This window comes from Ciconia boyciana, chromosome 8, assembly GCF_034638445.1.
Source record: "Ciconia boyciana chromosome 8, ASM3463844v1, whole genome shotgun sequence".
Taxonomy (NCBI): domain Eukaryota; kingdom Metazoa; phylum Chordata; class Aves; order Ciconiiformes; family Ciconiidae; genus Ciconia; species Ciconia boyciana.
The window spans coordinates 22958289-23088155 of record NC_132941.1 but is presented as its reverse complement, the minus strand read 5'-3'; the positions used below and the strand labels follow the sequence as shown (position 1 = coordinate 23088155).

At 45.1% G+C, this 129867-nt stretch overlaps 1 protein-coding gene across 1 annotated transcript; it reads right to left on the bottom strand.

The window, feature by feature from the left end:
• Positions 1 to 14679: 14679 nt before the first annotated feature.
• Positions 14680 to 119275, bottom strand: HCN4 (hyperpolarization activated cyclic nucleotide gated potassium channel 4). Its single transcript, XM_072871667.1, has 8 exons — positions 118572 to 119275; positions 89340 to 89763; positions 56581 to 56742; positions 47721 to 47939; positions 34023 to 34169; positions 31810 to 32050; positions 29716 to 29880; positions 14680 to 16253 (listed from the first exon to the last, which is right to left on the bottom strand). The coding sequence occupies exons 1-8, from the start codon at positions 119273 to 119275 to the stop codon at positions 14680 to 14682; spliced, it is 3636 nt and encodes a 1211-aa protein (XP_072727768.1).
• Positions 119276 to 129867: the final 10592 nt, after the last annotated feature.

Below are 129867 nucleotides of genomic sequence, written 5' to 3'. Positions count from 1 at the left end.
TGTAACACTTGCAGGCTTTTTCCCATTAAGAATAGCCACCTGTCTTTAGACGAATTGAGATTGGATTTAAACTAACTCACAGAAAATCACTGATCATCTCAAATAAAAGCATTCCTGTAGGGGCTCAACATGATTTAACTAAACTGTCTTTGCCAAAAATGTTAAACCATTACACCTTTTCTGTGGGGCCAGGTCTCCCCTAACCCAACACAGGCTTCAGCCAGGTTACATGTCTCCCCTTACTACACAGGGGTGTGTGAATACATACAGCCTGTGTGACTCTTAAAAGCCAAATGTTGAGCTGCGCTGTCACTCTCTAGAACCTTCCATAAGCAGACACAGCAAAATTCCTGCCTCCAAAGAAGCTTGCCAGCTCTCCAGTGTGATGGACACCCTGGAAGTCAAGGGGACAACCATCCTAGCAAGCAAACATGCAGGGCTGACAGGGGCAGAGGCAGCAGGCAGGACCAGTGGGTTTGGAAAAGGAAAGCCAACCCTTGGCAGGCACAATGTGGAAAAGTGGGAACGAGAACACAAGTGTAAGAGTGGCAAACACCCACAGATCCAGACTTTACACCTGCCTTAGGAAAAGCCCGAATGTGATAGAGTACCAGGGAGACAAACTAAAATCCAATGATGGGGAGCAAAGAAGGATTCATCCTACTCCAAGTGCTGCTGGGCCGCCTTGCTGGGGGGGAAAGTGTTCTCCACCAGCTGAGAGAGGCTCTCTGATCAGGGCAGATCTCCCTACATGCCCAGGTGCCTGACTCATTTCCCCTCCACAGGCAGGGCTGGTAGCAGTTGCACTAGGACAGTAACCTATTCCCCATCCTTTAGTAAACGAGAGTCAACTTTTTCCAGTTACTTCCCAATTTCAGCTCTTGTTTCCCCACCTTCTTCCAGCACACGCTGCCTTTCCTCCAGACCTTCCTCTCTATAGGGACAATGGCCAAGACAGCTGGCTCCCATAGGGCTGCAATTTAGAGCAAACGCTAATTTTCCTTGGTAATTTCTTAGGAGGAAATTCTCTGTTCCCCAACCTGGCTGTCTCAGGACATCCCACCCTCAGTCAGCTGCCAAGTGGCCACTGGCTAAGGGGATGCTGCAGGGTGCTCTGCCCGCAAGGGGTTGGTCTTGGTGGCAGTTCAACCACAGCCCTTTTGTTCGATACACAAATGCACCAGTAGCACCACTGCCAGCCTTGGAAACATGATGTAGCACTGCTCTAGTAATCTGCAAATCCTCACCACCTGAACCAGACACAGGACAGCCCTGGTTACAATATCCTGCAGCAACCCCATCATTGCAAAGGCTGGGAGAATTAAATGAGACATGCTAGAGATGTAGCAATAAAATCATCACACGTTAACTTAATCCAAATCAGTAGTACTCACCCTTAGCGGGCTCCAGGCAAGGGAAGAGCACTCACTAGACTGCCGCAGGCTCCTCTACCTGGAGGTTTTGCTGTGTCCCTTTTTCCCTTCTTTCATTTTAGGCTGGCTGTCAGTGCCTCCACCTCCTATAATTTCATCATTCTGTAAAGAGGGGGTGAGGTCTTCTGTCCTGGGCTGCAAACCTGTGGGGAAAAGAAAGAGCAACTCCATTTGTAACCTCAGTCACCATCCCTGGCTGGCAGGGCTGCTGCAGACAGAGCTGGGACATTCAGACGTATGTGTTGGAAAGCCCTGATCTGACTTCAGGCCCCACCTTAGGACACTTTCACAAGGAGCATGAGACTGCTGCCAGAACTCAGTCTCCCAACTGGGGAGACACCCAGGTCCCATCCTGCAGCAGGGCAGGGGGACCAGGGTGGCAACACCCAGGTCTGGGGCTGCAGCACCATCCGGGGGGGTTGCAGGTTGCAGAGATTTGTCCTTGGGCTCAGTGAAGCCCGGCTGTGATCAGACACATGCTCTGTGCCCTGGCCAAGCAGAACCCAGGGAGGGGTTTCCCCAGGGGAATGGGGAAACCAGGGATGGCCGCATGCCTGACAGCCCTGTCCCACCCAGTGTCCTCCCTGATCCCGGCATCCTTGTACGTGAGGAAAAACACCAGACCCCATTTCTCCTCCGTGGGCACCGTCACCATGGTAACAGCATCCACTTAATCTGGCAAAGCTCTGCGCTGATGGTGAGGCCGGTGCAGCTTCCCTCATGCACAGGGATTTCCTCACAGCTGCTGTGCTGTTTTATGAGGCACAGCCCCGGTCCTGCACTGCTCCTATCAATCTCCTCCCTGTCTGCGGTGAGGATTTGGAGTCTCGTGACAAAAAACCCCTGTCACTGGAGAAGGACGCTGAAGTATTAGCAGTGAGCAGCTACCAGGGAAACCCTCCCTAGGTTTTCTGCACTACTCCCTGGTCCCATCCATACGCCCTTCTGCCAGCACCCCTCAATATCAAGGGCTGCCCCTGTCTTACCCTGTGTGGGGGTGCTACTGCTGTGCCACAGGAAGAGCCACCTCCAGAATGCTCTGGGCCCTACCAAGCCCAGGGAGCAAGATATCTCTCCAGTACCTGGGCCACATCTTGCCCTCCCCAGCCTGGACCCTTTCGTCTTCCTGTCTCTGCCTGGCTGCTCTTGCTCCTCTAGAGCAAACCAAAGGTTACTGTATTTCTCCAGCTTCTTTTGAAGAGGCCCGTAGCCCTCACCCCATCCCCTGGAGACCAGGCTAGTAGCACAGCCACACAAGGAGGAGTTTTGCAGTGGCTCCCTTGGCTGCATTCCCTCCCTGACCCCTACAGCACTTGGTACCCTCCTTTGCCCAGCTCTGGGCACCAGCACAGATAACCAGGGTGGGTTGTTCCCAGCCCAGCCTGTCTGGGTTCTCTCAGCAGTTAATACCTGGCTTGCAGCACTTCGAGTCCCTAGTGCTGTCGTTTCAGTGAGCTCCAGCAGCCAAATGCTGCAGTGGGCTCAGTTACACATGGGGTTACTGAGCTGCAGCCACCTTAGCCTGATGTGGGATTGTGTCGTGGTTTAGCCCCAGCCGGCAACTAAGCACCACGCAGCCGCTCACTCACTCCCCCCTGGTGGGATGGGGGAGAGAATCAGAAGAGTAAAAGTGAGAAAACTCGAGGGTTGAGATAAAGACAGTTTAATAAGTAAAGCAAAAGCCGCGCACACAAGCAAAGCAAACCAAGGAATTCATTCACTACTTCCCATGGGCAGGCAGGTGTTCAGCCATCCCCAGGAAAGCAGGGCTCCATCACGCGTAACGGTTACTTGGGAAGACAAACGCCATCACTCCAAATGTCCCCCCCTTCCTTCTTCTTCCCCAGCTTTATATACTGAGCATGACGTCATGTGGTATGGAATAGCCCTTCGGCCAGTTTGGATCAACTGTCCTGGCTGTGTCCCCTCCCAGCTTCTTCTGCACCTGGCAGAGCATGGGAAGCTGAAAAGTCCTTGACCAGTGCAGCAACAACTAAAACATCAGTGTGTTATCAACACTGTTTTCAGCACAAATCCAAAACATAGCCCCATACCAGCCACTATAAAGAAAATTAACTCTATCTCAGCTGAAACCAGGACAGATTGCTATCAGCCATGGTTGGAAGGGGAAAAAACATGCTGCTGCAGCCAGTGCTGCTGGAGTGGGGCTGGGTGTGCAGGGAAGGTGGTGAAGCCAAAAGGACAAGGCACCCCTGGACACAGGGCTGATGGGGGAATGCTACCCAGTCCTAACCCCAAACTTGCTAGTGCTGAGGGGACCCAAAAGACAGGACACACAGACCAGTTACCAATACACTGCAGCACACGGCACCTTCCAGACCCTTTCAGTCCAACCGCATCCCCAGGGCCACATCTAAGTGGAGGGCAGCCACAGCCAGGGGAGACAGAGTCCCCCTGCATGGGGGACTGGGAGCACAGAGCCAGGGCTCAGCCTTTCCCCCCACGGTTGCTCCCAGCAGCCCCCAAAAAGTGGGCTTCAGATAGGGAACCTCCCCAAAATCCCACCCCCCACACTCCTCTTACTTCTACCAAGCATGGAAGAGCTTGCTGCAAGGAGCCAGGGGCTGTCAGGAGCCAGGCTGGAGCCTGTCCCTGTGCCCCACCCACCCCAGGTGTTTCCCATCTCCATCCCCAGGGCAGGGCCCCTTCCCAGCTGCGGGGCACCAGCCTGAGTGCCCAACACAATGCTGCTCATGGCTGTGGGCTGGTTCCGGCCGTCTGTCTGGGCTTTGTTTTGTAGGCCAGCCGGGCTTGTTTGCAGGCAGCAGGGGGCCAGGCAGCAGTGGAGGACAAGGGAGTTTTAATGGAATGAGGGGTAGAGTGGGGACAGCCCTTTCCAACCCGGGTTGCTTTAGGCACTGTGTGAAACATGCTATGAGCCATTGAGATCTAGTAAAACCCAGCAAGCAAACAACAGCATCATGACAAACTAGAGATGGTTTCTGAGTCGCCAGTGCTTGTGACTCATGGGCTCCCAGAGGATATTCTTGAGTCCTCAAGGCTGGCATCTGTCTGTTTTCATAGTACTTGAACCAAACCCTATGATTTTGGAGACTACTTTGCTGGAGGCAGGGAGGAAAAAATCTGTGTGTTGTGTCCGTGCCCAAGTGCCTCCAGGTCTCCCTGTTCATCCCTGGGGTACCTGCAGCTCCTACAGGTACCCTCACCTTGGCTGTATGGTGTCACACTCGAGCCTTCATGGTAGAGCTGATTAAAAGCTACACATTAAGCATCTTTCTAGAGCTAAGTATGTATGTCCTCAGTTGCCACAGCCTTTCCAGGAGCACAAGGCTTACAGTGACATGAAATATCAAGTTGTCCTGGCACTAAATCTTTGCCACAAACTGTGAGCTGCAAGAGGGGCCTGAGGCACCAGGGAAAAGGTTAATAATCCATCAGTTCCTGCCTGGCAGTGCAGCCATGAGCTACAGATGTGGTTCAGGCCAGCAATGTCCTTCCCCAACACGGTGCCTGCTCCCTCCCCAGGCTGGCCAGGGGTCCTGTGTTCCTGGCAGTACATTCAGGCTGCTCCTGGGGAGGGAAGCAGAAATGCTTACAAAGGAGCAGCACTGAAGCCCTGTCCTCCATCTTTATTCCCACGCTAAGAGCAAGAAGTCACTCCCAAGTCTGCTAGGCCTCTGACTCTGGTGGGTTTGCTCCAGCAGTGCCAGGACATGCTGTACCCCCCCGCCATGCTGGGTGGTAGGGGTGAGCTCCTTCCTCCCAGGTGGCTGTTTCCAGGATGGTGAGGCAGCTGGGCCAACTGGAGCATCAGCAATAGCAAAGAGCAGCTCCCATCTCCAGCTCCCCCGCTCTCTGGCGAGCCACCCCAGGGGCTGTGCTGGCCCACACAGTGCAGCGGAGCAGCATGTCAGTGCTGAGCCTCTGCAGAGAGGAGCTGACAGTGATGGGCATGCACAAGGCCAGAGCTGACAGCATCCTTTGGCCACAGCAGGAGGCCAGAGTGGGTGGATGGGACACCTGAGAGCCAGCACCGTGTCTGGGGAGGGCAGCTGGCCATGCCCTCCCATGAGGCACCCCCACCAGCCCTGCACGTTGTCTCTGACAGAGCTGGAGGGGGAGAGGCACGTGTGCTCCTCCAGAGAGGCTGCTGTGTGTGGGTGAGCCCCAGCCATTCCCATCACAGCTGAAGAAAGCAGCTGTATAAAAAATAAAATAAAAGGGAAGAGGGGAAAAATGACCCTGAAGAGCTGTCTAATTTGCAGCATAGTCAGGGAGAGCAGCTTCCCAGAGAGGGGAAGGCATTTAGACATGTGGCACTGTTAACACCTTCCTGCCTAGCACTGCAGACAGCTTCAGGCAGCTCCCATTCCCTTCCCGGCGGGCAGGACAGGGCACACACAGCGTGGCTGCCTTGGTGGGGGGATTTCTGGAGGAGGCAGCTGGCCTGCACACAGGGCAGGAGAGCTGGGTCCTGCAGTGCCCACGCCCACACCAACAAGAGGTCACTCAGTGGAAGTCCTACAAAGGGCCTGGCATTTGCTGGGCTAAAGCTCCCATTTTAACCTACCAAGCTGTTGTTTCTCCTCCGTTAAAACAAAAGAGTGTCTACCTCTTCTGAGAGACTTCAGTCAATGTCTTTTCTAATCAGGTGCCTGCTAAAAGGTGGACTTGAGCAGAACAGTCACTGCTGGTGATTAGGGTCAGCTGGTAGCTGGAGGCTGAAAGGCAGCTGGTTTGCAATGCCTTCTTAAAAGAAAATCAATCTACCTCCCTGCAACTGTAAGTGGCAGAACCAAGTTAGGCTTTTCTTCCCTTAATTTGCCAATAGTAGGTAGCACCATATTCAGCTCCATTAAAATCGGAGCCTAAAGTCAAAGTGGGTCTTAGGCACAGGTTCAGTGTGCTGGAATTGGTAAGACAAAATGTCTGAGGCCTCTGCAAACAACTTAAGTGACAAAACCAATATGCATATACTCGTGTGTGAAAATTCACACACACACACACACACACACACACACCCTTTTTACCAAGAGGGAGAAAGCAGGCAGCAAGGGGATTTGTTTGAAGACACCTTGCCAATCCAGACAGCAGTCTCCCAGGATTGCTGGGAGCACAGATAGGCAGGGCCAGGGACAGTGCCTGGCAGGGCCAGGGACATTGGAAAGGCCCCAGCACTGCGCTGGCTCTGATCACAGCACAGCCCTGGGCAGGCCAGACCCTCAGCTTCCCCACACTGTGCTAACAGGGTCATCAGGGAGGGTGGCACCGATAGCAGACAGCTCACATCCAGGGTCATGGTGCATGTCCAGTGAGGCCTCCCAGCCCAACACCTTAAACAGGGAAAATACTTGGGACCTCAGATTTCAGCGCTGATGGTCTGTGTTGAAAATAGGCAGTGCTGAGCTGTAACCTGGGGACAGGACCTTGGTGTGTCCCAGCTTCTCCACTTTGTTCCCTCCTGCCAGAAAAGCAGTGTTCAGCTAAGCCTATGCCTCTGTGGGGGAAGGGGAAGGTAGTATTGCTCACAATGTGCCTAAATGGCTTGATTTAATTTCTGCAAATTTCTGAGTGTAGGCTTGAGCTTAGAAACCAAACTGACTGCCAGTCACACCCTGGCTGAGGTGTGTAGCTGAGGTGTGTGCACACCCATGCACACACAAAACCTGGCATCACAAACTGAGTGTTTCCCTGTGTGGAGAAAGGGAGAAATGTGACCAAGGAACTGCACAGCTGATGAAAAGCAGCTGCAAAACCACCTCCGACGCCTGAGGGCAAACCCAAACTGCATCTTTTCCTGCCCTGATTCTCTTCCCATTGAGCCCAGCTTTAGTTCAGCAGTGGGAAAGGGCCACCCACATCCCTACTCACAGGCCACCAGCCGGTCACCTCTGCCAAGGATAGAGGGGAGGGATACTGTCTGCAAGGGCGTAATGGTGGATGGGGAGGGAGTCTATGGCATTAAAGTGCCACCAGCAAAAATGGAATAGTTGTTTATGCTAGTACATCCCAGTTCCTGGGCTTTTACCCCCTGCAGCCATCTCCCTGGTTCGGCTCTTCTGCAGCACTGCCCCACCAGCCTGGCAGAGGGGGTCAGCACTGGAGCAGAGCATTGGTACTGGGTTCCCAGGGTCCTGGCATGGGCTGGCCTCTTTCCTCCCTTCTCCTGGGACTTACATTGTACTGATGCCCCGGCTGAACCTCTCAGGGGCTTGGAGAGGTGGCCGCCATCCACCAGTGCTGGGTGGGGAGAATTACCTTCGAGGGGTGCACCTCATCGGGTGCTGGGCCCACGCTGGTACCAGCAGCTGCTGTCTCCAGTTCACTAGCCGCGAAGCTGTAACACTGCCCTTGCCTATGGGAAGCAGAAACTCCTGGTCAACCTTTCAGTCCAAGCATGATCCCCAGCACCTCGCTGCCAGGGCTGTCAAGAAGCCAACCCTGGCCCCTCTCCCTTCCCACCCTGCGCTCCAGCTCCCTCAGCTACAGGACTTTGCTCCCACCCTGGTGCCTCCCCCAGGGTCTGTTATTGCTGTTCTGTCCCCTTGCCCCAGCGAGGTACATAGCCTGCTGGCAGAGATGGGCTGGGCTGGAAAGATTTCTGTCCACCCCATCACCTGAGGATATGAACATATTGGTTGTGCCTTCATCTTCCTCCCCCCTCACCATGTCTCCAGTCCCACAGGGAGGTTTTGGGTCCCCTTCAGTCACTGATTTCTGCAAGCTTTTGCTTTTTTGCGGGGTGGATGCAGACCCAAGGGGCAGAAGTGATCAAGTTCTCTGCAGTGACGTTTGTGTGATGGGCAGTCTGGCCTGAGGTGGCTGCAGAGCAGCTCACGTGGGTGACCTGCTCCAGCTCTGGCAGCAGGATATCTGCAAGGGGTTGGAAAAGTCCTCTGCCATTCTACAGGGGTGTATGCAGTGAGATGTTGCCTCTTTGCCTGGCCACCGTTTCCTCCTGCTTCTGCCTGAAGGTGGAGGAGCAGCAGTGGGTGACCCTGTACAAGCAGTGCCAGGCCTTGAGCAACTCTATCATATGCCTTTTACATGCTGTGGTTTGCACACAAATGGGAGCATTGCCCTGTGCACATCTTCCCTTCTCAAAGTGATCCTCTTCCACAAAATAAGAGAGACACAGAGTCTGGTGCACATGGTTTGCAACTCATGTCCTGCTGCCACATCAGTCCCTTGGCTGGCAGGTACAAGCTTGGCCCCTCAGGCTGAGTGGAGTGAATGAGCGAAAGCTGTCATCAGTATCTGGTTTTCTTTATTTTTAAATAAAATACACACTATGATGTAGTAATTTCTTTAAGGTGGTGGTTCCTAACTTACTAATGTCTCCCCTAGCAAGGAGGAGAAAGGTGTAAATCGCTTTTCCTTCTGGGAATTCACTGGAGTACCTTGTAGGGTACCTGTTGCCTCCTCTGAGCTCACCTGTCCTGTGCCCAGTGCTATGAGATCCCTGAATATGCAGAGGAGATAAAAAGAGGACTCAGCCAGGACAACCCCATCCCCAGTGCCAAGCTTCCTGGAGACACACCAGCGATGTTGCAGGGTCTCTCTTACCGTGGTTGTGACTGGAGGACAACGCTGAGTGAAGAGGTTTGCTGAGGGTCCTGTCAGGCTGGTGTCCACACAGTGCTCCACCATTTTGGTGGTCAATGAACCTCATCACCTTGCTGGTCTAAACAGCTCAGTGAGTTTTCAAAGAGGAAGAAAAACCTCATTTCCAAGAGCTGAGCCTCAGCCTGCTTCTCACTGCAGCTCTGCCATCACCTCCTTCCTGTCAAAGGCTGGTGCAGGGGATCAGACAATCCCAGTGCCTGCAGGAAAGCATTGCCAGGAATAGGTCTGTTCTGTTGTCTCCAACCCCAAAATCTCCCACAGGGTCCAAGAGGTATGAGTTTGGGAGTCCCTGCCTCCCTCCCATAACCATAGACTGTTCTTCTCTAGGAGGGAGGGTGAGTGGGGTGGGCAGCCAGTCAGGGACAGTTTCCCAAGACAAGGCTGAAATTCCCATGAACAGCCCTGGCCAGACTGCGACTGGGGAAAGGGAGAAATCACAAGAGCTGGTGAGCCTGCCTTTTTCCCACTCTGAGCGCCCACATCAGTGGCCTGGGTCTTCACAAGGCACTGCAGGGGAGGTAGTAGTGATCAGGAGGTGGAGAAACCACCCTGTTGATAGGAGGGTGACTTGGCTCTGGTATCTGAGCAGTTTGTTCTTGACAGCTGGTGTGCAAGTATCATGAAATCACAGTGCGGTCTTAAGTCCTTTCAATAAGATAGAGGCATCAACACATATGCTAAACCAGTGAAGCCCTTCCAGGTGTGCTTTTCTACAACTGATGGGGCTCCTTCCAGCTTCTCTACAGAGTGCAGCCGGGGCTTTTCTTTGGTCAGGGGAAGCTGTCTGTGCCACCCTAATCCGCAATGGCCTAGAGCAGAGACCGGGCTACTAGCTGTGTTAAAATGGTCTGGGTGAGGTAAAGATCAGACTCCATTAGCTAAGCCATGTCTCCTCTGGTATCATGCTTGTCATGAGGACCTCATATAGTTACTGTGTTACTCTGATCTGCCCTCAGGAAGGGCACGAGATCCTCCTATGTAGTCCTGCCCATCCTTCTGCAACTTGTGGCAGTGGGGCTGTGTCTTGAATCCCTGCTAGATGTTGGTGGAGAAGGCATGTTTCACAGGGAAATTCAACACCTCAAAACTTGCATTTTGTTCTATTCCAGCATGAAAATCTTGAAAGTTTACAAATCTTCTGTGAAACATAATTTTAAAAGAAAATTTTGATTGGGCAGGACTGACTCACAATCCCAGTTTCCTCTGTAATAGTAATGGCACGCAAAATAAAAAAGCCTGGCACAGACATTCATTTTGAAAGGCAAACCAAACATTTTACTGCCTGAATGTCCTTCACTGAAACTCCAGGACAACTGACCCACCAGGGCAGAGCCATCTGGTTTCAAGGGAATGGCATTTTCTGATTAAAATGTTTGGTTTACTCTTTCCTCAGCAGTTCTGCTCATTTACAGCCAGACAACCTCAGAGAATTGATGGAGGAAGACCAACAGGGTCTCCCATTTTCCTGTACCATCAGAAGCAGGAGGGAAGAGAAAAGGAGTGTCTTGCTTGGACTGAGCCTATGCTGCGCTGTGTCAGTGGGAGTGTGTGTGCATCTTTCTTTGCAAAATACTGATTTAATGCATGGCCCTTGGGCTCCTTTTTTTCTTTTTTGCCATCTCTGGCATTGGGAGTCCTGGTAAAGAAGGTCCTGGACCTTGTTCTCGTCTCAGCAGGAAAGACAAACTGTTGACATGTTAGCAAATTCAAGTCTTTCAGAGGCTGGCACATGTCAGGGGGCTAAATGCAACCATTGGATGAAAAGGTACGAAGAAAATGAGATTTCAGGGAAGAAAAAATGAACGTGAGACTATGAGCAAGGCAGAGGTGAGGCACTGCACAGAGGTGAGAGGTGAGGCTCTTGATATCAATTGGGTGGAGGAGAGGGCACAGGGACGATGGTGCCTAGCTACATCTTGCTGCCACAGGCTGTAGGACACACTCCAGCAGCTGGGCTGCTTTGTCCTATGTTTTTTTGGCTACGAAGAAAGGGCATGAGGCCATACAGCTCCTCTGTGAGCTACTGACCCAAATCATCAATTTTGTACGTACTTCCTAGTGGGTTTGGACAAAGACTCAAAGAGGGCATCACAGGAGTGAAATGAAAGCTAAGAGTTGAGGCTAGTTTTACCTTCCTAAAATACTTCAGGTCCTGACCTTGGCATCATCATCCACTTTAGTCTGAGACCTCAAAACAGCTACTTCCTTTCTCCCATTTTTTTGTCCACTTTCTGTGATAGTCCCTATTCCAAGTTGTTACGGTCTATATCCTGTGCTAGGGCTCTTTAGGCTCTTCTTTGAGGATCACAAAGTCAGACATAGTTTCCATATCTGCCATTAACATGAAGGATTTTCATGCATGCATTTGCAAAACAAGGATCAGATTTCTCCTTTGTACTGTTAAAAATTCAAGTGTAAGCAAAAGTTTTAAACTTTTCCTGTCAATGGCTTAATACACCCTTCCTACAAGAATGTCTGAGGTGGAGATGTGGCAGCAGGTAAACACACTACTAAAGCTCTAAAGACAGGAAATCAGGAAGCTACAGACAGGAAGTGAGACAAAACCCTTCATCTTCTCTGTTCAACAGGAAAGAGAGGACTGAAATGCCACCCAAGTTGGTTTTTTTTTTCTTCTTTAAACCTCACCTCATGTTGCCTGAAGTTCAACACTTAAAGCAGACAGCAAGTCAGAGGGATGGGTTTTTCACGTTTTTATTTACTAAGGTTTTTATTGTGTGTTTTATATTGCAAACCCCACCCCTAGAACTCTTCCCTCCCTTCCCCCCAAAATAAAACAAAAAATAACAATAATAATTAATATAGTTCCACCTACTGAGACAAGCCTAGTATTGACTGGGGTCCAGTCAGAATAACTCAATATTGGCTACTGCACTGCTAAGAACTGGTAAATCAAACAATATCCCCGTGAAAAACAAAGCAAAGGAACCCAACCGAAGAAGGATGTTCACCAGACTGGTGGTTGCAACGTACATCTACCAGAGACAGCCCTCAGGGTGTTTCTGTGCACCTCCGTTTGTCTGAGTGTCCACAGGGGTTGTTGAGATTCAAGTACCAATGCAGCAGTCACAGGACAGTCATCCTTGAGGGCTTGGCATTGCTGGGCTGAAGACCTTTCCCACCTGCTTATATTAGATACCCCAGACCCAAACAGCTTAGCTCCCAACCTCTTGAGATGCTCATTCTAGGGGCCCTCTAGCATACGGGGAAAAAAGACTGCTAAAACAAATATAAAACTTAAAAGGATATTGTGAGTCTTCCTTCTAGGAACTACCTCATACCTTTGAAAATATGAGAGGGTCTGTGAGTCTGCTTCAATTCCATCAACTGATTCTGTTTCAAGATGAACCTGTACATATTTGGAAAAGCAGGATCTATATATTATAATTATCACCTGCCAATCAGTCCTACAGGAGGGTCAAAATTGACATGTATTTTAAAACTAGGAGATATATATATATAAATATGTGTGTGTGTGTGCGCACGCGTGCTTACACATGTGCATAAATAGACTACATATGTGTATAACTGTATACTATATATATAAAAGCATGTGTGTATATAGATATATATATAAAATCTATACACACACACACACACACACACACACATGCACCCCTCCCACCACACACACTCACACATATATAGTTGTATGTAGCTAGTAGAAAAAACATTTCTAGAATTCCCCTGACCCTTTAAGGAAGACCAAAGCTGATTACATCTGAATTCTGAGCCACCAAAGCACAGTGAAGCAGGAGTGCCCAGGAATGCTTGCAGCAACATTCAAGATACAGGCACATATCAAGAGTTTTGCAAACAATTCGGTATAAAAAACAACTGTCAGCCAGTGTTTTGGGAGAGAGTTTGGGGTGGGAAGAGGAGGTAAGAGAGCGAGTTATATGGACCTGTATTGTTACTGTGATAATAGTAAGTTTTTTGGCACTGCTGCATGAAGTCTTGCTTTCCCTGTGAGGGCTGAAAGGACCCCATGATAGCTGGAAACAGGGAGGCTGGACATGTTTTTCTAACATGTTAGAAAAACTGAGCACCTGACTCTTTACAGTGAGGTGGCTGGAGACACCTCTGGCCTAAGGAAAAACAAAAGAGGAGAAAAATTCAAAGTAAAAAAAAAGGAGACATTTGCTCTAGAGGTAAAGGCTGTAGCTTCTCAGTGCTACGTGCACCCAATGGCCCTGTCCTGTCTTCATCCCACTTTGACTGCCTTATATCAGGGGAGCCCAAAAAATCCAGCTCAAGGTGCCTGCCAGGCCCCAGATGTGTCCAGTGATGCTGCAACTGCAGGGCGAGACCAAAACCAATCAGGTGCAGGCTGTTATTGCTGGTGAAATCAAGCAAACAATTTCAATTCCCCCATCAGAGGAGAAGCATGGACCATGGCTGGCCAAATTTCTGGTCTAATCTGGTTTAATGGTATAAACATAGTTGCAAAGCTGGAGTACTCTTGGCTGGGCACCACTACTACCCTTGGTGCCTCAAAGCTCAAACTCCCCTGGGCTAAGGAGGAAGAGGGCTCAGGTGACTGCACCCCACTTTTCAACCTTATTCTACCCAGTTCTCTTCAAAGCAGTCAGCCCATGGACACTGAGACATTACAATGAGAGAGGGAAGGTTAAAGTGCTGCTTCTTTCTTCATCCCTCCCCTTGTTTTGCATGCCCCATCCTGGAAGGCAGCACACGTGCTTTCCAAACCATGGAGAGGTTGAAGCTTGGGCTCTTCTGCTGGCTGAGGCCAGCTGCCTAGTGTGCTGGCAGAGAGATGGGACTTCTCCCACAACCCACATCCATGATGCCTACAAAAATACAGAGGGGATATTCACTGCCCTTCCTGTGACTTACAAGGGATTGTTTCTTGTTCCCACTAGAGCATCAGTGGAATAAGAAAGAGACAAGCATCTGAAGTCAGGCCCGTCCATCTCCTTTATCTTCTTCAGATGGAGTCCAAACAAAAATTCAGCCCTTCTGAAATTCCTAGAGGGGACTGCATTAATGAAACTCATCCCTCTTCTTGCTTCCTCTGCAACCTGCTGATCACAGGAGAAAACCTGGGAGGAAGTGAAACTTTCTGATGTGCACAGTGAGCCATCCAAGTCCCCCCATAAATAAATGCTGCAGGCCAGGTTCGCAGCTGGTGCACAGCGATGCAAAGCTGAGGCCAACCAGAGCTGTTCTAAAAACACCAGCTACAGGCCTGACCTGATGTTCCCTTTTATGGCCCATGTCAACTTCAGATCTTTGTCTCAACAGGAAAACCTTTTTTGGTGGCTTCTATGGCTGATCATTCATATGTTCCAGCTCAGGCACATGCCTTGTCTGTGCGTTACCTCATTGGATTAAATTTGCTCATATCCTTTTGTTCCATGTATTAAAATATTCTATAAAATCAAGTGACCAAAAATCTATAGCTCTAAGAATACCTGGTTATCTTCTTTTTTTGTTGTTTTTCGTGTGGTTTTTGTTTGTTTCTAATCACAGTTAAACCTAAACAAAAGAAAGGGAGAAAAAAGGGGGGGAGGGGGAAGGAAAAGGAAAAAAGGATTCATGAAAGTCTAATCAGGAACTGAATTGCACGGCTGACATAACCAGCTCTCAGAAGGAGTCCTCACAAATTGGAGGGCAGTTTGGATCTGACAGGTTCCAGATCCCCTGTGAGCACTATGGATTCTTTCCGCCCACCAGCAGTCAGAGAAGTGGCGCCTGCAGCACTGGCCCCAAACACCAGTGGATGTGGTAAAGAACCTGAGGACATCTGACGTGGTAAAGTCACACGCCCAGGAATTGAGCTACAAGGCTTCCCAAGAAGTCCAGTCCCTCCACCAGGAAAAGGAGAGAAGCTGGAAACAGATTCTCTAGAGGAATGAGGAGAACTTTGGCTCAGTGTCTGAGCCAGATCTTGGGGCAAAGATGGCTGGGAAGCAGAAATCAACTTGATGTCCTGGCTCAGACGTCCCAGTGGCACAGGCGGTGTGCTCTTGGACTGCAGGATCTGTGGAGGTGGGCTGGCTGTCTGAGGCTGGAGCAGAGATCCGTGAGAGCCTGAGGCCCCGGAAGGGCCACACTGAAAAGTTCTTGTTGCCACTGGGCTCTGACTAGGAGGACTAAGGCCAGAAGGAGTATAACAGGGAGAGGCGATGCCAGCCTGTTGTAGTGGAGACATGGAGGCAAAAGGTGGCCGTTCTTGGTGAAGCTGGGCTATCGTTCCAGTTAAAGATCCTAATGCACTTGGATGTGTTTGGCACAGGCCTGAGGATGGCCCACCGGAGCCCTGTGCCAGCTGGCTTAGGCTGGAGGATGGAGAGTTGGAAGAAGGAGGGGGTTGGAAGTGATTCATTCCCCCCAAAGTCCCACTGCCCGAGAGCTGCTGTAACTGTCCCCCCTGCAGTGGTCTTGTGGTGGGTTGAAACTGGTTGAGAAGACTGGGAGGTGAGTTTGATGAGAGCTGGGTGAGTGATGTTGACGGGGAGCTAGTTGTGGCTTGCTGGAAGTGCCCAAATCCACTGCTGGGAAGGGCTGGCTGCTGCTGCTGCTGCTGTTGCTGCTGCATGGGCTGAGCTGTACCTAAAGGTGATCCAGAAGGTGCATGTTGGAACTGGCTCAGTCCCACTGAGGATGCGCTGCTCAAACCCAGCTGGCTTGAGCCACCTGGAGGGGATCCCACCTGGAACTGGCCTAAGCTGGCAGCAGCTGAGAATCCTGCGAGCTGCTGGATGTGGAAAGAAGAGGATGAAGGGGTTTCTGCTCCTGGTGTATGCAGCTGGGATGGAGTACTGGAGGGAGAGCCAACAGCAGAAGGCCCAGTTGATGGGATTAGAGACTGAAGCCTTTTCAGCTGCCTTGGAGTCTGGTTGGATTGCTGTCCCAAGGAACCCAAGACAGACACCGGAGGACGGAAGATGGCTGTCGGGAGGCGTGGATGGTGAGTCAGAGCTATAGCAACAGAAGTGGTAGCTGCTGCAGCTTGCAGGGGTGCCTGGATCAGTGGAGTCCAGATGACAGGGGTGGGTGTGGATGCGGCAGCGGCAGCAGCAGCGGCAGCAGCCTGGACATTGTGAGCACAGTGTGCCATCTCTCTGTCATGCTGCACAATCTGCTGGATGATCTCATTCTCTTGGTAGTTGAAAACACCCGAATTGAGGTCATGCTGGACTTTATGCAGCAGAATGGAATTTTTCTTGCCTGTAGAGAAAGTGAAGAGAGAAAGAGTCATTCCGATATGTCAAAGCATGGGAGGCTTCCTCAAAGCTTTCTGCCAGACTTTCCTCAAATTGTTGGCACTGTCTCCCCTCCACTGTCATTATGGGGTCTCTGTGCTCCAGCAACAAAATGACAAACATCACATCTTCTGCTTTTGTGGTATGATCAACAAATCTCAAGATCCCATAAAAATGTGCCCAACAGGACACATATTCTTAGACAGTAAAGCCACTTTTGATAAGTGTGGCAGACTGGTAGCAAAGCTTATGAATCTGGAAGATTCCCATTTTGCACCTCATAATCTGAACTTCCATTAGAGAAAGAGCATAAATCCAAAGGCTGTAATTTTTTTGTTTGCAAAGGAAAAACCTCAAAAATATAAGTCCAGTGAAGTCTCCTGAGTCTTCAGCTACTCTCCTTCAGCTACACCTTTTCCTCATCTGTCTCATGCAACTTGTGCACTCTGGAGTCAAATATGTGGTTTTAGTTGAAAGGAAATTTCTCTATGAATAAGGGACAGAAGGACTTTACATGCTGGAAAAGCTCAGCTGGCCCAAGAAGGAGACTTCAGACATGCTGCAGCTACCATCTTCCTTGGCCATGCCCTTCTAGCCCCAACTTTAAGGAAACTGCAGGCTAGCAAATGTCATGTTCCAGCTGGACCTCCTAGCCTGCAGTAAAATATTAGCTCAGCGTTTTGCCTTTTCAGTGGGCTGGAAAATGTGGCATAATGAGTTTGTCTGGCCTGAGAGTGCACCTGGCACTGAAGGGATGCACTCTCCTGGACTGAAGGACAGAACCATTCAATGCAGCAGGATGAGATCCTGCCAGTATGCCCTTTCACCAGAGCACAAATGCCTTCTCAAAGGAGAGGATTTCTGACGTGGACAGGCACTCCGCATAATGGCTTTCATATCTCTGTTCTCAGAACAGCATGTGAATTGGTAACTGTGCCAGCATTGATTTATAAGGAGCTGGTATATGCTGATTTGAATGATTTTCTTACAAAATTAATGTGGATTAGATCCCTGTTCTTGCCTTTTCAAGGGTCCTCTATCCTGACATGCCAGTTTGAATTGGTGACAGCACCTGCCTATGGGCTTCCTTTTCACTTTTGTTTACTGAAGCTGTTTGGATTTGAAGGATTCAGCCTGGTAAGTTCTGTGTGTGTCTGTGTGCATGCATGTGCATACCTGGCTCCCTGGTTGTGTGTCTGTACACAGCTCATTTTGTAGCTGAAGCTCAGGGGGTGAGTGTAGAAGGGTCACCTCTAGATGAGGCACCAGCTAGTTTGGCTTAGATCAAAAGCTGTATTAACCCTCCTCCTGAATCAAATGTATCTTGACAGACAGCATCTTGCCAATTGCTGCAGATTCACAGAGCATGAGATAGCAGCAGGTATGGAATGGAGGCCTGGATGTGGTAGGGCCTCTTTTTCTGTATTTTAACCCCCAAATCATGTCATGCTTTACGAATTAAAGGCTGGCAGCACAGCTTATGTCAATTAAGTTTCCTGCAAACAAGGGCTTGTCCATTAAACTTGTCTCCACGCTTTCATGAAATCACGACTTTCAAGATAAATCAACCATTGATATTATCGACTAAGACCACAATATGATATTTAATTTGTCCCATACAGCATTCTAGTTTAAACTGGTCAGCTGATAGTTTCCAGGAAGGAATGATTAAGAGCAGACTGCCATGTTGGGTAGTAGTTCCCAGTGAGATTCCAGAGGAATTTTCTTTCAATCCTATGCCAGTCAGATCTCAGATCTTTGTGTACAGATGTGAGTACCTCTCTGTGCATAGACGACATCCAGATTGTCAGGGTTTTTTTACTATATGGTGTATCTTTTATATCTGTAACAGATAAAAGAGTCAGAGTTTAAGGACATGCCTCTTGTTCTAGCCAAATGTAAAATCAAACATCTGGCAGCAAAGAACTTGAATGGCACTCTGGAGAGGGTAGCTGGTATCCTGGTGTCCTAAAAGTAACTCTGAAATGGTAGTCTTGAATATAACTAGTTGAGTTCCAAATCTACCAACAGAAAAAGGTGAAACAATAGTTGCACAAATAAGAAGGAAATTATAAAGTGTAAGAAAGATACTAGTCACTAACACATAAAATGCTAGGAAGGCATACAGTATGATGTTTTAGTTCTAGTGTCTAGCTGCAAAGCATGAAAGGGTACAGAAAATATCAACAAGAATCAGGCTTGAAAAACATCAGTGAATAAGTACAACGTATTCAGCTTCTCTCAGAGAAGAGGTGACTTGCTACTGATTTATAGGGAACTTCACAGATTAAGGAAGTTGCTAAGAACCATTCCCTTTGGTTCCAGAAGGACCCACGAGATACTGTGATTTTAGACAAGCCCAGAAAAAAAAAGGAGCAATCTAACTGTAATTGTAGTTAAGCATTGGAAGAACACACTAAGGGTTTTTCCTTCACTGTATTTTTTAAAATCAAGCATTTATCTCTTTATAAAGGACAAGGTGTGGCTCTAGCAACTGAATACTATGCAATAGTGCTATGCAATTGTTCAGAGTGGGTGAAGCTTGCAATCTACAGTGAGCTGAACTGCATCGTAAAACCAAACCACTAAAATGCTGACAGAGTTTTGATTCTGGATCTGCAACTTGTGTGTTTGGGATGTGTCTGTTGTGGGTAGTGCTATGGGATGCTTAATGCTTTTGTGTTTTACCTACTGCTAATTACTCCCTCCAAAAAAGGCAGTAAGGCTTATGGACTGGCCTTTATTTTCTCACCTTGGAGAAAGACACCAGCCCTGGAAGGACACAGTCCTGAAGGTAAACAGTGTTCTGACCTGCTAATGTCATTACAGGGGCTGCAGAGCTTGTCTGCACTGGAAGTGCGTGTATAGGATATGTATATAATGTCTGTTTCATTGTATACCAGACTGGAATAGACAGCACCGATATCCCCTAAAGAGATAGACCCTGGTTCTACCTGCCATTCATGTATCCAGGCACACTAGAGGGATCATGAATGACACCTTTAAACTTAAGAGCATTTTTGCAGTGACCATACAGTGAAAGGGAGTGAATGGCACAGAGGGTCACGCTGCACACACAGAGTAATTTCCACATGGTATCTATTAGAACCACATATGCGCTCACAAACAAATTAGATCAGAAAGAGCTGCTTAAACAGAAACAGAAACACTACTGCTCCAAGTCTGGAGAGAAGGAACAACCTATCTAAATAAAATTGACAGGTAAGAGAGAATCTGGCCAGCACACTTAAAGAGGGATTCAGACTGCAGGTTTGTAATCATTCTCTTTCTGGAGTTGAAGGTACAAATCCCAGCATGGGGAATCTGCAGCTATCTCACACAACTGCAAGGTCAGGATGTGGATGGGAGATGGCATGCTGAGTTCAAAGTAGATAAGCAAAAAAGCTGCCTTACCACATTTGCTTTCTTGATAACAGACTGTAGCAAAACCTGGCTGAGGAGGAATGGCTACGGGTAGAAGAAGGAGAAACAGCAGATGTTGCTAGTGCAGCTTTCCGAAAAGCTCAATACCAGCAACTGCTCTGTGTTTCCCTCATTACACCTCATCTCACTCTTTTAATTCCATGTCACCTGTCTTTGGCTTCTGATTTGCTTGTCTGTGCTTGAATAGCCTGCAATTTCCAATGCTGCCCTCAATTCAAATGAGAACCCACAGCGATGTTAATCGGAGCTGCATGGATGAATTGAGGAGACTGATGTTTTCATAACCGGAGCTCTTGAAAGAGCTGAACGGCAGACTCTGGTTTCCTTGGCAGAGCACTAAATAGAGAATATGCTAACATTTGCCAAGCATGCAAACTATTTACTGGAAATGGTTTGATCAAAGCTCCTTAAATTTGTGTCAAATTGATAAAATAATTCCAGCAAAAACCTTGGAATGATTATTTTTGTTAGTTTTTAAAACAGAACATTTCAGTTTTCCTTTGAAATTACATTGCACTTTACTGTTTTCCTGAGCCCAGCTTGAATCTATTAACTGTTTTATTAGATCAAATTTTTCTTTTCTGTTTTGCCAAGAAAGTCTCAAATTTCTGCTCCAGAACATTTTAAAAAATTACTAAAAACATTATTTCAGTTATTGAAGGGGAGAGGAATTTTTCAAAATAATTTTTCAAAATTGTAATTGGTTAGCAAACTGAAAAATTAATTGGTTCCACCATTCTAATTAATTGCATCATTTACATGATGTTTCCACACACCAATATAAGTCTTATTAGTTGCTTCTGGAGAAAATCCTCCTTCCAACCAGCACCAGATGAGAACAGGCACACAGCAGAGTCCTGGTGGGACAAAGACATTTTCCTGGCAGGTCTGACTAAGGTCCTGCATGAAACATAAGCCAACAGTGGAACTGAGGCAGTAGGAGAAAGTTTGCTTGGGCCGGTAGTTCTGAGACTATTTCTCCTCATCTTATTTATGAAATTGCTTCAGTTTCAAATTCATTTTTCCTGCTCTGGATTTATTGTCACAGCACCTGCCTCAAAAGGAGAGCAGAAAAGACAGCAGTCAGAGGACTGAAAGGCTGATTAGTTTGGCTCTGTGTAACCCTAATTGAAATGATGTTCTGCAGCTCACACCTACACTCAGTGAACCGCAATAGAGTCCTGTGTTCTTACTAAGCCAGTGAGAAGCTTCATTAGGAGAAAGGAAAAGGGACTCCTATTTCCCCTTCAATCTAATCACAGAAGCACGGAGGCGGTATGTTACAGAGTTTCTCCTTCCATGTTGTTTATCCCACATAAATCAAAGTGCTGAGCAGAGTGTAAGGTAGTAAGTTAAACAGTCCACCCAAGCATTTCTCCTGAACCCAAAAGCACTATACAAATTTACTGAGATGCCATGGAGCTGGCATAGGAGCCATCTGCAGCCACCTCATGCACCAACTCCCCACACCTGCTTACTCTGTGGTAGCTGAAGGCCCCTTACCTTTCTACAGAGGAGAGAGAAGCTGCCTTGGGTTTCTGCAGGGCAAGTGGTGTGTGACAACCTGATGAAGAGAGGACTGGGTGGCATCCAAGCAGCCACTTGTGCTGGATGTGCCCCTGAACAGGACTGAGGGACAGTTCAACTAATAGAGCTACAGGAGCACAGTCAGTTAAAGGACTTAAGACTAAAAGGCCTCCATGGCACAACTGACTTTTTTGTTCTCTTTGTACAGCTCCTAACACAATATGATTTTTTCCCAGTCAGACAAAAATAAATATAATCACTGGAGTGCTCTGGGTTCTAAAAACTCCTTATTTTTCTCACTGCAACAATAGGCTAAACACAGGGAAAAAAAGGAAGATATTTTGAGCCTAGAAGATGTTCATAGCAAAGCTACTGGTGCTTTGAAGTGTAGTGGGGTATGTAAAATTATGGAAACTGAGCAAATAGATGTTGCTCCCTTAATAAAGAATTACAAAGTCAGATTTTCCTCAACTGTAGATAGCCCACAAAAGAACAGGGAGAAAGGCTCATGTGATTTCATAAAAGGAGCCAGCACTCAACAATAATAATTCTATCAAATAATCAAAATTAGCCTTTTGTTGTTAAAATTCTGCACAGACACAGGGGAAATTAGCTGTGACTTTCTGTTCATTTCTCTTGTCAGTTCTGTCTAAGCCCACTGGCTGCAGTTTAAGAATTCAGGTCACTAAATTGCTGTCTGAATTTGCATGTATTTGAAATAATCTCACTTTATTAGGCTGGCTTATGCCCTGGCCTGCTGTCAAAGTGGCTGCCCCTGCCACACTTCTTTCAGGTCTTTGCTTCTTATTATTCATCAGAGTGGGTACTAAACACCCTGCTTGGATCGCTGGTTGCAGCAAAGGGCTCGCAGCACATAGCAGCTTTGAAGGTGGTCTTTGCCCTCCCTTGCCTATGGGTTATTTGTGTCTCCTTGCTGCCATTGCCCCAGAGGGGCAATACAGCCACTGGCAACTGCAGGCAAAGAAGCCCTGGAACATACTCAATAACTGGCAGTTTGACACAGCTGCTTCTATGCCCCAGGGGAGCTCCTGGGCACTGGGACTACATTGCTTGGAAGGTCTCGCTGCACGAGCTCTTGCCACTGTCTTAGAGTCCGTGTATATAGGGAAATTAGCTGGAACAGAGATTTCAAAATATTTTTTAACTCCCAGTGTATGTGCTCTTTTCCTGTTCAAGCCTGTCTTTCTCTCAAATGTAAGTTAACCCACACTGAACTGTATTAACTGTCTTATCAATGTTTCTGCTCAGAATTGAAGTAGCTTTTGGAAGCAAAGCAAAGCCAGCTGGATCAACTCTAAGAGCATCCACGGAGGAGTTCAGTGCACTTAACACATCTTTTCTAGAAAGTCATTCAGATTAACTTTCCTGAGAGCCTGGCTGTGTAAATACATTACAAACTGGATGTGCAGTTCTCGATGAACTGCTCTGCAGTAATTGTCGCATGTGTGCTCTTATGCCATGATACATACAAGGAGCACCCGCCTGCATACTGCAGTTTCATTTCTCTCTTGCTAAAGCTGTATCCTTTGAACTCTGGTGGTACATTTAAAGTACAACAATATCTCCTTCTCCCCTGCTCTGTCCTCTGCAAACCTATGTGGAATTACACTTGTACACAGGGTTTTATTGCAGGAAAGCCAAATACCATATTGAAAGGGAAATAAATTTTATCAGTGTAGAGCCCATTGTACTGGGGAGGTTAGCTGAATATGTTTTCTTATTACCATCTTAACAAACAATAATGAGTTCAAAAATTTAAAATGGACAATTCCCTATCTTTCCAAGTGGAGGTCTTCCCTCCCTGTACAGCTCAGGCCTACCACTGATTGCTTCTCCTCTCCCATAAACCTTCCAAAATATGTGGCATCTCTTTGTTAACAGACAGAACACAACCTTTAACTGGGCCAAACTGCTGTAGGTCAAATGATACACTGTGAATAATGTTATGTGATGAATCTCATGACCAGTAAACAAAACTTAAAATAAATGAAGCTCTTCCCTCCCAGTCTTTACAGTTATGCCCACCATACAGAGCTTTGCAGAAAAAAAAAAAAAAAAAAGAATTTATAGAGCTATCTAGAGCAAACAGTTTGTGAATATCCATGAACAAGTGTCAGAATTGTACAATTCTGGAGTGCCTGTGATGCCCTGTGCTGCCTGAAGCATGGTGTCCTGGCTGTTACTTACCGCTGGAGACTGAAGCCAACCAAAGAGCTGCCTTCTCCTCAAGTGGCAGAAGTGCTTGTGTCTGGAGCCAAAGCTCCTGCACTCAATTCTCAGTGCCCTGCTGGAACTGACAGCTGTGACAGGGACAGATTCTGGAAGACTTTGGACATTCTGGCACTGTTTTTCTGTCAGTTGTGTGCTTTGCAGTGTGGTCTGGTTGCAGGTAGCTAGTGGACTGCCTTCAAGACAGGAAAAATCCCCTGAGTCTAGAGGTGTCGTTGTTAAGCAGGTCCTACTTCATGTAATTAAAGAGGGGGTTGAAAATTATTTTAAAAGGTGTTGCAATGGTAAAATGTTATCGGAACAGGTGTTTTACTTTGATGTAGATAGCAAAGAGCTGTGGACGTGGCTTTCTAAATATAAAAGGAATCTGGTAACTTGGGGGACCCATGGAGATGGGGCACAAATATATTGTATCTATCTCCTACAACTCCCCCAACTCTCTTGCTTCTGCTTAATGTCTCCCAGCTAGCCAACTATCCATCTGTGGTACTACTGACTCCTGCCTAGAAGACCAAACTTCCCAGAGAACTTGCACCCTGCAAGGTAGACATGGGCTGGGATAAACTGATGTGACCAAGGTAATCTACAAAGTCAAAGACAGGTCTCCTGAGATCTTGTCACCACCCCCCTACTTCTCTTCTATTGGGGTTTTTTAGGCTTTATTTTCCTTCTAGAGTTGCATGAGAAATGGCACTTCTTATTCAGGTGAACAGGGTTGCCAGTTCACCTTAATTAAGCTGAAGTAATTTGCATTCCCTCATGGCTGGTGAGTTGCTGATATCTTTCCTTAGGCTAAACAGAAAATACTCTGAGTCTGGGCCTTCACTTCCAAATAAAAAGAAATTCAAATATTCAATTCCTGCTTAAGTCCAAGCTCCTACCCTGCATATCTGTGCTAGATAGCATTTCCAGAGTGTGATTCACCTAAGCCATTTTAGATAGCCACCTTAGGAGAAGACGAATCACACTCTAAATGCCTTTTTCTCTCTGCTGACTCTAAAAGTCTGATTCAGATCTCCACATTGTAGTGTTGGAAATGATAGGAGAGGATTTCAAGTCAGAGGAATACACATAGTGGTATTTGAACTTTGATTCCTCATAAACAGTTGTTTGTGGGTTATTCGGGTGACGAGAGAGGACACAACACAGGAGAACCTGTGTTATCTCTTGTCAGCCACTGATACCCTCACCTGCTCAGTACTTGGGTTTACACTACTCAGTACTCAGTACTAAGGAGATTCCAGCTCCTTAAAGGGCTGGGCAGAGTTCAATGTTATTTTGAAATAAAGCTTTCTCACAAAGCACACATACTCTAGCATTGTATACCTGGGCCACAGGAACTTTTTATCCTTACATCACCTGTGCCTGTATCAGCAGCCTCAAATAACAAGCATATATATATATATAGCCTTATGACCAAATCACAGAATCACAGAATGGTTTGGGTTGGAAGAGGCCTTAAAGATCATCTAGTTCCAACCCCCCTGCCATGGGCAGGGACACCTTCTACTAGACAAGGTTGCTCAAAGCCCCATCCAACCTGGCCTTGAACACTACCAGGGATGGGGCATCCATAACTTCTCTGGGCAACCTGTTCCAGTGCCTCACCACCCTCATAGTGAAGAATTTCTTCCTTTAATCTAAATCTACCCTCTTTCAGTTTAAAGCTCATCTCACATGTGCAGCTCTTTGGGGGTTACTCACCTGTGTACAGTAAACAAATGTGGGACTACAATGTGGATACAGTGTAAAATTTATGCTGAGTACATATTGTTTTATTTATACACACTTCCGCCCGTTTCAGTTATTCATATGATCTTGCACAGCACCTGCTGCAAGTGAGTAGGCAGCTAAGAAGCATTCAGAGACTGAGCTCCACCTTTGTTAGTATTATTTTCCCTGTAGAAGAGATGAGGAACCGAGGCACAGAGCAAAGGCATGACAAGGACAAACAGGGAATCTGTGGCAGAGCTTGGCACAGATCCCAGACCTTCTCATTCACAGTTCACCTAGCCTAACACAGGCCAGCCCTTCCTCTGAGGCAGCAGATCCCAGAGTATTAGTCATGACCTAGACAAGTGGGGTTGCAAACCCAAAAGGATTTCAACAGCAGAAGCGTGATCACGAGCTGACAAATAGGGTGCCCAGTCAAAAACTTTGGGAACAGCTATTTTTGTGGCTTGTTTATATGACAAAGCTTTTAAAACTTCTACCACTATAGTATCTTGAACAGACACTCTTGTACCGCAATAATATTATATAATTATATTTAGAGACTGGTATTGTGTTGTCTTAGCTTTTCTTTGTATTTTTAGCATCTGCAATGCCTGGAGGAAATGCAAGGTATTTTTAATCCTGGGTTAACTGGGATCCTTGTATCAAAACATATGCAACTGGCATTCAAAATGTATGCACTTCAAACTACATGGCAAAAAATTCCTGGTGAAAATGAAAAAATAACTTCCTCTGGCTTTAAGTGTGCCTTCAGCTCTCACCAGTGACCTTGATAGGGATGGTAAGCACCCTTATGACAGATATTTATGGTATTTATTACAGCACAATGAACAACAGAAAATAATTGCCCCCCAATAGTTTTTTAACGCATCAGTGAATTTTGATTCGACAATATTAATGACCCGTATTGTATTTACTTTCAATGAACATTTGAGTGGTTGTGTTTCACAAGTGCAAATACTTGTGAAAATCTAATTTTAAGCTTCAGTGGTCACTGAAAACCAGTTTCAAAGCCAGTCAGGAACAGAATGATGTGACTTACGTAACTAACTGACACATCACAAACTGGGATGATTCACAAATGCTTGTCAGACAAAGAATTACTCACTGAAGAAATGAACAAATCATTTCAACACACAAATACTACAAAGAATTTTACAGCTTGGCCAAGAACAAGAAAAAGAGGAAGATTTAATCAGTGATAAAATGATCATTAATCAGTGATCAGCCTAATTTCCTTGAGTCTCAGTCTTTAGGCCCTGAGCCTGTGGAGAGTTACGCCTGTGATATTCTGCAGGTTGAGGATTTCTTTAGAGTCTGAAGCTACTCAGAGAGCAGAGTTAAGCAGGGACACACATCTTTGAGGAATCCCAGCCTTAGTCAATTCATGGAGACTAATCCCTTCCAGTCTTTAAAGAGCTCTGCAAGTGCAAAACACCTGGGAAACTTCTTCCCCAGCCATGCATGGCCCAGGCAGGATGCCAATATAAATTCCCATTAACAACAAAGGTTAGAAGGATACATCAACATGCTCTTTGCCGAGCGATCAACGTAGCTGACAGCTCCCTGGGGGGCTGTGCCCTTCATGCTGCTGCACTGCCCATCTACCAGCAGGAAGCGATGGGGGCCCACAGGTCAAGGTGCATCTGCCCCTCTCCTTCCCCTCTGCCTAGCCACAGGCTTTCAAACTGCATTTGCTCTGCAAAGTGAATGCCTCATTGCACCTCCAGTCAACCAGTACTGCTCCTGTTGCTTCAAGGGATGAGATCTTATGTTCTCATCCTGTCTCCCTGCTACCTAGACAAGCTTAGACCATGCTTTCCAAATCCTCTGTATAGCAGGTAATCCTTTAAACATGTCTCCAGTCACTGTGACTGGATGGACTGAGATTTTTCTCCCTGCTCTCCTCATTCCTCACTGCACAGGGGGAATAGTGGATGGATCTTATCCTGGTACCAGGATAGCGATAGAGCCCTCTGAACCATTTCATCTACTCAGTGAGGCATGGGCTTCTCAAGGACATGTAATCATCTGGGTAGAAGGGAGTTAGTGAATGCACCACTGACTTGGAAAGAGGCTCCCATTTGCTTCCATCTTGTGTACAGATCCTGAGCTGAATGTAACAGGAACCAAAAATATGGTCCTGCTTCTGTTCATACCTGGCTTTTATGAATTGCTGTTCCTTAACTTCAGTCCTCTAGAATAATCCCTCTACTTTCAGAGAAAGTCTCAGCAGAATGCAGTAAGCTTGACTTCCCTAAAAAGTCACATGCTGTTACACAGCTACTGCGCTGCTCTTTCAGGATGGTGCACGTTTCAGGGGAAGGTGAAGAAATGCCTTATTTATAAAGACAGGGATTTCCACGGGATCTGCCAATTTCACTAGGGTGTGCATAACTCCCTTGGGCTCTTTTGGGAAATTCCAGCCAAAGAGTGTTGGGCACAACAGGGTTCGAAGGTGCTATGAAGATGCTATTTTGCAATAGTAGAGGATGTAAAGTTGAGAGAACAGGCAGCTCTCAAGTCTGATTGCCAGGGAAACAGGGGTAGCACGAGGATTTTCAATGTACAACTCTGAAGGTCTCTGCCTTTTATATGACATAGGGACTGATGTTGTCTCAGGTCAGCAGAATGGCAAAAGGAGGGGAGAACAATGCCAGAGCTCTGCACCAAAGGGCCTGTTATTCCAGTTGCTCCGTGTCACCTTCTGACCTTATGTTGACATTTTGCAGCTGCATGTGGAAGGGAATTTCTCCTAGGAGTAGAAGCATGTGAGGTTCTTTATGCTGGTTCAGAATTTTCCATGAATTTTAGTTACATGTGCAGCGGCACACAGAGCAAAAGACAAGGAGCACAGGACTCCCTGCCCACCCCTATACACAGTCACAGAGAGCATCAGGCTAGGAAGCTGAGCAGCACTGACCCTCTAAAACCAAAAAATTGAGACAATGTCAAGCTGGCCCATGCCTGGTTGTGCGTGGCATTACATTTTCTTAGTGGTTTGTTCAGTCTAATTTAAATAACCCAAGTGATGGGACTATTGCCACTTACACTAGGGCCTCATTAGCATGGGCTTTGCCAAACTCTACATATTTAGCTCATAACCTTTCCCTCAGGGGTCACACTTTCTGATTTGCAGCAGGTAATGAGATGCACAGAATACAATGTTCCGGAAATGAAAAGCCCCAGAGGCACTACACCCCTTGCTGGGATGCCAGCTTATTCCCTATGCCCCTCACCCCATTATCCTCCTCGCCTTCTGCATTGTATTCAGACCTGCACTGGCCTTTATGATTCTGAAAAGCAATGAAAATGCATGCAGGTTTAAGAGATGTATAATAAGAAGCTAAAGAAGTCAGACTGGAACTCTGAAATGCTCAGTCCTCAGCTCTGCAAAGACTTCTTGCATGACCTTGCATAAGTTACTTAATCTCTCTGTGTTAAACGTCTCTGGCTGTGACCAAGGAATGTTATCCTGGTCTTCTCTAGTTAGACAAGGATGTTTGCAGCACAGGTTATGTCTCCCACAGCACAGGAGAGCATCCTGGGATGGGTCACTGTGAGCTATAACAATTCAATAATACTCTTTGGTTAATTGTGTTTAATTTGGGCTGTGGGAGGTTAGATTTTTATCAATTGTTCCATGTCTTTGTTCAATCAGGTGCCTATTTCTACTGAATATATTTATAGTTGGACTCTAATGGACAGCTGGGCAGGTGCTTTGTGGTTGTGTTTTGCTGATGGCTTTGCACAAGAGTCTCTTTAGGATCAGAAAGCATGCAAAGCTTTCCCTTCTCTACAGCACTTCCTGCTTCTCCAGTTGCTTGTCAACTATGACCAGAAAAAAAACTGTCCCAAAAAGGAGCATTATGGTCTGCATTTCATTATGCAGTGATTCTTCCTCATCAATGTGGTTGCTAGTTTTTGTCCTTAAAAAAATTAATACCAATAACCCATACAGTCATACCCTAGCCAGCATCCCTGCAAAATCAGGTCACACTCTAACAAACACTCAAGTCCGCATGCTGAGAGATGATTTCTGCCACAGAACACTTCGCTGAAATATTGGGGTTTGCTTGCAGGACTTTGGGCTCACAGCCTGGTCTGTTTTCTCTTGAACCTGGGAGGCTGTGGGTATTTACACATTTGGAGCTAAAATTCAAAATTTACTGAATTCACCAGCATGGCCCTAATGGCCTCAGATTACAGATCTCAGTTCTTCAAAAAGAACTCTTGGAAAGGGAAACAAATGGAAGCAAGAGCTGGCAGAAATATGTATGTGTGAGGGAGAAAAAGAGAAGGATGTGGATTTAACTGATTGTGTTCCTTGTAGGAGCTGAAGTCAGGCAAGGAGAGACAGGCTGGGATCTCCTTCAGTTCACAACTCCAGCAAAGGAACTAAGGACCGAGCCTGGAGATGGGGTGCCAGGGCAGCAGGTACTGGGAAGGAGACACTCACACCTTCTACTTACCAATTCTGTCCAGCCTGTCAAGAGCCACAGTTTCAAAAGCTCGCCGCATCATGGGATACTCTTCCAGCACCTCGTTGAAGTTGTCCACTGAGAGGGAGTAGAGCCGGCAGTAGGTATCAGCTCGCACACTGGCTGTGCGCCGGCCACGGGTCAGCAGGCAAATTTCTGGAATGAAAGACTCAGCCTGAGAACATGGGGACAGACACCATCACCCCTGCGATACAAGACCTGGCACTGTTGCTCATGGGCAGTTCTGCTTGCCACCCATTCTCCTTGCTAGCTGGACTCTACCTGCACTCCCACAGAAAACATGAACAGTGGTAATACTCTGCATATGCAGTAACATTTAAAAATACCAGGGGGCTCAGTTGGGGCAGCTGCTACACACAATTGCACCTCAGGGATTCTGCTGATCTAATTAGCCAGTCAAGTTTTGTTATGGTGGATTATCAAAGATATCATTTGTGCATTCAGAGTGGAGAAGCTGTCTTTCTCTAGCTCCTCATGGGCACTGGGAGCAGAAGGTCAAGCTGTGCTCTCACTGCAGCTAATTCTCTCTTTAGATTTGTAGTAAAAGCTCTGTGCTGACCTGCGGCCTTGGTACCTGGTAGTAATTTTGATCCCCACACCCAGAACATTTGTCTTTCAAAGTTTTCAAAGTTTTTTGTAGATGTGCCACAAGCTTACAGATTGTCAGGGAAAGCCAAGTTAGTGGCACCTACTAACTCTTGGTGTATTTACACTGCAGTCAGCTACTTCTAGGAGGATGCTCAGCTTGTTACAGAACAGAAAGCCCTTGACTCTACCATAAATGCCTGACTTAGGCACAGACGCTCCTTGAACACTCAGCGGAGAGCTCCTGAGTCCTGCTTTTCCACCGATTACACACAGAGTATGGGCAGCTAAGACAGGCACTGAAAGACAGACAGTGTGACCTAAAGACTGACAGCACACTTCTCTCTGCTGTATGTTGGGTGTCAATCCAACCAGGACCACTCTCAGGATTCATTCTGGGTCTACCCCAAAGCACTGGTATAGCAGCACTACAAGGTTGTAAGTGTGTTATTAGGTTGCTTTCCTAAGGAAATTATGCTTATGAGACTGTGTTGGCTTTGAATGTGTGTGAGTAGTTGTGTGTATGGTATCTAAACCACATTGAATGTCATGGGCAATTTTAATCAAATCTGTCAGAGTCAGGGTATCCTGACTCCAATGCTTTAAGTCCAAATCCCAGCAAACTGACCCAGCTTGCTAGGGATGTGCAAAATCCTTGTATTCCAGGTAGGTGCAGACAGGTTGTTTCACAGGAACTAGGTCTAAGAAGAGCATAGGAAATGCATGATAGGGATTTCTTAATAGAGAAAAGGCCTTATAGAAGCGAAGGAAAGGCAGGTTTCATTCTGCCCTCTCTCAGTAGGCCATTAATTGTGGTGCATTCAGTGCTCATACTGAAACATGCATCTACCAGAGAACTGTCTGTCTTGGGCTGTCAGTGAGGTTTCTATGGGGCTCTGGTACAAGGGGTGTCTGTGTTACTCATAAGAGCAATATCCTAAATCTTCTCTTACAGTCTTTTCTGACCTCATGCTAGTTTCACTGTTCCAGAGCTCTGCTGCTGATACATTATGCCTGCCTGCTGACCTTCATGACATTTCGCTGAGCCACAGGCTGGGGAGATGATGGACTATGTTTTTTCCTCCATGTTTATACAGGTACCTCGTATGATAGATGCCAGACAGTAGGACTAGGCAACACTATGAATGTGCTTGGAGAATTGAGAATGCTCAATTTTTTTCCTTTAGGTTCTCAGCTTCAGCGATCTGTCAGTTTGCTTGGGGCAAAAAGAAATGAGCCTACAAGAACTAAGTTTCCCTTCTCCATTTTGTTATTATTTATTATCTAGACTCCTGCACTGCCCATGAGTCCCAGTCACCTCCCATTGCACAATTTACTATATGGGAAGCTGCAAGACAGGTGAGATGAACAGAGATAGAGGGTGGAGGAGGAGATGCCTGGGGTATCAGTTCCACATGCTGCCATCCCTGTGGTTACCCAGTGGGTATCGCTATGTAAGGGTGACTCACTAACACGCACCTCCAAAGTAGGAGCCATCTGCCAGCTTGGTCTCCTTGTTGCCTTTGGTGAGGACGCTCACCACCCCGTGCTGGATGAAGTACATCTTCTTGCCAATGGTGCCCTCCCGGATGATGTAATCCCCTGGCTGAAACACCTCAAACCGCAACTTGGTCAACATAGATGTCACAAAGTTGGGATCTGCATTGGCAAAGAGGGGCATGGAGGCAACCAGCTTCCGGCAGTTGAAGTTTATGATTTCCTGACCACAATGTGATGCAAAGGAGAGAGGGAGAGAAAGAGAGAGAGGGAGGGGGCAGAAAAGATGGGACAGGGAGCAGAAAAGACACACACATATATTTAGTCAACATCTAATAACATATGAAGATCCCCCACTTGACCTGTACATTACAAAGTGGAAAAAAAAAATGCTGTTCCCTTAGTCTGGCTCCCCCAGTGCAGGTTGGAATGGTTTCTGGATGCTCAGAGCATGTAGCAGTGCGAGCTGAAGCTGACAGCTTGACACCATGCTTCACTGTTTTTCATTCATATGCTTTCTCTTTGAGCAGGGACGATACCCCCCAACCTCCCAAATACACACAATATATCTCTTTCTGTAGGAAACTTTGTACTGTGAGAGAGGTGCACAGCACTGGTGAAATGCTGTATGAAAAAGCCCAGGGCTCCTCTCTGGGAAAACGCTATAACTCACCTTGGCAGCCCTACGTTCTCTGTTGCCCTTCCTTGTCAATGAGGTATTAAACAGCACAAATGTGTCAAGGCACTCAGAGAAAGAATTATCCTGGGCAGTTAGGGACAGTGTCAAGAGAGAGGAGGGGGAGGTGCCCACCAGTCACTGAGGCATGGGCTGGATCATCAACCTCAGATGAAGAAAACCCAATTCAGCTGTTCAGCTGTCATATAGCAGACAGGGACTGTGCCTCCTCCTGTGGCTTGGTGTCACTTGGAGGGTATGACAGCACTTTCCACTGCACAGGTGCTGCTCTGTGCCATGTCAGCTCAGACTCAGAAAGTGGCAGAAAGTGATATTGAGTAAATCACCTCAGCACAATGCTCCCCAGCCAAGCAGGGAAGGAGGATCTGGATGACTGGAGCAGGAAGAAAGAGGGCTGGGGAAGCATCTGTCTCCTCCTCACTGGGGTTCTTTTCAGGGTTGCCCTTTTAGACTTTGACAGAACTAGTTTTAATATATGGCTGGTAGATCCTCAGATCTTCTCTCTGCTATGGAGGTATGTGACTGGGGGGAAAAGACAGGAGGAAGACCACTTCTGGTGCTTGTGGGTAACATATTAGAGGCATATACTAGGGAGAACCTGCATTGCTAGGCTTCAGCTAGGGGAGGGGATTTTCTGTAGAGACTCCTTTCAAGTGTGGGCCCTGCTAGGAGGCTCCTCCTTTCCTTTGACTCTATATGCTGATACAGCTGATGGATGGGGTACAGATGAGGCCAGCACACTGCATAGAGGTTTAAATAAATACATGAGATACAGCTTAATATTAGGGAGCACGAGGTGGGAGCTTACTGAGATGCTGTATCAGGCAGTGGCGCGTGTGAGCATGGGGAGGGAAAGGGTCTTGCAGAAGTGTGAGGTAACAGCAAGGCACTTTCCAGAGTGCTCTCCTGCAGGGGTTCTTTGGGAATGGGGAGGACATTGCCAGACATTGCCATGGCCTCAGAAGGTGCCAAGATTACCTATTCACATGATAAGTGGGTGGCAGGCCCTGCATATTGCAGCTCCCATTGCCTTTATGTCAGACATCACTTGTGCTGCAGCAGTTAACAGACTCAGGCAGGAGTCCTGCAAATGCCAAAGGCCTGGGTTTCTCTCTCCACAGCAGTGACTTCTGCTGTGACCAGGGCACAGCCACTCCCTCTGAATGAAACTGTCTCCGACAGAGACATAGCCGAGCTGTGGACTGTGTTCTTCTTGGCTTTGCTCTCCCAGAAAGTTAGGCACAACACAGGAACAGGTACAGCCCCAAGCAAAATGGTGCCTTTATGGCTGCTCAGACACATGGATGTGCTGTCTCTGCTGGGCATAACATTAGAGCACACACAGAACCAGTGCTAATGGGAAAGCTGGCCTCCCACCACTCCCATCAACTGATGGTGTCCTCTGCAAAGCACTGAGACAGGAGACTGCACACTGGGAACTCCACAACTGCCAAAGATGACAGGAATATGCATTTCCCATTTACCGCCCCCTCCTTACCTCTCGGAGGGGCTCACTCAGCTCTCCCAGGATGCTCTCCTCATCAAACATCTTCCCCTGGTAGCGGTGCTCGTAGTAATCATGGATGCGCTGCCGCATGTCTGCAGGGAGCTTGTGGAAGGACATATACTGCTCCACTTGTTTGTACTGTGGAGGGGAGACAGGAAGAGAAGGAGTTACCAGGACATGCAACAAAAAGCATATCCTAGACCATACCCATACCTGCTTCCTCCATGCCAAGCCAGGCCCAGGCAGATAAATCTGATACAGGAGAGCGCAACTGTCTGAACACATGGGGAATTTGCAGACACCTTTGTTATATTCCCCAAATGGCTGCCCCATGTTTTAACCTTTAAACTTATCCTCAGCGTGTTCCACTATGGAGACAACTCCTCAATCCCTGGGTGCTGAGCAGCCCAGGTGCCTGTTCTCCCCTACACACACAGCAAAAGCTGGGAGCAGAGACAAGTAAGAAGTGCTCAGCTGGGAATCTCCTCTCAGCAAATAATGCTGAGCAGACTGTCCAAACTCTGTGCAGAATGAGAGCAAGAAGTACAATGTGCCCTCAACAGAAGTTTTTTCCATGGCACACAGGGTGTATGACCTGGCAGCTTGGCTCCAGGCCAGTAAGTGATGTGCAGCACCTCAAGGCCTCAGCCAAGCACAGGAACCCACTGTACCAGGGGCTGTACAAAACAGCAGAACACAGTCCTGCCTTGGATGTTCACAGTCACAGACAAATTGAAAGACACACAGAGACAGAAATCTGACAGTTATTTGGTTGAAGCTGCAGTACCTGTGGCCTGCTTTTCTTCTCCTCTGTGTACTCATCTGCCCAGCTATGATGGCACCTTTGCTTTCCCACCTAGGGCTGCACAGGACGATTTTCTTCACCTTTTGCTGGGTCCCTATTGCCCCGTGCATTCATGCTATCTAACCCATCCATATTTTTACCTAATGATTTGCATTTCCATTGTGTCATTTAGAGGGGAATAAAAGGGCACACTGACTGATGCCAGAGCAGTATTTGGGGATGAATGGTGCTTTCTATGAGCAAATGACACTTCCTCAAGGGCACAGGACTGTAAATGGGTCCACTTGCCTTGAAGGTGCTGCAGGGACCAGGTGTGTGCATTGCAATGGTCATGCTCCCTCCCACTGGTATGCAGTACAGAATATGACCCTGAGCATGTACCATACTAAATAATGCTGACAAAAGGACTATGCTCCCCCTTTGCCATCCCTCTTTCCCCTCTTCTCCCTGATAAATCTGTCCCTGAATGTCCCTTTTACTGCAGCTTGTGCTGAAGTGCCTAATTACTGAACTTCTGCTCATTAGAGACCTCCCCTGCACACACCAGTGTCACTCTGCTCTCAGTACAGTCTGTGCTGGCACTGCCTTGCATGCTAACAACTTGATCTGCACCAGAGAGGAGAAGGAATTACTCTAAGAAGCCAAGGTGGCAGAAGGGACACTCGGGGTTTCCTGGCATTTCCAGAGCTTTTTGTCTGTAGCTAGCATCAGAGGAACTGACTGTAAATATTCATGATCACTACAGCATGATCAAAGTCAAGCGAGTCACCACCTCCCCACAGGGAGCCAGGCAGAGAGTTTGCAATGAACGCTGCACTTTATTATTTGGATTGCTGAAGTTCTGTAGGGACTGGCAGGGCACTGTGTCAGGCAGCGCTATGCTGGGTGCTGCACAGAGTCTGCAGCTTGTGAATGAGGAAGATAAAGGGAGCAGAAACCAACATCTCACATGTGGACAACTCACTGGTCTGAGCCCATCAATGATATTGCAGGTTATGCTCTTAAATGCAGAAAGTTTAAGGGCTTGGCTCAGATGCCTAAACATAGATGTGTACTACCACTGGAGATGCACTGCAGCACTTAAGACATCCATGGGACCTGGCAAATCGGACATAGGATGTGCAGGACATTCATTGTGGAAAGGGAAATCATTAGGCACTAGCTTTTGCGGATTCAGGTTTATTAAATTTATCCTAAATCCACAAACAGTTCTGCTTGTTTTAATGCTGTATTTTTGTTTAATAAATTATTTGCCAAAAATATCACCTTATACTCTCAGTTTTAGCCCCATGTCTTGAGTTGGAACATTGACCAGTGTCACAAGATGCCTCTCATCCCCTGCTGCCAGCCACCTGCCTGCTACCCCTCTTCTCTCCACCATAAGCACTTGTGATCAATCTTCAACTGACCTTTGCTTCCTGGGAAAAATACCCCCAGCTTCTCAGATTCACAAGCACAGGTTGGATGGGGCGACTCAGACTCTGCTATTCACTACTGTACATGGATTTATTGCTTTGTAACAAAAAGCAATAAATTACTGCTCTGCAAAGTCCCTAGGGCTTGTCAGATTCTCCTACAATCACTGTCCCTAGATAAGGCTAGAGTAAAAACAGGACAAACTTACTTCACCAGAAAAAAAGGTTCTGCTTCTGATTACAAAGTAAAAACATGGTTATAAAAGAAAATTGTAACAGAATAAACCATAATTCTCTGTCATAGTTAACAAGAGGTACACATCTTGGCTCTCCCGTCTTTGCTAGTGCTACCTCCTCTCACCCATGCCAGCTGGAAAGTTTTGTGGGCTCTTAACTCTCCCTTGCACAGAGGCGGAGTCCTGCAGAGGTGCTCAGAAATGAAAACATCAGCCCCTTCTCTCTATGTTTGATAAATTGAAGATTCATGTGGGGTTTTCCCCCTTTCCCTGGAGCTGCTCAGCCAGGCTGAAGGCCACCACTCTTGCAGTGTCAAGCACCAATAGCCAGTAAACAAAACATCACTAAAAAACTGCATGAGTTTCAAAGTGTAGTAGGATGTACATGTATCTTCTCAGCTCTAAGCGAGATCATTCCTGAGGTCACCAGCAACACTCAGTGATGGGACAAAGCAAAGGGGTAAGGGTAATAGTGTGGTGAACATCAACAGCAGAGTGCATGGGGACTAAAGACTTTGCCTGATAATCCTGAATTTACAGGTCTTCCTTTTTTAACTGAGGCCCTGATACTGTGCAGATCTGGCACTCTCTAAAGCCACTTCATGCCCCCTTGAGCTGGCACCCCTTTGAGTTCTTTTCAGATGTGGCCAGGCCTAGCCTGACAGCCCCAGCCTGACAGCCCCCTTTTGCCTCCTTTCTCCCTTGCACTTGTCTGTTCAGTCTTCCTACTTGTCTCCATGTCCTCAGTCTGACCTGTGCTCAGAGGAATATGCAGAGATTAGTGGCCTCTGTGAGTTCAACTAAAAAGACTCATTTAGGAATTATTTAAATCTCTCTGAAGACAATCGAGTCCATTTAAATCCTAACTCATTTTCTTAAGTCCGTTTTTCCTCAAATAAGCCCTTGAAGGCGGTATTAATATATCAAAAGGAAACCATTTAGCTGAGTATTTTTCCTGCTATAACTGGCCAATTTCCCTAGTTGTCTCACCACTCCTCTCCCCTTCTACCAAAGCTCAGATCACTCACAGTCCAAAGGGAACTAAGTATTTTTAACTCCTTCCATGCCCTCAATCTCTATCATGAATCCTCTCTCTGGCAGTAATAAATCACTGGCTGAAAAGGCTGGACTATTTCCTCGCCCTACTTCTGAATATAAAAAAGATCCTGCATCTGAGAAGAGCTGCTCCCATCCCACTCCTGACATTGACACCTCTTTGAGTCCTCTTTTGGTCCACACACATCACTTTTCAGAGCTTCAGAGAAACGTTGATTTCCATTTCTGCATCTCAGTTAATTCAAACACACTTACACGCTTTCACAGTATGCCTACCGACATGAGCACGCACACATAACCTACTGTAATGAAGGCACTCGGGATGCTTGTCTCCCTCTATCCAAAGATAAATACACACTTCCTGTACAGAGCTGTACTGCTTGCATCCTTCCAGAAATAGGCTGAAATCACTGTGAGACAGAGCCTAATCTCAGTCACAGTCTCCACATCTGGACTCCATGGAAGTCAACAGAGATGCACTTGTGTAAGAAAAAGGAGAATCAAGCAGAGTAATGCATTTTCAATTAAGTGAAAAATTATGATGCTCTGACAGTATTTTGAATGCTGGCAGTATACATACTGTGAGATTGGATTAAGATACACATAAGCAGCCACGATGTACAACGTTGTGGTTCTCTCAAGTGGATTAGTGCTTCATAGGAGTAAAGATCAAGTCATGAAATTCACCAGATGCAGTGTCTTCATGGGACACAGTTGCATCTTTGTTTTATTTCCTCTGACCTATGATTAGGAGTAAAACAGTGCAGCTCTCCAGCAGTTAGTAATAATCAAACCCAAATAAATGCCGAGTTCCTTTTTTTTTGTCTTTTAAGCTATTCATATTCCCATCCTCAGGATTTGTTCTACGACCAGATCTACATCTTACTCAAAATGATCAAGACACACATTCTCATGGAGCCAAATGACTCCAGGAGTGAGTGGTTTAAGGAAAGACAAGTGAACTTTTGTAACACCACAAAATCATGCTGACACTGCTGGTGCGATCTTTGTTGGTTTCCCTTTACAGAGCTCCATGCTTGTAGCATATTTACTGTCAGTCCTTGCTTATATAATTTTGCTCTTCCCTCTTCCTGGAATTTTGCTGAGAACTGTAACTGGTGCAGGCTATCACAATTTATCCTGCGTCTGCTAACACTTATGAACGCAGTTGGCTCTACATACATACTCATGCTCATGAGCACTGTCCTGCTGTTTTCCAACCAGAATATAGACATTCATAAAATTAAATGTGCACAGGGCTGTCTTCTCCATAGCAATAAGAAAGTGATTGAGAGGAGCTGTATTCAGGCATATGCTGTCCTTTCCATACCCTCCAGCTCCCAGGCAGCAAGATGATGGGCTAACAGATGAGGCTGAAGCAGGAGCTGGATTCCTTCACAGAGAGAACTAAAGGAAACTCTAAGTGAACTAGTAAGTGGAAAGACAGCTGGGGTGCCTGTATGAGAGGAATGGTGGCAGGGCAGGATCAGAGTGTGGTACAGGCAAATTGTAGCAGGTTGTACAGGAACCGGTGGTTATTTCAATACTAATTCAACCAGAACAACTCAGACCACATCTAGCACAGCACCAAACATTATCAGTGCTACTTTTGCTTTCTGATTAATGAACTAAATATAAACCCATGTCCATCTACTCTTCAGCTTTGGAAGCTATTTGAGAGCTACCTCCATTCTGCAAAAAGCTTTACGTAATGTCCTGGTTCTGAGTTCTTCCAAAGACTGGGTTAATTTTTGTACCATGGCACTAGCTCAATTTGCTACAGGAAGAAGACTTTTAAGTGTTGCATGTTACATGCTGAAAAACATGGAACACTTTCACCCTTACTGCAGTGATACCTTCAGAAATTATCTTACCTAGAATCAGGCTCTTTATCTCTTGCTGTGTTACAAAGATCACAGACACTAGCAGAACATTTTTGGAGCTTTTTTCCACTTTCTATACAACATTCATTACATTGAGGATGGCTGTAATGATCAGCTGCCGTAGCTGCCTCCCCTTGCTGTTAATCAGTACCTATTCAGGCAAGGATTATGCTTCAGACAATCCCATTTCTGGGCTGTGAGATGTCAACAGACTGAGTAGGGTCAATTATGAGCCTGATGAAGCAGTTGTTTACTTCCTCCCATCAGCTGCATTGCTGCAGTGGCCACAGCGCAAGCCAGGGAACCCCACCATGGGGGATGGTGCTGTTAGCACATAGTGCTGAGTTTGCAGTCACATACCCAGAGACTCAGCCTGGCTTTGCTGCAAGCAATGGAAATGTCTGCTAACTTCAGGGGTCCTAGGAGAGCAGATCCAAGAACTTTGGGACAAATCTCTTTGCATTAAATGTTGTGGGCAATGCCCTGTTTGTCTGCTCTTACAGGTGCTCAGCCTGAAGGTCTAATCCTGTGCATCACGGGAAGGTGGTGCAATGACGAATGTATTATGTACAAACCTGTAAATCATGGCTACAGAAACAGCTTGTTTTCCATGACTAGCTACTGCCTGGGAAAGGCACCTGAATGGAATGCCTTGCTGGGTTTGAGAGGTGACATCCTAGTATAAATCAGTAGTCCAGCACAGGGAACGTTTTGACCTGGTTGATGAATCTTCTATAATTCATTAAGCACTGTGAAACTCATATCACAGGATATTTTGGAGATGTCAGGTCATGTCACTGGATCCACATATCTGGAGGTGTGATGGGGAAAAAGAGATCAACATTACTTTCATCAGAAGAGCTGAACAAGGTAAAATCTGATGAGGTAAAATCTGCCACCAGACGAAAGCCGGAGATGGGGAAAAGGAAACAGTGAGTCTGTGCAATTTGAAATTAGCATTGCTGGGAGCAGCCTTTTGCCAGGAGAGGCAGCTCAGCAGGGAAGCTTAGCGCTTCGCTTTATGATGTATTTATTTATTTATTTACAGTTCAAGTGCCAAAATGAATTTCAAAACTGATAATGAAGTTTGAAATCCCACACTGGGATACGAAGAAGCGCTGAGGCAAGAGCACTTTCCTTTCCATGACAACACGCGCAGTGCTTGTGCATGCACAAATATACTGCTCAGACCAGGCTGTCATCAGCATTGCTCAAAGAACAGAACTATTAGTCTGGCTTCCACTCTCAGAAATAAGATGTCAAAATCCTAGCTATATTCACAGTATCTCTGATACAGCAAACCAAGACGAATCCCTAACGTAAACATGCTGACAGAAGGCAATCTACATGGCAGCTTCGTTTCTCCTTCTGTGAAGATGTGCTACAAAGACACTGCAATGTTGCTGACTCCTTCCCTCCCTTGTTCGTGTGAGCATGGGTAGGGTACTGCATGTACCCCTCCACTTCATCGCAGTCATACGCTCCATATAGGCACTGCCAGTGTAAGATGGACACACTCACACATCTGGGCACTGAACTGTCTGCTTTGAGTGCTGACTGATCACCACCTCATAGGTATCTAGAAGACATGTTTTACAGCTTCAAAATGGGGCTTCTCTTAGTAACACATGGGTAAACAGTTTCAAGGAATAGTAAGTTCACCAATGAAATATTCTTCTGCAAGAACAAAAACTACTCAACCCAAGTTTAGTTACGGCCATAAAGGGAAGGCAATTTGCACTGCAAGATGTTTTTAAAAGAAACCATTAGGTTTTCATTCAGAAAACATTTCCATTTTATAACCAACCCAGGATTCTTTCATGAAGATTAAATAACCTTAAAACAATTGACACAAATTTCTGATTTTTTGGTTCAGCTGAACTGAACAAATCATTATTTATACCACCCCATTACCTATTTCTTACAAACATTCTTCTAAAATCGAGATGGATGTGTTATCTGTAAAAGGAGAGCTGCCTTGCAGTGCTGGATGCACAATCCTGAGCCAGCCATTCTCATCGAATCTTGACTGCTCACTGCCTGAAAGCAGTTAGAGACTTTGAATCACAAAGTCAAAGAATTATATAAGTTGGAAGGGACCTCTGGGGGTCATCTGGTCCAAATCCCCACTCAAAGGAGGGCCAGCTTACATCAGGTTGCAATTTTCTGGCAGTCTCCGTGGACTTACTATCACATGTGGGTGGGTATGCAGAGAAGGTGAGGATGTGGGACCCTTTGCTATTCCAGCCATTCTTTAATATGTCGGGGGAAGTTGGACCTCTCCTGTTAACTTGAGCTGCATCTAACCTTGCTGCTTTCACTTGCTGACTCTGGACTGCAAACCAGCCAGAAAACCCAGTCCTGATACAGAAAAAATACCTAGAGGCACTGCTGAGACACCGAGGCCAGTACACATGAGAAGCCCTTGCATCTAGATACAGTCAATAAAGCACATCATTTATAAGCCTTGTTATCAATCCCAAATGCTTTGATTGACAGTAACATGGGACGTAATAGTTCTCAGGCCATCTCTTAATAGACTGAGGTAATACACAACTAGTCCAGTCGTAACAGAATAAAGCAAGGCTCTCCAAACTTTTTCCAATTAGGAAATTTGATTAAATTTTCCAGACACCTTTAATTTCTGGAGTGCTGCACACTCCCTACCCTCTCCTTCACACACATTACCAGAAGAGTAAGAGAACTTTGCAGCTTTCCTGACATCCAGAACTGAGATGTCAGCTCAGGAGGGGACTTCTACATAACCCCTTTGGCCTCTAAGAATCTGGGAATGCCACCTGAGAACCTACAGCCATTGGTGACCAATCCTCTTGGGAATGGCACTTCGAAGCCTGTCCAAAGTGGTAATGAACATGAAATCTCCCATCTGACAAGTTTGTGGCAGAGTAGGAGTGGGAATAATGGCAGCCTTTGTCCAACTCCATGCTAACAGAGCAGCTGACACTAGTCATCTTAACGTATCTGCGCTGTGTCATCCCCAAGGTAGCATTGGCTAAGAATTAATAGCCAATTGGACAAGAATTAATATAGCTTTGGTACAGTGTTGTGCTTGGGTTAATTAGCTGTGCTTAAAGGAGGGGGGCTAATCAGCAAGGGCATATTGCCAGACTAATGTAATTATACTGTATCCAGGACCCCAGTTAGGATCTCTGCACCAAATTCCCTGCACATGTTCATTTGGAGGCAGTTCAGAACACTAAACTGCATAGTAAAATGGCCTAAAAACACAGGAGTAGCCATGAAGGGTCAGGCTGAGGGCTCCTCTCACCTGGTGGTGTGTCTCTGACAGTTTCAGGTGCTTTGAGGAAGAAGAGAAAGAATAAAAGAGGCACACAGCAACCCAGATCCTGGCCATACCCTCCTAGCTTTTCTGACAAAAGCAGATTAGGGATACCCACTGCCAGGGCTTGTATCTGCATCTTAGCATTCAGTAACACTTGCAAGATTTTCCTTATGTGAATTTATCTAAATATTCTGAGGCTAATCAAACTTTAGGCCTCCACAGCATCCTGTAGCAGTGAGTTCCACAGTTTAATTACATATCATTAAAAAAAAAAATCACTCCTTAAACCTGTTGTCTAGTAAGACCCTATACTGCTGGTGTCCAAGAAAGGGCAAGGACTAACTAAGCCCAGAAGACAGATTCTCAGCTCCCATTGTAGTAGGCAGGCACAATGGCAGTGTCTCACTTCCCCTCTACAAATATTGGTCTAACATCTGCTTTGTCTCCAACAAAGATGGCACGTTCCAGTTGTTATGCTTCAGCCTTCACGATTACTAAATTTTCCCCAATTTTTTTGTTGAATTCAGGCTGATGACAGAAGGCTGAAATGTTGATAGTTGGCTTTGAATAGTTGATAGTGCAGTGCTTTTTTGCTTGGATAGCCAGACCATGGGATAAAACTGGGGCAAGAAGGACTGTGCTGATGGTTAAGCAGGGCTGTTTCAGGAACTGAGAGGCGATGTCATTAGTGCGTCTGTAGGATTTATGAAGTGATTCTCTTTAGTGTTACCCGCTTGCCCCTTTGCAACTGTGCTGCAGCAGGTGCTTCTTCAGAATAATGACAAGTGAATATGCAAGTATCTACCCAGTTTCAATATGTATTTTAAGAACAAGAGGCATTGGATAGTTCAGGGTTCATTGGATAGTTCAGATAGTGATGGTTCAAGGGGGAGGAGGAGCAGGGGACTGAATGTGGAGAGCAGAGAGCTTGAGGGAATGCCAGTGTAGCAGACAGATCTTGAGGAGAGATGAGGTGCTGGAATGAGAGATTACAGCTTTGCTGGGCTCTGCAATGCTGACAGCAGCAATTCCTACCTCTCATCAGTCATTCTTCCATATGTACCTGAGAAGATAACATGGGAGAGCCAATCCTCTCTGCATGATACCCATCACTGCTTGCATCCTGCTGGGATGGGAAAGTGAAGCCCAGAGTCTCTCTCTGCTTTGTTCCAAGGAGCGTGGCTGCAGTAAGCAGCATAATCACTGCTCCCAAAAGCCTCAAGGTTACAGAGTCTGCTGGGGAGGATGAGTGTGTGTGTGTGTGTGAGTGGTGACTTGACATAAATATTAATCCAGCTGAGCTTTAGGATTAGAGAAAGAAATTAATAGGGGAATCTGCAAAAAGCATGAAAATAACTTGCATATCAGTCTAGTTTATTCATCTCCTGGGCAGGAAACACTCTTCCTCTTGTGAGCCACTGTTACTGCAGGTTTTGGGGTAATTTCACAGTCAATGACAAATTTAAATGTTAAGGCTTGAGCTGATCCATGAATAGCTGAAAAGGGCCTTGTGCCTCTGCTCTTGCTTATAGACCTCCTCCACCAACACCCTGCACCAGGTCTGGGATTCACTGGACTCTACAGTAAGCTAATTCAACCCACTAATCTGGCAGAAAACTAACTTGGAAGAAAGAAATCAGTAAAGGTCTGAGAAGTAGGAAAGGTGGTGCACAAGAGCGAAATGGTGCAGTTGAGAATAATGTTAGGGAGCACTGGGTGAGAACGAGTATGTGAGACTTCCCCTCTTTGGTCAAAGCTGTCAGATCAATTCAGTTATAATATGTAACTGCACAGCATGACTTCGGGAAATTTTTCTATCAGAATCCTTCAGGATGGACTTGTAGTAATATTCTCTCACATGTAGGAAATAGACACCAATCTTGGGTGCAAAGATATTTTGGAGTTAGACACCAGACTGAGGTTAAGGGATAAGAGTCAGCTCCTGATCCTGCCACTGACTCTCCCTGTGACCATGGGCAAGTAATTTAGGGCATAACACACTCTGCAATGCAAGAAGGGCCAGACAAGTCTCTTCTAACTTTGCCTCTGGGGCTGGAAATAAAACAGTCACTTCAGAGTGCCAGATCTAAAGAGCTATTCTGATTCAGAGCTTTTAAAGAGAGGCACAGAGCCAGACTTACATGATGGCTGTGCCACTTCCAGTGCCTGAGCTGGTGTGAGTGCTCAGTGCCACATGGGACTCTCCACTTTTACTCAGAAACCTTGGCACTACACTGTCTTGGAGGGTGCAACTTCCCTCTCCAAATTCCCCATGCTTCCTACCACCCCATTGATCCTATACAGCTTCCCCGCTTTGCAGAAACCAGCATAGCATGAAGTCAGACGTTACAGGAGGAGATTTAGACAGGACAGGGATTGAATGTCCAAATGTTCAATGAATCCAACCCAGAGTAAGACCAGTCTGCTACTGAAGCCAACAGACAGCACATCTTGGCTTTTATTCCTCTTCTCAAAAGCACAAGAACAAAGAACAAGCTGGTTTGGCAGAGATCTAGACAACCCAAAACTTCACCTCAAACTCACTCCTGAACCTTGTCCTGAAGGTTATGCAAAGCAAAGCCTGTCAGTACAGTTACTAGCTATAACCTTCTGTCCTGTTACTATGTTATTTCTGCTATTCCTCTCCCTCCCCACTGTCTCCCCTTTCTTTGGCTACTCCCAGAACAGCTGCTAAAGTCTCTGTAGCCTGAGCCTCTGCTGAGGCGAGAGGCAGAGCCCTGTTTGCAGCCCAAAGGTGTACTCAGCAGAGGTCTCTCAACTGCTGTCTGCTTCTACCAATCGACCTCCAAACTTGTTGAGATTCTTTGCTTATAATATGCTTCAACAGACACATTGTCCCATGAGGACTGAACTAAATTGAGTTGCAGGGCTGCAAATCATGAAGCAGCCTCATTTTAATCATGGCTATTCAAGTGCTAAGGAATGCGGAAAGTAAATACATATTTGTTTTTAGGCCATCATTTGTCCCATTTGCAAGAGGAAAATGAACGTACTCAATCCCTGAGGCTTTAATCCTAGGAGAATACCCTGGGAAATGAACCTGCTATGACCACTACACATGAAATACACCCTTTGTTAAATCCTCTACCCACTGCCTTTCTCACAAAGCTTTTCTCCTGGATCTATTAACCGTCTCATTCACATTGCCACATTCTAATAAGGCTTTAATGTTTCACACTTCTTCTGCCACCTCCGTCGCAGTCCCTGCTGGCTTACTGGTGACTGATTTCCCTGAGCACTGACTGGAACCCCACTTCCAGGGTCAAGTTCTGCCCTTGTCTTCAGACCCAGCTTGAGAAAAAAAATCGTAGTGCCCAGTCCTGCAGGCGTAAACTTGGCTGCGGCCAGGTTGACCAGGTGGTTGGATTTGCAAATCAGTCCCTGACTTCTATGCTACTTCAAACACATTTGAATAAATAATCTGCACACACAGATTTGATCAGTTTGTGTTCCTAGTGCTGCAGTGTCCTTCTCTTTGGCATGCCTTACTCTCAATTAGAATAGTCTAGCCAATCTGTAACACAGCAGTAAAACTCTATACAAAGCCCGGTGCCCTAGTTGCACCCCAGTCCTCCACACTTCTTCTCCTAGGCTTTTTCCTTCTCTAGGCTTTTTCCACCAGCTCTAGCTGTGGTTTGAGATCTTCCCTATCCTCAAAGCATGATTCAGCCTCTGGTCTTCTTTGCTTTCACTCTCTGCCCTACTCTCTTTCTGTGGCCCAACATTGTAATCCCTGTGTCTCAAACCTGTTCTAGGCCATCTAACAAATCCTTTCTCCCACCTCCTCCCTGAACTTAAAATTCACCTAGCCTGTGCATGCTAGCCATAGTTCATCCACTTGAATAACAGCTACCGTTTCACTTAATCTAACTCCACCTGGCAGGGTCAGAATACGGCTAGCAACTAATTATTCCTCTTCTTAATTTTCAGATCAAATGTATCCCTAAGACCCTGACCATAACACCTCCTTGCCTATGGCATCCTCAGCCCTACTAATTGAGGGCAGTTGATGCCAGAAAGTAACCTACTGTCTTTGTGGTGAAGTCCCTTTCTCACCCCTGAGCCACCCAGGCCCTTGCTCATAGTTGTACACAGTCACTCTTCAGTTAGCTCTCCTGTTCTATGGAGGTGCAGGCCTACTGGTTCAACCAGAAGTTGAAGACAGAAGTTTTGCCTCTCTATGTCCTAGAGAGAAAAGTATCATTGCACCAGCAGCCCTTTTGCTTTAGATAGCAAAATGTCATTGTACAGATAGCAATATACTGAAGGCATGGAAAGAGGGAAGGAATTGATGCAGTTCCATGCGTTACCCCTCATCAGCTGAATCACTGGTGACTGACCCTGTTTGCTCCTTACCATCTTATAAATTCACAGCATCACCTTAAACCCACCACCACCAGTTACTGCTGCTGCAGAGGTAACCTGATCAGCTGTGACATTTCTGTCTGTGCCCTACATTACGCAATTCAACAACTGTGCAATTAATTCGATAGCTACCTGGGGAACCTGTTCGGTGCTCCTGAGCCTTGATCTGTGCTTTGGGGTTTGTTACGTAGTTTCACTCATGAGCACTGAAGTGAATAATCTGGGTACTTTTAAAGAAAGTACTTGCTAAACAACAGCTGCACATTCTGGAACATTCACTTGGGATTTGAAACAAGATCTAGGAAAGGAAAAAGTGACTTGCAACTTCAGATACCAGTGACATTGATAACGTTGATCTAAAAAGGTAGTCAGAGACAACAAGGATCACCCACTTGCCCTACTATTATTCACCTGATCTTGCATCTATTTCCTCCTGAGGGTCTGTTTGAATGAATGGATGGGTATGAATTACCAATAAACTGCCATGGTGACAAGGACACCAGACCTTTGGCCTCTCACATGGGTCACTGACAGCCCTGGATTCCTCCAGACAGTGCATAAACCACCCCTGTGTCACAGAAGGGTTGCAAAGCCCAGTTCTTACCTTCTCCTGGTACTGACGCCGTGAGGAGTCCAGAGACTGGATTAGGGCTGTGGCATGGCCGATGAACATGGCATAGCAGGTGGCACCGACAATCATGCTCAGCATAGTGAGCCACACATCTGACATGCCCATGGGCGCCTGCTGCCCATACCCAATGCAGAGCATGTGACTCATTGCCTTGAACAGCGCATAGGAATACTGCTTCCCCCAGGAGTCATTCTAAAGAGACAGATAGACAGACAAAGCTTTAGCAGTGGGACAAGACATTCTCTGAGATGAACACATTTCAGAAAAGGACACCTAACATTAGACCCAAAAGTCCATGTTTAAAGCACCTCTCTATGTTAAACAAGCCATTTAATTCTTTGATGGCTTGGAAGTGCTAGGCACACTCGATTTTAAAAAAAAGCCCAAATTTTGTCATCTAACATTAACAGACTTTGGCCAGGGTTTTTACAGATTCCATGTACTCTTTCCAGCAAAACTTTCCAGAAAGGAAGCCAGACAGTCTGACACACTGGTAACCTGGGATAAACTGAGATGATGCATTGTGATATTTTCAAAATGACCCACATGTGGGAGAAGGAACTGAAGCAAATGATTACTCCACTGGGAAATGGACTTTAACAGAGAACTGGTAAAAGAGAGCCTGAGCAAGGTTGCCAGCAGCAAGATCTTAGAGTGGGGAAAATCACTCCTCAGCAATTTAGGAAATAGTCAGGATCTCTGGTCATTACCTGAAGAGATGAGAAGGGCAGAAAATTAAGATGATAATGTCCAGACAGCAAGTTCTTCTCAGTGTAAAACAGGGCTTTTTTCAGGGAGCTGAGAAAACTACAAATGGTCTCATTTGAGAGATGCAATAAACCACCGTGAGAAGCCAGCTGAAGTCAACGGCTTTTTTCAGACACCCTGTGCTTTCCCACTGCAACTGACACAAGACGCACCTCAGCAATTACATCATGGGATAGGGAGAAAAAACAGCATAAATTTCATTATTATTCTGATTAGCCTGAGTTCACAGAACAGCCCAAGGTATATTTACTATCCTGTGGGTATTACATGCTAGCAAGTCCTTGCCACAAAACCTTGTAAAGTAAATGCACTGTCATCACACACTGCTATTACAAGGTATATGAAAAAATACCTCTGCTACAGTGACATTCACTGCAGAACATAATCTGTACATTCATTAGTCTTCTTTCTGTTCCTAGGAAGGTGTTAACATTATGGATATAGCTTTGCAGACACATATACCATGGCAACTTAGAAGGTCATTGTACAGAAGGCCTGGTTTGTGGCTTGTCAAATAAACAAGCAATACTTTGTGAACTCCATTCAGAGAGATGCAGCTGCCTCAGCACCAGAGACCAGTAATGCTGGGAGCTCTGGAGTTTACTGGATACCTCCTTGGAGGGATGTAATCACAATCAGGTGGATGGCTGATGACCTCTCTGCAAACAGCTCTCTGAGTGTCACTACTGTTGATGGAAATTTTTCAGTAAGCTTACAAGTAGTAAACAGAAGCAAAGCATACTGTTGCTGTTTGTGAGCTGTGGCAAAGAGCTGGAACCTCTGGAGAGTGTTAATGCTTGGTTAAGAGATAAGCACATAGACAAAGACAGGGGATAGTGTTACCCTGGCCATATTCAGTTACATTATGCAAGACAGGCTTATTCACACTGCAACAAGAAGGGCAAAGCAACACAAGTGACAGTGAAGCAGACACAGAAGAAGCAGCACATTCACAGTCCCAGAAGAGACTGCTCCCTGCTGGTGCCAGCCTGTCTGGGCTCACCTCCCTAACAAAGCAGGAACCTGTTCGCCTCCTGCACTGGAAAAAACTACCCTTGGGTCAACAGAGAGCGACAAGAGACAATGTGGCCATCGGTGTCTCTATTGCTGGCTATGAAGTTTGCTTGCTGGTGTGTGAGGAGCCGCAGCCCAAAGGGTAGCCAGCTACAGATGAAGGCAGAGAGCATTTGCACTCTGCTGCCTGAACAGGGCAGCAGGAAGGATCCAACCATGGGGGCTGCCTGAGGTGTAAGCACCAAAGGAGTGAATCTGCTTGCTCCTTTGCCTCACTCATGTCTATGCTGTGGCTCCTAGAGTCCTGGCCAAAGAAGTGTGGGGAACCCATTTTTCCACCACCCAGGTTTTATGTCATTTTGCAGACCCACTTCTGATCTGTGAAGGCATCAAGCATCTCACACACCTTACACAGGCATTCCTGCATCGTCACTGTTAACATTTCCAGGAGTTACAGTCCCTTTCCCTCAGACCTGTAGTACTAGCAGTCATAAAGCCATGGCCCCTGCACTTACAGAATTGCAAATCCTGTAAACTCTACGGCTTTAGCCTGTCTATTGCCCATGCTTCAGCAGGGAAGTCATCATCCTGAGACAACAGGCAAGGAGCAGTCACACTTGACCAACCTTTGCTTAAAATGGTTCCTCACCTGTAAAGGTGGGCAGCACATTCACAGCTTTACTGGGGCAGAGGCAGTAGTGCAGGTGTCCTGTCCCATCCCTTACTTGTTAAATTAATTCCTTTCCCATGCAGGCATTTCTCACTGGACATTGCAGAAATGCTGCTGCCTTCTGAGTTCAGTGTGGCAGTAGTTTAACAGGGCAGCACATCTCCACAACAGAATTGAGAGCAGGGAGAAAAGAAATGCCGAGCTGAAATTCTAAAGGGAATTTGGGGAGACAGAATAAGAATAGCTCAGCTGGAATTTGATATATCAGGAAACTAGCTGCCAGGGTCTTTAATGGCCAGGAATGATCAGAGCCTAAGAGGAACATCTGGGTATCAGGCAGGTTCAAGTTTTAAAAGCCATTCTTCCAGCACCTTGCTGCTCAGGAGTGCTGTTTACAAGGAAGCTTGCCAGTGTTTTGTAGGAATTAGTCATCCAAAACTACAACATCCAACATCACTGAGCCCCCATAGCCTGCAGAAGCACTTCTGGCTCCCTGGGAACTCTATACTTACAAGTCACAACCCCAATTCCCATCAGCAGCACGGCTCCCTGTGAGGACAGCCTGCTTCGTGCCAGACTGAGGAGATCGCTGAGTAATGACAGACTGAGGGGCGAGAGCTGGAGGAAAACAAGGAGTGTTTAAAAAAAAATCCTGAGCAATATGGTCTGCTGGGAGAAGAGATCAAGGACTGCTGAAAGAGAGGTGCTTCCATGAAGGGGAAACCTTTCAGAGCAATTACCTTTAGGACACAACCTCTGAGCTCTTTCAGCATCTGTAAAGAGCACTGGATCCTCATGACACAGTCTATGTGATGACTCTTTGCTTATAGGTCTCAGTATATCTTTAGTTTTTAGGCCTGCTCTACACTCTTTTGTTTTCCACAGAATAAGCAGGCAGGTCAAGAATGCAGTACTTTAAGCCAGACTAGTAGTAGTGGTTCCAAATGTACTGTGGACACAAGTTTACTAGCATCACGGTGCCTTATACTGATGCAGCTTGTTTCCATAACAGCCATACCCCTATACTCAATATACCACTATGCCAGTCCCCACGGTGGGAGGGTTGTACTACTTCAAATATACTGGAGTGGCTAAAATGGCCCACTGGGGTAGGTAAATGAGGCCTTAAACTGCAGAAAGAAAATGACTCCTCGTTAACCAAATCTCAAAGCAAGCTAAAATGGAGCTACAGATCTGTGCTTGAACATAGTCAAGAGGGATGTTATCTCAGACACATGCCAGACACTAAAAGCATTAGCAAAAGGGAGTTAAAATTACTTTGAAGCTGTTTCTCAGACTAGCCTGTTTCTAACATCCACACTGGCACTACTATAAGGGTTTCTCTGGGATTAGTGTCTGGACTGCAATGCTTCTGCTCAGATCCACCCTTGAATACTTGGAGACACATTCCTGGAACTCTTCAAAGGCAGTGTTGGGTTCTGCAGTACCTTACAGAAGCACCTAAAGAAACAGTATGGTGTCTTATAGGATGTTCTGGGTCTGATGTACATGTGGGTGTATCTGGTTGAACCCTCACTGGAGAAGACTAGAGAGAAGTAAATACACGGAGAAGTACTGGCAAATTCTTGGGGTAGGGGCATAATCCATGGGCACAATGTTATGCCTGACTTACACCACTAACATTTCACAGTATTTAGGAGCTGTCTGTAGTGAAAGGTCTTATTTCAATTTTGTGAACTCCCACATTTGTCTCAGCAGTGATCTTATCTGGCCACAGAGTTGTTATTTGGGGTTTGCTACTGCACACCAATTACGTCAAGCTGCGAAATAAGGCCTCTGAACACCACTGCCCTCGCCTGGACAACACTGTAACTGCTGGGCCGGGAAAACACCTTCACATCCAGTTTAAAGGAAGCAAATAGTGGGACGAGAAATGGAGATGATAGGTCAAACTTCACATCAGACAGAACCTGCCTGTTCTGGGCTTACTTCCAAAGAGAGGTTTGCATGGCCTTCACCTAACAGAAGAGATTTTCTCAGGACTCTGAGTGAACCAGTCTTAATTGCCCCAGTCAGCCTTGCCTGGGACCCCCACCCACGCACCCATTGACCCTGAAGCTCCATTTCAGCGCAGGCCTGGGCACCCACACCTTGCCTGAGCTAGCTGTACCTGTGCCCAGCCCTGGGCCCTGAACATATGCTTTAGCCTTGTTTCCAACCTTGCCTCTGACCCCATCTCTTGCCGCTCCTAACTGGACTCCCTGGGTAGACCCTGGACATGACTGTCACCCTGCCTTCACTGGAATGGTCAATGGACCCTGTTATCACCAATTCTGCTCTGCCCACCCCACTTCAGACTGGTAGGACTGTGCCCTAGCTGGCAAGGGCACTGCCTGTGCAGGGGTCACCCTTGGCTCCTGGCTCATATCCCATCGTGGAGCAGCTCTACTCTTGCTGCTCCCTGACAGATTTTATAAAACATGATAATCTACTACACAGCTTCATATGCCTGCTGAGTGAGGGCAGGAGGGATCTGCTGGACCAGAGGCTTGAGGGGAGTTAGGAATCACAGAGTAGATCTATGCAGGATTGCTCTGTCTTCCGCAACACATGCTGCATCCATTACTCTTCCTCCTTTCTATCAGCAACACTACAAAAATGTGTTGGGGGGCAGGGAGGGGAGTTTAAGCTCAGAAGGAAAGCTACTCTCCTTCTTTTGGTAGAAGGGAAGATGATTAGTATTTCCTATGCAAGATCGCTGCATTTGACATGGGGATATTTGCCTTCCCTGCAGGGTTTATCAGTTCAGCACAATACCCAAGGGAGCGAGCTATGTGTTTCCAGCAGCTTTCAGGTCTCAGCAGAGCTCAGATTTCTCTGATGAGGAGCTGCCAGGCAAGGGTCTTGGGGAGATGCTCCTGCCCGCACACATGCTGCTCTGCAGCTGACTCACTAGCATTTCTCTTTTTAATAAAGTGCCCTGTAGGGAAGCTAATGCTGAAGCCCCTGAGATTGGGGCTGAGCAATAAATACTGAAAACATCCTTCCCTGCCATTTCAGAGCCAGCTCAGAAAGAAGTGATACAGAGACTCACTCCTTCTACAATTGCTAAAGGTGAAACCTGGTGCATGTAGAAAACACCAAGATGAATTGGACCCAGGCATTTATCAAGCCCCTGATATGATTTTGGCAACACCAGACCCTTCACAGATCCCCTGGAAGAGGTTCAAACCTTTAGGAAGCAGATGGGAGGTGATGAATCTTCTTTCCCTGCTGCATTGGAATCAGAGCTGGTTTTATGGACTGCCAAGTGGCTCGGTGGGAAACTCCAGAGCGGTGGAAGAGCAGCACCAGCATACTCAAGGAGAAAGCCTCCAAAGCATTTGGCACCTCACTTTCAGCTCCCCTTGGCTGTAGCAGCTTCAGAAGATTCCTTTTTTTCCTACAGTGGTTCCATCCCAGCTTTTTGTCTCCCGTGTGTAATCAGGGCAGTTGTGCACCAAGTATATTTATCTCCTCAAAGCTGTGACCAGGTCAGTACAGAATGTCCCAAAATCCAACCTACCAACTTTCTGTCACAGGCAGATGCCAATCCTGGCCTTCCACCTCCCAACGCTGTCCATCACAGCTCTCAAACAGCCATTCTGGAAACTACCATCAAGATCTTGGCACCAAAGTCTGAGACCACCGGTTTCCTGTTGTTTCCTGACTCAGTGGCCTCTCCTATTACTTCACTATAGACTATACGTAAATTGTTGCACTAATCATGCCATCCACATCCATCACTGGTCCCAATGACACATCTGGAAATCTCGGGAGATTAGACGACAGAACCTTATTGTGAGAAGAAACTATCTGATTCCAGAAGAACTAATTATTCTCTTTGTTAAATGTTCTAAAACCAAGCTATTTTGGCACTGGCATATTCCAATAAGCTTCTGGAGTGGGAGCCACCTGAACTATAGGTGGGGCATATAACCATCTCTCCAGTTCTTCATCCCAGTTTCCTGAGGCTCCATTTCTGAGACAGCCACTGAGATAATAATTTTCTTTCACTTCTATTAAGTGGAAAAAGTGAAGGTGATTTAGCTGCAGAGAAGTGGAAAAAATCACACAAGGCAAGTTTAATTCCCAGCTTCACAGGCTCTCAAGGCTGGGAAGACAAGTACTGCAGCATGAGTCCTTGCCTGGTAAAGCTCTGCTCTGGAGAGAAACTTTCTACCCTGCCCCTCCTGGAGACTCTGCTGAGCCCTCCTGCCTGTGGGATGCATCCTTCCCCCCTCTCCTCAGTCTTGCTGCTAAGAAAGGTGCCGAGGCTAGATCTTTTCTTCCTCTGTCCTGTCTGCTGCCACCTTTCAAGACCCTATCCCTTCACTACACAGTTACCTTGACGGTCATTCATAGGCTTTGATCATAGTCTGGCCCAGGTAACTCTTTTTCTAGATTATATAAATTTAGTTTTGTTTCTCACCTCATCAGGTTCTGATCCCCATATGTTTACAGCTCTTCATTCCACTGGGTTACACAATGTTGTAACCCACAAAAGCCAGTGGCTTTCTGGCTTTACAGCCTCTGAGGGAAAAGTGTCCAAGAGCCAATTTGCATTAGCTTGTACCATGCATTTGTGCAACCTACTCAGTACAACCCCAGGTCTCTCAGACTGTTTTAGATACCCACCATTATAGTATTTAATTATCCTCAGAAGCAACTGGGGGGGACAAGTCTCTGAGCGTCCCACCTGACTTGCCTGGGATCACACAGAACAGAGTTGGGAAGTGAACCCAGGTGTCCCACTTTCAGTCAGTGCTCCAGCCACTGGATTATTCTTCCTCTCACCATGTGCATCTGCCATTGCTATTTATTGCCTTCTGTGAAGGTTATCCATGCATCAGTTACCAGCAGAGCTGGTTGTTTTGACTTTTCAGGTCACGTTGCAGCTCTCATCCACTGGCCTACTCACACTTGTAACTCTGCAACACTATCTTTTACCTCTTCCCCCAGGGCTGGATGGGAAAAGCAAACAGAAGTTGTTGCCATCAGACAGCAGCCTCCACCCAAATGTTATGATAAAGGAAACATGGTTCAAATCTGCTGCTCTGAAGCTGTCCTGCAAGGGCACCATGGCCAAGTCACTTCATCGGATGGAGATGATTTCTGTCTGCACCTCTGAGCTCTCCAGGATGAGGAGCTGTATGTCCTCTTGAACCTGAATAGCACAAGCACAATGGGGCCCTGATCTTTCATTGCTCCTGCCATATAAATAATAAAAAGGCAGCATGGGGGAAGACAAGGCAGCTGCTGCATGGGTTGTTCTTCTGCTGTAGATAAATAAAGGGTTCTAGTCTCCAGAACTGTCAGTCTGGCACCTTTCAACAGCAGGAAGAGAATGATTATTGCAGAGGGAAGAAATGAATAAATAAACACCAAACAGACGACTTTTTCATGGATGCTCACTCTTCTCAGGCATGGGCAGCATGTGCCCACAGCTCCACATGTGGGAGGCATGGGAAGTTGGCAGTTCTTTTATACATTTTACATTTGTTCTGTTCTGCCCAAGTGCCTGATTTTTTTTTTTTTTTAAGAAGAAATAGGCTGGGGGAATCTGGAGGTTAAGAGCTGCAATAAGAGGCAATTTTTTAAGCTTTGTCAGTTTTTGCTGCTTAATCAACTGGACATTGTCCTTTTGAATAAAAGATCCTGAATTCTCAGCGAGAGAGTTGAAAGGTACCATGAACTCCCCGTGCATTTACCATATGGTATAAATCTCCCTCACAGCAAACAGCAGAGTGAGCAGCACAGCTTGGGACGTTATCGGGAAGTCTGGCTACTGATCCCATGATGGGAGGCCAAACTGTGGCCTGGCAGAGTCTGTTTCAGCCCACTCTAATAGAATATTCTGCAGCTCCCCAGGGAGAAGGGTGGGTGATCACACCGACCCTTCAAGTGGATATGGAGAAGAAGGCTTAAGAGTTTCCTTGGGACCAGTAATGGGAATTATGGGTCAGACCCATCTATGGCTCTATAGGACCCCCTCTGCCTCCTGCCTCTGGCTCAGTAGGCCCCGATCCCAGCAGAAAACCGCTTCCATTCTTGCTCTTTGCCGTTTCCTGCCAGGAGGGGGAGCCTGGCTCCTGCCTTCTGCTGCAGGCAGCCCGCAGCAGGCTCTGCTGGGACTGGTGTCTGCTTTGCAGCCCTGAGACTCTCATTGCAGAGACTGCCTCCAAGGAGCCTCCACGCCCACAATGCCGTGGCTTTACAAGTGCCTGCTGGATAGTGGAGGAAGGCCCTAAAAGGAGGTGGGGGCAAATGGGAAGCCGGGGGATGCCATGTTAGTGCTGGGAGGTCGATGCTGAAATGGTGATGCTGTGACCGAGGGCCTGGGTTTAGGGCCGTGAGGGAGCAAGCAGGGTAGGCACTTACCACCATGCGGTTGAGAGACACCCAACAATCGTCGGGGAAGTCCTGCAGCATAGGCACAAGGAACTGGAGGCAGCCATCCCAGTGACACAGCAGCAGCATCATCCCAATCAGGTTCACAATCCGCACCACTGCACTGGCCAGATCATAGGTCATATGGAAGATCTGCAGGGGCCAACAGGGAGCAGATTAGATGGCATCTCCCCAGACAACCAACCCAACATAATTAGATGCGGTATCAGGGTCAAGAACCTTGCTAAAGTAACAGAAAAGGCTGCATCAGCTCAGCTCAGGTCAGTCACAGTATGCAAGCAGAACCAGCTGAAAAACAGATTAAAAACCAAAATACACAATCATAATCATTCACCCCTCTTGCCCTTTGATTTTGCCTTCTAATTTACATTAAAAGCTCCATAACCCATTTTATAAAATAAGTTGGTTGCAAATATTTCTGGAACATCAGCCACTCCTCAGAAATAAACTCTATCATTATATCTTTTTAACTGCAATGCCCTTCTTTGATTTCTGCTCTTACTGAATATATGCTACACGCTGACCCATGGTGGAAGCTGTCTTTGTACTAGATGTCAGATGCAGTCTCTGCAAGTATCAAATGCAAGAAAGAACGGCCTCAAACTCAGCAGAGACTTCTAGAAGAGGATCTGATTCAACTGTTTCTTTTATTTCTTGCATTCTGCTGCTATATCACTTCCAGTCTTAGATGAAGGTGGGCAAGGAAAAGAGAAATATGGCAGAGCCGTATAGCAGTTCTTAGCAAGGAAGCCCAGAAACCTGTAAACAGGCAACAGCAACCACACTTCTGCAGTCAGTTCTCTAATGCAAAGGGAGTCTATGGCCGTGTTGTCCATAGTACTAGTCAAAAGCAGGACACACTGAGAAATCCAGGTGCCCTGTTACCAAAGCAGCATATGCAGTCAAGAATTACTTGATGGTCACTATTTTTTTCCTACGGATGGTGTGTTGTGGAGACTTTGGGGGTGCTTGGCTCTTTTATGCCCAGCTTTGTGATGACAGTTAGACACACAGGGCATGCCAGCGACTGCTATCCTGAGCTACATATCCGCCCAGGTTTGGTTTTCCCTACCTTACAACATGCCACAGTGAGGAGAGATGGGCTCTGGAGAGCATGGCTGGCCCTGTGTGGCTCAGCACAGAGCCCACCTTCTGGCCTCTTTTGCCATTAACACAGTTCATGAAGAGAGGAGACCTTCAAACTGTCACTGGGAAATGGTCTGGATCTAGTAAGGACCATATACTTAGTCCTTACAGTGTGCTGGCTTCCAGCTAAAGAAGCCTACTGCATCACTCTGAAAACAGAGACCCCGAACACATCTGGCATCCTCTCCCACACGCTGCTGTGTCACCACGGCAATTTGTGACAGAGCTGGGATGGATGGAGGCCTGAGAGCCATGCCCCAGCCATGCCAACATGTCCTGCCCTAGAGCCTTGTCTGGAGATATGTTAATCACTGCTCCCCACACACAGTCTTGCTGTTTCTGGTAGAGGAGGAGTGAAATATTTGGACAGCTGTGTGTGAATGAAGTGGAGAGACCCACTGCTGTCAGCTGCCGTAGCTGGGCCTTCTCAGGAGGCCTCCCCATGGTTTGAAGGCACAAACAGCCTGGCTGTTTTGCAGCCCAGCCCGCAATGTAGTGACACAATGTCCTAGTTGGATTTAATGGAAAGGAACAAAAAGCAGAGGAATGTGAGGAGCAAAGAAGACTACTATGAATCAGATGAGGCTGCATGTCCCAGCTCTATTCCTGCATTTCCACCCTGACCTGTAGGATGGTACTCCTTTCCAGGGTATATTTCAACCAGCTCTGTCCTAATCTGGCTACATCAGCTTGAAGCTTCCCACAGAGCTTGTTTATCCCACCCTGCAGCCCCTCCTGCTCTCTCAGGGTCTGTTGAGACTCCCCAACCATAGCCCCTCCATACCCAACCATAGCTGCCATAGCCCCTTCACTCTGGCCCACAGCCTCTCTATGTCACCGGCAGAGTCCCCCTCCACAGCTCAGCTCTGCCCTGCTGTTCCAACCCTGCGTGGTCACACTTTCTGTTTTCTGACCTGCCACCACACCTCTCGCTACAGTGGAACTCCCAGTGCTGTTGTAAAACTGACCTCCAGGTGAGCCATGCAGAGCACGCAGTGAGGCCTATCCAAGCTCACCGTTTCCTTAGGGATGTAGCAGGATTAACTGTCAGTTCTTCAGATGTAAAATAAACCTGTAAACACAATTTCTTATGGGGCACCAGGCAGTGGGCCAAAAGGCACAGAGACCCTGATACAGGCTTATATAAGATAGCAAAGTAATTTTCAGTTTCCCGTGTTATTAATAAAAATTGATAGTGCAGTGACTGAAACTGCAGGGAGAAGCACACCTAGCACTTCCTGAGTGCTGAATACCTCCAGAGCACTGCCTGGGCTCCACTGAGCCTCAGTGTAGGAAGACAGGCATGCAGCAGGTGACTCAGCCACCTGGGAATCCCCTCCGGAGGGGCAGGCGATTACCGAGGGACATGACTGTCAGGGAAGTATTTGAAGCAGGGGATAGGCCATAGGCATGCTATGTGACAGTATGGCTAGGTCCATATAACTCCTTGCTGCTCTGACAGAGATAGTCCTACTCCTCCCAACCACCCATGGCAGTATGTACCTGCATGTATGTATGGCAGTATGTACCTGAAGGGCAATGAAGCTGGTGAAGGGTCTAGAGCAGAAGTCTTATGAGGAGCGGCTGAGGGAACTGGGGTTGTTTAGCCTGGAGAAAAGGAGGCTGAGGGGAGACCTTATCGCTCTCTACAACTACCTGAAAGGAGGTTGCAGAGAGGTGGGGGTCGGTCTCTTCTCCCAGGTAACAAGTGATAGGACAAGAGGAAATGGCCTCAAGTTGCACCAGGGGAGGTTTAGACTGGATATTAGGAAATTTTACTTCACTGAAAGGGTGGTCAAGCATTGGAACAGGCTGCCTGGGGAAGTGGTTGAGTCGCCATCCCTGGAGGTATTTAAATAGATGTTTGGATGAGGTGCTTAGGGACATGGTGTAGTGGTGGTCTTGGTAGTGTTAGGTTTACGGTTGGACTCGATGATCTTAAAGGTCTTTTCCAACCTATACGATTCTGTGATTCTGTGATTCTGCCATCTTTGCCTACACCAGGGATCGGCCTCCTCTGATCCCATAGTGAGTCAGTTCAAGCAGCTTAAAAAGCAGAAAACTTTTATTCTAAAAGAAAAGAATCATGGTTTGTCAGTTTAGCTGCCTAAATTGGCTCATCACTCTGTTGTCAGAGCTAGCTGTTCAATTTGAATGCCTGTTTCCAGACCAGATATTAACACTTTCCCACCTAATCAGGATGCCATGAGGTCATATGCATTGAGAGATGCCGACATGCTCAATTCAGATTGGGAGGAGGCCACAGAAGAATGCTGGAAACCAGAAGGATGAATGATTTGGATAACTGCTTCTAAACTCCATTATTTCCACTGCATCCAAGATGCAGCTGGAGTCACTTAGTGTGAGAAAGGCCATTCTAGCAATATTTCTGGGCTGAAAAGAAGAAAATACCCCAAATCCAGCATGAAAGGCTGTTCTAGGAAATCCAACTCTCAGTGCTGACTCAATAGGTCAGTATGAAAGCTGAGCACATAATTCATAAAGAATAATTCCTACTGGTTTCATCTTTTTTTTTTCCATTGCAGAAATGATCGTTCTCATTTAGATAACCCAAAGCAAATCCAGCCTATTTGAGTGACAGCCACAGGCTATGCTTTTAATGAAGCCAGAGCAGCAGTTTGCAGAAGTATCTCTGAATGCAGCTTTTGTATCATGAGGGTTTTACTGTGCTAATGACTTTTCCTCTCCCACCTATGTGTGTTTTTCAAAGAGCTCCAGCCCTCCTGTAACCCAGGAACTCCAGCCAGGAACAGGGAGAAATCCTGTCAGATTTAGGAAGTGCCTTTCTTCCTTCAATACATTAAAAGCAGAGAATGAAGAGCCTGGTTTAGAGGAAAGGTGAATGGATATGGAGCTGCTTACATGACGATTGGGATCTACTCTAGTCAGGCTAGGGCAAAAAGCCTTTATTCTTTGGTGCACCTCCGAAAAACAGGAATAAATGAGTGTGTCTACTTCTGCCGTTAGGCTCCGCTGCCTCCTCTCATGCACTAATAACTCACACATTTGCTGGCAACTGAGAAATGGCAGTTCTGTGCAGAGTGTGTGTACGTCTCGGCCCACAGATCTTCCTTCACCGCTGGGTCACCACCCATCATGTAACACACCTGTAAGCATAGGACCCAGTGTTGAAGCACAAAGAGGAGGAGAGTCCTGCCTCTGTATGCTGGGGTGCAGCTGCCCTTGTAGTGCATGGATGTTCCCAACACAGAGCTCAGAGAGGCCAGGAGCTCAGTGGCCATTCGGGATTGCCCTCTAATGCCTAGCACTGACTAGAGGGAAGGATCACAACTGAGCTGACGCAAACTTCCGGCACAGGTAGAGACAACATCTGCTTTATGCAAGGGTGGATTCAGCTCACTTACTTACTTTGGACCTTGAGATCTAGACTATATCATTAGAGTCATTGGATGGAAACACACACCCAGAGGGTGACACATCTGGTTTGTGGCACTTGTTTAACAGAAGGAGATGCACTGCGTCTCAGGAATTCCTGTTTCTCTCTGCTGCCCATAAAGTAAGCATAGATAATGAACTCCAACTGTAAATGTCTGAACTGCAGGTGAGACAAATCCAATTTCAAATGTCAGTCTCAGGAGTTACCAGCTCATGCTCACTCCTTGGAATACATTTGCATTCACATGTAAGAGAAAAATAAGAAACACTCACTGTGCGGCACACAGGAGTAACTGTGAAGGGGTGTGAACAAACACCTTTCTCTGAGAAGAAGCTCCTTCTGTAAATAGGTGCCTGTGCTGCAGGGAATACTAACTCCAGTAGTGTGCCGGAGACTGTCTAAGCCAGTGCTGCAGTGCCCTTAAGCAGTCTATAGCTTGCCAGGGAGAGGTGGGGAAGAAACATTCTAGAATAGCTGGCCCACGAGAAGAGGAACGTGAGTGGTAATTGGAACTTCTCTGGTTTTCATCATTAACACTCAGGGCTTGCTTGTCCTGTTGTAACACAACCCAGGCTGGGTCCCAGAGCATCACACCTCCTTCTGCCCCTGGAACTGCTCATGCTTTCAGGCCTTCTGCTGCCTGTGATTTGAAAAAAGGGTGGGAGGAAGAGGAGAAGGACAAAGCATGGATTCACGCTTAAAAGCACCTCTTTCCAAGGGTATTCTCTGATAGAGCTAATATCCCTGTTTCTTGATTGTCCAAAACAAGCTGTGGCTTCAGAATCCCTGTTAGAAAGTTGGCTCTGTCCTTCTAGCCAAAGGACACCTTGTAACGCTTTCTGAAAGGACAGCTTGGGAAAGTGGGAGGACCAAAACTTTCCTCAACAAGTCATCTCTAGTCATATAAGAGCTCCATCTTGGAAATCCCACTTATACAGACCAAGCTATCAGGATCCTATCAGTATGAATCTGAAATCTTGTCAGCCCCAAATAACTCTGTACAGTACTCCTCAGTTGGCTCTGTACTGCAGCAGGATTCCTCTAACCTGATCACTTGAGCTGGAAGAAATGAAGGATACCTTGGAGAAGTGGGGGCCTGGCTCTGGCAGTGAAACAAGGGCTTTGACTGAAGTCAAAGTCGTATGTTTAATTAGGTGTGTTGTTTTACATTGGCACACAGCTCAGTGTGGCTATCCAGACCAACAGGTCACCAGAATTTCTCAGATCCTTGAAAGTGATGTTGATTAGTGCGTCTGTCTGTCTAGGGCCATGGAGGCTGGACCGCTCCAAGACTGAGAGCCCACCAAGAGGACATTGCGGGGAGTGCCGTGCAGGGAGGCAGCTCGGTTCAGGCACACTCTGCACCGGCGCTGCCCGGCCCAGGCCAGCTCCAGCAAAGCCTCTGTCTCTGCGATCAGCTCCCCAGCACATCAAGCTCTGCAGGCTGGGGTGCGATTGTAAATCCCTGCTGGCTCTGCATGTACCGGAGGTGCTATGCTTGGAACAAATGGGTTTTCCTGAGGGTCTGGGGACCACGATGCAGAGGCATACTAATGATTCTGTTTGGAGCCAGCACAGCTGAGCCAGAGCTAAACACCCTGCCAGAGAGAGCTAACAGCATCCACACTTGCTCAGCTGAACCCTGTCTCTATACAGAACTGACTTCCATCCACAGGGTTTATGAACAGATTCTGCACCACAGGAAGGCAGTGAAACTGCTTGTTGCCCTTCACTACCTCTGCTAGCAACATAGCAGTATTTCTGTAGCACTGCATCCAAAGTAAGAAAGCCTGCTGGTCCTGAGCCAGTGCTGGTGTCTGTATCCACACTATGGTTAATACAAAACTGTGATAAATCCCCTGTGGATAATCAAGTAGCTGTGACACTGCTCCAGCTTAATAGAAAGCAAAGAGTTTACTCTTAATTTATGGCTTAAAAAAACCAAAGACCTTAAAAGGAAATTCAAATCTCAAAAGAGAATCAAAACAAAATCATATGTCATTCTGAGTGCTCTAGGGTCAGAGTTAAGGTTGTTCTGCTGTGAGGAAATATGTGTTTACTTACATTTAAGAAGAGTATTTGTGGACTATGGGAAAGAAAGTTGACATGTCTTTCACTCTCCCTTTCCTTACTTGGCTTTTGTAGATAACAACAGAGGTAAAGATACATTTTCCTCATAGAGGCATTAGCTGCCTTTTCAAACCTAAGTGTTAATCTCTTGATATACTGGGGATAGGTGGTTGCTGTGTAGAGCTTTTCCGAGCCTAAAATACTGTTAGACAGATTACTGTAGGGTGGTTGTACTACATCCTTGCATCATCAGCTACAGTGCCTCTATGTATCGCCTATCTAATCACTGACTGGGCCTCATCCTGTTTAGTTACGAAAACTGACTGGACTCATTCTGGCCAACATGCAAACTAAAGGCAGCTCATTGAAAAAACAGCAGTTCCACTCATTTAAGGATCACTGCCACAAATCAGTGCCAATTCTTGTGGCAACGAGCAAAATGTCACCTTCTCCACACTCAGCAAGAGTCTTGACTGACACAACCCATGCAAGAAGGGATGGACTTGGGGAGCCTTGATGTGCAGATCCATCCTGGGAGGCTGAAGTGAGGGGAGAGACAAACAACACGAAGACCTCACAGGATGGGCTTCCCCCAGGGGGAAAAATCCTCTCTAGGCACACACCACATTATGCACATTAGACAACAAAGCATGGAAGCCATGAGCGTACAAGGCACGCACACAGCCAAAACCCCTGAGCAACTCAGACATTGTAAGGACACACAAGAAATCAGAGTCAAGAGAGAAAGGGCAGTTCCCCAAGAAATCCAGCCTGTTGAGTAAACCCACACCACTGGGAAACACAATGTTTCAGAAAAGCAACACAAAAGATCTCAGCTGCTGTTTTCCCTCTCCTGATGCTGCTATGGGAAATGCATCATCAGCCCCTTTACTTACTCTTTCCTCACCCTCCCCAGCTTTCTATTTATTCTCTCAGTGATGTCACATTTAAGCTGCGCCAAAACATAAACTAATTTTACTCCAAAAGGTTTGCTGTCTCAAGTAACTCACCAGGCCACACATTTGGTTGTTTTGGAAGAATGGACAAAATGCTGTCCTGTACAAAGATATAAACTCTGAATTTCTGAGGCAACTTGCTCAGGCTGGCCTGCTGTTGGGCCAGTTGGGCTTATTTACAACTTCACAGTGTACTGGGAAGCAGGAGTCCCTTATGAAGGATCAGCTTTGGGTCAGACAGCTTTAGGCTGTGCTAATCACAATGTGTTTGGCAGAACGGCGCAATGGTATGGGAGGGAGGGAGCTTTGGGATCCAGATTGTATTGGGACAATGCTGAAAGCATCAGCCAGCACACAGCAGATGGACTGGAGATGGGAAATCATCTGTGGTGCACAGATACATCTGCAAGCAGTGTGCAGATTCAGGGATGCGCTCGACAGTTTGAGATAGTGTAGGATTTGGTTTTGCCTGCTTTTTGCTGTGCCAGCAAGGAAAACTATAGCCAGAAGATCAAGTTTTAGATGAAGGCAAGAGTTTGGGGTTGATTCTCTTTTTATGCTTGCTTTGCACCAAATGACATAATCAATGTCAGCGGAGTTGCTGATGCTGCCTTGAGTCAGTGCGAGAGGAGAATCAGGTCCATGATTCATTAGGTTTAACACTCACGGGGAAGATATTGTGGAGTGTGCTTGTCGCAGGGCTGCCTGGAACAGCAAGTCTGAGGGAAGTGCCAGGTGTTAAGAGAGATATCCAAGTAGATTTTATACTTAAAATGTAATAATCCTTTGTGCTGCTGTGGCAGTTTTCATCTGAAGGTCTCAAGGGGCTCGGCTTACATTAATCTGGTATGCTTCAATATCTCCAGTGAATGTGTGATCTCCATTATCCTAGATGTGCAAAATGAGGCACATAAAAGGGGAAAGCCACTTGCCATAGGTTGCACGGGAAGCTGAGAGCAAAGTTTTGAGCCAAATCTACGGATGCCAGCTTTAATCTCCTGCTCTAACCACTGCCCTTGTATTGTGGCTACTAACTAGAGCCCAAGGAGGTACCCTTCACATTCAGAAACACCCACTTCAGAGCCAAGAAAAGCCAGAGTGTGTATGTGCATGTAGGGCAGGGAGAACTGATCCTGCAGCAGCCTGGTGCTGTTAAAGCTCTGTAAGAACATGATGCAAGCCTGCAAGCCTCTACCTCCTCCCGAGATGATTTAAGTCTTCCCAGGCAGCTTGCTGCTGGCTAATGGAAGTTCTTCTTCAGGTAGGAGCTGAGAGGCCATAGACAGAGAACAGCAGAAAGCTTATGCAAAAATGAAAGAAAAAAAAAAGCATTTTCTTGCTTTCTCTGTCAGAGACTTGTGTCTACTGGAAAATATTTACAGCAGAGAAAGGTGAAATAGCAGGACTAATTAGCACTGAGAAAGCTGGCATAAATGGCAGATGTTTATAGATATATATAAACCCCAAAGACCCTGCCACCACCATGTGTTTTGCCTCTTGCACTCTCAGAGTTGAGGTTGTCATGACAACAGCCCCCCTTCCCCTCCCCATGCCATCACTCCCAGCCTAGACTTTAATCTTCATCATTTTAAGAACTTTTGTCACCACGGCAACGTGACATAGACTTTTAAAAATATTTTCTAGCACAACTCACCGTCTTTCCTGCACAGTTTTCTTTAAACCTCTAGGAAAAAGCATTTAGGGTTAGATTCTGCCACTGAACCTAGCTGTAAGCCTCCCATGGGTGCTAGCTAGCAGGGACAGGAACTGGCTGGTGCCTCCAGTGCGGAGGGACGATGGCATTTTCACCTCCCAGGGCACGTGTCCCAGAGCAGCAATGCAAGGACTGGGGCCAGGGCTTTTTCAAGAACCTCTATGACTTTGGAGGAAGCGCCCCTTTGCTTTTCAATGGGGCTTATGTTCTCATATGCCTACAGCTCAGGTTTTCAACAGTATCTCTCAATATAGTTAAATGCTTCTGGAAAAAGAAAAAAAAAATCAAGCCCCCAGAGCTGGAAGTAGGTTAGGTGTCTCACTCTCAGAGGGAATTAGATATCTTACCTGCCTAGGCATTTTTTTTAAATCTCTCATGGCTCTTATCTGCATCTTTGGGAACTGTAGTTCTTCTGAGAGGCTAGCAATGAATCATTTCTGGAAATAGGTCATAGGCTTCTTTGGAAGTTTAAGAATGACCACAGTCATCAGGCAAAAGGTCTGTCTAGCTCAGTAGCTATACATAGATACGCCTAGGGAAAGAAACATCTGGGCAGCTGAGGGGAAAGGAAGCATAAATACCTGAGAAGGAGACAAGAAACACAACTGGTTTGAAAGTGGGGCCTCAAGGCATGGAAATGGCATCATGAAGGAGCACTGAGTGGTCTGAGAGGCTGGTCCACATGGCTCTGCGCTGGACTGCCATTCAGTGAAGGTATTCATCGCTGGAAAAGGCAGTTGAGCAGCAAGATGAGGTAATTGATGGATGACTCAGATGATGTAGGTGAGTCCAGGCTGCAGACTATGTCAGAAGGACCTCATTTGTGGTCTGATCAAAAATTCACTGAGCTAAGTGGGAAAGCACCCCCTGAGTGCACTGCACTACTAGGCACAAAGTCAATTAAAACGGTTATCATGGACAAATAATGAGACAAAATACTAATGGCAATATTGATCAGGTTATGCTATTACCTAGGTCAGTGACACCCTTTCCCTTGGAGCACGGATCTATTTTCAGCGAGGAAGTTAAAAAAATGTATAAATAAGTGCCCTGAGGAAGGGGATCCCAATCTTCTTTCCTCCCAGCAGCAACATCAGGTCCCAAAGCTGGGCCATGTCACATACTGTTTTGAAGCTGTTTGCCTTCCACTAAGTGATAGCTTTACCATATTCAAGGGTCCCAGAATAACAATAGGAGTTAAAAAACAGTAATTATAGAACACCATCTGGGACAGTTTGGTCCAGGGAGGAAATGGTGACAGGCAGGTAAGACAGAAGTAACCCAGAAAGACATCAGTATCATGGGATAGGCTTAGTGCTCTTAACTATCCTCTCTTACCCAAAGACAAGAGGACTTTTCATCAAAGTGAAGGATCAGCGGACAAGAGGAAATGCTCTTTTTTCCAAACTATGTGCAGTTTAGCCTGTGGAATACATTGCCGCAGGAATTCTTCAGGCCAGGAACTTGGCAGGATATTAAATATATGCCTAAGTAAATAAATGGCTGACTAATAATAACTTTTAAAAATTGGTTTATATTCTTCCTTATCAGTCCTTAAAAAACCCCTGAGGAATAAACCTACCTGTGAGCAGATTATTTTAGAGCTGTTGTTTTGGAATTCATCGCATGCTCCCTCTGAAGCATTTGATCACTATTAAGAGCAGGAGAGTGGACTAAACGAATGCCTGGTCTGTCACAGTGCCTCCCTGTCTCCATTTACATACATGAAAGAGCCTGACCCAGAGAACTAGGGACTGCCAGATGTATTTGTATCCATAAACACACACCAGAACACGGGAGAAAGGAAAACAGATCAAGAAAACAGACCTTTCAAATGAGAAAGAAAATAATCTTCTCAAAATTCAAATTGTCTGTAAAATAGCCCTAGTTCACATTCTAGAGAAAGCTGTCACAAAAGAAATTAGCAGTGACCTGTGTTTTCATATTTCTTTCAGTCTCACTTGAATTTTTGACTTTAAAATTCAGAACAGATTTTTAAAGATCCAAGATCGTCACTTAACATCCTTACAGATTCATATGATTACCACCTGGGGTTGGTAGGTGTTGCCCAGTAAGTGCAAACTTGCTGAAGAACTACAGAACTCATGCAGTTTACTCTTGATCAATTAGTATTTCTTTAATGCATCCTGCATTTCAATCAAGATAGAAAAGCACATGCATAGTAGCCCTCTATTGATCCCTATTAAAATATTTGTAAGATAGTGCACCAAAAGAAGCTGGGCCAAAAAATGCACACCCCAAAATGGAATGAGCATGCACCTGTTTGTCTTCAAACCACTTCTCTCTGCATAAGCAAGGCAACATTTGCACATGCAGCCAAGGCCCCCACCTCATCCTAGAACAGGCTCGAGTAGTTGGAAGCAGAAGAGTTTATGTATAGGCTCTTTCCCTACAGAAATCTGGCCTATGGCTCCACACCTAAACCTCCATATGGAGGACCCTATAGAAGCAGCACACAGAGATCAGGACAGCAGCCAAACTGAGTCCTATGGGCTCTTTAAAAGAACTGCAGCTACACATATTTTCACACTGATCTCTTCTCGGCTCTGCAGCTAGCATTTATTTAAAGGATCAGGCTTTCTGTCGACTGAAGTGGTGGCAAGTTTTCTCCTCCTGTTTTTAAACAGAGCTGATAATGTAAATTTCTACACTGAGGCTGGTAGTGTGTTATGTTTGATTATATTTATGTACAAAAGCATAACCTATTGCTGCTTATAGCTCAGCTCAGCCTGCCAGGATGGTTCACATTCTGCAGGGAGATGGAGTACTTTCCACCTAACTCAATCCTCTAGTTTAATTTGATTACAACCACGGCAACCAGGCACAACTTCCACCCTTGACTTTTTTTATGCTGTTAGTGACTGTAACATCCATGAAAGGAACCGGCCTGGCAGGCCTGGAGACTTGAATGGTTTCATGCGCCACGAGGGAGAGAGTGTGAGCAAAGATAATAATAGCTCCTCTGGCTGCAAACTCGGGGACACTCTGTTTTAATGGAGACCGAAGTCCACAGACTGAGGATGGTCAACACAACGGCCTGATTTTCAGATGGTCTGGGCATTTGCCTGCAAAGTCTCCATTGATCCACTTTAGGCACTCTTTTTCTTGCTAGCAAGATTTCAGAAACAGCAGATGAAACAATCAGTGCACTTCATATCACAGTGATAAAAATTTTTGACTGCAGCACTGGCCAAATTCAGAAGAGAGTGGGCCAGGCTGCTAGGTAGGCTGCTGCTTGGTCCCTAGTAGCACAAACTTAAATTGCTTTGTTACTGTTGGGTTTTCTTCCTAAACTGCTTTGACGGAGACTGGTCTGAATCTTTCCAACAAGGACCTGAATCACCTTTTGAGGGACCTCAACAGTTTGCTGGAAGAGTGCCAAAAGATTTTATTGCACAGACTGATGCAAATTCATTTGCATACAGTGTGTCACACATGTCGCATCCGGCCCAAAACAAGTAACAGGGAGACAAACACGCTCCTACTCTTTTAGAGTAATAATAGCAATATAACCTTTTCAGGATTGCAACGTGCACCTTAGAGAAGACATCTCTTAAAAGAACAGTGCAGTGAAAATAACTCCCTGAATAATATACCTCAGAAAACCCGTACCCTCCCGTAACCTTCACAGAGGAGACACCGAAAAATTAGAGGAAGAGGACCTGCTGGTGGAAGTACAGCCATTACTCTCACATGCACGCAGGCCGCACTGATCCCAGGAGGAGAGCGAAGGCGGGGAAGTGACTGGGTGCATTTTTTATTTGCTTTAAGAATCTGGAGCAGGGAAAACTGGTTTTTAACCAACAAGCAGTGTAGATTATATTTATGAAAGTATGACAGGTCAATTCCTGCTGTGGTTGTACATAGATACTTTGTCTGATTATAGAAAAATGAACTAAGTCAGAACAAAGATGTTTAAAAGCAGTATTTAAACTATACCTAAAATATTCTTAAACCTCCATTAATATATGCTGGGCAGGAACATAGGCCCTAAAGGCTGACATTTTAATTAGAAATCCAACAGGAAATGCTACCTGATGACAGGTATCAAAGCAAAAATCCCCAGAGCTGCAGCCTGGAAGAAGGAGGAGATCTGCACAGCTCTTTTAGGGGTATAACATAATAATATTATAATAATCACAGTGATAGTAATAATAATAGTTTGACAGGGATGTTGTATATTCAAGCAAAATACAAGGGTGTTATAAAAAAGTGCTGCTGTCCCCTCTGTCTCCAGCTGTGCCTCAGAGGTTGAGGCCTGGAGGCATGTCATCAAGCTGATAATGTAAAGGGGAGTTCCCCTTCTTATTCACAGTATAGGGCTTTTCTGTCCTTGAAACGAATCTTCAAACTTTGACACCCTTTCTTTGCAGCAAACCCATACCAACCAACCATCCAAAAAGCAAAAGATATTACTAAGTGCTTTTAAAGGCCACACCCTTCCAGAGGCAGTTGTTTATCCTTTTCCCCTGGAAAGGAAGAGGCATTCTAGGTCCCTGTCTGTCAGTGCTGGAACGGACCCAGACAACACCGTGGCATTGCAAGGTGCTTGCACAAATGTTAACAAAGTCCTAATGAAACCTTTTCTTCTTGTTGCATCATGTGATCAGAAAGTATTTTATTGGTATTTCTCTCCAAAAAGCACATTGCATGATAGAACTATTCAAAAAAGCTACTTGCTTTGGCCCAATTTTTGCTATTTTCCTTCTGAAATGGCTTTGCTGCTACATCTGTTCAACTTTCAATCCTTATGGGAATGGGACCCACCACTCTCTCCTGATTCACTCCTCTCCTGACCTGTGAGCCTGGCTTCCTTCACACCAGAGTACACAAAGAATAATTTCACCCACTTCAGTTGAAACTGCAACTGAACAAGGTCAAACCACATCAGATGTGGAGCCCAATTGCTCCAGAAAGCTCTCTTTGGCAGCAACCAGGATCAGTTAATTCAGAACAAGGCATAAGAAACCTCACATCAGGCAGAAGGAAGATAACCCACCTCCTTGGAAGACTTCACCTGAATGTATAATAGTGAGAAATTGATTTAAACTTGGAAGCAGGAGTGCTTTTTAACCTTCCAAAGCTCTTGTCTACCTTATAACTCTGGATATACTTATAGCTCACATAAACATCCAAACTGCCCTTGAATTGTGTTGTCTGTGGAAGAAGTTCCGATGTCTGAATACATGCTGTCTGAAAGAGTATTTCCTTGAATGCATTTGGAATTTACTTCCTGTTCAATTTCATTGACTGCTCCATATCTTTGCTGAATAATGCAGGAAAAATATATATGGCCCTCATCTTTTTCTAGCTCACTTATTACTTTACAGGCTTTTTCTTTTAATCTCCTCCCCTTAAAGGAAAGCATTTCAAACTTTTCATTTATTCCAGGTTTTCTCAATCATTCTCATCAGTTTTCTCTGAACTCACTTTACTCCTACAGTGTAGAAGTAGCCCAAGTAACTGAAATTGGGATATATTTATACTCAGTTATCCTACGATGGCCATTTATATTAATTTTTAGTGCTTGTCTCTACCCTGTGCTCCCCTAATCCCAGTTCTGCTTTTTTATCTCCTCCAGCAGAGAACCAGACAGTAAGAAGCTATACAGAAGAAGCTTCTATAAAGAAGCTATACCATGCAACAGAAATGTAGCTGCTTTAAGTGTTCATATTTACTCTGCTTGGTTTCTTGTTCAGTTTTAAAAGAAACTGAGTCCTTTGGGAATTCACTTCATAACCTGCTCATTCGATCTCTCCTGCCTTGCCCTCTATGGTCTGGACCATTCTTCAACTTCTGGTGCCTTGTCTGATTTAATGACAGCTCATTGCTGTGAAAGCCCCCAGTCCAGCAGTAGGAAAATTTGCCCCCATCAGTGTAAGAAGAAATGGGCAGAAGAAATGACAGTAGCAGCACTGAAAAATTACCAGGGGAAATGAAGTACATAAAAATTACAGCATTGATCATTCTTTACAATCCCCTAGCAGCTCACTGCAAGGCAGCAGAGCCTCCCTTGTCCATACCTCTGAATATTTATTCAGAGAAATTAAGTCCGGGGTAGAATGTGCTTTACCTCTCTGTGACTGACTGGGCTTTACAAGAGCTAAGTCTACACTGGCTATGTCTACAAAGGCTACAGACTATGTACACAGAGGCTATATCTACACTGGAAAGCAAGAATGGACTCCAAGCAAGCAATAGGTATGTGGAGCCAGCCTCGTGGCACACGCTTTTCCATCCCTAGCAGTGGCTGTAGCTGTAGCACCAGCTCAAAGTGTCAACAGTGAATTTAGGAGGGCTGAGTATCTCAGGGTATCTCCTCCTGGATGGTGTTCGGCCTCAGTTACACTTGATATCTCCAGACCACATGAATGAGAGCTGTGCAAAAGAGCAGAAAATACTCAGGCCCTCCACCTTGGAAGACGTAAGGCTATGGTGTAGTCAGTACCTGGATGTGTGCTTGTACAGATGCAGTGCAGATACTAAACAAGCTGGGACTCAAGAAGTGGTTCAGACTCACACTGAAGTGACAGCAGGAATCGAGAAAGGCTGACATTGCCTTTTCTCCCTGCAAAAAGAGTACAAATAGAGTGGTAAAACTGCAACACAGGACTAGATTTCTGCCCTAGAGAGCAAGCCATGCTGTAAGAAGGGATGGAGAAGGGACCAGTGCAGTGCTTCAGTGGTTTGCATTTACTATAATGAGTGTCTTTTCCATGAGCACTTCTAACCTAAGGCAGAATTATTGTCAGTGATGATTATAAATGAAGCCGAATCCCTGACCCCGTAAAGCTTTGGCAGAGCAAGAAATGTGAATCAGGACACAAGCATGTCAGGCAGAGGATGTAGATACCAGGAGCAGCTGCAACATATGGGATCAGGCAAGGAAAACCTGCAGGGCAGTAGGGACGTTCTTCCTAGACAACGTTAAAGTAGTTGTTTCAGTAAGCTCTAGCACTAAATGATTCTCTGTTTTAAATAATACTATTAGTTTTTTTCTTTGTGTTTATGGTGCTTTCTCCTCTACAAAGTGAATAGGGAGTTAAGTTGCAGACAAGGAGTTCTGCTAGAGCAACACAGGGTAAGAAACAGTTGGGCTGTTTTGAAACCCAGCTTCAGGCAAACTTGACCCCTTCTCAGACTGTTGTCATCTCAGCAGCCTGAGAAGGGGTGGTGTGATGCCTCAAAAAGACAAGGTTAAACTGAGCATGGGATGAAGCAAATGCAGGGCACCAAACTTGACCTCTTCAAATTTCAAAGCCTGAATGGGAGAACCCAGATATGAGCCTGCTCCATCAGTTTAGGGCTTAGCGTGAATTCAGAACCATGGGATCTGATTTCCCAGTTCTGTGTCTGATACAGTTGAAATCTCACAAACTGGAAGATTTCATCTCCTTTCACTAAAATTACAAGAATATCTGTTGGGTTCACAGCACCATCACATTTCAGAATTTTGTGCACATGGTGGGCAGCTAGTGAGACATGGGAACTGCAGTGAAGTTTCTCTTCGTGACCACCTACAAACTGGTGACTTCCTCAAGAGAATTTGCTCTGAAGCATGCAGATGGGTGTGGGCACTCCAAAGAGCAGTAAACAAAATAATGAGGGATCAAATATTTCACAGCCCCCAGTGGGAAGACTGAAAGTGGAAGGAAGTCAGGAACAGATGTCTGATATCCCAGTTACTAGTTTGGATCTCCCTAAAACCCCAGGCACCTCAGCCTCTGGAAGGGTAAGACTGGTGTCCAAATTTTTAACAAATGACTGGTATTTGAATCTGAGCTACGTAACTCTCTCTACCACAGAGATAAGAAATGACCTGAACATCAGGATTTCATTACAGATCCCATCTCTCATCTGTAGACTAAATATCATGGAAGATGCAAACACTTTTGACAAGACTAATGAGAAAGAACTTGGCAATTGTCTCTTCTTCAGATCCACTGGATGTCAAGAGGGAGGTGAGGAGGAAAGTACTGAAGATCATTAGGGATGAGGTGAGGGGCATGGAGCAGAATGTACTGGGATGCAATTAGAGAAAACCCTAAATTGAACATCAAGGGAAAATACTGATTGTAAGGCTCTTTTAGCAGCATTACCTTGCTAAAGGAAATGTAGGAAGACACATCATTTAGGGCATCAGAAATCAGGGCTGATGATATGGAGTACAGGAGGCTTCTGTGAGCAGCTGCGATTGCACCTGGATCTGCCCAACCCAGCATATCTTCGCTATGATTCAGTACACCCAAGGTGACCTGGCAAATCCTTATCATCGCAAAAGACATAAAGGGAAGACCAGCAGTGACAGCCATGGACAGGCCAGGCCAGCCACAAAGACGAGTGTCTGGCCAGTATGTCCTGTCACCCTCCAGCAAGCCAGCTGGGCTTTGCTAAATTGTCAGCCCCATACACACAAATATACACATGGATGCAAGATGAAAGCATGTCTCCACTAGAACTGATGACCACAGATGACCTCCAGCTGCCACCACTCCAGGAATCAAGAAGATCTTTCCCTGGTCAGCCTGTGAACTGGCTGATAGTGCTCTCCTGTAATTACCAACTGCAGGGAGCTTAGCCCTTCGCACCTGGCTTCGAGTCTTTCCAGCAGTAAGCAGAAAAGTGCACAGCTTGCTGTCCTGCTCCCAGGAGGCTCCAGACCAAGGACTCGGAGCACTCTGCTGCCCTCACAGTCAAGCCTCCCAGACAGCCACCTGGTCTGCCACATTTCCCAGGCTTTCAACACAGAGTTATGCACTCATCCCCCTCACACAGTTATGTCCCAGGCTCGTTTCCCCACCGCCACCCCAGCTTGCTCCTGGCCCTTTCTCCTGCCACTTTTCTGATGCCAGTGCTGGCATCTGGAGTTGGCAGCTGCCTCCCATCCATCAGCACAGCCCCTTCTCTGTGCCAGCTGTCAATTAAGCTGGCGTATCGGTGCAACCTTCCCACCTTCCCGGCTCCAAAAAGCAACCCACAGTGCATTGAACTGCCAGCCTCAGAGGCAAGGAGCTGTTTGTTAGCTGTCAGACAGTGTAAGCTCTGGACCATCTGCAAACAAGTGATGGGAGCAAGAAGCCACTGTGTGGGGTGCTGATGCCCAGCCCTCATGCTGAGGAAATACCTTGTCTGTAACGAAATAAGCTCCCTTTTAGCTTGTCTTTCCACTTCAATCACTGTGGAAATATCCTCTCTCCCCGCTTCTATTTGAAAGCTCTCTCCACAGAATAGTTTTTCCCCCCTTCCAAAACAGTACAGGAAGTTTTGGGGTGGTGTCCTACAGCTCACATCTCCCCTGGGAAGGAGGGAACACATGCAGGCAACTTTTCCTCTAAATGACCAGAAAAACTGCTAGCTAATCAAAACAGGCACTGCTTCACACAAATGACTGATTGTAGCACTGGCTCTTCTCTCTTCCCTCACACCCATTAGTTGATCAGGGTCAAATGCTGGGCTCAGAGGCTGCTTCCCCTCTGTCTGCTGCTGCTGCTGCTGGCCACAGGCTGCAGAGGTAGGAAGGAAAGGCTGAAATGAGCAGCCCATCCTGCAGCCGGCAATCGCTCAGGCTGGGGCAACGTTTATCAGGCAAGGAAATGGCAGAGCAGTCCAGGGAGCTTGCCACACTGCACTTGTAGCCCACAGTAGCAGGTTCGCTTGAATACAAAGAGCAGGGAAGATGAAGCAGTACAAGCTTCCCCAGGGGCTATGCAAATCTCGCCAAGGCCCATGGGTATTCAGTGGGGGGTATGATCCTGCTCTGACATGTAAGATCCCCCCTCCATGGTGCTATTGATATCCGGACTAGAGTAGAGTCGGCAGGGATACGTATGCATTTTTCTGCAATGCTGGTGAATCTTTAAAAGGAGGAGGGATGCCTCTCCCATGACTGTGCATGGCTGGTTTAGCAGATGCACTGCTGCAGACAGGCTGGGAAGGAGGTCCAGAGAGCTTACTCTTTTCAGCAGCAGATGGAAGGCTGCTGCCAGCTGCTGCAGGTCCCCAGTCAGCACATCCACATCTGAAGGCTGCAGATAAGGAGAGGGTGGTTTGCGATAAGGTTCCTTTTAAAGGAACCATCTCCTGTAGGAGCTTGTGGCATGCTGTGCCTTGGGAAGGAGGGAGGAAGGAGAGGGTAAAGGCCAGAGGAACATGTTCCAGCCTGGCTCCAGACCTCATTGTCTGCATTCCCAGCACTCACAGCCAGCCAGGATGGAAACTGAAGGGTTTTTTCCATCTTCCTAAAATGGGGTGCATTCTTCCTTCCCTGCCAGCTGCTAAAATGACCTTGAAGAGGGCAAGGAGAGGGGCAAAAATCTGTATATGAGAAGCAGCAGCATCATGTGCTTGCGTATCATCTCCAGCAACATTATTGCCATGGGTCATGAGACAAGCTCCAGAAAGGATTCCTCAAGTTCCCCTGAAGCATTGCTGCACTCTACCCACATGCACTCATGGGATGCACTGTTTAAGGCAGCAAAGCAGGACAGAGCTGCAATCTGCTTCGCTCACTGCTACATGCTCACCCCTCTCCCTCATAGTGGATATGAGAGAGATCTCTCTTTTTGTTTTCCATGCTGGAGAAGCCAATCTCTTCCCCCCAGCAACAGCAAAGACCAGCTCTCCACTCTCTGGCCCACTTGTTCTCTGTGGGCCAAAGCACAGTCAGACCCTGGCTAAGCACGGCAATCTACTGCATTGGAAAGTAAACAGTCCTGTGCACAGTATACAAGACAATGCTGCAAGATTAACATCTCAGAAAAAGTGACAAGGTATTGCTACTTGACACATTTAAAACTTATCTGACAACATCCTTGAAGATCACGCAGACAATTCTGTGCCAGGACAGACTAGATGATGCAGCAGGCCTTCCCCATCCTTCATTTCTACTGTCTCATTTCACAGAAGTCCTTTTCATTCTGCTTTCCTCCCGCCCTGCTGGCCTTCCTCCATATTTCTTTCACATTCCAGAGTCGGACTGGGTCTGCCTCATGCTCAAGACAACATACAAACATGTTTTTCAGGTCTGGAGGGAAGAGAGCTAAAGGGAGAAGTTCCTATCTATCTGTCCTTCCTCATACCTACGAGCTTGAGGTGATTTATTGACTGAAAAAGGCAGTTGGTAAGATGCCTCTGCATCCTGGCAGGGAACAGACCTTTGTGGAAGTGCTCAGAGTGCAGAGGAGCAAGGCTCACCCACAGGCCAGGCCTGTAGGGAGGGGGAAGAGCCTCCCAGAGAAGGTACAACCAACCTGAATCACACATGGTTTTTTCCTCTCTCCACCTGTATGCAAATGACAGCCCTTTTTATAATTTCTATGCATGAAAGAGTAATATGGAAATAGAGAGGGAGGTTATCATGGCACAAGCTCCCCATGACTCATTAGTGGCTCCACTTTGCATCTCCCATGGATGCTCTAGCACAAGGCAGGGACAGAGATATAGGGAGATACAGGGAAAGTGAAAAAGTGCTGGGCTCATGTGATACCCAAAATTCATGAGTGCATTACAACACATTTACACAAACCCACCAGAAGAATATCCCCCTCCAGCTGCAGGGGATATTGCCAGCCTGCAGGAAGCCCCTGGGAGGTGTGCAGTTGGCTAGACTTTCTCTAGATGGTCTCCTCAGATATCCCTGTGGCACGTAAGGGCAGGTAAGGGCCATGGTAAGGCTCTGCCAGCCAAGCCATTTGTCAGGGCTGCCACCAAGCTTTTCTGACCTCTGTGATGTGCCATAACAACTTTGCAGTGTAGCAGAGGCACAATTCCCCTGACTGATCACTTATATTTTTCAGGGAAGATTTATAAGTATGGTGAATTTGGGGGCGGTGGGGGGGGTGTCGCATCCCTTTAGCACTGAAAGGGAGGAGCTTTCTTAGTGACGTGGTCACATTGACATGTCTCATCTCCCCTAGGTACATCCTGCTACTTGCAGAAATCACTTAGAGCTGGGCCCAGTAGATGGGACCAATTTTGGGTGGCGGTGACAAGAGGACGACTGGTAATTATTTCTCTGCTGAGGATGTTTCATTGGTGATTGCTGCTGGGCCCTGACAGAGGTCTCTGGACTTTGGCTGCACCAAGTTTGTATAACTAACTACACAATTTCAGCTTAATTCTTTGTAGCATCAGAAAAGCCAGTCGCACTGGGATAAAGTGGAATTAGTGGATGTTTGGGTGATGCATATTGGAGAGGAGTGTAATCAACCCTATTCGAGGGACAGCCTCTCCAAACTGGGCTGCACTGAGACACAGCAAATCAAGAGGAATTAACACCCAGCAGTTTGCTGGGTGAAAAAAATAATAAAAAAAAAAAAATCCCCAAACACAGCTGCTGCATCTTAACTGCTCTCCACCCCCTCCAGGGACTTGAGGAAGAGCAGGCCTGTCAGCTGCTTTAAGGGACATTATCCTCACAGTTTCTTCCCCGTGTCTACAAGGAAGCACCGCTGCTGCTTGTTTGATTGCTTGTCACTGCCAGCGCAGAGAGAGGTTCTCTCAAAGTTCACCCTCCACAGGCTCCACCACCCAAGAGTGGAGCCAGACCTAAAGTGATACTGCACAAGGGCAGACTCCCAGCTGCTCCCTGGTCCGTGGGGTATGGCTCTGTGCACACCCCAGCACTGGGCAGTGTTTTGCAGAGTGACTTCCCCTCCCTGAGCTCGCTGCCCAGTGTTGCTGCTCTCTCCTCCACTAACATTGCACCAAGTCATTTCTTTTCCAATTTGTCTTTAGCCATGTCCAGCTCCTGGCCCACACCTGACTCACTCCTTAACTCAAGATTTCCCCTTCGGCCCGTCTCCTTCTACTCCAAATCCACTTGCACACTGCATAGACCATCATCCTTTCTTGATGATCTATTCTGGCTGGACCCAAACTTGAGAAACACATTCCCCAACCTCCTCCTAACCCTCAGGGATCAAAGATACAGAGTAACCATGATACCATCCTCTTCTGTGCTCATCTACCTTCATGACCCAAGTCAACAGGTCAAGGGCGAGGATATTAGATACATCACAGAATAATGAAAAGCCACATGAGACAGTAGGGTGTGCTAAGATAAAGATATGTATGTCCCGCATTGGGTTAGGGCTCTGTTTCTAGAGAAGAGTAGGAACAGTGTCCCCTCAGCCCTGGGGGGAGGACCCACCAATGGGTACTTAGCAGAGAAGTATGTTTATGTCATATTTCAATGGGATTCCTCAGGGTCTACGTCAGAGCAGATCCCAGCCATAATAGCACCTCAGAAGCATGAATGAACTGCAGCTGTTTAAGATCTGTGAAGTGACTACATTACTCTCTTCATTTTACGGAAAGGACCATTGCGGGACTACAGGCACGCGGCTTATCCTAAGCCCAGAAGGAAGCTAGAAGAATAATTCTGGTGTTTCTGTTTTCAGATCACATTTCTCACTTTCTTTTCCAGCTGCCACGAAAGGCAGAATGTTTCCTGTGATAAGGCCCCCCCTGATTTCTGGTTTTTCCCTCATAAATACTGGATGAGCAAATGGCAAAGATACAATCACCAGCACTTCAGTGGGGAACTGCCTGCTACATGGCTCTGCCAAGGTAGATAGAGCCACCATTGCCATTTTACACTGTCAGGGAAAATAGTTTTGTCTTTAGATTAAAAAGCCAAAGTCCACAAGCTTCATTCCCCTTTCCCTCTGTATATGCAAACAAATATCCTTGCATTCTGCCCTTGACCAACCAGATCGTGTAGAGAACCACTGAGGTGAGAACTGACGAGTGCTGCATGGTCCAGGCTCCTCTGCAGCTGACCTAGCTCAGCACTGCACAGTGTGTGGCTGGCTGCCACCACCCGTCCCTCCGATGCTGCAGTGCATCCAACAGCAGCACTGCTGAGTCACGCTCTGAGTTGCTTGGGGAGCCTTGGGGAGGGCTTGGGCTGCTCTGTTCCTTGGGACCATTGTGCCATCAATCCACTACAAAAAGCTTGAAAGAAGGGGCCCCAATGAAATGTTCTTCTCAACTTCTATGACAAAAAAACCCAGTCACAGAGCACTGATTGGGGGAGAGGTACAACTCATGTTTACCTGAAAAAATCAAAATAGTAAAGCACTTTTACTTTCTTGAACATAAGAGAATCATAATGGGTAAGGTGGCAGCACAGTAAGCCTGGGCTGAAGATTTTTATTGTAAACTTTTATCCTTAGTCTGAAAGGATTTTGCATGTGTCACTAGACTAAAATACCATATGTGTGGTGCAATCAACTTCAGGAAGTGCTAGGGGTAGGAGAGGTGGCATATTAATCAAAAACAAGGCAATTACCCTACTCTCTTCAATGTTATGGCACACTCTTGTTGAGGAACTTCTGGACAGACATTATCCAGCTCACAGCTCTGGCAGCTGCTGTTCTGCAGGGACTTCTTGCTTAGGAAGGGGAGAAGACACAAGGCAGGAATAGTTACCAAAATATCCCTGACCATGTGGGCGTAGAGAAGGTGACAGACACTGGAAGAGCAGAGAACAGGGGACACATGTTCCTTGGAATGAAGAACTGAGGTGAAGATCAGCACCGTCAACAACACATTGGAATTTTTCCCTGGGGAAGTGGTGCTGGAATGAAATGAATAAAAAGGTTCTTGAAGTCATAGATGTACTTCCAAGTCCTCTTGCAAGAAGGCAATAAGGAAAATTTTGCCATGTACTGCAAAGACATTTCAGAAACATTTTCCATTGTAATGTGACTCTGGGAATGTGGAAATTGCCTCACCCTTTCCTCTAGCCCTTGGAGTATTCCTGCTTAATCAAAACTGGGAGAGGGAGGAGTTAAAGTAGAAGAGAAAGCTTAAAAATATGCATCCTTATGAGAGAAGCAAGAATAAAATGTCATCTCTCAGCTCTGAAAGTTACCACATTGATTTCTGCTTCATAAAAATGAGGTTAAGTTGAATGCATTAAGCTGGCAAACTGGATAATTGCATGTCCTGAAACTGTCTTCGAAACAGCTCTTTTCACAGTGGTGCTCAGAAAATAACTTCATCAATAAGGCTCTTGCCCATTAAACCTTCACACCTCTCTGTGCCTTGCTCAGGAGTGAAGCTTGTCCTTCCTGAGAAAGACTTCTTCCTTTCATCTCAAACTAGTGGGGAAAGTAAGTCTGGTTTGCATTGCATTAGCATATTTCTGGCAAGAAGAAAAGAGGGCGAAAAACAAACATGTTCTCAGGGCTGGGGCTTTCCAGCTCCGGTGCCCCACACATGGTGTGTTGTGGAGAGTCTTGCACTATAGCTGGCAACTTTTTCTCTAGAGTGGAAGTAAGAATTGCTCAGAGCCAAAGCCTGGCCTTGGGTTTTGCTGCTCTGTGGAAGAGCGTTCCTTCTTTCCCCAGCCAGTCTAGCCAGGGTCAGGCCCTTCCAGACAGCTGAGCAGTCATGCGGCCCCACCGGCAGGATGGGTCCTGACCTTTCTGCGTGGCTGACATTGCCCCATCCCCTTTCCTCAGTGCACAGAACCTTTGAAAGCCAAGAGCTTGCCTTCAGCTACCTTGTTTGCATGGCAACGCATATGAATTCTTCAACTCACAGTATTATCTAGCAGTGGTGCTGGAGCCTGAGGTCTGAATACTGCTCTGCATCCTAGTGAGCTTTGTCTGGGAGACGGATTCAGACTTCCGCTCTGTCTCAAGCTCCACAACACAACAGCACTTGCCACAGGGTGTTGTGTCTAAAGATAGTGAGGTGTACTGATAATTGGTTGTTCTCTCCCACCAGCCCTATCCACTTACTAGAATAAAATGGACTAGGTAGGTACCCACTACTATGGATTCCTCTGGTGTCCAGTGGTGCTTCAGAGTGCCCACCAGCTTCAAGGGGGGAGACAAGCAAAGCAAACCAGACAGAAGAAACCACACACATATCTAAAGAGTCATTCAGATACAGATTCTTTTCCAGAATCTAAACCCTTAATTATCCCTGTGAGTGGGGTATTTTTCTCTTCCTGCTAGAAGAGCTTTGCTCTCCCTTTCACTCCAACTCCAGCAGGAGCAGCTGTTCAGGTCCCCATCTGGCACTTCCCCTTGCCCAGTGACTGGCTCAGAGCACATGAGGATGCTCTGTGGGGAGATGAAGTAACTGACTTCAATCTCTCTTCGCAAAAAGCAACTCCATGCTGCCATGCTCCTTCTTACACTCCCGAATCCCTTCTTCTTCCTCCCCCATTAACCAACTTGATTTTTTTTTCCGTGGTCCTATCTGGGCCAAGCTCCTGCTTCATTCACACAACTTACGGATTCGGCACGTTCCTTTCCAACCCTGTCTTGCTAAATACAAAAAGTGAGGCAAGGAAATGCTGTTCTCTTCAGCTACCTCATTAAAGTTTTTCACTTGATATGAATGCAATCAATAGTGCCTTCCTGGAAGAAGCTTCAACGAGAAGAGCAATTAATTTGCTATCACTTGCCAAGGCTAATGTACCTTAGACACACTGGCCTTAAAGTATTGGGTGAGTTTGGCAGAACATGATTCCCATACTGCTAAAAGACAAAACCAGATTTGGCATTGGGTCAGCAACGCAAACGGTAACAGGAATCTCCCTCTGAATGGCTTCAAAAGCTGTATTGGCTGTTCCTAACATCAGCACTATATATATGTACATCACATATACACCGTATGATACATTGACACAAGGCTCAGCCCTGGCTATGCAGAGCACTGTGCAGGCTGGTTAGCGCACGTACACAACCTGAGGTGCTCACAGAGGGTACAGGCCTTTCAGGCTGGCCTTCACAGTGCTTTTTCTATGGGGCACATCCCTACTGAGGTGTGAATCTCTATTCCTACACATCTAAGGGAACTGGGCACTGCCCTTGCTGGTTCCTGAGCTCACAGGATTTTTCTGTGATTTAGAAGGCTCCCAGAAGTTTTCCTTAAGCTTTGCAGTCAGAGTACAGGGTTCTCCAGACCCCTCTGCCTGTTACAAATGTACTTGATGTAGGTCACAACACCCTCCATAAGCATGCCGTGATGCTGTATGACAGCAACACGGCAGGCCGTGTCAATATGCTGAGGGCCCAGGGTCCCTACATCGCTGCAGCTGCAGCATGCCTCATCAATAAAGGGCGAAGCCTCCATGGTATTAAATCTTAGAAAATGACACTGATTGCAGGAGGAATCTCCTCATGCCAGACTCCAGCACTTTTCCTTTGAGGACCCTCTGTTATTGTAACACAACAGCAATAATAAAGCCTGACAGAAACCGCCCTCCAGAAACAATGGCCTGAAGAAAAATGACAGGCAGCTGGCAAGATATGGGCATTGAGCTGCCGGCAGCTGGTGCTGGCAGAGAAATAGAGAGATGTGTGCTCCCCAAGAGAAAGGCAAACTTACCACAGTGTCCAGTGAAGGGACATGTAAGGAGTAGGCTAGGAGGAGTCTGAGGGAAGAGGAAAATGAAAGGCTGGAGCAGCAACCAGCTATCACAGTGATTAGAGATCATTAGGAGACCAGCCTATCTCTTTTGAAAACCTTTGTAATTCCATCCCAGCATAAAAGCTCAGACTGATGGCCCTTGTGACACAGACGCTGGGCACACGCAAGACCCTCTTATTAACATGCCTTACACCCTGGTCAGTGGGTCTTCACTTCAGATGTGTGGGGGAATTTAACCCCATTGCTGCTGCTACAGGGAGACTGAGGCTTACCAGGGCCAGTCCCCTAGATGATTTTGTCACACAAGCACCTGTCTACTAAGAACAGATCAGAGAAAAAACATCCATGAGACCGCAAATTACTTTCACTTGCTACAAGCTGGATCTGAACTACTGACCTAGAGACAAATGGCTCCGTGCCCTAATCCCAACTCCTCGAGCCATCTATTCCCCCTATCATACCATCCTGTTGACAGAAGACACATTAAGCACTGCCAGAAGGTGACCGTAAAAAAAATAAAAGGCTTTTTCCTTTTTATGGCAACCTCTGTAGCTGCGCAACTATTCAAATATTTGCCTGGCTCCTTATAATTCATTATAACCCGTTTTTTATTATATTCTCTTTGAAACTGTATTCCTATTGTCCAGGTGGGAAGCTTAATTTGCATTATAGCAGAACTTCCTGCTAAAGACAAACGCCACCAAAAAACTTTTTAGGTGTCTTTCTCCTGAAAGGTAACATGGCACAGGGCAGGGCATGGATCACTAGCTGCCCACGGGCAAGTGAGGGAAAACACAATGTCTGTACAGGAATGGAGATCATCTGTTTCCTGCTGTTGTCTGTCCTCCCTCCGCAAGGATGTTGTGCAGCACAAGTGAAAACAGTTCAATGTAAAAGGCTGTGGTAAAATCTTGAACGACCTTCTTCTATATGTCAACAAGAGTTTCTTGACATCGATTTCAGTGCAGCCAGGATTTTCTCTAGAAGGAAAAGATGCTTGAGTTTTGGGTCAATTTGTGCAGTGAGAATGCAAATTACTGTAACTTGCATTATGGTTCTAATAAGCTCCTGTAATGACATTAAAGACAAATGCTTGATAATGCTGCCTTCAGAAATGAGGTAATGCAAATTTAGGAAGAAACCCAGCCCAGTCTCCCCCTCCCTGACACATTACCAGTGTTTGTTGAGTCTGATTTTACTCAAGGGTGTCCAGAGGTTTTAATGAGTTACTCTCATGGGTCTGCCTTGCTATTTAACACAACAGAATTGCAAATCATAGCGATAAAAAGTCTGCTAAGCTATTTTGAACTGCTCATGGAATGGGACCCTGCTGTGCTACTTGAGAACAATCATTTTGCCCAGCTCCTTCCCTCTCAGGATCCAGTTATGGATTTGGCCTAACATTACATTCCCCAGGCCACTAGCCATGTTATGTTAATTTAATTTAAGGAAGGCTACAAATAGGTCAGAAAAAATTAAGGGAATTAGCTGTTCAAATCAAAATGAAAATCAATTGGGAGCCATATTCTCATAGTCTTTGGAAGCTCTCGCCTAGTCCTTACACATAAGCCCTCTAGCTTTTGAATCAGTTTTCTGAATATCTCTGAATCTTCTTAAAGTGATGTCATCTTTCAGATGATGTAATCTGTGGTCAGTAACAGACCTGAGAAGATGCATTCCCTCCATTCTAAAACTTCCATGTAATATGGAAACTCAAGGGAAGAAAAGGACAACATTCAGGAAGGTTTTCAAGTTTTCATTGATGTAATAGTTTGAAAATCACCAAATTGTCCTTTTTGTCAGGTTTCAGCTGCCAAAATTGAAAACTATAAATTTTTTCTGACAAAAATCTGAAAAAATCCTCTCACGATAATCTTATCATCATGATATATGTGAAAACCAGTTAGTTCCTTTCCTTCCCATCATAATTCCTCACACAGATTCTGAAATCAAAATATTTTGGTTATCTAATCCTATGTGCTATTTGGAAACCAATTTATAGGAGTAGGATTTTATGATTGTCCCAATAAATTGTTCATAAGTTCCTTGTTCATAAGTCAAAATACTTTGATCTTAAATACAGGTTACTGCATCCTGGCTCTAAGCATGAGGCTAGATGCTGTGCATAAAATAGGGAAAGCCCCACAAATTGCTCTTAGGAAAAAAAAAAATTTCAATCATTTTTGCCTATAAAGACCTAAAGAGGTTTTTTTGTTTAACACTCACAACCTGAACTGCATTGGTTCATTTTCATTGAGTATATCGGTTACATGGTGTTATTCTGCTTTTATTCTTTCTGCTAGGTGAACTTGGGATAAGGTTTGTAGGATGTTAATGTTCAGAGTCCACTTTCTCTGAACAGTTTCTCAGAGACAACAGTGTGAAGGCCCAACTCCTGACTCTGTGAGCAACAGTGTGCCTCCATTTTCATGTGGTCAAGAACCACAGACCAACCCAGATACCCTGAAGAGCTGTTGGAGTGGTTCAAAGGCCGAGATGACAAGAGCTTCCCTGGGTATGACCAAGGCATGACTGGAGTACCCTTGTTTGTTCTTACCCTGGCAGTACAGCTCCAGACACAGACCATGCCAGCCCTCCTGGGTCTCTGCTCATGGACTTGGTAACTACCAGACGCTGAAGTTTATAATATGATATTCAGGCAAGCTAGGCTCGAGCCAGTGCAAGTATGCCTTCCTACATTGCAATCAAGCTTCCTACTGCAGGGTAGGTAAGGCAGACATTTCAAAAAGACTCTATTTATATTGTGCCCTACTGGTAATTCATTCATTGGACCACTCATGCAAAATGGATAATGCAAATAAAACAGCTACATTCGGGATTAAGCTTATTTTCATACTCCAGTAAACATGAGTGCATTAGATTGTTTTTCTTTTTTTCTTTTCTTTTTTTCTTTAGGGTGTTTGCCCAGCTGCAGTCCCCAAAGCACTTGTTTCAGACCTGGGGGAGGATGTCAGAGTAGTCCACTGCTGAGCCAGAATGGTGCAGGCACTTCAAACCACTGGCTCTCAAGCCCACAGACTCATGACTAGCATTGATCTGGAACTGATGAGTGGCTGGCTGTTTTACAGCATTGCAGCCTTAGAAAAGGCTGCTCTCTCCTCACTGCAGGGTGAGTGATAAATTCATGCAGAGCATGGACAATTGCAGGGGAAGAAACGGAGAGGCTCACTGTGAACTCAGGAAGTGACCACTTATCCCTGTACTCACTCAGAGTTACACTAATGCACAGATGTAATGTCCATCTAGGAAGCCAAGTAAGTAGATTAAAATCTCTGTGTATAATGGATCCCCCTCTCCTCCTCATACAGGACCCAGAGTCTCAGCAACAGTTATAAGCAAGGAGCTGAGTTTCCCATGGCAGCACTGATTCAAAACTTTTGATTCATCAAGTCACTGCATAAGCTCAGTACAGGTGAGCGGGGATGCTCTATCCAGACACAACACGGCACATGCCCTCTCTGACTAGTCCATCCACCTCTATTAACTCTGCCTCAGACCTCCCTACATAGATTCCTATAGTTCACACACATACTCTTCTCCAGTGGACCAGCATGCCCTACTCACAAGTCTTTTTTAGCTTATCTGGTCATATGCAAAGAGCCTATGAGAGAAGGAAACTACCTAGCAGATGAGACATAGAGTGGGATGGTGTGGGGGAGCAAAGGAGAACAGAAGCCTTCAGCAACCCCCTCTCCCAACAGTCCTCCTTCTTCTTTAACTCTGCACAGCAACCTGCCCCTTGCGTAGACCCAGAGCAAGTCCAGTCCAACACTGCTCTCTCCTACAGGAATTAACACTTCCAGATCACCACTGCTGATCTGTGCAGTGAGGAAAGATGAACGTGAACTTTCAGAGATGGATCATCTGTAGGCAATTCAGAGTAAGAGGAAGAAAGAACTGTCAGTGTAGTTCCAGGGAGCACAACCATTTACTCCCATGCAAAGATGAAGAACTTCTCTTCCCCGTCTCCTTGTTGCTTTGTAGCATGCACTGCACCAATGACAAGGGATTGCCCCTTCTCTCTGCTTCCCTCCCTCATTCAAGAAGGTGGAAAACCTCCTACTGTCATACTCTCTCCGGGAAACTGCTGCTTGGGTCGAGCCCTGTTTGAAAAAAAGACTATTATGTTTGCTCTGCTGGGCTCTGCAATGCATAACAGTGTCTGCATTGCAGTCTCAAACTGCAATCCAACACCATCTGTCCCTTCCAGTTGCAGCACTGCATCACTCCAGGGAGTCTGTTCTTCAGGGGGGATCCAGAGAGCGCCTGGCTCTGCTGTCCCCCGGTACCCATGACAGCAAAAGGGCAAAATGCCCCACCTATTTGTATTACGAGACCGAAACTAGAAATGGCTGCTCAGTGAAACTGTATGAGAAGTAAGACAGGGAAAGGGCGCTGATTTATTTTCATTTCATTTATTTTTAAAACAAATTCAGTACAATCAACAGCAAATATACTTAAATCCTCTTCAACCACCTTATGGAAAGGAAGTCAAGAAGCAGAGACAAGCAAGCGCAGAGCTCTGCACTGCTGTGGCTACATGTAAATCTGTATGAAGGAGCTATTTTAACAATAGCCTAAGCCACCAAATCGCCTTTCTTGAGCATTCTTGGATTAGAGGACAGAGAAGCAATACAACCAACAGACAAGGCAACAGACCTGGAGATATTTCATTGCTCTGCTCGGTCTCTGACTTACTGAGTCACACCGGGAAAGACACTTCTGCTTTATTTATCTCCATCTCTCTGTGCACTTCCTGCCTGCCTGTGCTATGAAGCAAATTAACCTAGTAGTGAATTCTTCAGGGCTGTAGCAGTCTCTTCCTGTACATCTGTACAGCACCTTGCACAATGTCATCCCTAACTTCAGCAAGGCATTACGCTCTGCTGTAAGCGAAGCATTCACAAATTATAACACCACAAAGATGAAGCCTGAAATTTGTAAAGTATGCACCAATGCTCTCCCTCTGAGTCTGTGATGCTGGGAGGAGGAAACGGTTCAGCTCTATCATGAATTAGTGTTCTGACAGCTCAGTGCAATCTAGCCATGACTTGCATGGCTGCTTTCCCTTCACATTCCCAGGAGCACGCTCTGCATTAGATCATGCTCTGCATCAGGCTCTGCTCCAAAGCAGAAGAGAAAGTATGGGGAGGAAGATAAAATTGCCTTGACCAGCTTTCCTTGTCCTGAAAATATGCTCCTGACGTGGAGAAAGCTGCAGGGAGCTTTCTCTCTGCTTTGGAGAGCACGGAGACAGGAAAATAATTACTTTCAAGCTACTTGTAAGGTTGTGGCTTCACTCACAATACGCCTGACAACTCACCCTGTGTATTGGAACTCCCCTGGGAACAGCACAGGGTCCAGGGGTAGCGGGCCTCTTGCTTTTCACTAGACCTTTATGTCTTTAAACAGACCCTATTTGTCCGCAGATTGCTCTTCTTTCCTCTTTCCCTTAACATAGTGTCAGAGAATTTAGAAAGCAAGAAGGTTATAAATACATCACCAAGCCATTTATTCAAAAGATAAGCATGTAAAAGAAGAAGATGCTTGGGTAAACAAATGCCAGAAGTGCTGTAAATCAGCTGTCTCTAGACCTTTCCTCTGAGCTGTTTCTGGACCTTTTGGGGCTCTGAGAGGGCAAGACCCTGCTGTCTGGCTAACTGCTCCACTCACAGGCAGCTCTATAACTACACACTTCCTGCAGGGGGTCCACCTGTACTTACTCTCCTCTCAGCCCATGCATCATCTCCACAGATTATATATATTATGATTGTGAAGCAGATAGTACAGTCTCAAGTGACTAAGTAACAATATGCTGAAGGTCCTCTCGGGAACCTGCTAAAAGCAAAGCATTAGACTCAAGACACAATTTTTTAGCATTCACACTGGCATAAAGTAGGAGAATGGGCATTCAAAGAAAGCACTTGTCTAATACCAGCATAAGTGGAGAAAAGATTTAGGATGCAAGTGCATCACAGCCTCTGCTCACCTCCTCCCACTGATGAATATACCGGATGAGCCGGGAGAGCCGCAGAAGCCGCAGGAGGCTGAGGATCTTAGTGAAGCGCACGATGCGCAGTGCCCGGGCTGTCTTGTACACCTCAGAATCAATGCGGGTTTCAACAATCAGGAAGATATAGTCCACGGGGATGGAAGAGATAAAATCCACCACAAACCAGCTCTTTAGGTACTTCATCTTGATCCTCTGTGGGTCTAGGATGATCTCTGTGTTGTCCTCCACCACAATACCTGTTCGGAAGTTGAGGACAAGGTCGATGAGGAAGAACGTGTCCGAAACCACATTGAAGACAATCCATGGGGTAGTGTTTTCATCCTTGAAGAAAGTGATGCCCACAGGGATGATGATCAGGTTCCCTACCATCAGGAGCAGCATGGTCAAATCCCAATAAAACCTGGACAACAAGACAGAGACATGTGAGATCAGCTATAGAGTGGGAGATCAGGGAGCCCAGGTCAACAGAACTAATGTGCTTTATACATCTCTGCTGTCATTCATTCCCTATGCTCTGCTGGTCTGCCTGATGTACTCAGAGTGCACAAGCTGCTAATTAAGTACTTAATATTATAGGAACACTCATCTTCTGGCTTAGAGGGTTCAGAAAGGAATTGAGTACATGGCTGGACATGCCCACTTGAAAAGTTCAACTGGGACTTCAGAGCCACCCAAGAAGAGACTGGCATACTTGCAGTTACTACAACAACTGTTAGGTAAAGAGAGAGAGAGAACAAGTATTTGGAACGCCTCCAAGTTCGTATGCCAATAAAGCCATTTGGAGCTAAAATCATCAGGCTTGCTCCTACTGTCTGATCCTTCTTCAGAAGTAGCTAGCACTGATAGCATTGGGATAAGGATGAAACTGGAGACTGTGCTATGATCTACAGTGTTCAGTTTAGATTTCTTGCTGAGCCAAGCTTACGCTGAGCCTGGACTTTAGGAGTTTAGTCCACATTCTATAGACTCCTGTGTTGTACAGAAATAATCAATAAAGCTTGGAGTCACGTGCCTGAAAATATCTATTTCATTTCTAAAGTAAGCAACAACAACATTTAACTACTGTTGCATGAAGCACAGTCTCCAAGAAGCTTATCTTCACTTTAGTGGCAAGTCAATATTATCCAGTGCGCCTTACAACAACATTCATTTTTGGTTTTGAAGGCATACACAGTCTGAATATAGTTCCTAATGTATTTGTTTGGGATTTTTTTAAGATTTTCCCCAGGTATTAGTGTAAAAGATACACAATCACACAATGTTGCCACAACTCAGCCAGAGTGAGGACTAAAAACTTTTCTGGGTCTCATACTTTGTTGAGGAGTCTCACAAAGGAGCCTCACTGCCCAACACAGTGGTGCTCCAGTCCCCTCCAAATGTTTCACATGTAGAGATGCCAATGTATTGTGCTTTCACATTGCCAAGTTTTCATCAGCTCTACATTGTGTACTACAGGGCAGCTACTATAATATTGTGAGGTATCATAAATAACTTGTATTAAGATGCCCTTGTCACAGCAAATGAGCAAAGTACACAGAGCAAACTGATTATCAGGTTTGGTTGCTTAAACCTGAAGATGCAACATTCAGAAAGCTGCAGTGACTCTTCTAGTCAGTCACACAAATTAGCATGGTTTTTATATTATTATTAATCTCTTGAGTACCAAATAAGTGGTCTTCCTAGACCGTAAAAAAGGTGACAGCACGTTAACACAAGGGAGAGAATTGAGCCTTCCTTTAAACCAACCATCTCAACAGCAGTGAAGTCAACAGAGTGACTGGATTTCCAATGGTGTAACGAAGGAAACTGTTGGGTTTGCTGAAGAAGGACACACGCATGCTGCTTCTCTATCTGTCTGACAGATGACACTCAAAATCACTGAAATGTTTTAGGAGAAATAGATTTGCCTTAAAGATCCTCAAAATCTAGCTTTGGTAAGAGTTGTTCAGCTTAAGCCTGGGCCTTGGACCAGACTGAGCTGCTGCAGAACAGTATTACTATAGTGAGGCAACTACACCGATTAGTTAAACTCTCAGCAGGAAAACAAAAAGGGCAGAATATGCCTCAAAAGCCTTCTCTCTATAGATTCTCTCTCCCTGTTAAGAACATAACACTTTAAAGCACCTAAAACCGTATTTAAGATTCCAGCTATTACACATGGACAGACAGGGTCACAAACCAGCAGCACACCAGCAATTCTCAGAAACATTCAGCAGCGGCTGATGGTAACTGACTTCAGTATGAGCAAAGTTATCCACTAACAAGGTTTCTAAAAATGTCATCAACTATCTCTTGCTCTCAAGGTGCCATGCCCCTGCAGGCAAGGTAGCATGCAATCCTTCACTTAGTACAAAGGTACAGTTGGTGCTGGTAGACACTCAGCAATGAGATTTTTCCATATGCTTCTAAGAGCAAGGCAGTGTCACACAGTAATATGCATTAATACTGTATAAATCCATGTTGCGGTCTTCCTTATTAAGGGCCTGAGATGATGCTGCAGCTTTCCTAGTCAATTAATCTAGATAATCGCACAATAGCAGGAAGTCTGGAAGCAGTGTGTATATTATTACCAAAAATAAATAACCTCCCAGCCGTCTTTAATTTGCCTTAGGGGATACAGAAGGAGATATGCACAAAGAAAATTATTTTTCCCAAGTTTCAAATTAATGGCATGAGACAGACATGGCCAGACACGCAGAGATGTAAAGGTAAGTGGCTGTCCTCAGAGATCTTTGGATTTTTGTGCCTCTTATTTTTACACTGACTGGTGATTTCAATACTTAGTGGCAACTGGGGACAGTGGCAACAGTGGCTAGGATGGCTCACAGTTTAAGTAAGATGTTTTCCACACACACAACCCCAGTAAAATGCTTTCTGCCTGACTGGAGCACTTCCTGCTACCCCAGTCTCTTATAGTCAAGCATGGTCATATCACAGTCAGCTGTCCTGCATCCTGACTTACAGCATTTCTTGCTATTCCAGTTCTAAGATCTTCAAGCTCACTCCACAAACGCTCTTCACTCCCAATCTGCTATTACTGCTGAACTGTCCGCAGAGAATCATGGTTTGCAATGTGGGCAAACAAAGATGAAGTGCTAAAATTCATTGCTATGTGTTTCTTAAACCACAGTTCTCCTCAAGGGTGTACTACTGACTCAAGATTATTGTCACAGGCTCCCCTCAGTTCTGACCTTTAAAGCCATCACTTACAAAACACAGAAGGTAAACTTTTGTATCCAATGCACCCCTGCTAATAAAAGGGTATCCAAGGTGTCAGGGAGGAGATAACCTTTGGACTCTACGAAGGAGGCAGAAAAAGCTGAAAACCACCAAGAATTTGGTCTGCACACCAATTCCAGCACAGGAAATTCACTTGCCTTTACAATGGAAACTTCCTAGAAGTTAAAATTTAACTATTAAGATTCCACGGCTCCTGCACATTTTAATTTTACCCACATATGAAGTATGATCCACTCAGGGTGGCATCACTAGATTTAGACTGAATAGACTCTCAGGGGCCGCAACACCTCAGAGGTCTAATATCATCCATGTGTCATTTTGTATTTACACTGAGGAACGTCTTTTCACTCCCTGTAAATTATTGGCCAGAATGACTAACAGTACATGTGATGTATGTAAGGGCAAGCACCAGCTATTAATAACCTATGTTTTCTCTGTTTCTGTTGTTCCTTTCACCCAGGGATTCCACAGAGCTGACAGTGATGAAACTGGCTCCACTGCACCCATGAGAGGCAGATAGAGTTATTATCCCTGTCTTGCAGATAGAGAAGCCACATGGCAAAATTAAGATAATGGGATTTGTCCATGGAAGTCTGAGGCTAAATAAGGATTAGGACCTGAATTTGATTCTTAAGTCTAACCAGATCTGAAGCTATTCATATGGCTTGAAAAAGACTTTAACAGAGATGCATCTCATGGACATCTTCCTCTGCTATCCTGTCTTCTCACTTCTCTTCCTGTTTTCAAAAGCCTACATAAAAAATTAATAAATATGAAAGTATTGTTTTATTATAGTTGACTCAGTGTGACTGAACAGCTCACAGCACAGGGAACAGCCAGCACTATATAAACCAGATGTCTTGTTCAAACATACTTGTTTTTTACACTACATCCTACTGTATGCACACTTCTTACATATGAAAATCACATTTTAACATGCACCGGTACCTCCGATCTTTTAATTCCTAATATATTATGTAGTTGTAACAGAATGCATCTGAGAATTAGTGTGGCAAATACACTTCAAGAATATACGCTCTTTAAGCATAGCTGGTGTCACTCAGTTGATTTGATAGTATATACACTTTGTAGATATTAGTTTGTGGGTTTTGACTGGAAAGGTAGATCATTTTTCTGTTCTGTGTGGTGCATAATATAACAGGAGGCTAGGAATATTGCTTTCAGATGTCTTTTTTAAAATTAAATAAACCTTGATTTTTCAAAACTATTCCATGATGCAGTGTAACCAATTATAGTGCATGAGCTCAGGAAGGATTGCAACCAACTGGAGAGAAAATAGTGAAGTGCAGAGGTTAGCCCAGTCAGCACCACTGTGCCAGTATGGCATTCAAAACCTGCCCCTGAGTAGGGCACATTTGTGGCCTTAACTTCTGTTCTTGCTCTGTAGTGTTTGCATTGTCAAGACGAAATAGATCTGAGCAACCTCACCTCTAAATTAACAAAGCTTTTTGGATGTTTTCAGCTTCTGCTGAAAGGCAGCCAACTCTGGGTTGAACTGAGGCGCTGCCTGAAAGTGCACAGAAAGGAAGTGAAAATAAAAATTAATCTAACTGAGAATGCCAGGGAGCCAGGATATTCTCACCAGCAATGGAATTAGCTCAGACACCATGGCCAACCTTCCTAACCTTACAAGAACAGATCTTTAATGAACATATCTTGCTAAAACCAAAACCAAAGACAAATCCAATTGCTCTACCAAGCCCAGCCAGGAGCACTGCCTCGGTGCTGACTCAAGAAACAGAGTGCCACCTACTGAGTCACACATGACATCTCCATCCTCTGCTTTGCATGGGGAGGAATTGCTACATTATTCCCTTAAAGAGCTGATGAAAATCTGCCCTTTTCTCCAGAGTGGTAGCTCCCTCTCCGCCTCTGGATTGCATGTTGAATTAGACACTGCTGTGCTCACCAGCAACTATCCTGACAGGAAAGAGGTTGCACTTTAATTCCCAGGACTGCTAGTCGGGCTAGAAATAGAAATCATCTTTTGTAAAGAGCATTAGCAAATGTCAGTGTGGCTGGAGCAGCAACAGTGGGAGAAAAGTTTACTCCAGAAAGCAGTCATTCACATAGGTAACTGAACACAGAGGAGAGAAAGAGAAAAAGCAGGGAGAGATCCTTCCCTGTCTTTAGAAGCATTATTTCTCCCAGATATGAGTAGGAGTATTTCTACTGGAGAGTTACAAACTTTGCATTATTCACAGAGATAATAGGAGGAACGTGGTGATTGACTGCTCCTAAACACACTAAAGGACACTTAACCAGCTATCGAGTCCAAGAATTCACTTGCTAGAAGAATTCATTTATTTATAGGGAGTTATTCAAATACCTGTGCACTTGAAAACCTATTTGAAATGAATACCCACAAAAAAAAGAGTCAAATGACTTACAAAAATATTCTGCATGCTATATAATGGGAAATTATTAGGGGGACCTAGCTAAAGAACAAGACAAACAATTTTAATTCCTTCTGACCAATCTATGCAAACAATATGTATCCTCTGCCATCCTGAATAAAACCCTTGAGAGCACTGATAATTAGCCATGCATTACGAGAGCACGAGGAAAAGAGCTCTGCTGTGTCCCAGCCTCCTCTAGAATTCCCTGGCTGCCTGCTTCGGCAGCGCTGGCTGCTTCTCATTCAGCCGTGGTTGTCCCTGACTGTTACAGAACATGGGCTGCACCAAATTCAACCTTACTGCCAGTTGTTGCTGTGCAAATACATAGAACATAAACAGTGGAGATACACCCAGGGCTGGTACAATGGTTAAGGGCTACACTCAGGTTACCTACACCTATGGGTCTAAGGAAGATGTTCCAACTGTCTCCTCATGATGACAGTAAGGAGGCAGGAGTGGGAGCCCTGTACAGCTGGTAGCCTGAAGTATTAATCTTTTTGAACTTTGATGCTGTAGTCATCATGATGCCTCAGCTGGGTATCGGAGAGTAAATGGTGTCAGTGAGTTACTAAGATGGGATACAATTCTGCATGTGATTAACTTTCCTATCAGGAGCAAAAGGATTATTAGCTAGTGATGAATTTTAAGTGCTTACATAAGCAGGTGTATGATTAGGGATATCTCACAGTACAGCGTCCGCTACAAATGAGGTGTATGCCTTGGAGCACTTTGCATATAGATTTCTTAAAACTTATATGTTGTCTTCGACAAAATTTTCATTGAATTCAACTGGCAGTTTTACTTGAGGCAAGCTATATTCCAAGGTCTGTATTTAGCCTTTGACTTGGATTATCTCCAATCTACATAATTGCACACCTAATCCCCTCTGAACAGTGCAGAATTCCATACCGTGTTTCAAGTTTAACACATATGCTTATATTATTACCTTAAAATATAATTACATGGATTTTGGAGAGTGGAAAATTAAGAAAGCTATTGCTTATGTAATACTTTAAAATGGCATTTGCAGTCCAAGCAAGGTAGCATGTTAGCTTTTTATTGCTTCTCTATCATCAATTTTTAAATCTAACACTACGTTATTAAACAATAATCAACATCCCTGCATTTTTCAAAGTAATGTCCATACATTAATTAAATCCCAACAGACATAATTAAGAAGGTATGATCATCCTATATTACAAATAGATAGACTATGAGATAATAAAGATTTAAGTAACTTATTCAGAGGTAGAACTACTATCCAGAAAATATGGTTGCCTAGTTTCAGGAGAGGTTTCCAGTCATGTTCTATACTGTAATTTGATCAGTAGCACCAAAGGGGAAATTCCTTTCTTTCCCATTGTAAAAATATAAATATACACATTACTTAGCAATATTTTTATTCCAGTTATAATACTTGACAATTTGCAAACAACACGTTTGAGGCACTGATGCATTTAACCAACTATAACATAGTACATTGTGAATTATGCCCTCTAACTTACAAAACACAATGCATTGTATCAACATGAGTTAGCTTAAATTATTAGTTCTTTGATAGTACCTACAATACACCCACTCTACTGTCAGGCTCCTTAAAGAGATGAAGATTTGTGTGACGGAGATTTTTACCAGATAATTCAAAAGAATTGAGAACTAGTAAAGCAGACCTTATGTCGAAGGTAACCTACCAAGGAACGTGTTTGTCTGAACTATGAAACAGCTCAATGCTCTGAATAGACACGGAGTTTGGCAGCTGTTGGCACAGCCCCTGCTGCCAGCGCGGTCAGAGCGGACCACAGACAGCACCGCAGTGGGCAGCCCCCTCAGACAAGCCCAGGCTTTTATTGCCATGACTATAAAAGCCTTGGACCTTGCACTTCCCACCGGCACTGGTCAAAAACTGTAAAAGGCAACCCTGAGCTCATTACCAGGGGAGTTACCTTTTTTGTCAAGTATTAGCTAAGGAGAAATGGCAAAGCCTTCGCCTTGTGTGGGCTCTGGCCTCTGCAGAGAGGAAGACCATGCCATGTGCCGGGACATCCAGGGAAATCTCTCCAGAGCTCTTACAGATAGCTGGGACACTCAGCATTGCCTACCGGAGCTGCTAGAGGAGCCACCAAGAAACTGGTGGTGATTGTCCTTCACGAAAACTAGATTTATCAAGATAGAAACATTTCTATGGCCCCATCTAGTCAGTTTAAAACAGGCTTTGTGAATCAGCCAAGGCAGACAGTCCTGACGTTCTGCGGCTTTGTTAGAACAATTTCATTGTGTTTCCTGTTTTTCTGTCTCAGAAAACCCAAGCGCTTTGTATTATTTTTGCACTGACGTGCACCAGTCATGAACCAAAACCACATTAAGAAAAGTATTGTTCAAGCATGTGAAAAAAAATGGAACTTTATCCCAAAGAGCTGCTGGCACCCTTCTCATAAGTGTATTTAACTTTCACTCAGATAGGGAAGCTGATGATAGAATTTAAGTGACTTGGCTAGGACAACAGCACCCTACCTACTAGATAGTGCTCTCTTTCATTCAAATTTCTCCAAATGCCATACGGTGTATGTGAACTACACAGCAAGTGGGATCACTAAGCTCAGTTTAATGGAGACTGAACAAACCTTGCAGGGTGTCATTTCATTACAGTCTGAGGCATGTCAGGACAGAAGAGTTCACGGAGGCTACAGCACTGCTGCTTGGCTTGCACATGTCCTGGGATAATGAGAGTTCTGGACATCTAATCTGTAAAGTCAACGTCTACCACACCTAACCCTGCAGTGTGCTTAATAGAAACTGTATAAGCATTTTCAAGAGTTTACTGTGCAATCTGCCATTTCATAAACGCAAATGTATGGGAACACTTACACCTAGTCCTTGGTCCACAGACATACTGTATCACACAGAAACAATATACTCCTGCACTTCATTTCCAATAATGCTGAAACATAAACAAGTCACAAGAATAAGAAAAGTCATGGTGGATTCCGCACGAAGTAGTCAATTGACCACTCTCCTCAACACCCACTGCCTTCCTGCCTGCAGATATTATCCTAACAAATTAAACTGTATCTATCTTAAATCTATACTTAGAACCCAATCTTCCAAGAAAGGTAAAAATAAACAAATTTGAATTCTGCCTTTGGGGAACACACACAGAGTAACAGAGATAGCCACAAGAGACTTTGTTTGTTCTGGCTCTAGATTTGCAGTATGGATGCCAATAGAGCACACATCCCATTTCTGACTAAAACCAGCATTAGTGGTATTTTCTAACTTGCCTGGGCGCAGCTAATATTAGCTCATGGAGAATTCCCCTGTAACAAGCTGCAAAAGCAGTGAAATTTTTGTGAGTACTACCTGTAGGAAAGCTTATTCCCTCTCTTTTTGAAGGCCCAAAAGAAGAACATGTACACACTGAACCTAGACAATTTATTGTTGTCCTCATAGCACCATTGAGGTGATCAAAGATATAAATTGTTCTGCAGTGGAAATTCATTGCAGCAGTGGCTGGAGACACCATTGGGAAGATAATATGGTACAGATTCAGTGGGAGATTTATAAGCACAAGTTTCCTCTAGAAGGAAACCAGGTCAGAACAACCACTGGCAAACCAAGCTCTAACCCGTCTGGACAGACTCTTCTCCCTACTGGTGGTACGTTAGAACATTTCAGGCTCCCTGTTGAGGGAGGGTATAGACAGATGGCACACCAGCTGCTGGTGGTCTGGGATTACCTCCTACACAGCCACATCACTATGTAAGATGTGTTCCACTCTGTGGCTGTCTCATCAAACTTCATCAGATGGAACAGCACCACCACATCCTTCCAGAGTTAAAGAACTAAGTACAATTTTCTATTTGCAGCATTTAACCAAAAGTGTGCTCATGGCAGAAAGCCCAGGCCAGAGAGCTTAACCCTCTCTTCATATCCCACCCTACTGGACTCATAAATATGTCTTGATTGCCTCCTCCTCTGCCCCCCCCGCCATGCTGAATCCCAAAGGTTTTCAAGGTGTTAGATGTGTATTGATTTCATAGAGCTCCCAGAATACATTATGTATGAGACTGATATGCTAAGGGCCTGTCAATTCTGCATTGTTTGATCTTCTGAAATCTCTCACTTGTATGAATATGGAAAAGTTCCTCTTTGTGTGCTGTCCATTGATCCAGATGTTGACCCTTCTCTGTGTGTGTTTATCTCTGATGATTCAATAATGAAAAAGACCAATAAACTGAGGAAAGGAAGGAAGCCCCTTTAGGGGGACCTATTGCCATGGAAATGTGCCATATGTTGTTGTTGTAGAGAACGGATAGATCAATAAGGGCTGCAGCTTCCAACTCATCATGAATATGTTGTGGAATGTGAAGGACTAAAGCCTAAAGACATGCATAAGTTATGGCATTATGAAGTTCAGGCCCTGGCGCACATCCAACATCTAGCATGACTCAAATTCAAACGTTTGGGCAGTCTGTTAGAAAGGTGGATCTGCACTAGGGAGTTCTGAATTGTCTCAAAAAGCAGTGATATTAGGCCAAGGGTTTGATTTGTACCCAGGTATATGAAGGAAAGGGACTATATCTTATTTCAGAGTGCCTAGACTCCAACTTCTCGGAGACATACAGGTAGAGATTTCAAAGCCTACTTCTCTGAATCTGATCTTTCACCTTTACTTGCCAGAGTATTAACAGCAACTCACACTTACAGGATTCAGTGCTGCAGGTACAGACTTTACATCTATATAGATTATAGAGATATATGTACATATGTCTATTAGTTCAGAGTAAATGCTACTGCAAGAGTGGCAGAGGACATATGACACTAACTGATGGAACAGGTGTCTATCTTCCACCAACTTAGCTTCTTGGGAAGTTACAAGGATGACAGGCTGGATTCTTAACTATTTTATATTGACATGGCTCTCCTGACATAATATGAGTTTACATGAGGTGAGAATGTCAGCCTCACCACTAGGAACCCAAATTTACTAAAATTAAACACTAAAATAGGGCAGAGAGATGACACAAGTCACATAACTAGATAAGAATAACAGTTTAGAAAGTGGGGAACAGTGAGGGGTCATTGCTCTGCTTTCTGCTAGCTGTTGTTTTGCTTTGGATTGACAAATGTATGCCCTCATGCTCTGCAGTAGGCCACAAAGAGGTGACAAATGCATGCCACAGATAGCTAAGTCATCTGCCAGGCTGAGAAAAAGACTTCTAGCCATCTGAGATGCTAAAAATGTTCCTCCTAGGTATTGCTATGCCACAGCTTGGTGTTGATTAGGAATCACAACTCCAGGCTCCCCAAATGGAAAGCGGGGTGAAACAGGTGGTCTCTTATTACAACATCTAGGCTTTCATAGAGGCTCCTAGAGACCCAGGTTTGGGTTACCCACCATAACTTTTGAACCATGAACCACCAGGACAACCATCTCCACAGCAGGTCACCAGTGGGCTTAAGCAGCCTTAGAAACAACTATGTATGTCGTTTAGCTGAGTAGCTGGCCATTTACATCCAGTTTACGGTGAAAGACCAAAAAAACAGAGGAAGAGCTTCCTGTGCCTGAGGATGGATCAAACCTGAGCCTGATCCAGCTGTTGTTCAGCTACATGAAGCAATTTACTCAGTGAGATACATCTGTGCTTGCAGGGTAAGGCACGCGTGCTCTCTCATATTCTTGCTTCAACTTTTAGAGTTACCAGGATTTATGTCTGAGACAAGCAACAGCATCTGCCAGACTTCAGCACCCATGCACGCTTATTCCTACCACTCTGCATGAGACCTGGATATGCCAGATGGGGCAGGGAGGGAAAGTTTAACCTCTTTCCTGCTTAATGGCAGGATGGGAATCCAAAATGCTGCCAGAAGGAGATAATAGAAAGTAGTTTTGGGTTTTCCAATGGTCTGCTGGAATGATCATATTCAAAGATGTGTTACTCTAAAGGCTCAAAACTTCCTAAACCACATGCTCACTGAGGAGAGAGAAAGCCAGAGTGACAGAACATGTTCCAGGCATGTAGCTTTCATCCCTGACAAGGGCACTTCACCACAGACCTAGTGGTTACATAGCACAGGGGTAAGACCACCTGGAAGAGAGAGTTCACTCCCAACTTACACTCGCAAGTCAAATGTCTTCTTTAACAGACATTGCTTCTGAATTAAAAACACTTTGACCAACGGGGATGCCAACTCTAGAGCAAATTTTCTGCCTACTCTGTGAACAGCAGTATGGCTTCAAGCGTTAGAGGCTGAGGAAATGCCAAAGGAGCAATGTGTAAGAACGATGGACTGGGATGCATGAGGTATATATTTTTTACTGTTTCCAAACTTCAGCTCCTACTGATCAGTATTACTCCATGAGAATCAACAGGAGAACATTGATTTACATCATAACTTTCAGACCTAGTGAGAAATGTTAATGCTGGTGTCGCTGTTTCAGACAAGCTTCAGCACAAAGTGCCAGCCATAAGCTTCTTTCTGTGGGGAAGAGTGGGGTGGAAGGGAGTAAGACATCTAAAATGATAATGAGGTAGTGACTATGTGTGTTTCAGTTTCAAAAGCAGAAAATATTTTTCCTCCCCAACTCTCCTGCTGCTAACATCAGACTCTTGTTTGCAATGAGTTATTCAAGCTGGATTGGAGCTCAATGAAACCTCAAAAAGACTAATGATGCTGGGATCTTGGGGGGCTATTCAGGTATCCAAGACCCAAGACAAGAGATGAATCACCTTCTAAAAATGCAGCAGTTAAGGAAAAAAAGTCCAATTGCCTCTGATTATTTTAGGTCTCAGAAGAAACACACTGTGCTAAGGCTATGCTTAACTAAGGCATCCATGTGAATCCACTATCCCCCCCAAACATTGGATGCTGAATTAATTACTGCATGTACTGAAACAGTATGTAGCTCACAAGCGATTTTTTCCTTTTGACCTCAAAGCATTTTGTGGCAGGTGGCTGAGTCTCAGCATCAGCATCTGCCAGCTGGGGAAACTGAGGCACGGAGAAGCAGTTATCTCTTTAGTGTGTCACTCACACAGAGGTCCACGGCAGAAAGCAGAAGCGAGACCAGGAATCCCAACATCCACTCCAGTGTCTTAAGGGCACTCAACTCAGCTCACAACTTAGCACTTCAGCTCCACAGAAAGGCAGTTCCTTATGCAAGGAGCCACAGTGCTCCAAAACCCTTTTCAGTTTCTGAGAAACTATTATTTGGTGTCTCCACAACATTTTTGCATCGAACTGACTGAAATGAGGAAACCCAGTAGAAGCCTAAGGGCAGCAGGAGACTTGGGGAAAAATTAGGAGGACTTGGTGAATGCTCTGAGATAGGAGAATGGAAAACTCAGGAACTGGACATACATACTCCCCTAGAAATTATACAGTCAGACAAAGTCTCCACCCAAACGGGACACTTTGCATCACCAATTATACAGAATATAAAAAATTCAGTGGCCAGATTTGGGGCATGTAAGGCCTCTCCCCTCATGTCAGATTGGTAGGAGCCATTTTGGCTTTTCATCTTCCTGTGTGATGTGGAGCATAGTATGTAACACTCCTGTAAAGGAAGCAGGTGCTAGGGGATCTGGGTATTTTCACTTAACACATATCTGCCTTTTGCCAAGACTCTTTCTAGGACGCACTGCAAATTTCTGACTTTTGATCTTTTGTAGAAAGGGCACATCTTTGTGGTGTGGTGGGGATTCTCAGGGGATTCTCCTTTATCAAAGCTCTAATCCATGTTGCAGAGTCTCAGTGACCCACACAGTCCTCTCCAGCCATTTGTTCCAGTCAAGAAACCTTCTGGAGCAAGTTGTAACTGCAGACCCTTCTTTCCTCACCATTCCGAATCCCCAGTACAATCAATGGGAGTTTGCATAATACCTCTCTTTAAAAAATACACAAAACAGGAAAACACTGGTTGCAAAACACAGCAGATTGCTGTAACTCTAACGTCCAGTGCTGCTCCTCCAATATATACAGTATTCTTCTGCCAGAGACATCCAGACAAATAGTGATGGGCACCATTAAAAAATGCTTAGATAAATCTTTTCCAGTATGGGCTGGGCTTGATCTGCTCTATTTAAGTCAATGGAACACAGCCATTGAGCCCTGAAGGAGCAAATGGCAGCCCTAAATCATTTCTTTGATTAATTGTTCTTGGGATGGAAGAATTCATTAAGCATTCCGCTCAGCAATTAGAAATAAATATATTTTTAGAATGAACAACCTGCCAGAAACAAGTTGTTTCAGAAATATATTCAGATTGATGCAGCCCATTTTCCATCAATACATAACAAGGAGGCTCCAGCCTGCCAGTTCCCATCCTACCTAGAGGGACACGGCAGAAAAAGGTACAACAGTCCTGTCACTGAGGAACTACTTGTGCTGTCTACACAACTCAAGTTCAGAGCCTGTGAGCAACTCTCTAGAAAATAATGCAGTTTCTCTGTATATTAGTTTTCCAGACATAAAATTGGAATACTTATCCTTGCTATTCCACAGAAATATTAAAAAGCTATTTCTACAAACATCTGGGATAGTACAGCTATGATAGTAATGAAAACCCAATAAATAATGAAAAAAAACCCTGTATTTGCACTTCAGCATCAGGGCTCAGACATGCTACAAAGTGAATGTGAAATAACACCTCTCTTTAAAGATTTTTGGATGTATGACCAATATAATTCCCACAGAATTCAGATATAACTGAAACATGCAAGTAGTTTTGTTGACACATGAAACAATTACCAAAAGGATAGCGGGACAAGTATCTATTCCAAGGCAGTGATATTCAAGCACTTTCCTGGCTATTTAAGGTGCAGATTCCACTGACAACTGAGGTGTAAGTGCATATTTTAAATCTACCTGATCCTGTTTTAAATTTTAAATCCCCTTACTTCAAGGCAGGAACTCATCACAGACCTCTTTCTATTTTCTTTTCCTCTTTTGGTGAGGATAGGGTCTCTTCATGCCTGAAGCCCAGAGAAGCACACACAACTGCAAGATGAGCAACAGCACTTTGCGGTTGCCACAGCCCTCCTCCCCAGTCCAGAAAGATGTACTTCTTGTCCTGAGTCTGGAAGAAGAAACCCCAAAAGAACCTAACCATGCTCTGGATACTGAAAGTTACAGCCACAAAAGACTATTCCAGACTTTTACATTTTGTGTCTTAAAAGAAAAGACATGTCTTATGCTTTGTTTGTGGTGCCTAGAGACAGGTCTGTTCCCTGCCCTGTTTTGGGTACCTAGAATGGCAGCAATGTCTCAATGAATTCCAGCTTTTCCAAGAAGCAACACAAGAATGCACTCTCAAAGGCCCTCCTCTCTAAAACTTGAAATATACTTGTAGTTTTTTACTTCTACACATACAGGACCCAATTTCAAGGCCACTGTAGCAGGCACTGACTTAACCTTTGATTTCAGGAGGAGCAAGGATGCGCTAGCATATTATGTAAATTAGCTGGGAACTTGTGCACTTCAATAACGCTTGATTACGTGACTTCTGTGTTTTTCTCCTTTTTAGTTAACCGAGTTCTTCTAATTAAGTAAGCTTAGTAGTAAGGCAAAAGCTAGGGTTTTCCTCTGTGTTCTTTCAAATTCATCCCACCAGAAATATATGTGATATGACTCAGCCCAACTGGCTGGCACTCAACAGATCACAGGAAGGCTAAGGAAGAGAAGTATAAAGATAGTTCAGTGATGAGGGTACCTGGAAGAAAGCTCTGCAAGTCACTCGAACCAACATCCTCAGCACTCCCCAATTTCAGTGGGGAACAGCAAAAGGTCTTTCACTGGAGTCCAGGAAAAGCAGATAGGAGATTAGCTCTGCTCTCAAGTATATCCAAAACCATTTTAGCTCATTAGATATTCAGACTGTAAATTAGGGATCTCCTTTATGAAAGACATCACTGAATCAGAAATAGCTATTTTGTGGGTGAAGAGCAGAAAATTCAGTGCTCTAAAATACTTCCACTGTAGCAACAAAGAGCTAGCCTCACTAAATCCTGCTTTAAAGATCCATTCCACAAACATCAAAATGTGAATGTAATCTGGTATCTCTCACTACAGTGCAATATTAGCAGGGCTCAGACAGTGCTAGACACAGTGCCCATATGTGCCTTAGAGGTACGTATACAAGAGAGATGGGCTACAAGTAGCTCCAAGGAGTAAAACTGATTCCCAGTGTCTAGCTGGATTCTCACCGAGGAATTTGGCTCCATATGCCTACTGATAAAAACTAATTTCAAAGAAATGCATCCTTTTGCATCCACAAGAACCCCAATGTGTGGAGAATTAATTTTACCCAGCACTGTAGCAAGGCTAACTCTGGGGTGAAACACAGCAGTTAAGCAGTACACAGCAGAACACTATACAACTACTGCTTCAGGGCAGGGTATGAATAAAGCTGAAGCACACCATTTAAACTGTACTAAAATTACTCACAGTGTTATCTGGCTGTCTATAAAGGCTAGTAGTCTGCTCTGTCAACAGCCATGGATTTTGAATGATCAGGGAAGTTTATATTACTACAAAACTACTTTATTTGGAGTATCTTCCCTTCCGCCTTCTGAGCTAACCAGGACCATATATATTTTTCCTTTCAAAAACAAGTTTTCAAAGAGCTTGTGAAGAATTCTCTCGCCTCCTCCTGTGACCAGCTGTAGGAAAGCTATGCTCCACCTTGAACCATTACAACCAGAGGTATAGCCAACCATATGTCTTTTTCCCTAAATGGACTGCAGATCTTAGTATCCAAGTTTGGGGCAGGCACAAGTTTCCACTTACCTGTCCTTACTTGAAAGAGGTGCTCTTTCCCTGAAAAAAACTCAGCCACAAGGATGTGTACAGAAAGCAAGGCCTAAAGCTTATTTGTGGGCCAAGCTGAGGAAATGTGAATGACTAACGTCAAGGCATCTTGTTCAGCTCTTTCACAGCTTGTCTCTGTACATCTTATCTAAGAAGACTGGAAAGAAATGCTGATGGCTTGCCATTACTGAGAAAATGTGTGTGTGATGATTACACTAGAGGAAGTGTTTAAGAACAGCTCAGCCTTGTGAAAATAATACCCTATAACAGCTGCCAAGTCCCAGAGGGGTTACATCTCCCGACTCCCCAAGTCATGCATGGCTTCTATACATCAGTGTCTCCAACAGCTATGCTCATGGATAGGCACTGTCTTTCATCTCTATGGACAAGCCAACACCTCTGTCATTTCCTATTCACCATGGGGTGCTCTGCCCTGCAAAGAGGGTTGTGCTGACTGGGGGACTGAGCTTTTGATAAATTTCACTGCTTTTTTTTCCCTGCCTTTACATTTTGGCTATGGGAAACAGAGGACTGGAAAGACATCTCAGGTGTTTTAGGGTGGGAGGAAGAGCAAAAAAGAGGTAGTGGTGGTCTGGATGTGCGAATCACCATTCCGTGGTACCAGGGAGAGTGATATTTGTACAGATGATTGACATGCTCAGCTCTGTTTTACGCTTCTCACATTCACATCACTCATGAGGTATTGTATTATTAGATGCACCCCCAATGTTTTGTATTAATTCCCAAAGCAGACTCATTCACACACACATAACACATCCACCCACATGCAGTAATGGTTAGACAGACACAAAGCTATCCAGCAGCCAATTATTTGGGGTGGGAACAGCTTGCATTAGCTCATGATGAAGCTTAGCCTTAATTCTACTGAGCTAGAAAGGCTGGGAGCTGTGCATTGCTCTCCTGACTGACTGCAGATCTCAGAGCAGGGCAGATGATGTCAAGGCAAATCTTTTTTTTGACTGCAGTGCAGATTTTGCTGTGTGAATTTACTTGCAGATGAGGCTTCCAGATCTCCTGTTCAAAAGCAGAAGCCCTAGGCCGTACCCACATCTGCCACTGTTAGCCTAAATTCCTGTTTGTGCTGCAAAAGGAGTATGCAACCAGCAGAGCTGCCCTTGTTTGGAAGGCTTTGGCCCAACTTTCGATCAATATACGTAGACAACAAGAAGCTAGAGGAATTCGCCCCATTTGGGTGATGGATCCGGAGTAGATGAGAGAGGAGTGCCTGTGCTGCAAAGAGATAGCAGAGGAACCTAGTCATAACGGGAATACACTGAGAGAAGCTACGAACAATGTAACTTTACACGAGGTTTTGCAAAACTGAGGACCAGAAACTTTCCAAATGCAGTCAGGGTTGAGCCAACAGTCATTGCCAAACCTGGAGTTTAAGTTGGTCTTCAACCCAGGCATTCGTTCCAATTCCCAACTGTGGAACAAGCCTAGCTGCTTTCTAACCATAGCATACATGGTGTATCACCTTAACCATGGCTGGCGTGATCTGAAGCACACTTGTGCTTGCACTAAAAGCCAAGGGTCACAACAGGTTATCTGAAAGATTCAACAGTCGGCGAGCTCAGAGGATGTTTTCTAAAGCTGCCAAACCACAGAAAAGGACAGACATCTTGCCAGCTCCTGTGCCAGACCTTTTATTTGGGAGTGTTTATTAAAGTCAAGAAGTCATATATTCCCAAAGAAAAGGGTAGCACACCCTGCACCTCACCCTGACTAGTGAGGAAAAGATGGAACATTTTCTTTTTAGAGCATCTCCAAACCCCATGCAGGGGGTGCACAATTCTCATTTACAGACACAAAAGGTAAAATTCACCTCGTCTCCTTCCCCTTGCAGGCTTTTTTCCTATCTTTTTCCAGCCTAGTTCTAAATGTGCCGCATGATATAGCACCATACATGGAACTATACAGGTGTTGGTAACCAGTTTCCTTATTAAGACAAAGGAACCCATTATTCAGAAACCACCTAACAGTACATGGATCTACTAATTTTTGTGGTCCTAACAAAAGATGGACAGGAAATGTAACCAAATCTACAGCAGTACACAGAAAAGGATAATCATTAAGAAATTCTCATGAAACTGCCTTGTAGATATTAACCACACCCTTGCTGACATCTACTGTGGCATCTTCTGTTATGTTAAAATATTTTAGAGTTCTACAGCATCTTCCATGGCCCCTGGCAGTACCACCACCCCTTTTCCAAAGTTGGAGAAATCAAGGCACAGAGTACTCTGTTCAGGATGGCTCGCAGGGTCAAAACCAGATGCCTGACCTTCCTTCCAGTTTGTCCTTCTATCCATTATACATTGCTTATGATTCAAAGTGTATCTACAGCTAAATCAGCATGGGAGAACGATACAAATGGTTTGTACAGGCATCAAGGAGAACAGACCATGATCTGTAGTCTAGACTGGTCCTTTCTCCTCCCTTCCCCACAATTCACAAAAAACCAGGGATGGAAAAAAATATTCCTCTTGTTATTAATAGAAGTATAACTTGTGCACGCATTAGTGCTTTAAAGCAAAGGGGGAATGATCAAGCATCAAGAATTTGTGCTTAATGAAAGTGCGTTTGCTATTGTTAAAAAAGCTGCATAGGGTCAGTCATCATTATCATTTCTGTTATCATCGTGGCTGTTGGGAGAGCTAGTCCAAACCTTGACACTGCCAGGAAACGTCACCTTTGCACTGCTTCACTATGCCTAATGCAACTTCTGCTTCTCTGCAGAGAGCCAAGATGTCACTGCGCTCACTCAGCCCACACCCCTGTGCTCTGCACCATCCCTCCAGCCTAGTCACAAAGGTGGAGAGAGGTGAAAGAACATGCAGAGCAGGGCTGGATAATTAGGGGCCTTTACTTCCTCCCATCCCCCGGAGACATGCACATACACACGCGCATACACAACTCCTTTGCAGATGAGACATTGCACTGGGTAACAATGATGTTAGCACTGTGATGAGTTAGCACCTTGCCCTGAAATCACGTGTGAAGTAACAGCTCGGAGGAAGGGACTATTAATGTGGAGTCCCTGAGTCTTTGGAATGCAGCTGTTATCTCCCTCACAGCTTCGGAGAGCTGATAACTTTGCAAGACATTTCTTTCCCACACCCAGGCAAACCTAAATGCACTTCGCTAGGCTTTCCATCCCCAAAACATGCAGGGGTGGAACTGAGCATCAGCCTGTAACAGTGCTCAGCAGCTCTCACCAGGAAAACTGAATCGCATCAGAGTTCCTCTGCATACAGCCTCATTGGAGCTGCGAACAGGGATGAGGAGTTACTCAGTGTACAACTACTGATTTCCTGGCAGTCACAAGAACCCTGAGCACAGCTGTGAAAAGAAAAAAAAAGGAGTTATAGCTCCTACACTAGAGTCAGCTGGCAACTTGCAGCACCTCTCCTGCCTCTAAGCTCTTTAACAATAGATGCATAAACACAGACAACCTCTCCATCCAAAGAGGCAGAGATTTAAATCCTTAATTAGCACATTTGGACGAGTCACCACAAATGAGATTAGCTTTTGCGCATCGCTGGGGAAGCAGTTGTGCCCCTATAATGTCCAAGTGGTGGGCCCTCGAGCTGACCTTGGAATTCCCTTTTGGATGCTCATCTGCTTTGCTCTCACCAGCACTGTCTTCCCCTGCTGCAGGCAGCATCTCTTCAGGAGTTAACAGCCTGTTTTTACTACAGTCTGGTGCTAATACTAGGCATGGGGTGACCATATTTGATGTCAGCCACTGCGAATATACTGCATGGAATGAATAATCTCAATTTGTAAAAGGACTTCCCAGGTAGCAAACCATTCAACATGGAAAAGTGGCAGAAAAAGGTCTCTATAATAGCACCTTCTTAGCCCAGCACACATCTGCTCTCTCTTCTGTGTTTCTGGAGTCCTAACGGCTTTGTCTGCTGACAAAACCTGGGTTTTAGTGCTGTCAGCACTGCAGAGCTGTAGAGCTGCACAGAGCCAAGCTGCGTTCTCATCTACCTTTTGCTTCACCAAAAAAAAATGCCCACTTAAGCAAGGATACCTGAGCAGTTCTTACTGCTTGTCATATATAAAGCAGCTTTGATTTGGAGACCCCAGGATGAACTTGCAGTGCTGCTTGGTCAAGAAACCTTGTCCTAACTTGTAGGCTGAAAAGCAACTGTTTTACAACCATCTCACTAAGAAATGCTCAGTTAATGTGGGAATGAGTACTGTATGGCTGCTAGAGGAAGAGGTTATCTAAAGGTTTCAGAACAGAACTTAAATCAACCCTATTCACCATAAAAACTCTGAGTCTTCTGTAACACAGAGCAAGTAAATCTCATGAAGTTATAGATCACTGGACACCAAAAAGGTAATGATGTCACCAGCCAGGTGCTGCCTGATTTGAAAGATGGTTGTGGATACTGCACCTGCATCAGCAGTCACAGGGACACATGTGGGACACTGAGAACCAATAAAGGAGGAGAAGAGGAGGTAGGTCTCTCTACATGGAAATAAACCCATGCTCTATTACAAACCAGGGAAGGGATATAAGAGCATTTGTCAGAGTTGGTGATTTTCTTAATTCTTCCTCTTGGCCTTGAGTTCTGGAAATAGTCTCACCCCTCCGCACACAGGAACAGCCTGGACCTTGTTCAGCCATAGACCTCGTGGCGTAAACATTTAGGGGTGAAATCTTGTGCTCTCACTAGCCACTTCCCTACAGAGTGGTCTTTCCCTTACACTCATCAGTGGAAAAGGGTTTTTTTGAAGTTCTCAAAGACAGAAAAGGAGTTGGCACCTTTCTTTTTGAGTGACATTCATCTGTAGGTAAATTGATTTAATAGCTTGTTAGAGTGCCAATTAGAACCAACAATAACTCAATTGACCTATAACTGCCTTGGCACCAACACAGCTTTCAAAAATAAGAAAAAGGAAGAAATCTGTGTTCCGGCAGAGATGAGAGCTCAGATAGTTGGTTTCAGGAGCAAACTGAGGGATTCATGAGCTTGCTAATGAGATGCTCATAACACATCGGAAACAAAGACGAATTTCAATGGTTTCAAGCTAAAATGACACTATGTTATCTCCAGACAAAGATCACTCTTTTATCTGTATAATAAATGGATTTCAGTGCAGCAGAAGTGACTCTAAAGCAGAAAAAACTCAGTGCAACAGAAAGCACTTAACATAGTTACCTAACTAGAATAACACTGTACTGAAAACTTAAGTTTACCTGCTTATAATAGTAGTGAAAAGTCCTACACTGATTCTGTGTGTGCCTACCAATAACCACCTTTCGAAAACACATTTTTGCCTCAAATAAAATCTGTTTCACACTAATGCAGTGGAGATTGTGCTGCTATACAAATTCATCATTTTAAATGCTTAGCTCCAACAATTGAGATATTTCAAGTTCAAAAAATAAAAAATTAGTAGAGTTTGTCTAAACATTGCTGGACTGGTAGTGTCCAAAGATGGAAAGAGGGATAATGTGGAAGGGTTTTAAATTACTAGGCAAAATGATCCATTCTTAAATCAGGAAGGAAAGCAGGGACTAAGAAAACTGAGATTGTTTGAAGAGTCAGAAGGATGATAGCAACTAAGAATATATAGAAGGAGAGGAAACTAATCTGGGGAGACCCACCCAGAAAAAAACCTGAAGGATAAAGATGGAGACTGGCAAGGGAGGGAACTGGACTGAGTAAGGTGTCAAGTGCAACACACTGCAACTGGAACACTGCAGGGGGGGGACACGAGGCATTACTAAAAATTAAGGTGAGGTGGAAAACTGATCAGATGATAAGCTGGGTATTTGAAGCTAGGACTGGCTGGACGAGAAACCTGCCACAAGAACCCTAGGAAATGGAGATGGGATTGGTGGGATAGAAAACACAAACTTGAAGGGAGGGATGGGGAAAACAACAGGTTCAAGAGAGCGGGGCAGAAGGCATCATGCTTAGGTACTGGGGAGAAAACAAGCAGGGAGTTTGTAATAAGCAGAGTACGTTACCCTTCGAAGCCTGAAGAGTAACCCAAGAATCTGGTGCATCATTGTTCTTTTCCTGTAACTACCTGCTACAGCCATTGCTTAATTCAGAGCAGAGGGCAGTGCAGCATCTCGGAAAGATCCATACGTGCTAATGAACCCAGAGTTATTACTATAATGAGGATGAGGATTTATTTGTTTTTTAAAACCTTAACAACTGTACAAAAACACTATATTAAAAATTAGACTGTAAAGTCAAAAGCTCAGGTTATGAGATAGCAGAACAGAGGTTAGCTGTACGCATGTATTATGTTACAGTCATTACATGATTCAAAACAGTTCTTCCCACAGAATTCATGTTTCACTCAAGATGAGAGGAAGGGCTTGAGGCAGACGTGTGCAGGAAAGAGATTTTCTATAGGAGCTCATTTCTTGCACAATCTGGAAGGTTTGCAATAAAAGAGATAAGGAACTGCAGAATGAGATGTGATGGCTAGGGCAGATGAGCGGTGCCCTGGAGATTCCACCTTTGCCAAAAAGTTCCTGCAGAGGTGTTAGCCAAATTGCTCAATCCAAAACTGTAATTAGAATAATATTCTTAGGTGATGATTAAAGAGAACACAACGTCATTGTTTACAGCTATGATTTTTTTTTTTTTTTCCCTAACAACAGACAAACTAACAAACATCAGAGCCTTGGGAAGAGGGTGGGTGGGATCGGCATGCCTATTTCTCAGTCTGGCTGCTCACCAAGCAAGTCTAAGAAATGGTCCAAATCAGAATGTCCCAATCTTCTTAAAGCACCCATTACGCTTAAAACAAGTAGTCATTACCTCTGTGCTCTTGTCTTCTGGGTCACAGCGATGTCTGATTCCTTACTAAGCACCCACAGAGGCAGAGTTCTGAACACAAGGTATGCTATGGAATGCTACATACTCTGCAAAACAGGTCCTCAAATTGGCTATACCAAGTTAATGAATGTTTTTGACCTTAATCTCTATGAGTCTCTGCCACCTCGCTATAAACTGGGGATGATAGTACCAGTTTCCTAGCCAAGGTGTCAGGAAGCAAAATGAACATTTATTGCTATTACAGTTGACTATTTTATAAGTGCCAAAGAAAAAAAAAGCCCATAAGGAAATTAACCTGTTTTTTCAGAATAGGATCTGAATAAAATGAAATAAATATGGTATGCTATCTTACAGGGAGAGATGGAGAAAATGTTAAATAGTTTTTCACAAAGGAACCATCCCTGTGTGCACTGAATGAGGCATGGGCTTCTGTGGAAGAGATAATGTGTTCATCTATTGGCAGAGATTTGTACGAAGGGCCTGAATTAAGTTTGTGCAGGAAATCTTAATCATGGCACTTCTTTAAATCTCAATGTTTGCTTTAGTATTTATTTATACTCTTTCATCTCATTTTCTGCACATGAACATACATGAAAATACCGTAATATTATATGATGATAGTCTTAAAACATATTATGGTGATACACCGAGGTGTTTCATTTACTGAGGCTTTCCTGTTCTCAGATGCTGCCTTTTGTAGCATCTGAACATGGCTCATACAAAAACCTATATCCCCACATTGATTGTCTAGCGTGGGATTTTTTATCCTCTACCTCATGACGTGAACTAGGGCATGAAGCATGTGATGACTTGCCTACAGACATGGGAAGTATGGCTGCACTAGTTTGGTCCCCTCAGTTCATGGTCACAAAACCATGTTTCTTCTCCTGCAGCTTGATTCACAGTCCACTGAAGACAACAGAAGTCAAATCATGCTGTTCAGTGGGATTTGGATTATCCCTCATATTATTCCTGTTTGATCCCCTCGTTCTGCTCCAGCAAAACTGCCCTGGGAATTGGCAGGAAAGTTGTCTGCAGTAAAGACAGCAAGATCTGACTTCAAGAAAGCATCTCCCTGTCCTCAGCTAGCAGTGTCCCCACACTATTTTGAGGCAACTGCCATCAGCACGAACAATAAAAGAAGACAGCGAAGTCTATGAGCTGCCTACCAATAAACCTGTGCCTGATTTGCACTTTGTGTTTGTTTCTAATGACAGGCACAGGTTCTGCTACTAATGCAACTATTTCCCAGACCTTTCTCTGTAAGCAGAGGTTTTACTGAACCAGAATTTCAATTTGCTGTACATAAGGCTCACACAATGGGTAGCTTTCATTTTACTTTGCTATGAGCAGTGAGCAAGTCACAAGATCAGAGTTTGCCATTGTGGGTTGCTTCTGAATGTGGACAGGCATGAAGCGAGGCCAGCACAAGAAGCAGCATTCTGGGCAGCAGGTAAAGAAAAGGGTGTTATTGTCTGAGAGCAGGGAGAGCAACACCCACCTAAGTGAACTGCCAAAGTCAGTGAGCAGTGCTGTATGCTTCACAAATTGTTTACCCTTCTAACAAAATAGTGAAAAGCTTACAAATTAAAACAATCTCCACAGACAGAGCAGCACTCCATGAGGCACTCTGGAAATCAGTTCTACTCAGGACAGTGGAAAAGGTAAACATGCATCCTTCCCATTTTTGCTCAATCCCACCAGTGGTATTGGGTTCAGTACTTAGTACTATAATTAGTAAATCCCACTGATTCCCCACGAGAAGGCAGTCTGAATGACACTGCTTAGAAGTCTGGAGCAGCATGAAGGGGAGCGAATGATTTTGTTCTTCAGGAATTCCCCTACCTTATACATCGTACCTGAGCATCTATTTCTTTTGGTGCCACAGAAATCTCCCCAGGTTCCCAAGCAGAGAGGAGGCTCTGGCAGAGGAAGCAAATGAAAAAAAAAAGGATCTGTTTGCAGACATGTATTACAAGGGAGAACAGTGGAAAGCAAAATTCCACAATCTGAAATTGGGACTGTTACTGAGTGGAATATTTTCCATTGTTTTCAAGAAGGCAGCAGCTTCTCTTTTCTGTGAAGAAGTTAATAGATTACTGGGCAGTGAATAATGTGCAGTTCTATTTACATCCACTGTTTGGAGTATTTTGGTCCTTCAGATAGTGTATCTGTTCTCAGGCCTTTCTAAAAGCAGCATGCTACACTTTTTTGCAAGCAATTCTGGATAGCAGCTACAACCAATATGCTTCAGTCAGCTACAAACTAGATAGATCATTGTTTGTCTGGAATTTTTTTACTAAACCAATTGTACTGGATCAATGCTTCCTCTAAAGCAATAAATTACAATTCTATCTACCCAGTGAAAAAGCTTTCAAAATCGCAGATAAATCTTGATCTAGGAAATAAAGTTTGTCTCTGCACCGATGTCCGATCAACCACAGATGCAAATAAACTCAAGCCACTAGCACATACATCTGCACCTCAGAATAGGAGCTAGTATTCTTATTTTCATTAGAAATTGCTAAGATAACTTTTAAGTGCTTCTAGAACTAGTCCACTGCATTAGTCACGAGTACTCAGGGACACTGAGTTTGGTTTTTATAAAGGTCATTTGGTGTCTTTTCCCCTCACAATGGACTAAAAGCAGAAATCAAGAGAGCCTTAATCTATATTAATTTGCTTTACTCTTGGAGGTCCATAGATTTGTCACTGGAGTTAGCCATATTAGATGCTAAAATGATAATTTAATGAGACTACGATGAAAGCCTCAGTTCTATTCTAAAACCGGAACTCCTCTCACATGGTGCGGAGGAGAAGCAGCTCCATGAAGGCAGAGGAATTACACCAGTGTCATTTCACAGCAGAATCAAGCTCCAGTAAATAGGGCTGGAGTGTTCCATTCAAAAGTTCACATCTTGAGCTGTACTGAGACAGGAGTCATGAGGTCTGGAGCTCTAGCAAAACGCCTGGAGATGCACCTCACTCTCAGAGGTGAAACTGGTTTCTCCAAAAAAAACAGAAAACAAGATCTGGGTCTAAATATTCAAATATTAACTTGAGACTTGTACACCAAATGCTACTGCACAGCTTTGGTGACAGCAAAGTGGAGGATCATGGAGACTCATGCCTGTTACAAGATCTTAACGCTCCAGAATCTGCACCCATCTATAACAAGGAGCAATCATGCATTGCACTGTGTAATTTGCAAAGCAGAAAATAGAGTCCTTTGGGTCAACGATATAGCTCTTGCAAATATTTTGATAATATCTGCTCTTTGGTGCAATCTGCTGCATTTCAGAGGTCAACAAATGTTATTCATATTCATGTGAGTTGTTTCTAAGACAGATGCTTTAGCAGCATTCAGTGAAGAAGGGAATATAAAACCCGAACAGAATCTGGGAAAGCTCCCTCTCTTCTCCTTCAAGGCAGCCATTGTTCATAGGTCATTTTTCATGGAAGCCCACGCACTTTCTCTAAGTGGCAGTCATATTCAAACAGATATGCTGCAAGTGACCTAGAAACAGAGGTGAACAAAGTTCCCCAGAAAATAAAAATACTGACCATACAGTAGTGCATCCAACTCCTCCTGGCCTCTTCAGACGTCTCCCTGTACAATCAATACCACTGCCCCATCTGATGCTGATATATAATAGTAGGGAGAAAGCACATATTTGTGTGCTAGGCTTCTGGCATCAATTTAGAAGAAACACAAAGTGGCAAGATATCAGCCTACCTGGAATCTGACCTCAAGCAGAGTATCTTGCACTGGCGTACAGATACCAACTCACTGTGCTTTCTCTGCACAAATACAAAGCTACAGCAGGGGAGGATTTTATTATTAATAGTAACGAGTCATACATGCATTCATATATCTCTGCATGCATATGAACATCTGAGTGTTAGCAGACTCAGTATGATCATCTTGCTTGAGAGAGTCTAGCTTGCCTGGAAATTTCATTCCTTTGTGTAAGGCAAGGAGTGGCCCTATAGCCAAGTATGTCAGAAATAAAAACTTACCTCGTAATTTATTGTGCTGTTTTAAGGAATAAAAACTGGTTCTCTAGGAATCTTAAAAAAATAAACTCTTAGGACCATCTCACCTTGGGCAAGGTGGTTACCTCAGCTACTGCTACAATCCTTTTACTGAAGTTTGCCAGTCTGGTTCTATGCTGAAAACATAGTCATAAAGATGGAAGGGAATAAATCCCCTATACAGATACATAAAAGGTATGCAAAGTGAACGCTACCTTTGCATAAATCCAAATACAATCCAGAGACTAAACCCAAAATTCCTTGAGGGTGTGACACACAGAGAACACCTTGCTAGAATAACCCAAGAAAGCACAGTAGTTAGTTTTTAACTCCAGACTCGTGGCAAATAATACAAAGATCTACAGTCAAGAGTATGAAATAATTGGTTTTGTTCTTTTTAAAGCTAATCACTCTCATGTTTCACTGCATTTGTGAGGTATTACTTGATCAGTCACAACTGGGAGGCAATTTTATACTCCTTCCAGTCCAGGTTTGAGTAAGATTGTACTTGCAAGGACTATGCATCATGATGTAGCTACTGGAAACCCTCATATGCTCAGTCAGCTGTGTGCTTGGGACACTTGAATGCACTGAATTTAAAAGACAGTGCAGTCTTCCAATTCACGTAGCCTTCTAATAACATTTGTTAATCCAAGCAAATATCAAGGAATCTGTTCAGTGCCAGTGCTGAATCTTCTAAGTGTGTGGACTGCTTCCTAAATCCCTAAAAGGTAATGTCAGGAGGTTTCTGTCGTTTCTGTCTTTGGGCACCCAAATCGATCCTGGAACTCCTTGCTGCAATTATCTTGCTAACTGTATTTTAAGGAATAATGCAAGGTTTCTTGAAGAGTCCAAGAATTCAATAAAATCATGTAGTTTGATAGATATGTGTTTGAATAACGTTCTTCTGCTGTGTGCTTTTAAATGTGAGATATAAGCCAGTTGTAATTAAAGTTGAAGCAATAAACCTTAGCCATTGATTGCACTAAGTAATTAATTATTGATTGCAGTATTTTACATACATATTGCAGAGAACAATTCACCTGTGCAGTACACAATACTTTACTCAGAAATACCCAAACACAACTCCTCTGCTACACAGAACTATACAAAAATTGGCTCTAGGACTTACAAGTTAATTTCCTTATTAACCTTCATGGAAATGTTGCTGAGTGAAAGCAAGCCATTACTTTCATAAAGACAATGTTAACTATTCCCTATCCAAACAAATTTTGCAAATAAGGATTTACAGATGCAAAAGAGAAAATCTTTCTTTGTAAGACTCTGAAGGTTTTAAGTTCCTTCTTAATGAATTCTGCTATCCCCTGCATGTATCAATTCCCGACAAGCGATGCTGCAGTAAGAAGCCCTACGGAACAGCAACAGTAGCAACATCCTTCCCTAACTCTTGGGGAAGGAGAATGGAGAGGACTTTGAGGTACGAAAATGGGAATTGAAACATTAATCAGGGAGACCATATGTTCTGAAGTGGAGATGTATGACTAATTAAGCAGCAGAACCACGCTTTTAGTCTAGAGTTGTGCATCAGGTGGGAACATTTTTCCCCATTTACACTGAACTTATGGAGAGACTTTCCTTTATAAAAAGCCAAAGCGGAAGTCATTTGTTGGTTTAAAAACACAATTTCAAATTAATAATAGTGTGGGGACACTAAAATTAAGCTTAAATATAAATGAAACCTGCAGACTGTTTGACTGGAGCAGATCTCGGATGTGTCCTCCAGCTCCTCTGACTAGGAAATTAACGAGGAAAGTTATGTCTGGGTGTGTGCTCTGTGCGGCAAGGTGTGAGCATGGTAGGGGAAGCCAGCTAGTTTTGAGTGGGCCAGGAGGGGGGGATTGTACCTGAAGTCGCTGTAGGGATGGATGATCCAGAACCCGGCAGACTTAACCCTTTCCTGCTCCCTCTCCACGGCTTTCTGGCTGCCAAACATCCTCAAGGAGAATTTGTTGACCCCCGGCTGGAGCATGGCCCCGAACTGCCTCTGCATGAAACCAGCTTGGCCCAGCCTCTGCTCCTCATCTGGGGTGATCTGGTCGCACCCTCCACCTCCTTCCACTTTGATAGAGGTAGAGGAGCAAGCGCGGGGGGGCTGCTGCTGGGGCTCCGGGGGAGACGCTGGTGGTGGGGGCGCTGGCAGTCCCTGCTCCAGCTCCCCGCTGCCGGGGAGGCTCTTGTCCTCACTGGGGGAGGCCGGCTCCCCTTCGCCGCCGATCAGCCTCTTCTCCTCGGCCGCGTCGTGGAGGTGCCTGCTGGTCAGCGAGGACAGGCTCCCTTTGAAGCGGCGGCAGTCCCCGTTGGTGCTGGTCTTGGCGCCCTTGCTGCCTGCCTCCGACTCCAGGAAGCCGGGGTCCCCCCCTCTGCCGGGGTCTCCCCCGAGTGCCCGGGTGCTCCCAGCAGAGGGCGAAGGCAGGGGCTTCAGCCTGATGCTTTTCCTCCGGGTGTCCTTGTCGCTGTCTTCCTCCTCGTCCATGATCGACGCCTTGGGTCCTATCTGCTGGGGCAGGCTGTAGAGCCTTTTGCGCATGGAGGGGGGCAGCTTGTCCATGGCCGATGCTGCTACTGCTGCTGCTGCTGTTCAGTTAGAGGGAGAGACCCCCCTGCTCTGCCCAAGGAGGGGAACTGTCACTGCCCCAGGCCCCTGCCTCCAGTTCAAGGGGCAGAAGGGACCAGAGAGTGGCGTGTCATCTCCTTACCAGACTGTGGCATCCACAGGCTCTGCATCAAAACACAGGCTCTGCATCCAGAAGGGAAGGAAAAAAAAGAGGGAAGGCAAAATGCCTCCCCCCCCTCCGTTGTCCCGATTTGGCTACTTGCTGCTTGTCTCCCCTTGGTGAGTGTTACTGCAATCCCTGTCTGCTCAGATCCAGAGCACTGGGCAAGAAGTCTAGAGGAGAGCCACACACTTCTGGCTGGAAGGCGAGGGAGGGCAGCAGCAGCAGCCGCCTTGCCATGTTGGCTTCGAGATGCAAATGTGCTGTGCCTCCCGGCGGGCAGACATCATCCGGAAAGCGAAGCTCAAGCCCGGGTGCCTCAAACTCCTCAACCTGCCGGCCAGTAACACAATGAACTGCAACCTGCAGCAGCCACTGCTTGCTTACATCACTGTCATCACTTATTCCTCATGCAGCCCCTGCTCCTGGGAATATTCATGAAGCCATCCCATTCTATTGGGTTGCCATAGGAGCGACTACTGCACACAGGCTCTGCCTACCTGAGCCAGCACCCAGGCTTCTTAAAAGGGCAACGCCTGGCTGACAAGGGTGTGTGTGGCTGAAGGGGCGCCGCAACGCTGCTGCTGCTGCTGCTGCTGCTGCTGCTGCTGCTGCTGCTGCTGCCGCCGCTGCCGCTGCTGGGCTGCAAGGACCGCGTTGCCCTGGCGCTGCAGAACTGCCGCTGAGCAAAAGTCACCCGCGGCTCGGCTTTAGCCGACAGTGCCAGGCTTAATGCCATCCTTGGTTTAACGGCAAAAATTACCGGGCGGCCGTGAATTTAAAAATACCAGCATAAACATTAAAAAAAAAAAAAGGAGCAAGAAGATTGCTTTTTCTCTTAGATGCTGACGATCCTTTCTCCTTCTGGAGTTGTGGCTGCTTTGTCGCAGGTTTGCTTGTGAAGACACAGGGGGGCTTATGGTAAAGGGGCAAATCCAAATCTAGAGGAAAAACAATGATTCACCTTGAAAATCTCACTTGCATGCAAAGCAGGGGCTTGGGGAGTGCCTGTCTTTCCTAGCAGAAGTTTGCCTGCTGGGAAACACGTTGTGTTTTCTACCGGTCTGCAAACCACCGAAGGTTTGGAAGGTTTCTTTTTCCTTTGCTGCCTTGCTTCCCCGTTAGACATGCAAAACGTTACTATTTCTCCCCTGCGGGGTTGGTTCTGTGTAAGTCATTCAAAAAAAAAGCAAGCTGCATCTCATAGAGCTCCCCTACCGGATTGAGGGAGGCTGGACTGGGATGGTGAAGGAGTGTGTGGGATGCGTGGGCTCTCCCTACGACACGGGGAAACCCACTTCCCAGTGGGCACCTGAGTCAGCGCTTCCTGCGGCTCACCCTCGACTAGCATGTCTCCCAGGAGGTTGGTCCTGGGAAAAGAACAGCTCCAGATGTGAATCCTTCTTCCTTTCACTGCTGGCTACAATGCACCTCGTATAATAGAGACCAAAGCAGTGGAAAAAAGCTAAAATCAGGCTTTTCCCTACTTTTTGTTCTTTGAGAGGTTTTTTGGAGAAAAGGAGGAAAAGAGGTGGCAATCAGTGCAGCCCTGCGCTTCTTTGGGAATGACTGTTTATTCTGGTACATTTAAGAAGCTCTTAGATCGATTAACTAGTTCAAATTATTTACTACTGCAAAGCTTTTGAAACCAGTGGAGTTAAATTAAGAATCTGTTTAGCCATATGAGAGACTGTTTGCATATATTTTTGTATAGATTCAGTATCTGAGGCTTTCTAGAATGTTTGTTGTTTTATACATTTAAAATCATACCTCCTAGGAAAAGGAAACCATGTGAACTGTGCAGACAGGCAGGGAGGCTAAACACAAGCAATGAATGCCCACTGCAAGCAGTGAGGAAATCCTCCCACTCTCTGCGCTTTTGCTTTCATAAGCAAATATTCACCTTTTCCCTTCCAGGAGTCACCTGTCACTGGCCTAAGGTAACTGCCATTTAAAACAGCAGGATGTTACTTAAGCTCTTACTTCAAGGAAATACAGCCATCAGCAGTGACTTCACCAGACACACAGACAGCACATGCTTCCTCCTCTTTGTTTGCCTGCTCTCTCACTCTCCCTTTTGAATCCTTTCTCCAAAGCATTTACCTGCTCCTCTTCTCCTCCCACCTCCTGGCACAACCTAGACTGGCTGTGACTCATTTGAAATACTCTACAGTGAAGCTACCCAGTGCAAATATTATTTAATATTATTATTTTCATCACAATTTCTGGTAGAACAAGCTTTTCAGGGGAAATAAATCTCAATTTTCAAATGCTCCTGTAGATTAGATAATGTGAACTACGCCAGTGATAGCATTAAAGGTCTTTTTTCTCTTCTTCCCTCCTCCAGGCACTAGGGATCCTGAGGTGTAAGCACTTCTGTGCCTAAGCTGCAATCAACTGCCTTCCAAAAGGATGTGTTTTGATTAATGAGGTGCATAACATCTGAAACTGAGGCAGCTTCTCAAACACAGTCCCTAATGTTCCAAGAGAATGACAGAGCAATAAAGGACATGCTCAAGGAATCAAGCTGTTCGTCCTCTTTCAGCTATAGGTATTCTAGCCGCCTCTCAGAAAATACCCACACTCTTTATTTCCTGGCCTTTCTGGGATTATTCTCTGAGTGCTGCCTTATTTGATGACACAAATAAGATTCTCTTACAGCCCTGAAGTGGGGAGAGAACACAACAGAGCATGCAAGCAGCAGAATGCTCCTTTATCACTTCTGTAGCTAGGAAAGAAAATTATCAGGTGCAAAGACTGAGTCAGGCTGACTGGCACACTGCTGCACAATTACAGAAGCATGCAGATATCCCCATGCCCAGAATTCTGGCTAGCACTTCCCAGCCACCGGTATCCAGTCTATATACTATGCATATGATTCCACAGAGAAGTTTCTTAAGTTACTTTTTTGGGACCACATTCTTTACCTTTACATCTATCCATAAAGGATTAAGCTTCTGTATCAAATCTAGGCCTTGTCTAGCAGATAGCCCAAAGCAGGTAGCCCAAAGTGCTAAAAACCAGAAGGTGCATTCTTGTGTAGCTCTGTCTCCAAGTGTGGGTTCCTAAACACTTCTAAAAACTTGGCTCCAGGAGTTATAGATACCAAACTCAGAGGAAGTTTTAAAGTCCTTAAAATGTAATGACAATTTTGTGTCCAGAGAGAACTTCAAAGTAATGATATTTTATTTGAGAGCCTTCCAAGAACTAAGTGCAGGAGGCTGGAAATTATCCTTGTCTAATGGTATGAAACTACTATCATGGACATTATTTATTGTTGGCATTATGGCAGTGCTTTCCATGTCAGCAAATGGACCTTTAAAGGCACGTTTTTAGAACATCTCAGAAAAGCTAGGACAGTTGTGGGACTAAATCTTGCCTATCATTGGCTGCACAGTACCTTCAGAGGGGGTATAGAGAACCCACCTGCCATGAAAAGGGAGAACTGTTTTTGAGGGAAATGATATCCTTTTTAACAATGTTTGTCAGATACTGCTCCAAGAATTGGCATAGATACAAAGGGAATGGATTTAGTAGGGAGAACACAGGTGAAGCAGCCTGTGTACATAAGAAACAAACATTCATTTGTTTCTTAGGGAATTTTGCCAGCTCATTTATACATATATATATGTAAATATATATGTGGTGCTATTTTAATAAAAATCCAGTGCTGCAATGCAAATGTGAACAATCACATTCCCAATGAGCTCAGGACTACAGAAGAATAGACTGAGAGCCATAAAAACTGATATCCTCTAGCTCAGGGTACAGAAAGCAGCAGTGCAAGCTTTCTGCATGCTGGCCTGTTAGGACCACCTTTACTTGGGTGAGAGTTTCAGTCATCACCCTTGAACCCTTGTAGTCTCAGGTAAAAAAGGAATCAACAAACATGTGGTATAGATTGGAAGAATGGGAGCAAGTCCTTTCAAAGCGCCTATTGTTCCTAGCAGGCAGCAAGTAACTCATAATTGGCATTTGAAATTCATGAAATATTCAACAATACAAAACAGGGAAATTCTACCTCATAGTTTTAGTGGTAGAGTCTGCACTCGCTGCCTCTGCAGCTTATATCATATCTAGAAGATAAAAAAGAAATAATCACCATAAATACACAAATCCTATCTCCCCCTTGCCCCTATTAATTACACAAGTGTGCTGTCACACTTGTACTTTTTGAAATTCAGCCAGTGCTTTCTTATTGCTCTATCATATTCCTTATAGAAACTGTTAAGTGGGGGATTGAACTGCTGAAATGTATGTTGAAACCTATTTAAGGCACAGAGAACACGGCACCTGAGCCTCTGGCCAGGATAAAGGAAAAAGCTGAGCAATGGGAAATGAGATCCATGCCAGGATGCAGGACTCTGGGGAGTCACCGCAGAGGGCAGCGGGGAGAGAGAAGAGTTCCACAGAGCTGGATGTCAGGATGGAAGGAAGAAGTCCACTTTTGCTGTGCAAGAATTGTTTTGGGTTGGGAGAAAGAACGGTTCAAAGTCCATCAGTGGGAGCAGAGAGATACTAAACAGATCCCTAACAACAATGGACTGTGGAGCCTGGCAAGAGAGGCAGCAGCAGGAGATGAGATACACAACAGGACAGAAAAGCTTGAATCAGGAAGTACTTGGAAAGCTATATTCATTCCAGCTTCCAGTGGTAAACAAATCTGGAGCAATCCCTCTCTCTTCACCCTTATAACCAAGATCAAAATAGGAGCACTTGTCTAGGATATAGGGAGGTTGCTGGGAATGTGCTTATAACTAACAAACAGCTTTGACACTGGACTGCAAAAAAGGAAATGTTATCCAAAGCATCAGCCATGTTGGTATCTATGGAAAGAAGTTACAGACTCTGCAGAAAATAAACCTTGGAGATTTTCAGGATGTTTAGATGTTTTGCAAAAGCTGGTAATCCTCACTGGAGCAAGTAGCTAAAAATCATAGTTAGAAACAGATTGAATAGCAAGAGCATCTTGCCACCTGACCTTTAATATTCCCCTTGGAGAACAGAAAACTTAAAAGAAATAGAAAAATAGAGACAGGTAACCAGGTATGAACATATGAGGAAGAGGAATTACATAGAATCTGAGAAGCTGCTGAGATTAGAGCAACTATATAATTTAGTCACAATTACTTTTAGTTTACAAACTATCTACATTTTACCTTATGGTCTAAACTCTACCAATGAATTTTCCAGTATTCACATTGAAATGCTCATATTAAGCTTGTACCTTGGACTTCAATACAATTTGCCTTCCAAATGTTTATTCCATCAAACTTCTATTTAAAGACTAAGAACTAGCTTATTTTTCTACCCTCATCTGGAGTTATTCAGGAGAGGGTTGAGACATCATGGGGAGGTTTGCTCAAACTGGATCAGTTCAGTGACTATCAAACGACTCTTTCTCAAAATAGTGCCTTTTACCAGCATTTAATGAGCTGTAGCTTCACAAAGAATAATGGATCCCTTTTCACGAGTCTATCCCCATCGATGTATCTTCTGTCTACATGAACTGTACTATTTTTTATTATCATGCAGTGCTGGATTTGATGGGAAATGTCTCCAACAACAGTAATGGCAACCCCCAACTTTGGGAAGTCCAGACTCTGCTCTCAGTGATCTGAATTCTGTCACGACTGACTTTAACCCTTTCTCTTCCTCAGTAAGTGAATCAAACGAGCTCAACATCATGTTATTGATGCAACTGCAAACGAAAGTTTCACAGCCATACCACCTGTCAGACATTTATACAGCTCTGATTTAAGAACTCATAATTCTAATGGATGTATCTTAACAATGCTTCCCTGCAGCACATTGCTGAAGACAGGCAGAAGATTTAAAATTTTGAAATAAGAGACTAATTAGAAACAAGATGCTCTGTGAGTGAAATGGCTATGAAAGAAATGTCCCATAGATTTATGCCTTGTGACTGGAGTCTCCCATGTCTAATGTGCAGGATTCAATACACTTTTCCTCTATAATTCATAATTGTACTGTCATATATGAATTCCCTGATGTGTAGTAATTTATTGATGTCAGGGCCGTAGGCTGCAGCAGCTTTGAGCAGAAGACCCTCAGAGGTCTCTTCCAACCTAAATTATCCTTTAATTCTATGACTCTATGACTCAACAGGAATTCTCTCTTTACTCCAGATTCATGATTTCTGAACTCCTGAAAACAGCAAAATTACAAAAACAAGCTTAGCCAGCATGTCTAAACAATATGGCAGTAGAAGAGCTTCAAGCAGAGGATCCTAGTTTGTCATTACCCCTTACAGATACCCCGGTCACGTTGCTACCCACAAAGGGATGTTTCAGGTAGTTACCCCTCCCACTCAGCAACTTCAATGCAGTAGAATTCACTGCCAGTAAAAACAAGGCCAAAGGCAAGGGAGATACATTATTTCTATCTGCATTTCATTCCTTACTGGCATAAGTATATCCTCCACAAACAAGCAACCAGGTTAGGCCAGTCTGAGTCGTCGAGACACTCCCATTATCTTGCAAGCAAAAAGAGTGATTTGTGCCACCGCTATGTCTGTTGCTCAGCAGCAGTGTCTGCAACTGTCAGCAACGCTGAGTGCCTCAGTAAGCCAGTAGATAAGTAGAGGAAAGGGAAGAGGCTTCAGCTGATAAGGCTGCAAATAATTCTATGAGATTAAAATAAAGGCCTCCTCTCTCTGGGCTTTGCTTTTAGAAATCAGCCCTTCAGTGATACTGCATGTAACCCACTCAACACCAGAAAGATCTTGTGGTTATTCTAAATCTGGAGATTATTTCCTGAGTTTGTGCATGCCTGTGTCTACGCATGCACATTTGTGTTTCTGCTAGTCAAGCTTTTACCTCAATTCTGGACCAAGAAAGCACTCTAGGTCCAGTTTGGGCCTCTGTCTGTCATTTGTTACTTTTGTTTAATTATAAGGGTTACTGAAGCATCTAGGAAATTCTGTTGATACCAAAGCCCCAGCAGAGAAAGGTAGTCCAGTCCCAGATGGAACAGCAGAGGAACAGAATATAGCAGCAGAGTAAACAATCTCATGGTCTTCAAATGCCAGTTCAGTGCTGTGCATTTCCTTTTTGCTTGTTTAGTTTTAGAGAAGGCTTTGTTGAGACGAGCTAGAGCAGGGAAAAAAGACAAAGAAGGGTGGATCCAAAGCAGAAGAGAAGAAACTAAGAACATGGAAAGAGAGCAGGGAAAGAATTGTCTCCATTGCATTCGCCTTTCTGTATGATAAAGTTGTGCTGCAATGCTACCATTAAGGAGGATATGAACTTCCATTGCAAGCTTCTTTATAGTCATTCTTGTTCTCAACCAATTAAGCGGACATTCTGAAAACCTTATCTTTACCAAAAAGTGAATTTTCTTTTTTTAAAGTTAAAGCAAAACCTGCTGGTTTTGGGAACAAGAAGGCTGTATAAGAGAAAAAAGAGAAAATGCACTTTTCCTGTTCTCTTTTTTAAATGGTATTTTAGGAATCAATGTATTACCCAAGTAGCTAATAATAAGATTTGGACTTCCTAATAAAAGGATATGCAAGTGCTGTACACTTGACAAAGATTAAATACCCAGTAAACCCAGAACGGTGGAGGCAAATGGTTCATTCAGTGTTTTCTTATCTGTGCCTCTCCTTCCCTGGATGCTCCTTGCCAGCCACATCTATTCAGACTGTATGCCCGTGTACTAATTAGTATCTATGATGCAGGCATATCCTTAGTTTTCAGGCATACAGACTAAGGACTAACTAAGTTTTTATCTTCCACAATGCCACACAAGCTGGCCTTGACTAAACAATGTCAGATACTTTCCTGGTTTCAGCTGGGATAGAGTTAATTTTCTTCCTAGTAGCTGGTATAGTGCTGTGTTTTGGATTTAGCATGAGAATAATGTTGATAACACTGATGTTTTAGTTGTAGCTAAGTAGTGCTTACACTAGTAAAGGACTTTTCAGCTTCTCATGCTCTGCCAGCAAGAAGCTGGGAGGGGGCACAGCCAGGACAGCTGATGCCAACTGACCAAAAGGTTATTCCATAGTATATGACATCATACTCAGCATATAAAGCTGGGGAAGAAGAAGGAAGGGGGATGTTTGGAGTGATGGCATTTGTCTTCCCAAGTAACCATTACATGTGATGGAGCCCTGCTTTCCTGGAGATGGCTGAACACCTGCCTGCCCATGGGAAGTAGTGAAGGAATTCCTTGGTTTGCTTTGCTTGTGTGCGCGGCTTTTGCTTTACTTATTAAACTGTCTTTATCTCAACCCATGAGTTTTCTCACTTTTATTTTTCTGATTCTCTCCCCCATCCCACTAGGGGGGAGTGAGTGAGCAGCTGTGTGGTGCTTAGTGGCCGGCTGGGGTTAAACCGCAACAGATGCTCAGATGCTCCTGGAGCTGAGCTGCAAGGTTGTGTTCGGCTCTGCACAGGCAGGGAGTGACCAGCCCTGCCCCACACTGCAGCAGTTCTAGAAGTCCACCCTGGGATTCCCCAATGATTAATTTTCGCAGCCTGTGCTTTCATTTGTTTTCAACACTCCACTGACCTTTGTGTAAGAGTTTAAACAAAGCTCTACAGACACTTGAGGCCATTGCCTTGATAGTATCAGTTCATCATTGTATAAATTTGTCTCAGTGGATGGTAGTCTTGTGTTTGTGCATGTGTGTTTTTGCAAGGGGGAGGGATCCTGCTCACCTGGCTCTTCTGTGAATGCTGAAGCTTTTTTCAGTGAAATCAATGAGAAAACTTCACACTGCATCTAATGTTACTGCTCTGTGCTGTTTAATGCAAGGGCAGGACAACACACAGCAGTTCCAGATGCTGCTTCCTGGACTCTGTCTTCTTTTTAGACAATGCCCTTTCCCATGTGATTTGTAGAAACTCTCCTGGGAGCAGGACCAGAAGTCAGGCTTTCCTGTTTTTCCCCTAAACCATTAGCTGACAGAATCATATTCCCTCCTGTGCTCTCCTACCAACTGATGGAATCTTAAATCTTCTGTTCAATGGAGCAACTTCACAAAGATGCTTCCTGGGGGACACTAGGGGAACAGGAAAGTGGCATTTGCTTCACCAGCTGCAATTTAAGAGAAAACTGTTCTGTTTTTCTTAAAAAACTGTTAAGAGAACTGTTCTGTTTTTCTTTAAAAAAAAGCTTAAATCTTTATGACAGGGTTCTAGATGATGTGAAGGTAAATGCAGCCCCACACATGACTGAACTGTGGTAAGATGACAGGGAGAAGCAATTTGTGGCTACTTGATTTTGTCAGCATTTCCCTCGTGGCTAGGTTGCTTCCTGCTCAGCACACAGGCTGTCCCGTAGCCCCTGGAGAGCCACCACGGTGCTGGACAGAAAGGTTCAGTGTCACACTCTGGGCTTGGTCAGGCCCCCAGAAGTTTCACACTGCAATACACAACACCTTTGACCACCTATATCCTTCACTGGGTCTGGCATGAAAAACTTGCCCAAGGTGATGCAGGACATCTGCCCATTTAGCTTCCCAGGTTATACCTGTTCCTACGGTGTCTAGCAGAAAGTTACTAGCTAAAAACATTTATTTCTGCTTGCTGCTTCTGTTTGCTACTGCTGTAAAAAACCTGTATACAAACATACATGTATCTATAAAGTAGCTAGTAAAGCAGACCTAGACACTGCAATCATTCTCTCCTGCTGTTCTCATAGAGGGATGTCAGACTTCCTGATGACATCTCAGTGAATATCTACCCCAGAGGAAGCACTTAAAGTTAAAGAACAGCAACAATAAATACCACTTTCCCTCTTCTGAGCAACTTCATGTCATAGTTGATGCTTGACAGGCTGTTGTTCAAAGTCTGCTCAAAGAAAAATTGTATATATTATTAGCCACTTCTATGCTTGTTAAGTCTGTCTTTGTTCTTCACCATTCTGCAAAACCCTTCACAAATCCCTGTTTCAGTGGAGCAACAGACTTCTACTTCCTTGGATTTGAAGGTTTCACTTAACAGGATTAGGTGACAGGATTTATTTAGAAATGTGTGGTGATAAAAATACCCGCTTCATGAGTAATGGGGGAAAAGCTCATGATTTTGTTGTTGCTTTTTTAAATTCAAACTTCTCAGCAGGGGAAAAGGTTCAGCTCAGGTGTTTGTCACCCACACTTTTCAGTACTAGAGAATGCTTAACTTTTTATAGCAGAGAAAAGTCTAGAGTGGAATAAATAGAGAAGACTGAGTCTTGCTGTGAGACCAAAAGAATGTGAGATTCAAAATTACTTGATCTTCCCATCAAGCCTAGGGCTGACACAGAATTTGTTAAAACATCTTCCTGTGACTTTAAGTAGTCTAAAGACTTTGGTAACTTACTTTGGCTTTTCACAAGAGACAGATTTATTAGTCTAAGCTAGGTAGAACATGTAGCCCTCGACCATGCACTTACTCCCTGCTCTACAGGAGGGTGGTAT

Bases quoted from the DNA above. Each gene is read 5' to 3' on its own strand.
- HCN4 (XM_072871667.1), bottom strand. From the start codon at position 119,275: ATGGACAAGCTGCCCCCCTCCATGCGCAAAAGGCTCTACAGCCTGCCC. The intron at 56,743-89,339 runs GTGAGCAGAGGC...TGGCCCCTGCAG, and splicing joins ATATTCATCAGTGGGAGGAG to ATCTTCCATATGACCTATGA. The intron at 47,940-56,580 runs GTAAGTGCCTAC...CTGTCTCTTTAG, and splicing joins TGTCTCTCAACCGCATGGTG to AATGACTCCTGGGGGAAGCA.